The sequence below is a fragment of the Vigna unguiculata genome, chromosome 11, assembly GCF_037176805.1.
Source record: "Vigna unguiculata cultivar grain cowpea cultivar isolate G323 ecotype 2 chromosome 11, ASM3717680v1, whole genome shotgun sequence".
Classification (NCBI taxonomy): Eukaryota; Viridiplantae; Streptophyta; class Magnoliopsida; order Fabales; family Fabaceae; genus Vigna; species Vigna unguiculata.
The window spans coordinates 35,864,449-36,008,627 of NC_140802.1; the positions used below are offsets into that span (position 1 = coordinate 35,864,449).

Below are 144,179 nucleotides of genomic sequence, written 5' to 3' on the forward strand. Positions count from 1 at the left end.
ATTTCTTTCTCTCTTCATGTATATAATTATGTTTATTTAAAGCAAAGGTTTGGATCACAAGGAATGAAATAATTAGGTAAAATAATAAATGGGGAATGTGGCTTGTGTTGTCCGAACAAGAGGGAATCTACATTCATCACGTATAAAAGATACACTATTGGTGACTTTAGAAAGATAGACTATTGTACATACTAGGCCTAACAAATATACTAAGTGATGTAATCCAATAAAATCCATTTAGTTTTATTGATCTAAAGTGGTTGAATTTTGATATATATTTGTTGGTGTAAATATTCATATATTCATATATTAACATTATATGTGATTAAATCTCAGTAGTTTGATTACGTCATTATATTCCTTAATATCATATATTTACAGAATATTTGATATATCTGGTAAGGTGCTATATTATTATTATTATTGTTATTATTTATTCAGGATAAGTTGTTATTTTATTGATATTGGTTAATATTACATTATCTATTTTATCAAAGATTCAAAAGGCTCTATAAATACACATAGTATTCCTAAGGAATACACATTCTCTCACACTCATCCTCTCTTATTCTAAAAAAATTTAAACTCTCTTAGTGACTTGAGCACTACTTGAATCTTACGTCACTACTCGGATTTGTCATCTGTACAAGGTTCACGCTCCAAATTTCGGTAAGAACAACTATATTTTTATACTAACATATCAATTAAACTCTTCCATCTGAAGAATAATTTTAATGTTTTTTTGTCACTTCATTGTCTTTAGTTTGTTCCTATGTTTATCTTAACTAAGTGTCATATTCTGGTTGTTTATGGTGTCAAGTTGGTATGGGGATATATTGATTAGATCAATAGTTTTTAGTTAATATTTGAATTGCATTATGTTGAACTGTCAAAAGACCTTAATTAATCTCTCTTAATGATGTCGATGAATTTTCCTTACTGGTTAAGATTCGTCTTCTTATTTATAGTTTGGGATTTTATTTGTTCCCGTCAATAAGTCATCTAGATTCTAGAGTAATGACACATTAACTACATTTTGATGAGATTTTTGTAAAATATCTTATTGTATAATTTTTATCTTAGAATATTTTTTTGAAGAATCTTAACTGGAATATTAATTTTACCTTGCTACTAATGACAAGTGACTTTCATCCAACAAGTTTTAATAAAACCAATAAAAATTATTTGTTATTTTCATTAATAAAAATGTCATCTTATATTTAAAAATATAAGATGACATTTTTAATTATTAACAGACAAATTAAAAATAGAGATTCAATTAAAAAATATAAAAAATTTAAGTCTTGAATAAAAATAATTAACAGAAGTTACGTAAAAATACTCAAATATATAAACAACTTTAATTTCAGTTAAGTCTTTATTAAAATAATAACATCTCTTTTAATATATATATATATATATATATATATATATATATATATATATATTATCTATTACAATAAACCCAAATATTAATGGATTTTATTTGAAAAAAAAATAGGATTTATATAATTTTGCATATCATAATAACATTAATTGGGTTGACTGTTTTTTCAAAATAGCATTAAATGTTTTATTAATTATTGATTTATATTAGTATTAAATGTTATAGTTAGATAGTTGTATAATTAGTAACTTGTTTCTCGTCAATGCTAACTAGTATGTGTGTCTTAAAATAATAGTTAAGGAATAATTAATATATATAGGTTTCATCAACTTTACGTCAAAAATTGAAATAATTAATTTTATTAATTAAAATAATATAATTATATATTAAAATAATATAACTGATCTTATAAAGATAAAATTACTTTTTGAATAAAAATAAACATTTTGAAAACTCAATTTTAAATTAATACTTTAATTTTATTTATTATTTTTTTGTAAATTTTTTAAATGTTTAACATTAATTTCTATTGTTGATTTTTCTGTTAATTAAAACTTTGTATATTTAATTATATTTTAAATTTTAGTAATATTAAAATATAATTATTTAATTATTTTTTAATTTTTAATTTTTATTAGTGAACATTAAATAAAATATTAATCAGATTATTTTAAATAAAATAAATTACATTAATCAAATTTCATCTAATATCACTAAGTATAAACTTTTGTAAAATTTAATTAAAGCATTGATTAACGGATCCTATTAGAAAATCTCTTACATTATCATATTAATAAATTTGTAAGATTATAAATAATTTCAAACAACTCGTTCTTTTATATATTTTGTATATAACAGTATTTAAGATAAAAAAAATTCTTATTTATTGAAAAGGTATAAGCAACTTAAATTCTTTTAAGGAACTTTCATTCAGCTTGCAATGATAAACTTGTACTATTTGTATAAATATTACATTATTATATTAAATACTTTTGAACACTAATAGTTAAATTTTAATACTTTCTTAATTATTTTATATACTTGCGCTTAGATGATAATGAAATGGAACATGTGTGTGAGTTTGTTTATCTCCTTCCAACCCTTGCATTGAAAGTTCGTTTTTATTTATATGAATGACTATAAAATTGTTGTCTTATTTCTTTTTCTGTAAGAGAATTGATATTCGTTCGTCTAAAAATTCAAATATTAATTAAATGTGTTTTTTTAGACGTAATCTTTATTGAATGGGAAAGAATTGTAACTGATAAATATTTAATTTCAAATAGTTAATACAATTAATTATTTAAGTTTAAATGTGAAACTGTCTATTAAATTAGAACGGTCCAACGTCAGTATATCTTTAATTTAATTTTTATTTATTGAATCATAAAATCTTAGTTTTCTTTTTGATGAATTCTATTCTATTATATTTAAGATCTATAATTTATATTTAAGTACATAGGTTTAATAATATTCTAAAATAAAGATATGAATTAAATTTAGAATGAAACAATTATATTCCTTAAAAGAGTAAAAGGTTAGTGTTGGATATTCAACTGTAGCAGTTCCTCCCTAAACAAAAATACAACTGTGGAATATTTTGTCCATGACTTAAAAGTAATCTCTGTAATGAAAACTTCTCAAAACAAGAGGTTAATCAATCACATATGGTAACCCCTTGATTCCCTTATCAAAACTTGTAGTAAATAGAAAATGCTTGATTCTGTAGATTTCCCATTGTGTTTTGGTGAGGTCCCTAGACATGGAAGAAGAGGGTAACGTGAAGGGTGAAGAAGCATTCAGGACGACAAGGGTGCCACCATGGACAAAACAAATCACTGTGAGATCAGTGGTCACGAGCTTTGTTCTCAGTCTTGTTTTCAACTTCATTGTGTGCAAACTCAACTTCACCACAGGGATCATTCCATCCCTCAATGTAGCTGCAGGGTTGTTGGGATTTGCAGTGATCAAGTCCTACACTACCCTCCTCAACAGCTGTGGCTTGCTCAGAGAACCTTTCACTCGTCAGGAGAATACTGTCATTCAAACCTTCGTTGTTGCATCTTCTGGAATTGCATTCAGCAGTAAGTTTTTAATTCTTATTTTCATTCACCACCCTTTTCCTCATATTCTGGAATTGCATGTTGTTAGTTAAAAAAAAGAACATGAAAACCAGTTTATGTGACCAACTTGTATTATATTTAATGTGTGTTGTGAAAAGGTGGCATGGGAAGTTATCTACTTGGTATGAGTCCATACATTGCAGCTCAAGTTGATGGGGGGAACACACCAATCAATACAAAGAGCCTCTCTCTGGGTTGGATGTTTGGTTTTCTTTTTGTTGTTAGTTTTGTTGGACTCTTCTCTATAGTGCCTTTGAGAAAGGTATGTTGAAACACAACTATAGCAAAGTTTTTCAATTGCAGTTTATTGAACCTAACATTTCAATTGACATTACACAGATGATGATATTGAAGTACAAACTAACATATCCTAGTGGAACTGCCACAGCTCTTCTTGTCAATAGCTTACACACACCAAAAGGAGCAAAACTAGCAAAGTAAGTATTGTTTTGCAATTCATATGTATACAACATAAACAGATAGTACACCACATTTTTTTTTTTAACTTTGTGCCATACTTAACTTCACCACATTTGTGTAAACAGGAAACAGGTTGCTTTGCTCTTCAAAAGTTTTTGTGGCAGCTTTGCTTTTGGTTTTTTCCAGTGGTTTTTCACAGCAGGAGATGGTTGTGGGTTTAACACTTTTCCCACGTTTGGTCTCCAAGCCTACAGCAAAAGGTATTTATATATGTCTTACAGCTTAAGATTGATTGGCATATGACTAGAAATCAACAAAAATCAGATTACTGAATTTCCATCTAGAAACTTATGTCTTTAATTAGACTATAATCCTGATGTGGTAAGACTTTTAATTCTACACAAATTATTTTAAAAGTGATAGGATAAAAGTCTTTATAGTGACACTATAATAACTCTTACTGTGCATATTTCCCAACGCTCTTTTCTCCCTTTGACTGTATAGTATTTAAGTAATGAAATGAATAATCTGAATACAAAATTTACAGGTTCTACTTTGATTTCTCATCTACCTATGTTGGAGTTGGAATGATTTGCCCTTACTTGATAAATGTATCTCTGCTTCTTGGAGCTGTAATCTCATGGGGAATCCTATGGCCTTGGATTGAGAAAAAGAAAGGAATCTGGTATAGTGCACATATACCTGCTAGCAGTCTAAGCAGCATCCAAGGATATAGGGTACACATATATCCACTTAGCAAGCTTCATTGTTCATAGTTTTTAACATGTCATTTGTTAAAATTTGTTTACAATATTCAAATTGTGTAGTGCTAATTATGAGAAAAATCCATGAACAGGTATTCACTGCAATTGCTATGATGCTTGGGGACGGTCTTTACCATTGTGTCATCATGCTGATAAGAGTTGCCTATAGTCTCATCACGGAACACCTTGAGAAAAAAAAGTCACGCCATCAAAACCCAGACAATGTTGATAAAACCCCGAGTGCAGACTTAGATACTCAACGTCGCACAGAGTATTTCTTGAAAGATCAGATTCCCTCTTGGGCTGCTTTCAGTGGCTACATTGTTCTTGCAGTTATTTCCATCATAACAGTGTCACACATCTTTCCTCAACTGAAATGGTATCATGTACTAATCACTTACCTCATTGCTCCTATTCTGGCCTTCTGCAATGCCTATGGATGTGGTCTCACTGATTGGTCTTTGGCATCAAACTATGGCAAAGTTGCCATAATTATATTCAGTTCATGGGTTGGCCTTGAGAATGGAGGCATCATTGCAGGCCTTGCATCATGTGGTGTCATGATGAGCATTGTTTCCACAGCTTCTGATTTGATGCAAGACTTCAAAACCGGGTACCTCACCCTTGCATCTCCTAGGTCCATGTTTGTGAGCCAAGTTTTAGGTACTGCCACAGGGTGTCTTGTGTCCCCTTTGATGTTTTGGTTCTTCCACAAGGCCTACACACTTGGTGACCCTCAAGGCTCTTACCCTGCACCCTATGGAGAAGTTTACCGTGGAATGGCCCTTCTTGGAGCTAAAGGTTTCTCTTCTCTCCCCAAACATTGTCTTCAACTAGCTATCATATTCTTTTTCTTGGCTGTGTTTATTAACATAGTGCGTGATTTGTTGATGCATTATGAGACCAAGTATAGGATATATAGGTTTGTTCCTAACGCCATGGCTTTGGCCATCCCATTCTATCTTGGTGGGTACTTTGCTATTGACATGTGCATTGGGAGCTTGATTCTATTTTTGTGGGAGAAAAAGAACAAATCAAACGCAAATGATTTTGGTCCTGCTTTAGCATCTGGACTTATATGTGGTGATTCTTTGTGGAGTGTTCCTGCTGCTATAATGTCTCTTGCTGGAGCCACTCCACCAATTTGCATGAAGTTCTTGTCTAGTGCTGTAAATAAGAAGGTTGACACCTTCTTGAATGGTGGTCCTTGATGCTTCTTTAGTTGGATCATGATGTTCATATGAAGTTAAGGAATGATCAGACATTGTATTTGGATTTCTTGTTATACAACTTTTCTTTTCTGAATAAATATGGAGGCTTGCATTGCTTTCTTTTTATCTTTGTAAAAAGATTTCTTTCTTTTATATCTCTACAAAAGTATGAAACCATTATTCAGCATTTCTGATAATATTCCCTGAACTACACATCTCAGACATAGAACCGAATAAGATTTTTTTTAGTACCAATTGTACACAGAATAAGAGATTTACCAAGAACAGAGGAAGGTTACCCAATCCTAATTGTGAAGATGTTAAAGAGGGAACAAAATCTTCAAGAACAAGTCTTCCTATCAAGCATGTGATAGAAAAAAAGTAACAAAGGAAGTAAGTCGTCACACATTACAGCAAGAAAAAAAATAACCGGATTTAAAGAGTACATGTAATGTAATAAATAAAATTAGACAAGAAAGCCGATCAAACAAATAAATTTTGATAGAGTCTAAGTGATCAGATCAAATAAAGAATAATCATAATGAGTAATATAAAAGTAAAAATCTACGATATACAATTCCTATACAAACAATTTGATTAATAAATAAATGTTGTTATCCAACAATCATTATCCAAAAAAACTCTACCAAATTGTACATGAAAAAAAATTAGAATTTTACAACTTAAGAATTCTACGTAAACTCTATAAAAAAGACTAAACATCGGACATAAACTTAATATAAAAGGAAGCTTACTGCACTTTAATGTCTTCTATTAAATAGGGTTGCACTTCACTCTTTATTTCCTACCCTCTGGATGACAACAGGATCAAGAAATCCATAAATATAAGCTTTCTTCTTTTCAATACAGGGGTAATGCAAATACCTTAAACATTAAAAAAATAATATTAGAATAAATATTAAACTATTTTTAAGGTTAATGAAAGCATACTTACAGATTCCAAACACTTTAACTTCAGTGACAATTTTCTCATTAGTTATCAACAAAGTTGGTAGTTAAATATCAAAAAGATAGTTAAGTACTCTGAGCCTGTTTACATGCTTTTAACTATTTCAATCACAGAAGACATCCTCCGAATATTACCTGCAGCAGATCCAAGGGTCTTGTGAAAGTCTCTTAGGCATCTTCAGAGAATTCCATGTAAATAGAACAGACTCCTTGATACAAAGTCAACCTTTGTTGTGTCCTCTTTCCGCATGGCCAGTAAAATTAGGTCATGGTTTTCGATTGAATTATATACTCCAATATAAGAAATCAGATTCACATACATCCAGTTAAGAAAATGAGAAAAACTAACAGTTAAGGAAATATATTGATAAATGACAACAATAGAAAAACAAAAACTCAAAAACAATTGGCTCCTTTTGTTGTTTATGCTTGTTTTGTGTGGGACAATTTTCTTGGTGGATTTCTTTCATTTTGAATGCTACATTTCGTGAAGACATGAATCAAATTTATCAGTCTCTTATGGAAGTTTTAGAGATTGTGAGGGTCTTTATGATCTTATGGCCGCAGATAATAGTGATTCTGACTTTGCAAACCTGCTATTGTTTAATGGTTCTGACTTGTATTTAAAATTCACAGAAGCAATAAAGGTATTTTGTATTGATATATTTACGTCACCTCTTTTTAGCACAACAATACAAAATATATCAATACAAAATACTATCACTTGCGAAAAAACTATCACTACCGTCTTTTCACCTTTTTTAGCACAACAAAATTGTCACTTACAACTCCAAAGAAGCCACTTCCTCCCGAAGGTAAAGGGCCCTAGCAGTATCCCCTTCTTGATGTAGCCATCAATCAACTCCTCATACACACTAGCATCCAGAGCCACCAACCGCTCTCTCATCACTCTCAAATATCTCTCAGCCTCTTCAACCTTTCCACATCGACACAAACACCGAACAACCGTCACAAAAACTGACAATCCAGGATTCACACGTTTGTACTCCATTTCATAATACAACTTCAAAACCTCCTGAACCTCCTCCTTTCTAGCATAACCCTGCATCAAAAGAGAATAAGTAACATCATCCGGTGAAAACCCTTTATCCATCAACACACTCAACATTCCATTCGCTTTCTCCACTTCACCCTTTTCACATAGCCTCTCCACCACCTTATTAAACACCACACAACCAGGCACAAACCCAACCCTCACCATCTCATCAAAAACCCTCACACACTCCTCCGAATCCGCCGCAACAACATGCTCAAACGTCTCACCGTATGGCCTCAGCTCCTTCCCCTCCATTTCACGCACCAAACTAATAGCCTCCCCAACTCTCCCATCTCTGCAAAAGCTCCAACAAACGACGTGTAAACAAATGCGTTCGGCTCAAATCCTCTTCTCACCATCTCCCCATACAATCCCCACACGGAATCCAAATCCCCAAACGCAACCTTCGCATGCAGAACCAGAGACCACACAACGTTCTCGTGAAGCAAATTCTTCTGCAACAGCCTCTTCACCAAAACCACGACATCACTCTCCGATTCCGCCACGCGTCCCCTCTCCAAAATCCTCAACATCAAACTACAATTCGGTTTTTTTCCATTCCAGGCAAATGACTTTGCTTTATTATGGATATAGGCAGCTTTTTAAAAAATTACAGAAGTAGGCAATACCGTTCTGGGGGTGCACGTTTTCGTATGAAGAAATCGTGTAACTCCCGTACGTTTTTGTGGCCAACTGGGTCAGAGGGCAAAATCGTGTGGGAGGTGAACGTTTTTGGTGCCGTAATCGATTACCGTATATTGTAATCAATTATTGCATGTTGTAATCGTGCAGGGAGATAACGTCTTTAAAGCCGTAATCGATTACCGTAGTGTGTAATCGATTACTGAATGTGTTGCAGTTTTCTGGGTATTGTGTAATCGATTACGCACGAACTGTAATCGATTACAGGCGTAATTTTTTGAAAAACAAAAACGTTAACAAATATTTCAGTGGATAGGAAAGCAATGATGTATAATATAGTTGAATATGAAACTAAAAACAATGATATTAGTGAAAAAAAAAATATTACAATCAATTAAAGTACTAAGATAATAATATCAATGTCAAAGTGCATTAAAGAAATACAAAGTTTTTGAATGAAAATAAACATGAAAATGCATCTAAGATGGAGGAAATTGGCGCCGCACATAAGTCATGTCTTCCTCAAGTTGACCAACCCGAGCATCTATACTGTCAAATCTTGAACCAACAAAAGTCCAGAGATCGCGGATTTCGTGGATAATATCATTAAGCATAGCAGCAGATGCATCTTGGGTAGGTTGAGGCAGTGGAGATGGTGTGCGGTCATCATGAATAGGTGCATCCTGCATATCACGTTTATGAATCCATTCACCATTTTGGTTTTTTACAAAACCAAATGAATGAATCACTTCAGCACCAATTGGACCTGTTCTCCAATTAATCTCCTCAAATGGTTCATCTTCTAGAGGAACATTAAACTTAATCAAAATGTCAGTAATATGATTAGCATATGGTAAAGGGGCATGGTCTCTTAATGCCTTTTTCATGCGATATCTAATCATATGACCCCAGTTAAGCTGCCTTCTGGTCAGCATTGCCCACATTAAGATAATGTCTTCTTCAGTAGCTTGGGCAAGGTTAGTTGATCGGGGCACCAGGCATCGACATAAGATGTAGTGCAGGATATGTGTTTCCACTTTCATTTGCCCTGTCAGTATTCTTCCTCCAATATTTACATTGTCACGACAAATCGTCATTTTTGCATTGTGACTTGAATAATCATCTCTCCATTCCTCAACCATGTTTCCCTAAAAACAGACCCCTTGAGTGCCCAATTGAGTTATACGATAAAACATATCTATATCCATCCTAATTTTCACATGCTTAACTTCACTTAGAATAACCCCTTCCTCAGTAATTTGTAAGTTGGAATAAAATACTCTAACTAATTCCGGATAATAACATTGACGATTAGTCAAAAAAGGTAATAATCCCAAGTTGTGGAGTATATCATAGCACTCAAAGTTTTGCTCAGCAATAAAATCATCAGGATATTTGGGTTCAAGAATATCTCTGGCAGAAAATTTTGAAGTATACCTCTCATATTGTGTTACGGAAGAGAACAGTCTCTGTGGTTGTGAAGGTGCAATTATTTCTTCGGGTTCGTTGACGGCGGGACCACGGCGGCGGCGAGCACCGACTTGAGTCTTGCGTTTCCTTGACGATTCTGCCATTTTAGAGTGTTTTTGAAGATTTTAATCGGTGGGTTTTGTAGAGAATTGAAAATGAGAAAGATTGCAACAAACGGGAGGTGATTTGGTTAAGAAATGAAGGCACAATGATGAAATCACGGAGGAAAGAAAGGGGGCGCGGGTGGGGTTTTTTGGATGCAGCAGCGGAGAGAGAAAATGTTGTTTTTATAGTGGAAGACGAGTCGTAATCGATTACAGGGTTTGTGTAATCGATTACGACGTTAAAAATAACATTCCAAGGGCTCCTGATAGTGGTGTAATCGATTACAGGGTTTCGGTAATCGATTACGAAGGAAAAAATTAAGTTCCAGTAGCTCGTGTTAGAGTTGTAATCGATTACAGAGTTTATGTAATCGATTACCAATCTAGAAATAATTTTGCAAATTCTCCTGTTAATCAATTAAAGGTGTGTTGTAATCAATTACGAAGGTATTATTTATGTTCCAGGTTGTCGTGTTACTTCAGTAATCAATTACAGGCTTCGGTAATCGATTACATTGTACAAATTTGGGCTTGTGTAATCGATTACGCTCGTTTCAGTTGTCCAAATTTTGGTCATGGTAATCGATTACACTTTCATGGTAATCGATTACCGCACGCATTGTTGCTGAAAATTAATTGTGGTGATGGATTACAGCATAACATTTTTTTTTAACATTTGTACTCCATTAGTAAAAAAGTTTAACATATTCCATTAATTAAAGAAAAATAAAATGATAAATAAGTTGCACATAACTTCAAATGGAAAGAAAAAAAAATAAAAAAACGATTTACGGCAACCATCTGTATCTTCTTCTTCCCCGGTGATCCACAAACCATCCAGAATTGATATCTTGGTATTCTTCGGAAGGTGTTGGTGGTCTGATGTCTCTAGTTTGGATGAAAAGCTCGATATAGGAAGAGATGCGCGGTTTTTTGACAAATTGGTCTAGACTTTGTACGTGTTTCCAATGACTGATCATTTGTGAAACATCAAAGTCACATTTGATTTCCGCGGTGTCATGAAATAGTCGCCTGTTGCGTATTGTTGAAGGGCGACGATAGTCAATTTGTTTGACAACTCTACGGTCACCACACTCGACTAATTGAGTTACGATTTGTAATAATTCATTGTAGGTGCAATCATGTCTGATGGAGAAGGTTTTCGTGGCATCGAAACGAAACTCAAGACCAAAACCAGATCGACTCTCTATGATACCAGCACCCCTTAAAGGTCCACCATAATAAAGAATAGTTGGTGAAGTTGGGAGAGAGTTTGAGGATGATGATGATGGGGTGTTTGTAGTTAAAAGAGAAAGGATTTCTTCAGGTGATCGTGTGAAGGTCACGTACAATTCAATCATGGTGTTGAAAGGGAAAGAAGACTTACATTCCAACATTTGAAAAACATGTTCATCTGTCTTTATTTCAAATGCGTCATAGACAATATTTTCTTCAAAAGTTATTGTGGGTCGTCTGAAGTATAGGTTGTTAATGGTTGTGTGTGCCCGGCTTGGAATGGCTGCAGAAACTCTCAGCATGTTATATGTGCAGTTGTATGGAATGCAAACAATCTCCGGAGTCTGACATATGAACTTCACCCCATCCTCACAGAGTTTCATTTCACCGTTTGTGTATAAGGCAGCTATGTAAGAATTGGTGAAATCCTGCGACTCTGTGATGCCAAACATTTCAGGGGAAAATTGTTCCATCTTTCGGTTTTCAATTAAGAAAGAAAAAGAGGAAGGAGATGTCAAGCAATTGATGTGTTGGAAAGTTGAAAGTTTGCATTTGATGTAGTGTGGGGATGTGGTTTTTATAAGCATAGTAGTTGCACAATTATTGAGTGAATTAAGAAAGATAAAATGATAAAGGTTGAATTCATTACGTACATATGCAATTGTCATATTGAAATAGTACACATACATAGTACAATATTCTCCCATAATGTGATAACTTTATTTCACAACAACATTATTCAACGGTGGCTGCCTGTGTCGCATGGTGGCATTCGTGTCGATCGTCGAGGTCATCTCTCAGGTTGTGGGAGAGGAGCGGGTGACTCACTTTCGTCATCAGTATCTTCCACTTCCACAGATTCAGAACCTCCTTCTGAAACATTAAATGGAATTCCAGGTCTGTAGTATGGTTGTGAAGATGAGGCGCCTCGGTATGCAGATGATGGAGTTAGTGATGATGTCCCAAACATTTGTGATGGAACACCCTCATAGCTGGAAATATGTGGGCCAGATGAACCACCATAATATTGCGCTGGACCTGATCCAAAGTTTGAAGGCGCTGGAAAAAAACCATATGAAGTCGGGACGTGTTGAGATGACGATGGAGGATGCATTCTGTGATCCCAATTCCCAAAACCAGCAGTTACATTTTGTGACTGAAGGAGGCCGGAAAAGGGTGTATCCGGACGAAACTGCTAACGTGAAGGCAGATTCTGATATTGCTCCGGCATGTCATACTAAAATAAAATAACAAATTAAATTTTATTATTTATAATCAATTATAATCGAAACTTTAATTAACATGCAGTGAATGAAAAAATGATTCTCACTTCATCATCGGATGATTGCGCAATAGACGTGATATACCGGATGGTATGATTTATGTACCATTGCATGTAGGGCGAGTTATCACGCAGATGGCCACTTTTGGTGAAAGGTTCGCCCTGAACAATGGAATTATGGCGATTATTCCATAACATGATAAAGCGATGGTGATATTACCTCCAATTAATTTCCCCCCTTCCTCGGAGATCAATTCGGTGAACCTCATCCAAGTTCATCAGGTTGGATGGATGTTTTGTCGCCAACCAAACTGTCTGACTACCTGGTCAACTTGGCGAAATTCAACCATCGCAAAACATATAAGAGGAACCAATGTCCGACTAATTGGAGAAACATTTATTATTATCATGCGACTAACATGTGGTTGTCGATATGGTGTCCATAAAAACTGCAAAAATTAGTGTTAATAATTTTTTAAAAAAAACGAAGGGAATTTCAAGAAACAAAATAGTAGAGCATTGGTGATAATGAACCTGCTTTGGTTGAATTTGATCAAATTTTTTTTGGAAGCCCACCACAGTAGTTTGGTCATGGAACACAGAACGTGTTTGCCTACATCACCTCACACTTAAGGGGAATGCAAGCCCAGCCACAATCTCGTCCTCCGTGACTAGTTGTATTTCTGGAGAGATGCATGTAAATCTCTCCCACGCCCAACACTAGAGCAATAACATGCATCCACCAATGTTGTCTTGATGGAATTTTGTGTTGTGATCCAGTGCACGATAGAGGCATTCCAATACTGCGGAACCCCAACTAAAATTTGAAATATGCTCCAAATCTGTTAACAATGGAAAGAACATAAAATGCACGAGACTGGCTGATGTATCCGGCATCAACATGCTGCCAATCAAAATGAGGATGTGTGCTCGTGCATACTGTCCAACGGTAGCCAATCATCCGGTAATTCTCGAAATTTGCTATTTAGCCATGATAGCTTTATTCGGTTCCCTGTAATCATATTTTCGGGAGGAATATCTCCCAATAAATTTTGACACAATTGTAGCAGGTTTCCAGAACTTCCATCGGTGACGGGTTCACCATCAATTAGCATCCCCAGTTGCAGTGAAACATCTTCCAGGGTAACAGTTGTTTCTCCGAGTGGCATGTGGAAGGTGTGAGTTTCAATCCTCCACCTTTCACATAATGTTGTTACCATTAGGTGGTTAATCTTAATATTACTCACTTTTAGAACGTGACCAAAACCAGCTACATCAATTAACATTCTGACCCTAGGGTCAATAAGATTTGTATGTTTTAGTATCCAGATAGAATGGCGTCGTGGCCGGAGGACCCTCTCGTTTCCTTCCCAAATCTGGTTGGTGATGTGATCGTCTTGATGACGCAACACGGACAAGTTTGCTGGCAGGTTGTTGTTCTGAGCCATAATAAACTATGAAAAAGTATATGAAAATATTAACAGAATATCATCTCAAGTTAATCACTAACAAAACAAACAAAAAACAAATTATCATAAAATTGACCGAACCTGTTAGATTGACGGAGGACAAATTAATTTTGATACGCTGCAAATCCAACTACAATGGGAAGGCAATGAAGTATTTAGTGATGTGAATGTTGCACCTGATATGGGTATTTAAACTACCTCACCACACTATTCACTCACATGTCTTACTTTTAATTTTTCTCTCTCTCACGTACCAAAGCACCTGTCTAAAAAATAGGAGCCTATTTTCCTACACCTCCATGCACACCACCACATGGATTCTTCTATTCACCACACAAACCTTCTCTTCAATAATAATAACTTTTTCAGAGAATCTCATACTATTTTTCAAATTTGCAGGTGGCAGAAACATTTCCAATCAAACCATTATTGTGAATAGTATCATGCACAACAAAAAAGATGCATTATTTTCAATAGTAATGTGCAGAAGCGTGATTTATTGTGAGTGCAGAAGCGTGAAGTTGTAATAGTATCATGGCAGGTGCAGCAGTCCAGGAATCACGCCGAATCGGAGAATCAAAAAAGTGTAAGAAGAAAACGTCATGGGGGTACACATTTTCTGAATAGAAAACGTATAAGGGGTACGTTTTCTGAATAGAAAACGTGTGGGGGGCACGTTTTCTGAATAAAAAACGTTTGGGGGGGCACCTTTTCTCTATGAAAATGTGTGGGGGGTGCACGTTTTCTAAAATAAAAAATTTTTTTCCTTTTCGCACCCCCAACCCACTCCTTTTGCACTCCAACCCACTCCATCTGATTCTACTGACTAAAACGCTTATATATTCTACCACACTACAATTGTTTCTTCTATCAAAACTTCTCTGCATACCAAGCTTCACATCTGAAATATCCTGATCTATTTTTCGATTTGAAATATTCGGGTCTACACTTCCATACCAACCTCTTCATAATGAGTTCGTGGAATTATAAAGGATCTTCTTCATCTAATCCAATCGATGACGAACCTATCATTCCAGACATTGTCGAAGAGTTTACTTCCGATGATTTTTATGAAGACAATGCAGACGATCAAGAAATTGTCCCGATTCCTCCTATGGATTACAATCCCTATGGGGAAGTTGAACTACAAGAACGCATGCAATTCGATTCTAAAGAGGCAACGGTGTCTGCCATCAAACATTATCACATCACTAATGGATACAGCTTCAATGTGGTAGAATCAAAACCGCATCTTTATGTTGCACAATGCATCCATTACAACAATGGATGTCAATGGCGTTTGAGGGCTAGTTATAGTAAAATCCGACATCATTGGGAAATCAAGTCCATTGATGGTACACATACGTGTTTCTCTACATTAATGTCACAAGATCACTGCAATCTAGATTCCACCCAAATTGCTTCCATTGTTTTTCATTTGGTCCGCACAAATCCAAGCATTCGCATCAAAAGCTTGGTCGTTGACATCAAAAGTCGTTACGGATACACAGTCACATATAGAAGAGCATGGATTGTGAAGGAGAAAGCAATTACAATGGAGTATGGTGATTGGGACCAATCTTATAATGATGTTCCGAGATTGTTACTAGTTGCCCAACAAACCAATCCTGGGATAATTTTTCAACTTTTCGGTCCTCCAGTTAATATTGATGCTGAGGATGGAAGTTCCACATACATTATGGAACGTTGCTTCTGGGCATTTGGACCATGCATTGAAGGTTTTAAGTATTGTAAACTTGTTGTTCAAGTGGATGGAACCTTTTTAACAGGCAAATATCATGCCACCTTGCTAACTGCAATTGCTTAGGATGGAAATAGAAACATATTTCCTTTGGCATTTGCAATAGTAGAAGGTGAGACAAAGGAGACATTGATTTGGTTTTTTCAACTACTACGAGAGCATGTAACTCCTAAGCCAAATCTCTGCCTAATTACTAATAGAGGCAAGGGAATTTTGTCATCCCTACGATCGGAAGAAGTTGACTGGGAATCAGACAATCTTCACTCTGTCTACTGCATACGTCATCTGGGTTCCAACTTCAACAATCGCTTTAAAAATGTCGATCTCAAGAAACAATTCATTAACTCGGGTACGACGTTTTCCTAACTTTAAATTCCAAATGCACAAAATATTTCCTATACATAATATTTTTTCATTTCATTTTATATTTCTTTTTCACAGCTTATGAAGTCAAACAACCTACCGTCCAAGCAAAACTTTCAGCTATGAGGTCCCAATTCCCACAAGCAATAGCTTGGATTGATAAAATCCCCTTACATAAGTGGTCTCAGGCTTATGATGGGGGCACAGGTACACGCACATGACAACAAACTTGGCGGAGTGCATGAACTCTGTGCTTAAGGGGGCTCGCTCATTACCTATTTGTGCACTATTGAAAATTACATTTCAAAACATAAATGTTTGGTTTGTTGAACGCGGCTTAAAGGCAGACTCTATGTTAAGAGCTGGCCATCAATATCCAGAAGATGTCACAACCTTGCTCCAACAAAATCAACAGAAATCTGCATATTGTCATGTTCAACGCTACGATCGAGATAATTCAGAATTCGAGGTGCAAGAGATATCGAGCCCCTGTCACTATCGGCCAAAACCAATCTCATTCACTGTCAGATTAAACGATTGGTGGTGTGATTGTGGTCACTTCCAAGCTAGTCGATTATCCTGTCATCACGTCATAGCTGTTTGTTCTTTTGGTCATATGCCACTTTCAAATTGTATCAATCCAGTTTACACCCTTGATAACATAAATAAGGCTTATCAAGTCCAATTCCACCCCCTGCGAAATGAGGACTATTGGTCAACATATACAGGTCCTAATTTCACTCCAGACCCCCAAACTAGGCGTAAGGCTTCGGGACGACCTACAACGACTAGGATCCATAATGAAATGGATCAACCCGTTACGGATAAGCCAAAAAAATGCTCTTATTGTCGCACTGAGGGTCATCATAGGGGACAATGTCCATTTTGCCAATAATTTGTACATTTTTTATTTCAATTAATTTAATTTTCAATGTTTTTTTCTTCTTTCTACAATGTCAAAACTAAGAAAATTTTCTATGAACATTAATATTTCTTATGCCTTCATCAACTACAAGTTCAAATACTTTATTCTTTTATGGACCAAAAAACTTTATAAAATCAGAACAAATTATTATGCTCGCCTCTGTATCTAATTCTAATTTAATCATCTTTTTTTTTTTAAATTTGGACTATAATCGATTACAATGGTATTGTAATCGATTACAATTCACTTGAACAAAATGCATTAATCATGTAATCGATTACACTTCGTCTGTAATCGATTACATTACACCCAAAAAATAGCAACACATGTAGTAATCGATTATAGCCTACGGTAATCGATTACTGAATGAAAAACGTATCCCCTCCCACGATTTCATCTAAAAATGTGCACCCCCCACACGATTTCCTTTGAAGATCGTCCACCCCTCACACGATTTCACTTGTTGACAAATTCTAACCACACAACGTATGGGGGCTACACGATTTCTTCATAACGAAAACGTGAACCCCCAAAACGTTTTGCCTACTTCTATAATTTTTTAAAAAGCTGCCTATATCAGTAATAACCCAAACTCATTTGCCTAGAAGGGAAAAAATATCCTACAATTCACGATCATAGAAGGAGAACGAAAAGTACTCCTCGACATAATTCGATCCAGCATGTCAACAATCTTCTGTAATTCACCTTCCTTGCACAATGCATCAACCATGATTCGCAAACTCGTCAAATTAGGGTAAATCCTTCTCCGAATCATGAACTCGTAAACCTCCCATACGAGAAAACATTTTTCAGATCTCTGCACCGCGTGAAGCAAGGCGTTAAAACTGACGACGGTGACGCAGACTCCATACTCCTCCATGTAGCGACAAACATGGAAGGCGACGTCCGTTAGCTTGGCCTTCGCGTAGGCTTGGATAAGAAGGTTCACAGCGAGGTCGCGAGAGGTTGAAACGACGACGTTGAGAAAAGAATCGACAAGTGCAGGAACCGCATGTGAGTGAGTGTTTGTTTTGGTGAGAAAGCGGAGAAGAGCGCGTGCGTGGATGAGTAAGTTGGCTCTTAACAAGAGGTTGATGGTGATGGCGTAGGAGCGAGTGGTGGGCTGGAAGGTTGAGTTGGGCCGAGTTGCGGCCAGTGGAAGAAGCCCAATGCGGCTTTTGCGTCGAGGGGGAAATGAATTGCAAAAGGAGGTGTTGAACTGACGAGTCGTTTAAGTGGAGAGAACGGTACTGGCGAGTTATGGAGTCACAGTTGCGTCGTGCTCTGAAAGAATTGCAAAATGTCGCGACGACGTCGTCGTCTAGCTTTGAAACGACGCCGTATGAGTGTGTAGACGACTGAATCCGGAGAAGAAGAGCTTGGAAGCCATATGATACGAGTGTTTTGTCTTCCGATGATGCTGCCGAATATTGCGCGAAGAGTGGTGCACGTGTGGTACACGTGCAGCTTAATTCACGGGCTACTACTGCTGGATAAATATGGAAAGTTTAATCTAATTTTTAGATTTTTCAATACTTAATTCTTTTACTTTTGTATTTGACTTTTTAAAATTATTTTTATCATTAATTTAATCGTTAAAGTTAATTTTCACGATGTTGTCATAAGTAACCTAATATCAACATATATGATTTTATTAGAGATTGAAGTGAAAGATAATATAATTAGGGGGAAAATATATTTATAAAGACTGAAAAACCATATTTGAAAGAATTAATTATAAAATATAATTTATTCAGAATATAAGAAAAATTAGGTTTAATGGATTGTCACAGATAAACGAAATTAAAAGGTAAATTGTATGATTTTTAAATTGATTTATTTAACTTTTAGATAAGTGATTAATATTAGGGTTAATTATGTTTTTCGTCCCTCAAGTATTATGCGATTTTGTTTTTAGTCCCCCAACTACCGTTTGCTCCAATTTGGTCCCTCATGTTTTGAAACGATTGGAAATAGTCCTCATTTTTGGACGTCGTTAGTTTTGTTTGACACCTAGCAAACGGACTGCCACATATGATCTCGTTTTAAGCTGTGTAAGTCATCTATGTTTTTGCACGTGCTAATTAAATAGGAGCTTCAATTAAGTAAAACGAAAAGCATTAAACGTGTCCGAATTAAAAAGAAGGTGGCTAATCAAATTAAAAAGAAAGGGAAAGGTCATTTGTTCAATGGGAGAGTAATTTTGTCTGAACGAAAGCGTTGTAGAGACCAATCGAGAGCTTGAGGGAAGGGATTAAACCACTACACAGCAATCGGGAGCTTGAGGATAGGGATTAAGCATTGAAGAGTAGAATAGGGAGCTTGATGTAAGGAATTAAAGTATTGAAGAGTAGAATCGCGACCTAAGGTTAGTTCGTTCCTTCATCTTTTTTTTATTCTTGGTTTGGTTTGGTTGCATTTTTTGGTTTGTGTATGGTTCTATTTGTTTAGTTTGTCTATTGATTGAAAATGTAGGGCTGGAAATGGGGCTTGCAGTTGCTTTTCATCATATGGGTAGGTTCGAGAGGAATAAGGGACTTAGATACGTTGGGGGTGAGATTCATGTAGTTAAAGGGATCGACCCAGATTTTTGGTCTTATTTTGAAGCATTGGGCATCGTCAAAGAGTTTAAATACGGGGGTGATGTTAAACTGTGGTGGAAGGGTTCAAAAGAAAAGCTATTAAACAATCTATGAATGCTGAATGATGACAAGGAAGCAATTGCATTAGCTAACTTTGCAGAGGAGACTAAGGAAGAGGTTGATATATACGTTCAACATGTACCTAGTCAGCCTGAAGTCGTTCACTTTATTTGTGATGGTGTAGCAGAGGAGGTAGTGGCTTAAGAGAATTTGGTAGGAGAAGAGGAATTTATGGGTGAAGAGAATGTTGTACGCCAAGAGGAAGTACTGGGTGAAGAGAGTGTGGTACGAGAAGAGGATGTATTGGCTGAAGACAATGTGGTTGTAGAAGAGGAAGAAGTGGCTGCAAATAATGTGGTTGTTGAAGAGGAAGAAGTGGTTGCAGATAATGTGGTTGTAGAAGAGGAAGTTGTGGCTCAACAAAATGCGGTAGCAAAAGAGGAAGTAGTGGTTGAAGATGTTAATTGTGATGATGAAGAAGGTTTAGCTGGAGAGAAATTAGATGACAGTGAAGAAGAGAGGGTGGTAGATGATGATGGATTTGGGATGGATATTGATCCACTTGTTTGGAAGATTGGGCCTATTTTGGATAGGTGGAAATCATTCAAACGGAATTCAAGCAAAGTGAGGAGGAAAGGAGATATTGGTGAAGGGGCATTTGTTATAAATGAAGAAGTTGGAGTGCATGACATTAATGAGGACTACAATACAGATGACTTAGATTCTGATGTTGACAGTGATGAGGGTGCTGGCACAGTTGGTCCCAAATTTTGTAAGTTCAGACCTGAAGATATGAATAAAGAATTCAAATTTAAATTGGGAATGGAGTTTGGATCTTTGAAGGATTTTAAACAAGCTTTAATGAAGCATAGTGTTCTTAATGGAAAAGAAGTAAAATTTGTTAAAAATGATCAAAAGAGAGTGAGGGCAATTTGTAAGAAGAAATGTGGTTTTGTAATCATGGCTAGCAGGGTTGGAGGGAGGGAAACCTACAGAGTCAAGACACTTATTGAGCGTCATAAATGTGGAAGGGTATTTGGAAACAAAAATGCAAATAAGGACTGGATTGCTCAGGTCCTTATAGACAGATTTATGAATGTTGGTATTATGACTGTGGCTCAAATAATTGACGAGGTGAAGAAGACATATAGTGTAGGCATAACACCATGGAGGGCTGGGAAAGCAAAACAGATTGCCATGGACTGTTTGGTGGGGGATGGTCAGTGACAATATGGTCGTTTATATGACTATGTGGATGAATTATTGAGAGTGAATGCTGGAACTTTCAAGATTAAGATAAATCAACCCCAACCAACTCTGCCATCTAGGTTTGACTGTTTTTACATGTGTTTAGATGGATGTAAGCAAGGGTTTTTGGTTGGATGCAGACCCTTTATAGGTGTGGATGGTTGCCACTTGAAGACAACATATGATGGTCAATTGTTGGTTGCAGTGGGTAGGGACCCCAATGATCAATACTATCCGTTGGCTTTTGCAGTAGTAGAAAACAAATGCAAAGAGACCTGGAGGTGGTTTTTGACATTGTTGTTAGAAGATATTGGGGACATTGGAAATCATAAATGAGTTTTCATTTCAGATCAACAAAAGGTAAAGTATTTACATAAACTGGAATGTAAATTCATTTCATTTAACTGACATTAAATTCTAACTCTGATTTACATTTTTGCAGGTACTAATGACTATGTTTGATGAAATCTTGAATGGAGTGGAGCATCGTTTCTGTTTGCGACACTTATATAGCAATTTCAAGAAGAAATTTGGTGGTGGTGTAGTGATCAGAGACATGATGATGGGAGCAGCAAAGGCAACGTACTATGCAAGATGGGAAAAAAAGATGGGTGAGTTTAGAAATATCAACCCTGAAGCTTTTAATTGGTTAGTTGCCATTCCTAGGGAGTCTTGGTGTAAACATGCATTCAACATGTATCCAAGATGTGATGTCTTGATGAATAATCTGTCAGAGTCATTTAATAGTACTATTTTACTAGCTAGGGATAAACCTATCATTAGTATGATGGAATGGATTAGATCATGTATAATGAGTAGGTTTGCAACCCTTAGAGAGAAACTGAATGCATATTCAGGAACTGTGATGCCTAAACCACAGAAAAGGTTGGACAGGGAAATAGAAAAAAGTGGGAATTGGCTTCCTGTATGGGCAGGGGATTCTAAGTTTGAAGTGACGCAGGGGTTCACAATGGAAAAATTTGTTGTTGATTTAAGTAACCATAGTTGTAGTTGTTATTTTTGGGATTTATTAGGTATACCTTGTAGGCATGTTGTGGCAGCCATTAATTACAAGGTAGAAAACCCAGAGGATTATGTTCATGCGTATTACAAAAGGGATGCCTATCTGGCTTCCTATGGCCCTCAAATTACTCCAATCAATGGACAACAACTTTGGCCAAAAACTAATCAACCTGAACTACTACCACCCATTTACAAAACTCGACCTGGGAGACCCAAAAAGCTAAGAAGAAGGGAAGTTGATGAACATGTCAGCCATTCCAAACTTTCAAAGAAGAATACCATCATCAAGTAAAATTTGCACATTCTGAGATTCATGGGAAATACTAAGTGGATATGTTGCAATAATGAAAAACTAATCTGGATAACAGTAATAAAAAACTAATCACTGCTACAAGTTCCATTTCCATTCCAAAAACTAACACATAACAGTAACCAAATGTTTCAAATTCCATTACCATTCCAAGAATACCATTATCACAAATACAAACCACTTCCCACTAAAGTAATCTCAAACATTACAATTAACTTTGAACAACAACATGAACACCATTACAATTGTTGAGGCCCACGATATCACAAATAAAAAAAAATAGGAATGTCCCAATTTTTTTCTCTTGTTGCAATTTCATCTTCAACTTCTCATTTTTCTTCATCAAATCTAGTATAATTTTCTCCCTTTTCAAAGAAACTTCATCTTCTTCACCTTTTTTTCCCACCATCAACTCTTTTTCCACCAATGGCTTCACTTTCAGTTTCTTTCCTTTGAAAATCGAATTCCTCGTCATCAACCCATTCAAAGTAATTACAATGTGAATTGGTCTGTGAAAGAAAAAGATGAAACCATTACCACAATAACAAAAGCATCATCCAATAAAAGTCACGGAATTTTCAACTTACAGCCCAATTTCGACATCTCCAAAATAATTTGCCTTTGTTTTTCACAGTAGATGCCTTTAGGAGCAACAATCTTTCCCCACACCCATAGACTTTGGATGACATTTCTGAAGATGACGCACAACTTTGCGACATTTTGGAACCAGTATTCTGCGGCATACATGGAAACCCTTTGCTACCACTCTTCATCAGTGAAGAACGCAGCAACTTTGCCAAACTTTGCCTGCACAGTCACGATATACACCACTTCCTCACTACCTCGAAGCCACAATTCTCAAATTTAAATTTTAGGGTTTCAAACTTCTCCCAACCCCTCTTTTATTTAGTTGTCTTCCTCTTTAATTAGAACGTGCAGAAACATAGATGACTTACACAGCTTAAAACGGGATCCATACGTGGCAGTCCATTTGCTAGGTGTCAAACAAAACTAACAGCGTCCAAAAATGAGGACTATTTCCAATCGTTTCAAAACATGAGGGACCAAATTGGAGCAAATGGTAGTTGGGGGACTAAAAACAAAATCGCATAATACTTGAGGGATGAAAAACATAATTAACCCTTAATATTATTATAAATTAAATGTTGAATTGGTATTTATATGATTTTTTGAGATTGTTTGTGAAAATTGAGTTGTTGCATGTATCTTGTTGAGCGAATTTGAGTGTTGATTTTGATGTTGATTATTAGGAAGCATTTGTGAAGTTGATATTTCATGTAGACTCATTTGTACTAATGCTTATGGTGAAATTGAAATTGAAATTGGTCTGAAGTGGGGTATCTGAAATCATTAAGGAGTTGTTTAAACTTGATTGGAAAGACTCAATTATGAAAAATCTTATTATGTAGAATTATGCAAATCCAAGGTCAGAGGCTCACTACTTTGGGAGTCATTGAACAAGAATCCACTCGCTAAGAGAATCCAAAGTCAGGGGCTTACTGATTTGGAAGTCGTTGGTCGAGTATTTACTTGTCCAATGAATCTAAAGTCATGAAGCTTACTAACTTTGTAGTCATTGGTCAAGAACCCCTCACTAAGTGACATTTGGAGGAATTTACCTTTGAGAGTTTCAGTGATTTACTCGTTGGGCGAGCCATCTGGTCACTGGACGAATGGACGTTTCACCTAGCAAATAGATGGTCTCACTGAGCGAAGGGATTAGAGTCTAGCAGCCCATTATATGTGAAATTTTGTGTACTTTAGAAAGTGTGGATTATTGTTTACAATATGATTGGTATCTGATATGAATATAGACTGGGAGCATGAAATGTGATGTGGTTGCTAGAATTTCAAGGAGAAATTCTATGTGGTAGTATTTAGTGTATGTATCATAAGGATTCAATATGGAGGTATCCTTTCTCCAATAACTAGTCACGCTCAAGTAGAGTAGAGTAGGTTATGTTGTGAAAAGATGAAGGAGGTCCTAGTCACTGGACTTGATCAGGTCCTAGGCACGAAAGGGACATACCTTGTGAGTGGTTTAGTTATATAACCCTTTGAAGCCAAACTCCACAAAGTTTGGGAACCACTATAGGTACACACCACTAGTGAGTCTGATGTCAAATGCATGTATCCGGATAATCGGGTTTAGTATTTACTGATTCTATGATTATATGTATAACTGTGTGTGTTAAATTGTAACCTGATTTCTAGTTTTCATATGAATACTCCTTGTTTACATTAACTTACCATATTGCGTGTTTATGCTTATCTCTTTTGTAATGATCACTTAACTGTGTGAGCAAAAGAGGGTGCAGGTGAGGATACTCCTCTATTAGATAGCAGTGAGACAACATAATAGAGTCTGATAGTATAGAGGCAACTCATGTTTTGCTTAGAGTACTAAGACGGAACAAGAAAATCGTACGGACAAGCCCGCCTACACATAACCCCACAAATGAAATTATAAAGTAAGTAACCGGTCAAGCAAAAACACATAGCAGCCCAGACCGCCTACTTCAAAAGATAAGACGTCACAGACTTAGAATGTCGCAGACAAGGCTCCTGGTACCAACAAACATTAACTTAGGGTTTGGGCTTAGCCCAGGCCCATCTAGGACCCAAACAATGGCCTAGCCCGTAAGAAGGACAGACATAATTAATGACTCTATAAATACACGTGGACTCCATCAATTAAAGGTACGCTTTCATTAATCCCTTGATTAGAGAGATTTGAATTTTTGAGAGTCCTTTCGCTGACTTGATCGTCGGAGTCCTCTCTACAAGTAAACCCTCAAGAGTCCAAAATACATGCATCGACAAATGGCTTATGTAAATCGAGAAGGAGCCAACTCGAGAGGTTGAGGATTGAGATAAAGTGATATTTGTATCCCTAACATCCCTTATTTGTTTCGAACAAATATATATATATATATATATATATATATATATATATATATATATATATATATATATATATTACTTAGTTTTGTAATTTTTTTTTTGTTTTTCTTATTATTTATTTTTATTTTACTCGGTCAAAATATTTCCTAAAAAATATTTGATTTATTTTTTCAATGTTTTAACTTTACCTAGATAGAATACGATGATTTTTTTATGTGAATTTAATTACAAACGTTAAAGTGTAAGAGTTCTTTACTTTTATTTTTAAAATAAAAATGAAATAAATAACATGGTATCCTAAAAGTGAGGATGTGACACACATTGATAGTTCTTGGGCAAATATACTTAAAGATTTGTGATACTTACTAACAATGTTTTTTATCAGACAAATTGCCAAAACCATTTAAATTAAAAATTTTATTCTGAGGTACTTTATAAGATTATAAATGTTTAATAATGTTAACTCATTCAAATTCTATTTTGCTGTTTAGACCAAGGTTGATTCTACACTTTGTTTCACAGTCCTTTTATGATATGACTAGGAAAAAGAGATACAAAACTAAATTCTTTTTCACATGGTATACATAATATCGAATTGAATGAAAAAAATATGTATTATATTTAGAGTTGTCAAAATAGATCATCTGGTCCGATTTATCATATATTGATCACTTAGTGAGTTAATCTAATCCAACTTACTTATTAATGAGTTAAAAAAAGTTGAACTCAATCCACCACCGGTTGGTGGGTTAAATGAGTTAACTTACTAACTTACTTAAACGAGTTAACTTACTAACTTACTTAATTAAAAAAATACAATTTTGTTTCTTCAATTCCAAAAAAACTAAATTATAGTTATAATTAAAATCTAAATAAAATTCAATACAATCCAAATAGAATCCAAACTAACGTTCAACACCAAATACAAATTAAAATCGCAAAATATTATGTTTGCATTTGTCACCTAATATGTTGGCTAAAAAAATAGCTCAACTCAACCTAAATACAACAAAATTTTGTGATCCTTTATTTATGAGTGGGTTGATGAGGCAACCTGACTCACTACGAGTTCAATCTAGGTAAACCAATTTGTGGTAGATTGGGTCAAAAATTGACCAGTACTAAAATTTAAAAAAAAAATTCAATTCAATTCAATCCGAACTACTAAGTTTACCCATGGATTCTGACACAACTCTATTTATACCAAAAGAAAAAAAGATAAAAATTAAAAATTGATCATTTGTTGAGATATTACTCAATGTTAATAATTGATAAATGAAACCATCACAACTATTTAAAGTCTTTTACTGGGTGTTTGTTTCCAGCAACGAAAACTAAGCAGGAGTGCGAGGATAGTTCGAAATTCGAGGCAGCGAGTTGCTAAAAACGAAAACAAAATTGCACCTGTAGCTTTCCTCTCACAGATGCGAAAAAAAAATGGAATGATGCTTTTTTTATTTTTTTATAATGATCCGTATTTAAAAATTATTTCATAATTAATTAAATAAAAACAATTAATTAATTAAAATTAAATTAGATATTATTTTTTATTTTAACATAATAAATACTTAAATTATATTAATAAAAAATATTTTTAAAAATATATATTTAATTATCAATCCATTTATAAATTTTAATATACTTTTTCTCCATTTATAACATGTAAAATATAAATTGTTAACTTGGAAATCTAAATAGCTTTCATAAAAGCGTTTGTAGTGGTTTCACAAAGTAAATGGTATTCCTTTCACTTGACTTTTCGCTTTCTTTTCCACTTAACTCTTTAAATGCATGATTGAATCCAATACAGAACTAACGCTCTCACTTCGCAACTCTGCATTCTCTTCCTCACTATCACTAAGGTTAGGTTCTCCACTTCGGTCTATCAGGAATTGCATGCTTAAAATGATTTCATTTTCTGTTTTGTTTGACTAAGTTGTTTAAATTTGTTTCTGATGCATCACAGCTTATGGCTAGTGGAAAAAGTTTTGAGGGGAATTCTGGAACCACTGGAAAATGTTATGATGATGGAGATATGAAGGGAGAATATAGCATACCAAATTGCATAGCACTGCTGAAAAGACTAAAGATGAGTCTATCTTTGAATTTCTTAGAATTTGATTTTGCTCTAGAATTGATTAGAGATCCTTATAATAGAATCATACTTATGTGCTTACAAGATCGTACAATGGAAGTTTTACTTGGTTGGATTCGGTACAAGTATAAGTTAAATGTACGTCCCAATTAGATTGAGATTTGGTTTTTTGTTTAGCATTCCTTCTGTTTAGGGTTCATTTGTATGTCAAACACTGACTCTGAAGCACAATTTGTCTTTGTGTGAAACTGGTATAATTTTTGTTATGATTTTCAATTATTATTATGAGTATTGGAATTTAGAAATTTGTTTGTATTTGTTTGGTTGATCACATCTAATCAAACCTCTTTTAATAGATACCAGCATACATTCAGGCGCTATTACGCTTTGTATACACATTTTTTAAATATGAATAATAGTATCTTAATAAAATAATGTAATGTTATTAAGTTAATATATAAAATAAATTTATATTTATTAAAAATGAAGTGAAATGTTAAAAATAGAGTGAAATGAATAGAAAAGTTAATTGTTGGTGAATAAAAAAAATAAGATAAACAATTTTATAGAAAATAAGTAAAAATAACAATTAATTTTAAAAAATAATAAATAATTATATTATAAAGGGTAGAATTAGTATTATGAAATGTGGATATAAAATAGAGAATCTCTTTATTATTGTTATAGATTACATATTGGTGTTTAGTAATGGTATTGGAATCTGCTACATTAATTGTTTATTTATTACCATTAATTATCTAAAATCTAACCTTTTTTATCCATTTGGTATTCCTAATGTTATTTTCTTCCACAAATAACAAAGATTACCTTTTGGTATTCTTAGAATTGTGAATATCGCATGAAATCATCTGAATTTGGATTTGTGTTTTTTTGCTATTTCTTTTTAATCATTTTAAAATATACTGTTTTCAATATTTTAAAATATATTAAGTAAAATTTAATATATCAAATTAGAGACAATTTAGGGACAATTTTCTTCAAAGTGAATTGGAGTTATTTCATTTCAAATCACGGAATAATACTTTGACAAAGTCTCGGTTGATAAACTTTGATCATTTTTGGTAAAAATAAAAACCCTAAAATGTTATTATTTTACTTTTGTAACTTTCATACAAAAATAAAAAATATTCTATTCGGTAATTTTGTCAACTTTGTCAAAAAAAATCATTTTTATTAATTAAACAATAAAACATAATAATTATAAGAGCGTGGGTGAGAAATTTCTTCGTTGTTAGCTTTTATCCAACTTTCTTTAAGAAAATATTTTTTATTTTTTGGATTGGGTATTTGCTTTTTATATTTTAGGTATAAATACACATTTGGTATCCAAACTTTTTCGGAAAGTTCAGTTTGGTACCCGAACTTTAGGAATGTTCAATTTGGTACCCCAATTTTCTAAAGAGATTCAATTTGGTCCTCTCCGTTAAGTTGGAGTTAACACCGTGTCCGTACAGGACACGTGTCAAGTCATGAAATTTTTATTTTTTAAAAATTTTTTTTTTCAAAAAAATTAATTTTTTTTTCAAAAAATTTAAAAACTGCCATGTGTCAATTTATCATCGTGTCACGTGACAGCTTACGATCATGACATGTGGCAGTGTAATAGTTGTTTTCAATTTAGTACCCTAATTTAAATTTTTGGTTCAATTTAGTACCCAAATTTTTAAAAATGATTCAATTTCGTCCTTTCCTATTTGAGACCAAATTAGTAAATAAGCTTAATTATAACTTATATAAACATGTTAAAATAATTGTTTTGAATTTATACATCAAATCACTACACCTAAATATTCAAATTATTTTATTTTTTACAAGTGTAAAAAATTTCATGTATAAAAAATTACAAAGGTTAAAATGTAAAAAATAAAATAATTTAAGTATTTAGGTGAAATGATTTGATGTATATATTAGAAAAAGTTATTGTAACATGTATATATAGGTTGTAATTAAGCTTATTTACTAATTTGGTCTCAAATGGAAGATGACGAAATTGGATGATTTTAAAAAATTGGGGTACTAAATTGAACCAAAAATTTAAATTGGGGTACTAAATTGAAAACAATTATTAAACTGCCACTGTCATGATTGTAAGCTGCCACGTGGCACGATGATAAACTGACACGTGGTAGTTTTTAAATTTTTTGAAAAAAAATTAATTTTTTTGAAAAAAATAATTTAAAAAAATAAAAATTTCATGGCTTGACACATGTCCTGTACGGACACGGTGTTAACTCCAACTTAACGGAAAGGACCAAATTGAATCTCTTTAGAAAATTGGGGTACCAAATTGAACATTCCTAAAGTTCGGGTACCAAACTGAACTTTCCGAAAAAGTTTGGGTACAAAATGTGTATTTATACCTATATTTTATAAGAGAGGTTATTATGCTTGCACTATTGCTGTAAATGCTATTAACTAATAATAAGTTTTGCCAACTATAATTTTGTTATAATCATTTTAAAATGGATGATTTAAGGCTCTCTTAAGAAACATGTTTGAACAGTGTTGAACAATTTTTTATAGACCAAAACTGCAAACCCTTCATAGTACAATTTTTGTGGACCAAAATTGTAAACACTTCATAAGTACAATTTTTGTGGACCAAAATTGCAAACCCTTCATAGTGTAATTTTTCTGGCAAAAATTGCAAACATTCCAATGACACACAACTACCCAAGAGACCTATTGAGTTGTGACAAAACCAACTCTTTACTTTTATAGTATTTTTCTACTACTCTCTTCTTCATATTACTTGATGTGAGACTTTGGTGAATATCCACTTGAAAACCAATGTTATAAAAGGGTTAGAGTACTTTGTTATATTTATTTAAAATATTCTTTGTTGAAAGGAGAAAAAGAAAAGAAGAAGCATGAGAGACAAATTGATGTCGATGGGAGCTATGACAAATTAACATCCAAATACATGGTGTCTTTATATGTTAAATTATAACTTTGACTTTCCTCTTAATTTTTGTGTTAATTTGGTTTAGGATGTATGGTAAACTTTCTTTAAAATATATTTATTGGTAAAAAACAAAGTAAAAAACAAAATATATTAGTGGATGGATAATCACACAATTATATATGCTTCTAAAATATCCCATGTTAAAAATTCATTAGGATCATCATTTAACAACAACTCTAAAATAAAAGATGTTGGCGACTTTATTCTAATATCAAATATTTGACTAATAAATAAGTTTTTTAAATTATACTATTTGAGACACTATTTTTTATATTGTACATTTAACAATAGCATATATTTATTTCCATAAAATTTACAGATAAGAAAACATAAAGATTGACTCAAATAAAAGTCTAAATCATTACAAGTTTTACCGAATTAAAGAAAAATAAGTATGTGAAATCACAAACTCATGAAATTTTTTTGTCATGTCAGATTTAAGTTAAGAAGTGTCCTTAATGAATATAGACATTTCATCTCAGCTAAATCCATCGTAGACTCTATATAAATAAGGAGAAAACTTAATTATGGACAAAAATACCTAAATTGAAAGATTTTTTAGTTTCTTTCTAAGATAACTTTTTTGGAGTATTAATTAACTTTGTTTTTACAAATGGTTACAAGTATATAATCATGATTATTTTAAATTGTTGCCATTATTCATATGTGGTTAACATCTAAATGTTTAATAATGTCCATTGTGATTAACTGCATTTATAAGTATAGTTAACTTTTTTTATTTTCGTGACACCGAATTTTATTAAGATCCTGAGTCTAATATTTTATGTCAATCAGCATATTTCAATAGGAAGGTACTTGGTGTATGTATGATCCTGGAGATGCTTTTATGTTTTATAATGTTATTAAAAATTTTAATCGTTGTTAAGTTTACTTAAAAAGTGGTTAATAGTGCGATATTGCATAAATAGTTATCAGAATGTATTAAATATAGTAGTTTGTAGTGGTATCAGAATTTCTTTGCCTGAACCCTAATTTTTTTTTTCTTTCAGCTTTTGTTATTTTTAATGTTATTTTTTTCCGTAAGTAACAAAGATAATATGAAGAATAATCGAAGTCTTAAAACTCTCATCATATTTTCAGTTTTTAGTGAATCAATGAGAATGTGAATATAGTAATCCGAATTTGGACGCGGATTTTTTGTGTCGTTCTCTTAGTAGGTATTTAAAATACACTGGTTTTAATATTTTGAAACATACTAAAAAATTAATATATTTGAAAAATATAATAAAGGAACAATAATTTTTTTGAGAAACTCTATATTCCTGGTCATTTTTAAAACACTTAAAATTTATATAAAAAACATCAATTAAATGAATATCATGTTAATTATAAAATGAAGCAAGAAAAGCATGTATTGTTGTTTAGCTAGGTGGATAAACTTGGGTTACAAACTTTTAAAACTACAAGTGAAAGTTTCAGCAAATGTTAGAATGAAAACCATACTGAAATTACAAGTTATCGATCAGTAAAAAATTCTTCCAATGCCATAAAAAAAATGATAGGTGTTTTCCTTGTGTTCGTTTTTAATGATTTAATATTGAAAAATATTTGCGAAGATAGATTTGTGGGAGACTGTGGTGTTCGTATTTAAAGATTTGAAAACGAATGCGGATTTATGGGTGATAAATGACTTTTTACAATACTATTCTTAATTGTTTATCACTTGCAATGAAAGAGAGAGTGTGTTCTGTGATATGAAGGTGGAGGAATCGATGATGTTGAAATCGATTCTTAAACTGATTCTGAGAATTGGATAATTACTTATTTTAGATGGAATCGATTCCATCCATTAATATATATATATATATATATATATATATATATATATATTATAATAATAATATGTATTAATTTTTCCTATAAGCTCAAAAGATTAATTTTATATTTTAAATTATTAAAAAAATTATATATTATATCAATTAAATCACTCACAAACGTCATCTTTATATTCAAATAAGAAAACATCACATCACCTTCAATTTAAAATTTTAAGATAATAGATTTTGTAGCTCCTTCTCCTTATAGATTGTCCATCTCATCTTACTTATTCTAATCAAAGCAACTTCAAATTCACTTTTAATTCCTAACATGTAAAACTTTAATTTAAATGTTAACCTTAATTTAGTTAATTGAAAGACATTTTAATCATTAAAAGTGTTTTTGGAACTTTCTTGAGATTGCAATGTAGAACATATATCTAACATACAAGGGAGTGTAGTTGTCTCTTTTAAGTGATTAAAATGTATTTTTAACCAACCCAAATCTTTAATGTTGTGTTCACTTCATGGGATTAATTATTGGTGTGCATGGATTAAGAGGTGATTTGTGTAACATCCATAAATCAATAAATAATATATTACTTTATAAACATTTTATTATATATTATTATCATTACAAATATAAATATATATATATATATATGTAAACTAACATATTGTTAGGTAATAAAAAAAACAATTGGATAAATAATTATAATAATTTTGTTTCAATTATAAGAATACATAAATTTCATAATATATAATTAAATATGCATTATGATACATGTACGGGTTAGTTAATAAGTAAATAAAATAATAATAATATAATATAACTATAGAATATACGTATATGATAAATATATGTTAATGACCAGATAATACCATTAGTTACAGCAGCTGAATGATGTATTGAAATGATAAAAGAAGATAAAATATCTTCTAAAAATAATCTATAACTAACCTAATAAGAACTACACCATTAAATACTTAGTCTAAATGAAACTAAGTAATCATTACACCACCACTATAAATAGCAAAGAGATGTTGGAAGGCAGGAGTGGAAAAGATACGGGTGAAGGTGCATTGAACAAAAAGAGAAGAGAGGAAAATAACAGAGAGTGAGAGCGTAGTAGCAAACAAATCCACATATCACATTGGTGCATTTTTCACAATAATTAAGGTAAGGGAAGGAGACATCTATCATTTTATCTTTTTACTATGATTATTTTTATCTGTTCATAATTATTTTTATCTCTATATTTATCTTAAGTGAGTTGTCCCTAATCTCATTCTAATTTATATTTAGTTCCCATTCCTACTTATTTATTTATATTCATCTCCAGTTGTACACAAGTCTTATTTATTCAATTTATATTTATCTCCAGTTACATACTGGTCCTTTTTATTTATTTATATATTTTTTTAATTATTCATTGATCCTATTTATTTATTTATATAATTATATGGTTTAATATTGAAATAAAATTTATGATAAATAAAGATTTGATTATTGTAGTTGGAGGTATGACCTTAGGGATTTAAACCAGTTAGTATTACTCAAGATGGGATGTTCTTGAGTTACTTTGTTGGCCATGAGCTCATTTATCCTGACTAGTCACTACAAAATTAATCAATATATTTATAAAAGTATAATAAAAATTCAGTTTTATGGATTGGGAGAATTTTCATTTCATTTTATTTTATTATGATATGTTGTATTTTTTTTTGTGATATTTGTCCCACTTCCCTATTTTATGATTGTGTGTGAAAAACAAAATTTTATAACATTATCATAGATGGTTGCTCCGAACATGTCTAATCCCTTCTTCGCCGACATTGTGACTATTTTTCCAGGAAATGCATGGCAAACCATTGCAGTAAATAATTCTGTAACATTTCAGGGAACATGAAACTCTACCATTACTTCTTTCTCTGCTCCGAATGCGCTGATTGTCAACGAAGGACAAATCGGAGTTACCTTTTATTTACCCCCAACAGTCCAAATGAACCCTATCCATAACTTTTTCCCTCCACCTGTTTGAAAGTCAGTATATAAGGGAAAAACTGTAAATAAATAATACTTTTCCCCTTCTAGTGTAGGAAATTAAGATGTACTAAACGATGTAGATATAAGATGCATACAGTACTGTAAATGTGTGTGTATATATATATGTATATGTATATATATATATATATGTGAATATTTTAAGTATAATCAGATATCATCGTATAATTTTGCCTTTAAATTTTATAAGTATATTGTAGAAAATAATAATAATTAAATGAATAGAATTATTTTTTTCGTCACATTAGATGGTATCAGAGCGACGTTTCATGCGAGATCTGTGAAATATGCTCATTATATTTTTTTTACTAACTCATACAATTCCATATGGCAAACATTAGAAGGAACAATGAATTAACTGAAGCAATGCAAGCTATCTGAGACATGGTTGCTGCTCTAATGAGGAATCAAAGACCTGAAGGAAACCCTGAATCACAAGGATTAAATGAATTTAGGAGAAACAAACCCCCACAATTTTTTGGAGGATATGATCCAGAAAAAGCTGAATTATGGATTAAAGAAATGGAGAAAATATTTTGAGTTATGAACTATGCTAACAACCAAAAGGTGAATTATGTTGTATTTATGTTAATAGGAGAAGCCGAATATTGGTGGGATGGTACCAGGAGATTACTTGAAGGAGGAAGAATAATTATTACCTATGATGTATTTAGAACAAGGTTTTTAGAAAAATATTTCCCTAATGATGTGAGGAGAGCAAAAGAAATAGAGTTTATGCAGTTGAAGCAAGAAAGTATGACAGTAGGGGAATATGCTTCCAAGTTTGAAGAATTAGGAAAATACTCTACTTTCTTTTATCACCCAGAGGAAAGGATGAAATGTATAAAATTTGAAAATGGACTTAGGAATGAATTGAGAAAAGCAGTAGGAATACTAGAAATTGCTGATTAAGCAGTAGGAATACTAGAAATTACTGATTTTCCTACGCTTAAGTGTAGATTTTTGTAAGATTTTGAGAACAACCAAAATATCAAACCAAAATATTTGGACCCTAGACAAATAAAAATAAACGTATTGAGTGAAAACCTTACAATCGTCCATAATGGAGGACCCAATCCAACCAATCTTCATCAGGAAATTCTAGTAGACCTATATATGATCATATCAGATGCTTTAAATGCGGACAAGGTAATCTTGCTAAAGATTGTCATCTTAAGGGACCAATCTGTTTCAAGTGTGGGAAACCTGGTCACCTATTCTTTGAGTGTGGACAACAAAAGCCACATTTCAATCCAGCTGCAACTAAGACAAGACCTACCACAACAGGAAGAGTGTACACCATGACTGGAGCTGAAGCTGCTGAAAACCATGATCTAATTCAAGGTATGTGTTTTATTAAAGGAAAAACTTTAAATGTACTGTATGACTCAGGTGCAACTCACTCATTCATTTTCAATCATTGTGTTTAACATCTTAATATGCCGACCTCTTTTCTAAAAACAAGTTTGGTTGTTTCAACTCCCACAAACGATTCGGTAATTACTATTATAATATTTTTTGGGTTAAATATGTTTTTGGTCCCTTAACTTTCAGTGAATTTTGGAATTAGTTCTTTTTGAAACTTTGAACCAATTTATTCCTTCATATCTTAAATTACGTGGATTTAGTCCTTTTAATCAAATTTTGTTAGATTTATTTGATGTTACATATGCATTTCAGGATTGTATTTGAGTTGTTTATACTGATTAATACATTTTTGCTTTAATGTTAAGTCAAATATTATTTTGAAACGCTCTTGAAATGTCAAATAAACTTAAAAAAATTGATTAAAATGACTAAATCCACGTATTTCGAAAGATGAAGGACTAAATTGGTCCAAAGTTTCAAAATGGACTAATTTCAAAATTCACTGAAAGTTAAAGGACCAAAAACATATTTAACCAATATTTTTTTAATGGTTAAAATACCTTTTTGGTTCCAATTTTCGTCAAGTTTTGTCAATAAGTCCTAATTTTGTTTTTGTGTTCAAATAGGTCCTAATTTTCATCAATTTTAATTGGGTCTTTTTTCTGCTAATACCGTTTAAATCATTAACGACCATGAACAGTGACTGTCACATGTCACTTCGTGTTTTTTTTTTAATTTTTTTAATTTTTTTTAAATGTCCACGTGTCAATCAGCAGTGTGCCACGTGTCAAAATTAATGTTATATATTCAATTTGATCTCTATATTTTTTTTATTCATTTTAGTTTCAATTTTTGTTAACATAAACCAATTTGGCCCCTCTCCAAATTAAAACCAAATTTAATTTTTATATTAAAATTCATATTTTTTATTAAATATTTTTATATAATATATTAAAATTCACATCATTATAACTTTGATATAAAAATTAAATTTGGTCACATCTTCAATAGGGAAAAAATTGGTCAATTTTCAACAAAATTGAGACTAAATTGAACAAAAATAACAAATATAAGGATCAAATTGAATATAAAACATTGATTTTGACACGTGACACGCCGGGTTGACATGTGAGCATTTTAAAAAATAAAATAAAAATTTAAAAAAACCACGAAGTGACACGTGACAGTCAGTGTTCATGGCCATTAATGATTTAAATGGTGTTAACAACAAAAAATCCAATTGAACAAAATTGATGAAAATTAGGATCTAATTGAACACAAAAACAAAATTAGAACTTATTTGACAAAACGAAAATTGGAACCAAAAAGGTATTTTAACATGTTTTAATTTATCATACCAATCAAATCACTCAAAAATTTTCACAAACTTTACTTCCAAATTCACTTACTATCTCCTCTAAATTCCTTAAAATAAATAATATACAATTCATTATCAATTTCACTCAAACTCTCACTCTCTCAAACTCATCCACTCTGGTGAAGACACCATAAGTGATTTTAACCAACTAAATTATAGTTTTAATGAGCTAAAAGATCATGCAACTCTGGTTTTTGTTAGGTGAAACCATGGGCACTTGAAGCTAAATCTCTTATATTTATCAAAGTTTAAGAACATGAAACTTTGAAAAATTTTTGAGCGAAAGCTTTGCCTTTTGCAAAATGATTCTTGGATTTATTCCTCAAGAATCATTCATTAAAGAAATATTGGTTTGATTATTGTACCTTATAAAGATAATTATTTTTTGTTATATTGAAAATGATTGTTATAATTATAAAAGTAGGAAGTCGATTAAAATGAAGAGAATTCTCTCTAACTAATTATTAATATTTACATTATATATGTATTTATAAATTTTATTATTCAGGTATTATATTATTAGGATTATTATTTATATTATATATTGCTATTAATATTATTATTATTATTATTATTTATAACTATATATAAAAATATTTTTTTTGTTATTTTAGTTTTTTTTTTAATTATTATTTTAAAAATTAATTATTTCATAAATAATTTTTTTAATTATGTTATTTTTTTTTATAAAAAAATTAACGTTATTTTAAAAAAAAGAATACATATTTTATTTTTTTAATTTTATATTTGACATATTTTAAAAATTAATTATAAATTTTTTATGAATCTTAAATAAAAAAAAATATTTCTTTGTTAGATAAGTTTATTGATGTTTCTTTTACTAAAATATTGATAATCACCTTAAAAATCATCGTGTTCACATCTCAAAATATCAATTTTACTTTTTAAAATATAATTATTTATTAAATTTTTGAAAATTGACCATTATTTTTACAAACTTTTTTATAAAATGGTCTATCTCTACTCTTATCTTTTTATCTATTTATCAATAATTATTCTCTCATCTTTTTTGATATATTTCACTTTATGTTTAATAAATATAATTTTATATTTATATATTAACTTAATAATATTACATTATCATCACTTACTAATTAATATATATATATATATATATATATTCTTTTATACTAATTTTGTTTTTATTTAAAGTTTAATTATATTTATTTATAATACATTATTTAAAAATAAAATTAATATAAATATATATGTATATATTAATATTTTATTTTATTTTTAAAATATATATTAAGAGAGAAAAAATTGAAAAATATATAAATTTAAAAAAAAACCATTAAAAAATAAAAAAATAGTAAAATAAAAAAAATAAACTAAAGAAAAAAACTTAGAAATAAAAAAATTAACCTTTAAATAAAATTAAAAAATATAATTTTTTAAGATTAATGATTACATAATAAAAAAATAAAAAATAAAATATAAGATATATATAATTAATTAGTTAAATTAAATAAAATTATAGAAAAAAAATCATTTTAAAATTATTTTTTGTTGAAACTTTTGTTAAAAAAAATGATATTAAGTTAAGTTGAGTGTAGCTGCACAGAGTGAGAGAGACCAATCCGCTCCTCCTCACTTTCATCAAAGTACAAAACCTTTCCTCACTTTCATCGAAGTACAAAACCTAGACAGTGAACTGACCAACCCGCCGCAGACCAAGCCATTGACGGCCACCGCCGCTGCCGCAGACCGCACCACTGCCGCTGCCGATTGACGGTCTTCCCCCACCATTCACGGTCCGCTGCCGTAGGCTCGCAACCACTCACGACCAGCGCCGCCACAGAACCGCAGTCTCGCAACGCAACCACTCACGGCTCTCGTTGTTTTCCTCCCAGCCATTGACGGCCACCGCACCGCAAGCCAGAGGAGCGCCACCACTCACGAGCTCACGCGACGCTGCGGTTGTTTCCTTTCCCGCCACCCATTTGACGCTGCGTCGCTGCCGTTGAACGTTTCCTCCCAGCCATTTGACGCTGCCACGCCACGCTACGCGACGCGAGGGAGATTGAGATCAGGTGAGGAGGCGCGCACGACGGTGCCCAGAGCGGCGGTTCCCACGCAGAGCAAGGAGGCGCCACGAACAGGTTCGTTTATTTATCCTGATTTTGCCCTAAGCTCCATTGAAACAATAATACTGAAACCACGAAGAACAGTGAGAGAGAGGAATATGGAAGAATCAGTAAAGAAAGGTACTGTGACTTCACTAGCGTCTCTGTTCCCAGTAGAGGAGGCGCAGAAGGCGGCGAAGCACGTCGAAGACGCCATTGCCGACAAGCGCAGCGAGCTCGATAGGGTACGAGATTTCGTCGCCGACAACAACAACCTCGTCAACCTTGTCCATAAACTGCCTGAAGAACTCTCCCACGACATCATGGTAACCAATAAAAAACCCCTTTTCACGGGGCAATAATATATAATCCGAGATAACTTAGTATTTTTTATTTTTTTTTACTTTTTCAATTTAGGAGGAAGAGTGAGTAAAAGCAGAAAACATTAGGTACTGTTTTTGGAGTTATCTTTAGAATTGATGTTTTATCTCGATAATTTGTTCAGTCTTTTAAGGCATGTTTTATTCGACATTTGATCGAGATAGAATTTTAGTTTTTTTTGAAGAATAACTTATAATCCTGAAATATTATATCTAGTTTAGTACTTATGGTTAATTTCACCCTTTTCGTGTTTCAACTTTTATATTTTTCTCTCATTAAACTATTTCAGTTATGGGGTTCTTAGGTTCCGTTTGGAAAAGCAGCATTCTTCCCTGGTCGTTTGATTCATACCAATGAGTTCCTGGTATGCGTCTTACCCCTTTCGATTCCTTGATTGAATGTACGTTTTCTCTGTGGCGAAAGGTTTTGATTTGTTTTGGTTATTAGGTTCTTTTGGGAGAAGGGTATTATGCAGAGAGAACTTTGAAGCAAACTGTTGAGATTTTGCAGCGAAGAGGGAGGTCCTTGGATTCGCATGTTGATTCCCTTGAGGCTAATATCAAGGACCTTGAAGCAGAGGCTTCGTTTTTCAATGCCACAGCTTCTCAAGTAGCGGTGAGGGTTCACTTCTTTGTTTTGTTCTTCACTTTGATGATAAGTTGAATTTGATTTGTGTTTAGGCAATTTTGACGGTGACTTCTGTATTCTGCTTTAGAAATAGGTTGTGGTTTGATTGTTATAACCATTTAGACCATGTTAGAATAAGTTTATGTGTAAGCACCTGCACTTGCAAGAGATGGAAGTAAGAATTTGCAATGAATTGAGCTTTTCTCATAACATATGGGATAGTTTCTCAAAAAAGTAGTGTATAGTTTTAGGTTATGAAAAAAACTTAATTCGTTTTACTTATTTTCTTCTCCTATAAGTGCTTATTTAAATGCTTCTATAATGAGTTCTTCCATGATAAGTGCTTCGTCAAGTTGTTTACCCAAACACATCATATGTTATGATATTAGAAGTTTACCTTTTTTCACTGAACCAATAATCCAAATTAGGGTGTTGTTAAACTCTAGGGAAGAGAGAAGCATTGAGCTGAAACCATGTGTTTTTGAGACAGCACGAGTACTTTATTTATATTGAGAAAAAGGAATCTATACGAGAAGATTTGATATACTTTACTAACAAATATATGATACGAGAAAAAATAAAAATATTTCTAATAATAAATGTATAATCTAGATATTCCTGATTACACAAGCTCTGCTCCTTATTTTTACACTTAGAACAATATTTCGGGTTATATAGGATCAGTTCCTTGTTTCTATAATTATAAGGTGTTTTATTATACCATCATACTATGCTTCAATTTTTTATGATATTCTCTTTGTGTTTGTATGCTTTTGTTAGCAGTTGGTATTAATATTTTGATGTTTGTATGAATTATTAATTGCTGTGGTGGTTTAATTTGGCACAGGAGGGTCTCGTGGAGATAAGGGAAGATTATGTGGAGGAAGATTCTAATGAAGGGGAATCCGAATCAAGTATGTTCTAGCCTTACATATATATTTCTTTCCAATATTTAAGGTTGATACAAGATGATAGTTAAAGTTCATGATAAGTGGAAACTGGTAGAGAGAAGGCTGGAATGTCTGGATAAATTGAAGTCTTTTGTCTAAGATTTTATATTTTTATTAAGATTATACATATAACAGTAATTGCCATCCTCTGGGAAATCAAATTTCATTTTTGCTTTACTTTGACTTTTACATTCTACTACAATTTGTTGGCAGTAGCATTTATGATTTATTATTTTGATGGATATCCAGATATTTTGTTTGGATTTGCATGGAAGATTTGAAATTTTTTACCATTCTTCTTGAACTCTGTACTTATGTTTTCGATTTTATGATAAACAAATTGCAGAGCCACTTACAGTTCTTTTTCCATTTCACACACTTATGTCCAAGCTATTAGCTTTCAGATACTACTTATGCTTATTCAAATAGCTTTTATATTTGAAATCAGTCATGTATATTCTAATATAGTGTTGAGTACTACTCTCCTATGCTTTGTTTCGTTGTTTCTTTCACTTTCTGAGTACTAGTCAAAATATTTTTGGATTAAATCAGTTTTTTGTGTTTGTTTTACTTTTGTAGGAAGTAAACCTATATGTACACAATAACTGATAAATAATTAATTTGAAGTATAAATTGATATAGTAATTTCAAAAGTATCTACATATTCAAGTATGAGATGGCATAGTTCTATAAATAAAATTATGCACTTGCAAATATAATTTTGTTTCAAATTGGACTGAATTAGTTTTCAAATTTATATTTGAAGTCTGATACAATCTGCATAATCACAGTTTTTCCTGCTCTTTTTTCTGAGCTTAACAGTTCCTGATGTTTAAGTGTGTTTTAGATCATGCTTATTCTGTTCAAACTTTATTTCGTTTTGGTATAGAGGTATGAACTAACCAATGACCATACTTGTAAATATGATGGCAATTTTGAAATAATTATTAATTGAAATGTTAATATTCTTTGCCAGGTAAACTGCAGCAAGATGCTCCTAATTTGGGAAATGCTGCACCTAATGATGGGGAATATGCTCGAATGCTGGCAATAATGGATGAACTTGAGAAAGAAGAGCTTGCTGCGGAAAGTGGCAATCAGAGTGATGAAAATGATGAAAGTACGGGTGATGTTGATGAGATGTCTTATCAAGGACATATTGATAACAATCTCCAAAATTCAAAAGTAATATTTTTATTACTTTGTTGAATTTTGTCTTAGAAATCTTGATAACAATAGACTTTGATAACTCATAACTCATTTTCTGTGACTGTTCAAACAGGATTTTCGTCAAAGGGCACCACTGGATCAGACAAATGATAAAATTAAAAGAGCTCAGCTTCCAGAAAAGCAACATCGTAGAGAAGATATAACTGATCAGTTAAATGTAAGATACCATCTTCCTGTATTGTAGTTCCAAATAAGCTCATGCTGGCATTTCTGCCATAACATGAAGATTTTATTAAAAAATAAAAAAACAAAACAAAAAAACATGAGGAGACCATACCAAATTCATGATAAAAAAATACATCTCAAACATAGGCAAGAAATACCTTTTATGAAAAAATTAAGTAAATACATAAATGGAAAAAAGTAAATCAATGCAACACCAGTAGAAAACTAAAGCTCAATAATCAAATTCCTCAGTTTATCATTAACTAACCTGTTCACCATCCACAAATGGCCTTGAAAACTTATTAAAGCATTTTAGAAATCCTTACTTTTGAAGATTTAGCATTAACTTTTTCTTAAAGTTTATTATGGTATGTAAACTCATCAGCTGAAGAATCATGCTTTCTCATTCTAATTTTAAAAATGCAGTTTGCTAGCCTGGGAGTGCAATCTGCTGTCAGAGGTTTGTCCTTAATAACTTGCATCTCATTTCCTTTGTGTCAGCTGTTTGGCCACCATTTTGAAATTAATTTTTCCATTGTTTCTGAACTATCAGAGAGGGAAAAACATGTAGAATCCATTTATCCTAGTGAAAAGATTCCTGTTGGTTCTAAAGAAAAACCAGCTCAATCAACTATGACATCAAAAACTGAGGTATGATGCTCTTGTGATTAAGGCTCTGAAGGGCTCAAGGCTGTTATATTGTAGGATACTTAAGGTTTCATTTTAAAAGCTTTAATGAGAAAGCTATGGTTTAGAATAAATGAAGACTGAAATTTTGATATTTTAAATTTAGTCAACGTATGTTGGACTTAGAATAAGGTTGTATTTGGTGCTTTGAACAGTATTCTTAAATAGCTATTTAAAAATATTACAAAAAACTTGATGGAAAATTATGCAGATGCTTTTACCTTACAGTGATCCTTAATATGCATACAATTATTTCCTTTTCAGGTTCCACACCAAACTGCACAACCATCATTTGACAGTCGCAAGGTGTGTTTACACATCGTAGTTTTTGGACTCATTGGTCTTAATTCCATGTGTTTACACAACCAATAATTTTTTCTAATAAATATTTTCTGCAGGCTTTTCCTGGCTCTATTATAGAGCATGCTGAGAATATAGAAAGATCTTCAAGAGAACAAAGTTCTGCTTCATCACAGGTAGATTTAATTTTCTGATTATGTATATGAAAAGATTTTATAAGCATGGTGTTTATACATGATGTTTTGCAGTTTCATCATTAGCTTAAATGTATCTATGCTAATCACGAATTTGACCTCCACAGATTTCTGGTTCTCAATCTTCAAAACCAGTTTCCAGATTCAAAATGCAAAGAAGATAACTAAAAAGAGAAGGTTGGAATTTTTGTATTTGGCGATCTAATGGCGTAGCATCCACGATTCTAGGATGTGCTGCTTGAGGTCAAAAGTAGAAAGAGTAAAATGGGGATGAACTGATTTGACTTTTGAGTAATGAAAAATTAGGACCTTGTTTCCTACTTTGTGGTTACTATATATTATTATTAATATCGTTGTGTTTTCTTGAAAAATTATCTAGAGTAGCATACATGGAAGTTTATTTTACTTTTTCATTAATCTTATTATTTAGTCAATGCAATTTACTTTTCTTAATGAAATTCATGTAGTTATTTTCTGAATAACTAATTGAGTTACTTTTAGTTTTAGCACATTCAGAGATACCATTTAAAAATTGAGATGGGTAATTAATAAGAAAATTTATAATGAAGGGTAAATGATGTTGGAGAATAAGCGATGTAGTGCATTATAGATTACAAAATTAAGAATTGCTATTGTAATAAGAACAACAATTAAATTGGGATTGTTTTCATTTCTCATCTCTCCTTTTTTTTTCTTCTCTCTTTCTTTTCATCTTTATTTTTCTTCTCTTTTTCTATATTAACGTAAAATGTACTAATATTTATATTATATTTGTTTGAATTACCAATATATGTATCTTAAAATTACTAAATACATTAAAATCAGCAAATACCTTTTTATAAAACATTACCATGTATTTTTTTTATGTAGAATAGAAATTAAATTATCTTACCCAAACTAAGAATTTAAAATTTAAAAAATAAATAAATAAGTTTATGAAAACATTTAAATCTAAATAATTACAAATTCAAATGCTTTAAATTATCTAAAATTTAAAAATTATTTACCCAAAAAATAACATAAAAGAGTAAAGGAAAATGTGAGCTATTGAATTTTCTTTTCCGTATTCATTTTAATATGTTAACGGAGGTTGGTGTTTTGCTCGTGCATATGAATAAAGACTTTATTCAGATAAGTACAATTCACTTCAGAAATCTCTAAACCTTGAGACATAGTTTGATATCTTTTAGTTATGAGAATATCTTTTAATAAGAAAAAAATGTGTTCACTAATATATTAAAATGAATCAAGTAATACAAAAATGTCAAATTACTCCTATGAACACGGAGAAGAACACAAGAATATACAAATGTCAAGATTCATCAACTGTAAACGTTACAAAGTTTGGAACTCACCTAAACGAGCTACATTTAACATATTCAAGTTGTAAAAAGAAAATATTATACATTTTTACGTACAAAATTTTACACAATAACATGGAAGACCTTTCGCCATCCATAACAAGCATCTTCAACCATTAGGCATCTTCTTTTTCTTTTTGTAGTCAAGAAGCACTTTTTCTCTCTCAAGTGGAGTCGCTGATAATAACCATTTGCTAAAAGCAAGCTCTTCCATGCCCATAGACTGAGCAAGGAGCTTATATTGGGTTCTCTTCCTATCATCAATCAAACGAACTTTACTTTTTTCTGGTCTTTTTCTTTGATGGTCCAAAGAGATGTTTGGTTTGACTAAGCTATCATTTGATGGGATGCTGGCATTTATTTTCCCTTGAATCCCAGGTCCAAAGTTGACAATGTCTTCATTGCGATGAGTATATACAATGCCTAGAGACACAACAAATTTAAGGAGTTTGAAATAGTTACGTCATTAATTATCTTAATAATCAATTATATGTATAATTGGTTATTGTTACAGTATTATAATTAGAATAAGTTTTGACTGAGTGAAAATGACTGTTAGTAACTGTCATTTCACCAATATCTTAACTGTTTTCTCGTTGACAATATCTTTATTATAGAAGAAAAGGAGTTCCCTAGTGGAGGAGATTAAAGATATATGAAACATACCAAGGTCTTCAAGATCTTGTTTACTTGTTGCAGCCCCAGCAGACTTATGACATAATCTGGTTTCTGACTCTGATACCGATGAACCTCTTTGTTCTGACAGATTTACTTCTTCCAGTTGTTCTGTTTCGCGTCCATGTTCTTTATGCAGTTCAATGATCTCACTGGTAAATAGCTTATCTGACAAATCTCGGAATAAATTGGAAATACCAAATAGCTCTCCTTGAAATTCTTTGCAGTCCTGCAAGGAAATAAGTATTAATCATTAAGAATTATCTAAAAATAACATTAAGAAACAAATGAAAATCATCATACCAAAAATATATAATTTGGTACCTGGACACCTTCAAAATATCGTTTTTCCATCTTTCCGGAGACAGCAATGTTGGAGAGCTGCTGCTTATACACCTGACGTGAGTAAACAAGTTCTTCAAGTGAACCAGCTGCAAGAAGACGGAACACCACGACATGCCGCTTCTGTCCAAATCGAAAGGACCTGTCCTGAGCCTGTAAGTCTTGAGCAGGGTTCCAGTTAGGGTCAAATATTACAACACGGTTTGCACTGACAAGGTTCAATCCAAGCCCACCAGCACGAGTTGATATCAGGAACACCTAGAATATAAACGAGCGTCCAATCACAAATTGGATTGGGAAAATGCTTAATCAACTATTAGGTTTGAGATATACTTGTTTGCTTGGACTTGAGTTGAAATCATCAACCAGGGATTGGCGTAAATTAGTAGGAGTGGACCCATCAAGTCTTGAGAAGCAGTAGCCTTTTCGAATAAGAAATTTCTCCAGTATGTCCAGCATCCTGGAAAAAGAAGCTCAAAAGTTAAACAGCAGAATTTGTTTCAGAAGAAAACAAGGCATCCAGAGAGAAGTTACCCAATGCCAGCAAAATTCAGTGCTTTGGTCATCCAAAGACTGAAAGCCACCACTAGGGCATAAAGGCAATAAATAAGAGGAAGTAAAACAACTTGCATTTGAATCACCGTTGTACAAAATTCGTCTTAACTAAACAGGCAACCAGAAAATTATCAAACATGATCTGAAGGGTATATTACTCGTTCACCTTACTGAATAGCTAAACAAAAGAACTTTGTCGCCCTGTGAAAACCATGAGAACAATAGCTTCTCAAGCGCTCGCATTTTGCCACAATGTTTCACATCACTTAGACCCATGAAACTTTCATTTTGTGTTCTCCCCCCCACTAAATCAATATCAGGGCCAAAGACAGCAGCAGCAAACTCTGCATCTTTACTTTGTTTCTCAGGGTCATCTTTGGGGTTTGGTTTGATGAGCTCAAGGTGATTGCTTATCTAGCAAAAAGATACATACACGAGTAAGATCAAAATAATGTAATGATGCATACTGATTACAATCATAAATAAGTTTTTTCATGAAAGAAACATTTAAATATAGTATGAATTGTAAGGCCTTGTACAATTGTGCCTTAATCTCACAACAAAAGTATTATGAAATTGACAATTAAAATAATAAATCCTTGGTTCACTGACAAGTTCATTCTCCTATAAAATCCTGAAACTCTCAGATAAATTAATTTCTCCTTAGAACATGTAGATCTCGTTCAATATAAGAATGTCAAAAATAGAGAATCCTGATAAAACAACTCTACAATGGTCATCAACTACTTACCTATATGAAAAAAGGTAAAAGAAGGAAAATATTTTTTATAATTATGCAATGTAACACAGTCCATGTAAGCCCAGCAGTATGGAGGTTTAAACAATGAACAACATCCACCATCGTGTAATGCTTGAGGTTCACTTGCAAGATTTAAATTTATTGTAAACCATATCCTTCTAAAATTGAATATTCATTTCATTTCTTAGTCATCATCAGATCATCTACTTTTATCTTTATAGATAACAAACACATTCTCTTACATTTAGAGTTGAATCATAATAAATGTTTTGCTACAATTACAAAGCAGACTCTCCTACAAATGAACTAAGCTGCAACAGATGTCCAGAGCTATGAACAAAGTTCTATTAATATATTTTGCAAGGAAGGCATAATAAAAACTAGAGACAGAAATTTCATAAATCTGAATTCACCTGTTGGAGCTTGACAAGGCACGGAAGGACAAGGCAAAAAGGGCATGAATCACAACCATCTGGGTTATCTCTATGCAAGTAAGGCCAAATAACTCCATCTGGTACTATCCTCTTGCAACATTCAACTTGAGTGAGAGGGCTACCACAACTACATGGCAAGTTCTTATTTATAAGGCATTGAATATCAGGAAGCTGTAACATTCTCCTGTAAATACGTTTCTGCACATCACTCATTGCACAAAACACAATGTTATCTTCCTTACCCATCATAAGATGCCCGATGGTCTCTTCCTTTGTCCTTCTCAACATATATTTATGAAGAACTTCCACAAGGTGTTGTTTTCTCTTATTAGCAATTTGTACAAACCTATCAGGAGCAGTTGACCTCTGGCCATGCTTAAGGGGTTCATCATAGTAGTCACGAAAGTGTTCCCGTGTTCCAAGGGATCCTGGTGAAACCCAGTCGAAGAGATTGAACAGTTCCATTATCTTATTTTGCATTATAGTCCCAGTGAGACCATACCGTCTAAGGGTTTTAATTTGTAAACATGCTTCATAGAGTTTTGATTTCTCATTCTTAAGTCGATGAGCCTCATCGACAATCACAACATTCCATTTGACATCTGACAACAAACTTCCATGAATCCTGTATGTGTCAAAACTGGTAATAAGTATCTCTACTCCATTTGCTTCCAATTTATCAAATATCAAATCTCGGTTTGCACCATGATAAATAGAAACACTGAAGTTAGACCACTTAGAGAATTCGCTCTCCCAGTTGTGGATAACAGATGTTGGGCATATTATTAATGCAGGGTCTCTTTTCTCTAGCTGGTTTTCATTTAGGGCAGAATGTTCTTTTCCAAAGACAGCAGCAAGAAATGCTATTGCTTGGATGGTCTTCCCAAGACCCCTGTTTCAAATTTCAAATCTCAAAAATGAACTTCAACATAGTAATTACTTATAGCTAAAATTGTGATGAAATGAAATAAATTAACAAAAACAGAAATATAAAATATCAACAGATAATGTAGACAAAAAAAGAGAACTCCACCAGAAGATGCAGCTTGCAGTGCTACAATTTTCTCAATGAATAACTCAATAGAGATATGAATGTGAAGTTTTAAACTGCTGAAAAGGCCTAAGAAACAAAATAGAAAATTTTCTCACTATTAAAATGCCATCAAATTTTTACAAGAAGCAGTTGATCCAAAATGGAACATTTCACTTCAAATAAAACAAAAATAAAACTTTAGGGGTTTAATGACAAAGCACTGCGTGCCAGGGGGGTAAAAAGATTTTACGCAAATAGTATGTACCATGGTTAGTAGGACAAGATTCTGTTCCATTTGGGTATTTGGGGGTTGGGGAGGAGGGGTCCCTGTACACTAGAATTTTCAAAATTGGAAAAAAAATAAAAGTCATGTGCTTGAGATTGAGAATTACAGAACATACTGATTTGTTGCAGATACATACAACTTCATATATCCGAAATATACACATGTATACGTGATTGTTCTAGAAGGCATAAAGACACCGCAAGCCAAGAGGGGCCAGAGAGCAAAGGGAAGAGGATATAATTTGCAACTCACATGTCATCTCCAAGCATGCCTCCATGATTGTTCTTGTACAAACCATACAAAAACCGCACACCCTCTCTTTGATGCTCTAGCAGTCTACAGTTTATAGATGCAGGAACCTGAAACAGCAAATAACAGCTCACAAAAACATTCAGTCCTGTTTTTCAGCACTTACACCATCTATAAAAGTTCCAAATCATTCCATACAGAACCTAAACTTATGTTAATGGAGCATTGTGCTAACCACACAATAATTCCTATAAAAACTACATCGTTCAATAAATTCACAACCATTGTGCAATTTATTAATGAATATCATTTAATTTTTCATTTTCAAATGATATCTAATTTTCCTGTCCATAATGAAATCAATGACCAACGAGTCATTGGTCCAAGTGGTACTATACTGAGCCATCAACTTAAGCATGGTCCCTAATCAAATGAGAAGGCTTTACCAAAGATGACGAGTCAGGTTCTCCAACGTAAGTCAGTGGATACTTCCTATCAATATCAAGTTATCTTAAGAAAATGCAATCATTATGTTGACAATAACTAGAGCAAGAAAAAAACAGGCATTCACATTCACACAATCGTAAATCGACACCACTGAACGAAGATCAGACGGTTGATATGAGTAGTCAGATCTTCATCCAAAGGTTAATTCCGAACTCACTGAATCTAACTACAGAGCAAGAGAAATTAACGACCTGAACTACAGGAAATTCTCCATGCGAAGACAGGAGGAGAGGCTCAAAGGGTCCAGTGTGGTCAAATTGAAACTGTGGCAATTTAACTGAAGCGAATTTTGGTCTCTCTATCTCAGGTTCTTCTTCTTCTTCTTCTAGTAGCTCCTCTTTTTTTTCTTCTTGTTGTTGGGTTTTGGAGTGTATTGGGGATAGTGAGTCGTTAAGGCGGCGAAGCTGGTCGGAAAGAGATGATTTTGGAGGTTTTCTGTGGATTGGGAAGAGGGAATCGTAGTCACGAAGAATTGAATTGCTCTGTGTTTGGGTAATTGCAGAAGAGGAAGAGGGTTTTTGGGTCGAACAAGGTTGCAGAGTTTCCTTCAGAGCCTGCAGTGACATTGATTCGTTGTTTTGTTCCTGATTCTGTTCCTGCGTCTGCGCACCGTTTTGAATTTTGATCACAAAACCTTCGTTTTTCAGAACCGCGATTGTTAACCGCCAAACTCATTTTTCATCCCAATTTCGATTTTCTGGTATCGTTTTTATCCCACTTGCTATGGTATTTTCCATTTTTGCTAGAAATAGATTTATTTTCTAAAATAATTATTTTAGCATTTTTAAGTGAGACAATATAATCATTTTGTGATTGTTTTTTTTTTCCTTTTCGTTTCATTTCACTCTTCAATATATTTAAAAAAAAAACATTTGTTTCATGAAGAAAATTATTTTCACATTCTTCTCAACTTTAATTCGGTTGTTATAATTGTAAGTTCTTTACTCTAATATATTCAATTTGTTCTCCTTACTATAATTAATAAAGCCACACCTTTATATATAGGTCAAGCCATATAACTTAAAATCTTGGATAATGTGTTCTTCTCCACTTTGGTTAATTAGCAAACTTTAGGCCTTAACCTGTATTGTTTGCAGTTGTGTTGGCTCCCCAACCACTTTAAAAACAAAGCTAGTGTATTCCCAATTAAGTGGGATTAAATCTAATATTGCGGGACATCATTGTAGATTGGCAAGTCTTGAACGGGTGGACAAACAAACTATTTGGGTCAAACTACTCCATTTTTTACTCTTAAGATTTGTTTTATTAAATCTAATTTTTGTTTTAATATATATTTGAGAACTTTTTTCATATTAGATTTCCATTTATTTAATATGGACTTTAAATTTTAAAAAATCTAAATTTTCAATCCAAATTCTATAATCGAAGGTAAATAAAAAAATACACTTCATTTACTTTTCTACTATGTAACTCACTAATAAATTTCAATATTATATATCCTAATTTATGATGAAAAAGGAAATCTGTCTCGTTTATCACATCTCTGTAGATTTATTTTGATGTGAATCCAACTTCACAGCACTGAGGTAGCAACAGCCAAAATGGTGCCATCGAGGCAACAAAATTTCCATAGCACTTAGGCACCTACAATCATAATAGTTGCATCTACATCTTCTCAAAAGAGAATGAATGTTTCTGTTGTTCTTCCTTTATATATAGATTATATTCTTATAGCCAATTAATATAAAAATGAATTGATAGATCTAAATAAGCTTAGAGTATGAAATGAAAGATCATGGTATTCTGAGGCAAATACTAGGAATAGAGATAAAAGGGATCAAACTATTAGAATAATGTGTTTATCTTAACAGGGATACTTGCAAAAGGTGGTTGAGACACTACTACAAAAATCACATATTAAATCAGTTATTTTCTACATTTTAAATCGGTTATATCACCGATGTAAATTTTACCGATGTAAAAAGAATGGCATGTTTACATCGGTGGTGCATGTAACCGCAATAATATACTATTCTACAATTTCATCCATCCATATTGACCATTTCATCACTTTCAATATTAATCGCCTACCAGAAATTTGATTTTGTTAATCTAGTAACAAAAATAACCAACAATGTAATTTGATTCAAAATCGTGTTTCTTCCCAAGCTTAGTGAATCTTAAACATCTGCCAGATTTATTCTCATCATACAATAATAAAAAAAAAGGCACACTAAAGAATTTATTAATGACAATAATGCACAGTGTATGATTTATTCTCAGGATTGAATAGATTTTTTTTTGAAAGTGCTATAATTAAATTGGGGGAAGGCTAAGCAGAGGCAAGAGACAGCAAATAAGGCTAAGCATGACGGCGAAGGAGAACGAAACCCTAAACCTAGGGTAGCGAAAACAGCGGCGCAAGGCAGTGCAAGCAACCAACCAAGGCAGCGACACAGGAAAGAGAAAGTGGAACCCTAAACCCAGAGTACAGGAAGCAGCGCATCTCACAAATATTGATCTCCTTTGGTGCAACCAAAGGTGGAACAGAGGTGGTCTCCTCCCGTGAGTAGCAACAACGACAGCGGCACATCGCAACGATAGCGGAAGTGGTATCCCAAGCAGCAGAAGCGATGAGGCAGTGGAAGAGGCGCACACGAACATTGATCTACTTCAGCCCAACCAACATGGAAGAGAGGTGATCTTCTTGAGCACGAGCAGCGGTGGTTTTCTCGATTGCGAGCGCACGAACGGTGGCTCCTTCACTGCGAACGGTGGGGGACACATTGGTGGCTTTAGACCTCAAAGTGAAATGAAGATGGAAATAGAGAATGGGAAAAAAGGTGTTCGCAAAGGAAAAGCGAGACTCAGGTTGAAATAGAACTTTGTTAAATCGGTTCTTCAATTAACGGATGTAATATAGAATTTCGTTATTACAATTATGCCACCGACTTGTGTTTTACATCGGTTTCAAAACAAATGATGTAAAATTTTAATGTTGAAACTCATTTTTGCACTAGTGAGAGATTTAGGATGCATGAATCTAAACCCATGGGAACACCTTTAGGACATCACACAAAGCTCTCAATTACCCAAACTTCTAATATAGAGGAAGGTAATAGGGAGAGAAGACTCCTCCGTATGCTAATGGAGTAGGAAGCACCATATATGGGATGGTCTACAATATAACAAATTTGGCACATGTTGTTAGTGTGATTAATAGATTCATAGAAAATCATGAACATACTAATTAGGAGGCTTTGAAATGGGTGTTGAGATATCTTAATAGAACAATATTGTTTGATAAAGTGTACATGAGATCTACCTATAATAAAGTTGGTAAAAAGGGAGTTTCTAGATGTTGATTATGCATGAAATATTGATATCAAAAAGTCACTTTAAGGGTATTTTTTTACGTTGTTAAAAATCACAGCTTGTTGGAAATCTAGTTTGCAATCAGTGATGGCTTCATCTACTACCCTAAGAAAGTATATCGCGCTTACAAAGGGGTTTGATGGACCTTGGAGCACGAAAGTGGAGAGAAGAAAGTCCATGATTGCAGCGGAAATGGAATTCGAATGGAGGAGTGGGCTCAAGTTTTGAGGCTCTTTAAGCAATGAAGGCAATATGGAGAGGAAACCTAGAAGAGAATTCTATTTTAGGGAAGGAGGCTAGAAGAGTTCTTGGTAGAAACTAGTCTAGCAAAGTGACTCTAGAGGCAATAGGTGGAGTACTCTCAACACTTAGGCTATTACCAATCCAAAGTAACCAAATACAAGCATAGGAAGCTTTCATTTATAGTAGAGAGCCTTCCTTAATGCAATGAAAATGAGAAAGGAAATGAAAATGAGCATGTGGGCCATGGATTGGGCCTTGAGCATGATTTAGGCCTAGGCGTTGGCCCAAGCTATAAGCCTTGGGGTGGATGCATCAGGGTTGAACGAAGTGTTATGGTTGAAAGGAATGATGAGTGAATTGGGTATTGTGTAGGATTGTGTGACTATTTACCGTGATAGTCAAAGTGTTATTCATCTAGTTAATTATAAAATCTACCATGAGATAGAAAAACACATTGATGTTAGACTTTACTTCAAGAGAGAAGTTGTTGAGTTTAGGAGGTCAAAATTGGGAAGACAGCCTCATAGTAGAATCTAACTATGTGTTTACAAAATCCTTGCCATGATCGAGGTTCAAAAGTGCTTAAAGTGGATTGATTTTTCATTTGAGAATAAAGGAAGATGATGTTGGGAGCTCTTCCATGATTTGGAGTCAAGCTGGAAAATTGTGATGATTGACTCTATTCAATAGAGGATCTACTAAAGAACTTAGTTAGACAATGCCCTCTTATGATAGAAGGGAGCAAAAAATTGTCTACTAAAGATAGTCTAGTCAATCTAGTGCAAGCATTTGTTGTTGTTTAGACTTGGATGCTTAATGTTGTTTGTTATTCCGTTAGCTCGGTTCAATACATAAAGACCATTATGTGCATATATGAAAATTTGTATCTTATTACACTTTTTATTTATAGAATCATGTTTTCTTTCAATCAAAGAATAAAACCTTAGGTAGACTTTTAAGGTTCCAAATAAACATGAGGCATTAAGGTTCCAAATCAATATTAGATGATAAACAATTAGTTGTACTTAAACAATACATTGTAGTTAAACTAGATATACTTTGATTTGAACCTTTATATTTATATTATTTAATATTATATTTCATATTATCTTATGTTATCTTCTCAATATTTATGATGAAAGAGTATATTTGAAAATGTACAAACAAAATGTTGAATTAAAAAGACTATAAATGTCTACATTTTGAGAAGAAGAAACATGAAGAAAACACTACAAGAAATTTTATTATTATTTACGAAAATTGACTCATTGGTAAATTTAAATTTATCAACAACTTTTAGAATTTAAATTATTGACGAATATCTTCGTCTGTAATGCATCTATTAGTAAAATTCGTCAATAAGATCCCTCGGTAATTTAGAATTTGTATTACTGACATGTATTTTTGCTAGTAACTTGTTTGACTATCAATTTCGTTTGTAAATTTTGTCAATAACTTATAACTCCTATTATTGAAAAATTTGTTCGTTGATTAGTCTATTGGTAAACTGAGCATAAAGATTATTGCTAAGTCTGATGATATTTTATATATATCAAAATATGAGTGAAAAGAAGAAGAGAAGAATAAGAGAAGGGGGATGAGGAGGAGGATAAGTTGGAGTTAGTGGCGATGAAGATTGTGGAAGCGTGACAACGACATGCCATGGAAGAGCGGAGGTAGTGACGATTGGAGTTAGAGGAGAAGGAGGATGAGTCGGAGGCAGCATCAATGGCGATGGACATGACAACAATGATGGTGGCAGTGGAAGCACAATAAGGAGGAGGGGAGGAAGAAGAAGAAAAAAAAGGAAAAAGAAAAGGAAGAGAAGAGGGAAGAAGAAGAATCCATTGCAATTTTTACCGATGACCAAAATTTGTCAATAACTATCAATGAATATTTATCAATGAATTTGTAGTCGTTGATAATATGTCACTAAATTTGAATTATCAATTTTTGCTATTACTAACAGATTGTGTTTGTTGATAATATACAATTTTCTTATAGTGAAAGAAAATTTAAATGTTAGACATATTTCTTATGCAAAGTCAAAGATTAACATATCAACTATAATAAAATAAAATAAATAGATTATACTATCTTCTCTATAGTCATAAAAACTCATATAATACCAATTAATAAATATCGTTGACAATTACTTTTTTAAGGCTTTATATATATATATATATATATATATATATATATATATATATATATATATATATATATATATATTAAAACGATAAAACGTTATAAAAAAGATTAAAGCTTAAAATTTTCTTTTTTTGGAAGATTTGGAATGATTATGTTTTTAGAAAAATATATTAAGAAAATATTTTAGAGAAATAAGTAAAAATAATACTTAAATATTTGATCAAAGGGTGGTAAATGAGAATACTTTTTCTCCGGTATAAAATATAGTAAAAGTTTCCAATAGTTTTAATCAATAAGATGAATTAATATAATATGAATGATCTTTCTTTCTTAATTTTTTTTATCTCTTCATAAGTTCCTTTAAAGTAAAAAGAAAGTGTTTAAGAAAAGAAGTTGTTGAAAACATAATTAATCCTTTTTGTCCTTTTTTTCCTCTAATATTTTCTTAAATTTTGAAGAAACAAACCGTATTTATATTAAAATTTAAAAACTAAATCAAAATTAAATCATAAAACCTTTATGTACGGACGGAGCAATTAAGATTGAACTTATAACAACTTCTTTACAACTTATTTTATCTTATCTTATGAAGTAAATACTTATGTAAATGTGTGAGGAAACTTTAAAATAATATATCCATAAACTGTTTTATTTAATTTTTTAATAAACATTTTATAATAATTCATAAAAACAACTTACAAATTGCAAAATATTGTTTAAACTAATTCATTATCAATTGTTGAAACAATTTCTATATCTGCATAATAAAGACGTTTTCAATACATAATAAATTGAATCATTTGCATAAAGACTCCCTAAATATAACTCACGAAACTGCTATCTATCCTTGAGTTTTGGACCGATTAGTATTTTTCAATCTAGAGAAATAATGAAGATGAGAGAAAAAATAATATAAAATATAAAAAAAAAAACACTCCTTTCACTGTTTTCTTAAATTTTTTAATTAATAAAAACGTTCATTTAATTTTTTAAAGTCTAACACGGTTATTTGTGTTTTAAAAATTATTAAATGTTAGAAAATTCTAAAAATATAAATTGTTTATCACTTTATTCTCATCATAATATATTTCTGCATAATAGTAACACATGGTTATTTAATGTCATTAAAATCCGTGAATTTGACCATTAATTTGGATATTAAAAAGATAATAAATTATTAATAAAAGTTTCACTTCAAACCAAATTTTAATATTTGAATTCAAGTTTAAACATTTCATCCTTTTTATTATATCATCTATCATTCTCCTTTTGTCTCTCAATTCAATCCCTAAAGGTAACTCTCTCACCTTAATAAGAGATTCAAAGGTCAAATAAATAACCCCAATTATTTTTCTCTTTTTTCTCCCTTTTTTTCATTATATTATTTATCTTTATTCTCATACGTCTTCTTCAAAATGAGTTGTATATTAATCATAATAATAAAAATAAATAAAAAAAAAGTGTGTATATTACCGTTGTATCTCTTGCATGTCGCCAAGTGTATACGTAGCACTGCATGCTCCAAATCAACCACACAACACAAACTCTCAAAACGTTCACTTTCTCTCAACACACTCTCGTCTCTTCTTTTCTATATAATGCCAGCAAATACCTTACACATCAAAGCATTTTCCTTGCTCTAATCCCCAACGGTTATCTCTTCTCTTCTCAATCCCAATCCCCCACTATATATATACATATATTATCACAATATATATCACCTTTCACTCTCTCTCTCTCTCAGTTCATAATCTTTTTCAGACATCATTTGAAATGGCGTTTCTGGGTCTTTTGTTTTCGATGATTCCTACGCTGCTTCTTGTTGCGTCATCATCACCTAGGTTTCAAGCTGAGGCAAGACAGTATGATGTCGGTGGAAGAGATGGGTGGGTGGCGAAGCCTTCTGAAGACTACAACCACTGGGCTCAGAGGAACAGATTTCAAGTCAACGACACTCTCCGTGAGTCCAATCTTTCTCACCATTTTCATTTTCTCTCTTTTTTTTTGGAAAAAAAGATTGAATTTTTTTCAGGATTTTCTCTCTGTTCATAGTTCTGTCATCAGAGTTTCAAGTGATCTATTTTTTCTGAACCTTGATAAACTTTCAAATCTGAGTCATTTGATCTTCATCTTATGTAAAGAAACAGAAAACCTGGTTTTTAATTCTGTTTCAATCATGGTCATGGCCAAAAAGAATCTGTTAAGGTTGTGTTGTTTTAGTACAACATTGATTCTCACTGTTTTTTGCTTTCAAATGTTGCATGCGTGAAGATTTCAAGTACAACAAAGGCATAGATTCAGTTGTGGTGGTGAAGAAGGAGGATTTCGATTCATGTAACATCAACAACCCCATTCAGAAAATGGACGATGGTGATTCAATTTTCCCACTTTCTCATTCGGGTCTCTTTTACTTCGTAAGTGGCAACCTTGACAACTGCAAAATCGGTCAAAAACTCATTGTTCTTGTCATGGCGGTGAGACAACCTCATCCTGTGACTGCGCCGCCGCCGACAACCACCCTGCCGCCGCAGACTGTTCCGGCAACGGGGTTGACCTCTCCGGCGCCGCCTCCGTCGGAGAAATCGGGCTCGGGGAGGGTTGGTGTGGGTTTTGGAGTTTTGGTTGGTTTTGTGTTGGGTGGGTTTATAGGGTTGGCTTAGTGTGTTGGTGTGGCCAATGGGTGAGACTTGTGGTTTGAACTAATGGTCAAAAATAATTATTGTTTCAACATGATTTCTACTTTGTGTGGGTGTTTTGTTTTATCTGATTTCATCATTTTTTTTCTTTTTTTTTTAGGATTATTGAATTCTACTTTTTTTTTTCATGTAATGTGGTGGAATGATGATCCATAACTCATAAAATTTCATAGACCATGTATTTGTAATTTACATATGTAATTTTTTTTCACCTTTTTCTCTATTTATTGAGTGGTTAATAAAAAGTTGTTTAACAGTTTCAAGTGTTTTTTATTTATTTATTTATTTACATCAATTTATGAGCACTCTTTTAACCGATTTAGACATGTTTTAATAGATTCTTAAATGGATTTCATAGTACACGTTAATATTAAAGGATTTCTTAAATACCTACACATTTTGTTGGTATTTCTTTCTTCTAATCAACGTACCTAAGCAAATTATTAAAGCAATCCCAATTGCTTCCTTATATTATTTATTCTTTATTTCCGATAAAAAAAATTGAAAGAATCCCATGAACAACTCAGTTATTTTGTAATTTATTTATTAAATAAGATAATTATAAGAAATACAAAAATTTACCTTATGCTTGCTTGGAAAAGTTGTATGAACTTTCTATTTTTGTTGTCCTTGAGTTGATTTGATAGAGTGAAAAATAGTGAAATTTGAGATTATATTGTGTTTTCTATTTTTATTTTTTTAATAAGATTGTCATCAGCTTGTAGTCTTGTGAATTGACATGATCCATGAAATTAGTAAGTGGTGATTGAAAAATGAAAATTTGATATGAAAATGAGAGTAAGATATTGAAAATTAGGCATATTTTATTTATTACGTAAACTTAGTGAAAGTGAAAAGATTACGAGGATTTGGTTCGATTGGAGATTAACAATTTGATGTCAAATTTAATCAATTATTTATTTCGTTTTGATTCATTTACCGAAAAAAAAAAGGAAAAACTTTAGGATTTTATATATGTGAATAAAAAATAGATAAGATATAATTTATAAAATAAAAGGGTAAGAAGGATAAATAAATTTAATGAAACAAATAAGAGAAATTGTTTAAATAAATGTTCATCTTAATTGTTTAAGTGTCAACAACATTTTAGCGTTTCAATTATAACGTTGAAATTGCAATGTCTCTTTCTTAACGTTTAAATGCCAATAAAAAAAAAATTTGATTATAGCAGTTTTATTTTCCTGGCATGGTGTTTACCTTTTACAAATAATTTTAATTATAAATGGAACCAAATAAATTCAATATTTATTGGAAATAAGTTATTTTAACGTTATGCTTTAAAGTAATTCGATATATCTAAATTATTTAAACAAATAATGATTTATTGTCATTGTTAAGTCGATCTCAGGTAAATTATATAAGTAGTATTTTCAAAATTATGATAAACAAGTTTTTTTTTTTTGTAGTACAAATTTTCTTTTTATTTTGTAGAAGAAAATAAAAACATTTACATGCTGTATTACTAATTTATGAATGAGCATAAATTTTGCTGCCACCTGTAGTATGACTAAAACTTTTTCATACTAAAACATGGAATTATAAAAATGAAACCCAAATGATAGGTAAATGTATCTATAAAATTTTATAATAATCTTAATTATTTCATAGAATCTACTTTTTTTTTTCTTCAAGAATATACTTCATTGGGAATTAATGTGAAAAGTCGTTTAAAAATGTGTCACTCATTCATTGTTCACAGCCATTTTTCATCTCTATAAAGTATGCAATAAATACATTAATAAAGTATTATAATTAATAATAATATATTGTAATATGATATCTAATCTTAATCAAATTAGTTATAATTTCGAAGTAATGAGCTTTTTATATTATTATTGCTCCTTTCTATAAAATTTGTAAAGAGGAATTTCGGTTTCTAATTTTACTTTTTAATATTGTTTTAAATTTGAATAATCAGTTTATCAAATTTGTCCCTTAAGTCCATGTTTTAATATTTAATCAATTTCAAAAAAAAATTAAAGAAAATCACTTAATGATAAAATTGGTAAAATAATTATTTTTATTTAAAAAATATGAAGAGGTAAAATTAGAAACAAGATGTGTAAAATTCTCTTTGTATAATAATATAGATTTATTGTATTTTTATACTTTCGATTTTTGTTAGAAAATGGTTAATAATTTTAAAAACTCGTTACTTGAACATAATAACTAATTTGTTAATATTAACCATCATATATACCAATCATTTTTTATTTCTGAAATTGATAGTTGTTTAATGATTTTCTAGTGTAAAATTATTTTATTTTATTAATTAAAATAAAATTATTTTTAAACTACAAAAGAAATATAACTTGAGTATCACTAAATTAATTCTTTCCACCACAAAATGTCAACTTTCTAATTATTTCATAATCCTTCTATGAATTATTTAAAAAAAAAAGACTATTAACCAAATCAAATCAAACCTCTATATATATATATATATATATATATATATATATATATATATATATATATATATATATATATAATTAGTTATGGACGTATCTAACATGTTTGTGGATTCTCACATTCCCATCTACCTGTGCTTTCTCAACCTTACCTTACTTTACTTTTATATTTCATATTTCAAAGGAAAATGTATTATAACAATTGAATTTTAACAACTTTCTCTTATAATCTAAGTTGGTATACTTTGAGTGGATTTAGAATATAAAATAATAAAAAAATAGAAAAATGGAAAATCATTTAAAAAACTACAACTTAAGTCGTAAAAAAAAATTATCAAAATTTAGTTTTTATAGTATAACTTTTCTATTTCAAATTTATTTTGTTTTTCATATTTCACATCCATTTCATAATAAAAAGAAATGAAAAATAAAATAAATGAAATAAGAAATGGGGAATGAAATGATATGAGAATTAAATAAAATAAAGTAATTATATTAAGAGAAACAAAAAATATATGTTTAAAAAAATGTGAGTGTGCAAGAGAGTTAGGTGAAGATAGAAAGAAACAAAATAACTTTTCAAACATATAACTAACAAGTTAGTTAATTGACCTGTGGATAGGTAAGTTAAAAATGTATAACCAGTAGGTAATGTGGATTATGTTTATAAATTAGAGATTAAATAATTTGAGTATATTCCATAGATACTATAATTACATTTTCTATAATATTTGTTGAAACGTATTACTTTTGCAGATAACTATTCTCTAAAATTTACAAATAAATAAATAAATAAAATAAGAGTAATTTTCAAAAAGGTGATGATAGATAAATATCCCATTTTCTTTTTAGTAAACATTCATCCAACATCGATGATATAATATTTTTCTTTTAAAATATGAATAATTAGGAAAAATCAAATACAAAATTAAGAATACTTTGTCTCATTAAGTTTTTTAGAGGTGAAGAAAAACTTCAGTGTTGATGTAAAATTTTCCATTTATAAAATGGTTTAATAACTATATTTATCTCAACAATGGTTTTTTTTTTTTTTTTGTATTGTTTTGAAGGTTTTGATCCCACATTTCTTTTGACAATTAGTTAATATAATTTTTTTATCAAATTAATGATAATAATGTACAATAATAATAACATGACGTAAATAATAAATAAAGAAAATTAATTTAATTTAATATTTTATTGCTATATATTTCTATTACAGAAATAAATAATTAAAATCAAAAATAAAAAAATCAAAAATAAAATCAAATAATTAATTAAATATTTTATTGTTATTTATATTTTATATCATAATTAAAAATTATTAAGTAATAAATATAATAAAATTATATACTTTAAATTTTTATTTTCAGTAAATTAATTAAGTTTAATATATTTTTATTTCGGAAAATAATTTTTTTAATTATTAAATTTTATAATAATTTTTTTAAAAAATTAAAAAATTAATTGTAATTTATATATTTTTAATAATTTTTCTATCAATTATTTTAAAAAAATATTTTGCAAACTATTTTTTAAATATATTAAGATAAAAAGGTTGTTTTATTATATCAATTGAATCAAACCACTAACTTTTCATTCCTTTTTTCTCAATATAAACAAACACATTTTTCGCTATTTTTCTCTTCTTTTTCAATCTAACAGATCCATCATTAAGTCCAACCAAAAGCTTACAAATAATGCTAAAGTTCACATTACATCAAATTTCCAGTTCCAAAGTTAAGGTTATAGAATACTTTTGAATAGAAAAATAAAAAACAAAAATTTGGTGTAATCTAAAACAAGTGAAACCTATAAACTGAAGTTGTCTATCTAAGGAACTAGTAGTTGTACCAAAACGGTAAGTGAAAGGATAGGAAGATTGGTACGAACAAGTGATGGAATATTATATTATAATTGGAACCAAACTAAAAGACACTTTTCAACTTGGTATTCTAAATTGTTACTTATTTAGGAATTTAGTTCAATGATTTAATCTCCTAAAAACATATTTTTTACTGTTAATTTTTGAAATTTTTTATTTAACACTTTTTGTTTCTGTTTCTCAAAATAATAATAATAATAATAATAATAATAATAATAATATCTGTTTATTACATTACGAGAGACTAACTATTTTTTACTAGATCAAATTCTTATAGGTATTTTTTACAATGTTTTAATCGTCCATTTTAGATTCGGAAAGTTTTTTAATCTTCTAAAAATATCATTTTCGTGAAAATTTATAAAATAGTATTTTAGAAGAGATGATATTTTTAAAATAATGAGACTCTATTATTTTAATAATAAAATGTGTAAGTATAAATAATTTTTTTATAAAAGAGTCTCATTAATTAAAAATATTTTATCATTCTAATTCTTTTTTTAAGAGTCTTCTACCTTCTCTCTAAGATATCTTACTCCATGTTCATATTTTTGAAGATTAAAGACCATAGGATGGTTCCTTGCGACAAGCTAATTAAGATCATCCGATCAATTTCTTTATTTAGGATAAGTTATATTTTCTTCTTTTCTCATCCTTTATGCTTGATCTAGGTTCATGCGAGATGTTCTGGCTCGCATGTGTTATTGTGAGTTTTCTTTTGAATCTCTACTGACTCATGTTCTTGTAGGCAAGGTCGTATCGTTTTGTTGTCTTCAGGTGTAGAAAAGGGTTTTTCTGTTTGAGCTTGTGAGCAGTCAAGTCAAGGTAAGGGAAGCTAGAAACTATATGTGAGTATGAGTTTATAAAGTTGATTTTGGTACCTAATGAAATGTTGTAATTGCCTAATGAATATGAACTTGTTGTATGATTTGGTGTAAATTGGTGTGTTGTATATATGACTTGATACTTGATTTGTTTGGTGGGATTTTATGTTGATTGGGAAACTTAGAATATGATCAATTGAGCGAATTGGTACTCCTTTTCACGTAGAAATATTTTAAACCAAAATATGAAGGAGGAATAGCAAATTGAGCAATTAATCAAGTCTGAGCTCACTCAATTGCATAAAATTCTTCTATTGTGAACTAATATAATGCTAAGAAACATTCTCCACCACTAAGTGCCACTTTTTTGCGCATTGCTAGGCACGGAGCGGCATCCAGGTGGCATTGAACACCAGTGATCACTGCATGCCTAGTACCATTTTTGCTCCAAGGCGCTAAGCAACATTTCTCCACCGTTGAGCGCCTCTTTTGTGAATGTTTGAGCGCTAAGCGCCACTTATTGCGAGGGGAACGACATTGAGCACTAGTTTCATCTGTTCGCTCTATTTCTTTTCTCTTATATCCTTGATGATGTTTCTATTGAGTGAGCTACTCTGTTTTTTGTTTATGATTAGTAATGAATATGAGAATGATTTTGTGAGCTTGTGGAATGATGATGTTTAAAGAGTTTCAAGGGAAATTCTTTGTGATGGTATTATTAGTGTATGCCTAGATATAGGAGATGTCACGAAAGTATCATGAACTCTAATAATCATTCACACTCAAATGGAATAGAATGAGTTATGTGGTGAGAGTTGTAGGAGATCTTAGTCTTTGGACTTATTTTGGGTCCTAGGCATGAAAGAGATTAACCTTGTGAGTGGTTGGGTAATAACCCCTTAAGGCTAGACTATGCAAAGTCTAGGAACCATCACAAGTGCACACCTCTAGTGAATTCTATATCAAAGACATGTATCCGGATAATTGAGTTTATATATATATATATATATATATATATATATATATATATATATATATATATATATATATATATATATATATATATATATATATATATATATATATATATATATATATATATATATATATATATATATATATATATATATATATATATATATATATATATATATATAGACACACACACACACACACAAACACACACACACACAAACTTATCTTGTGGTGTGTTTTATGTTGCTTGTGTTGTTTGTTTCTTTTTGCAATGATCACTTAATTGTGTGAAGAGAGAAAGACACAACAATGAGACTTTAGAGTAAGGCTTAGGTTTTTTTTTTTTTTTAGTTATACAAAAAGAGATACATATTTTGAAAAACTCTTAGATGTTTTGGGTCTAGTTTGTATATATTATATTTTATGGTTGTTTGTTATGGATAATTATATGAATATTATATATCTTATTATTATCTACTTTGTTTCATCAAAGTTTAAATGTTTTATTTAATAATTTTATACTATTAAATCAAAATGTTATAACTATTGTGAAATTTTATATATTTCGGTAAATAATATTGAGGCACATTAAATCTTGGTTTAATTATGTCCTTGGTTCCTATTTTCGTTCCAAAATATCGATTTGGTCTCTCTCTTATTATAAGTCTCAATTAGGTCCCCAGTTTTGTTTAATGGTATCAAAGATGGCCTTTCTGTTAAGTTGTGCTAAACGACATTAAGTGAACAGTGAGATATGTTCGCATACCATAAGTTGGTGACAAATTCAGTAGTAGACATGGTTAGAAGGGAATAGTTGGTATGACTTATACACAAGAGGACATGCCCTGGACTGTGGAAGGCATCACCTTTGATATTATTGTCATCCACAAGGAAAATCTCAAGAAGAATTATTTCAAGTGCAGGGGTTGCAAGAACAAACCGGACATTGTTTAGGTGGATGATCATTATCTTATATGCTGCTATAGTCAAAGTCCAAGGTGTTCCTTGTGTTGAATTCTTTGCCTTTCTATTGTCCATGCAGGTTTACATCCCTTACGCATGTAAATTGCTCTTCCAAGAGTTAATGGCTATGGCCATATTGCCAAGAATGCTTACAAAGGAGATTAAATCTAAAAAAGACCAAAAAAGAAAGGAGTATGATTATCATGTTTGACTTAGGCCACTACTATTATATCATGACTTGAACATCTCTAGAATATGGAACACGCTCATGAATTCTGAATATACCAATTTCATTTTATTCCATTTTCCAAATCTGAAATTAGAGAGATATTTCAATATTGGTTTCTTCAAATTTTGTTGCAATCCTTGAGATCTATGTTGTATTGTATTTGTAACAACAAATCCTACAACAACAATATTTAAGTTCAATTCTTATACAATTTAATGAAACGAGACAATTTATTGATTAGTGTGTTTTTTATTTACCATTTTTACTTTATATAAGCTCAATTTTTATACAATTTTGACCGACATCATTTAGATAAATAAGTTACATTTCATGTTAAATTATTCGTTATTTTACTTTTTGTTAAAGCCATGTATCAGTTGCCGGTGAGCTCATATGAGTTTCCAATGTACCATTAGACTTCCATTACAAGTTACGGTTTTATAATGATATTTGTTCGATAAAAAGATCATTTGAGTTCTTTCAAATTCAATCATCCTAAAAGTAATAAACATTTCTTATGCATATTTTCATAGTAACTTTTACATCTATTGTTGGTTAATTCTCTCAATACTAGTTCATGTCTATCAACTCATATACTTACCCACTAAATTATAAACAGTTATATTTTTTTCTTAAATACTCAATTTTTTTAGGAAATTTAATCAAATTGTTGTATTTATGTATGTGACCATGAGTATGGTTTAGAAACATGTTGCTGGTTACTTACCATGATGGGTTTATCTTGGGTCTTTCCACATTGGTTAATGGTGCAAGTAAAGAACAAATTTTTACCATGGCTTCCGGAGTTTTGTTGAAACTTTCAAGATCAAAGATGAAGCTTGAGGCCTAACTTTCCAATCACGATCAACCTTTGTGGAATCCCAATAAAGCTTCGAATAATAGAAGCCAACAGAATCTTCAATCTGTTTTATCTACATAAATCCTAATTTCAAAATTAATTTTAAATATTAAATCACATTTTTATTTCTCTACCATGTCACTAACTACTTTGATGTTTATGGTCCTAGCACACATAACCATGTCAACTCACATTTCACTTATCAACGTTTATCACAACTTAATAAAAAGGGCATCTTTGATATCATTAAATAAAAGAGGGACTAAATCGATATTTTGAAACAAAAATTAGAACCAAAGGTATAACTAAACCTTAAATCTTTTTATATTTCATAACCCTACCGTTGTATAATCAGAGTTGTACTCAGTATGGACCTCCAACCAATTGGGTACGAGTAATTTCTTCCACCTCCATAAATATAAAAAAATTTACTTTCTTATTTTTTATATAATTTTATAATTTAGAAAGTCAATTTGATTTCAAAATTCAAAATATTTTTAACTTTTGAATTATATAATTTGGAAGTTATTTTTTTTAAAATCTAAACTGTGCAGTCCGAAAGTAAAAGTTAACTTTGGATTTTGCGACTGGAAAGTCATATCACCCTCTCTTCTTTATTTTATTTAGTTTTCTAGAACCTTTATTGTCTCACTTTGAAGTAGATATCTAGATGCTAGGAATCCAAGTGTAAGTCTAAGTTTTACATTGAGTAAAAATGAAGGTCTATAAACTCATCGCCTTAAGGTTTTGGGTTGAGTGTGGTGTTAATCCCTTATGTGTGGGTTGGGCTCATGTCTCATTGGTGTTGTATCTCCCTAGTGATCCTCTCTCCAAAGATCCAATAGTGGTATCAGAGCCAGGTTCGTGGGTGACCGGCTTAGACGAGATCCTGAATCGAAAGTCTTCCTAACAATAGGTCAAGTAAGCATATTCTGTTAAGAAGAACGACAGTACAGAAAAAGGGGTACCCAAAAGTTAGCTCGAGGGGGAAGTACCAATGTGAAGGGACTCACACTTGAAGGGGAGATTGTTGGGAATCCAAGTGTGAGTCTAAGTTCTACATTGAATAAAAACAAATACCCACAAATCCATCGCCTTAAGGTTTTGGATTAAGAGTGGTTTCAATCTCTTATATGTGGATTAGGCTCATGTCTCATTGATGTTGTATCTCCCCGATGATCCCTCTTATAAGACCCAACACTAGTCTCCTTAACCAATTGAGAACTTTGTCACGATATTGATGCAACCAAAATTATATTGATCACACAAGCTTAAGCACTTGCAGTTTTTTTTTTTTTTTGGGGGGGGGGGGGGGGGTTGGTGGCCATAAGATCACTAGCTTATTGGAGAGGTGGAGAGCATGGAATGCTAGAGGACCTCTATGGTATGGTAAAGGTTGGAGAATTATGTAGTTTAGGCGACGAAGTGGTATGACTCGGGGAGCTCAAACTTTGAATGTAGGGTGATCTAGAAGGCAAATAAACAATAGAAGGAGATAAGAGGAAAGTTGGAGAAGAGAGGGACACATGACTTCCAAATTGCAAAATCCAAAAGCAAAAATGATAATTTTGGAATTGTGCAACACAATTTATTATTTTAAGAAAAAAAATTACTTTTGGATTTATGCAATCTGAAAGTAGAAAAATGATTTCTTGATCGCGCAATTTACGAAGGACAAAGTGGGAAATTTCATATTAACATGATTGTTTATGAAAAATACATAGGTGAAGTAAGAAGTACTTTTGGTATGTCAATGTTTCATTGGGCCCATTGGCTTTGTGGGCCGACCAATTATTAATACAATTCACAAGACATTTCTTCCTACACCCTCGTAAAATGTAGTATCCTTATTTTACCCCTTAATAAAATATATTAAAAATCCTAAACTTACGTTTTATTTTCCCTTTCCCTTCTTTCCTCCTTCTTCAAAACCAAGCATCGCTACACCTCCCTCTTGGCCTTCTTTCCTTTTTCTTCCTAAGCAAGCAACACTGTAGCTCCCTTTTAGCTTTTTTCCTCCCACTCTCTCTAAATTAAATGGACAAAGAGCTTAATATAGTAGCTATCTTAGGGAAGCTTCCTTTGGGATTAAATGGGTAGAGGTGAATCAACTTTCTTTCCTTAGGAGGACACTTTTATTCATTTTGATTGAGGTTACCTTCACTCAACCAACACGGAATATTCATAGTTGGTGGTCTAAACCGGTTCACGACAATGGTTGGAGCAACAAAAGCTCATAATACACTTAGAGGTTAATGTTGGTTGTGGGCTAGGCTAAAGTTGAACCATCGGTAGGGGTGTCAAAGTGAGTCAATCTGACTGATACAAATTGGCTCATTATGGATTGAGCTAAAAAAGGATTAACTCAACCCGGCTCACTTTTTGGGTCAAAAATTTTGTAACCATACTCAACCCACCACGGATTGGTAAGTCAGTGGGTTGACTCACTTACAAACGTTTTACTTTTGTAATTTATTATATATATATATATATATATATATATATATATATATATATATATTGCAATACAATGAAAATATATTGGCTCATTTATTTTTTATAACAATAGAATCAAAGTGTTTACCTAATTCTCCAATTATTATTATTATAAAGATAATAGGTTAAAATTAAATTATCAACGTATATAACTTGATAAACAAATAAATTAAACATCTAACTTATTCCAACATTATTGAATAATATTATACTATTTAAAAATATCAAATTTTGAACCTATTTAATTAGTAGTAAATAGTTATAATAAAGAAATTGTAAACAATTTAATAAAATGTTGTTGATGATAGATTATGGGTCAACCTGGCTGGAACTCGTTTAAGTTATGAGTTAAGTGAGCTGGATTTAGGATTGTGAAACATCCTATAAAAAAATGTATAAAAAATATATTTTGGATAGAGTGTTTTTCAGGATTCAAAAGTACCTTCCAAAACATCCAATTCAAAAATATTTAAAACAGGAGTCACATTTACCTTTTTATTATAATGCTACAAGGAATAGATCGGGAATTACAGGTTTTATGGTGGTGCAAAAAGAAAAAAGAATAAAAAAAGGAGGTGCAGGAAAAAACAGCCCAGTTCACAATATGAATGTCTTCAGGCTTTCCCTTCCATAAATAGAAGCTCAAGAAGGTTAGATTATTTTTCCTGCAATGGACTTAAACAAAAAATAAAAAAAAACATTGTGTAGCAATTCTATAAATTTCTTCTGTGAGAAAAAGTGATGTTAGTTATTTTGCAAATAAAATTATGTACATGTGTAACAATTTAGTTTACATCAAGTTAGATCACATTTTGAAATTAGATCCAGAACATAATCTTATTTAATAAAAGAATTTTGCTTTTTATTCGATTTCGGTGGTTAGTGATCAGATCGGTGTGGGATCAACAACTTAGATTTTGTAGTCTGAATTGAAAGAGTAAATGCAGTATGGAACTTGCGCTTATAATTACTTTTGTAACTTCGTTCAGCATTTTATTTGTAGTCTTCATTTGATTTCAAATTTCAGACGATTTATAAGAATTTACAAGGATGTTCAATGATTACTCTTTTTCAGGACTTGGTAGTTTGGGGAAATGTTCTTACTGTTAATCCATTTTCATGAGTCACATATTGTATGTGGCCATTGATTGGAATCTTCCATGGTTAGTTATATTTGATCTTCATCTTCCTGCAATATTTTCAATCATAGAATAATTGTTATAAAATTTAGTGGTAAACTAGTTTGTTGTCAACCCTACTAAAGCCTCAATAAGTGGGTATGGATTTGGCACTCAACCTGAATGATTCATTAGAAGTAGCCAAAAGCTTCCCTGGGATAACTTGAAACACCATAGAGAATCAGTTTTCTATCCTTACCATTTGTAACCCTTACCTTTATTCTCTCATGTTACACTGATATTATTCCTTTCCCCCTGATTCTGTCCTATCCACGCAATTATGAATCTTATTTAGACCTTTTTAAAGTAATGGAACACATTAACTTTCTGATACATGTGATATATACATATAATATTGTATGGTGTATGGAAGTAACGAACAATCCTTATCACACTACAAGATCAATTTTTTGAATTGCGCTATCTCTTATTCTCAAGTTGCAAAAAAACTCGAGCACAATCGACAGAAAATTTCATAAAGGGAAATATCAATGTAAAGTCAAGCAACAAATTAAACCGTGTTATTTGGCCCCTTGGGAAATAACCTATTCACGGACCATTCATTTATCACCAAACAAATTTCAAAATCCAGTTCAATGAATGCACACAGCAGGAGAAAATTGTGAATCATTGCTCCAAAAGTTATAAATTTACAGAGAGCATTTATACAATCATACAATTATACATACACTTATCTATGTATCTACATTATAAATAAAAATTATAAATATAAATCAGAAAGCATGTGAGCATTGTTCAGTTAATATGACGGGGAGGCAGTTGGCCTTTTCTGAGAAAGGAGAGAGAGTACTCTGCGGCGTCAATTAGATCAGCAATGTTGTGCACTGAGCGTTCATCGGAACCCACCCAGAACATTGCTCGCACCTCCGCCTTCTTCGCCAGCCTCGCCGCGAAGCTCAGCGGCAACGCCGGCGAATTCAGGCTCCGCAGAATTTGCCTATAAAGCGACAGCACTCGGGCTCTGTTGCGGCTCAAATCCTCCGCCGTGGCCCATATCAAGCCCATTCCCAATTCCCGACTCGCTTCTGCAACAACACAGGTTCGTAATTTCGTTTGTTTCGAGTACTGATATCACGTTAAACAAAATAAAGAAATAAATAAAACTAAAAGAGGCACGTGAATGGTGATTGAAGGTGAATCAGAAAGAACGTAGCGATGGAGAATTTGATCATATCAAACACGTTATGTAATGTTTGATGATCACTCATCCTTTTTTCATCATGTTCACCTTCTTTACCACATTGCAGAGAAACGAAATGAATGATTTAGGGTTTCTGAGATAATACCTTAATCCAAGTTGCGATGAGGAGTGAAGAGTGTATCTATGACGGCTTTTAAAGCGTTTTCATTACATGAATAACTCAAAGAAACCAAGCTCCCCTAGGTTTTGAATTTTGGGCCTTGTTTTCGGATTTTGCTTCCTGAACCCATCATTACTAAATGCAACCCCATGCTAATTGAAAAGACTAAAATATAATAAAAGGAGAGAAAATGTGGAAAAACTTGTTAAAAAAAACTTATTTAAAAAAAATATTAAATATATTTTGAAAGTTTGTTTTAAATATTATGTTCTAAAAAACCTGTTTCATAAAACATTTTTTGCATTCTGTAAATTTCATTAAAATTCATTTTGAAAATTTTATTCCAAAACTTTCACTACAAAAATCGTATTTTAGAAATTTCATAAAGTTTGTCATGAAAAATTTTCAAAATAAATAATCTAGAAGTTGCCCTCGTTAAAAATAAAATAGCTATTTTAAAAATTGAGTGTTATGCAAATCCGATTTTGGGGTACATAAAGAAAAAGTCTAGTGTTTTCGTTTTTTGTGAGCCTATTTTTGTTAGTTATCACTTGTTTGTCACTTGCTAACCAATGAGCATATATGAATAATACACTTAAAACATCACAAAAACCAAAATTTTAAAGGTTAACCAAACACAAAACATACAAAAATTAATTAAAAGTAGAAATTATAACACTTGAAAATGTTACAATTGGCATTGTATTTTTTTACACATTGCATTTTTGATCAATTATATATACACTTAGGAGTTTAACATTTGGTAACATATGTTCTTGACATGTGGCATAAAGTGAGGATATACTTCAAAAAGAGATGTAGACTTTTTGCTAGGAGGAAATACTTCAAAAGGGAGGAGATAAATAAGATCTGGGTTGATTTGCTTCTATCATGTGTCTATAAAAGAGATGTAAGATTTTCTTTCTTGCAACATAACATAATATTTTGTTTTTTCTTGTGTTTCTCTATTAAAATTTCTTTTTGTTTCCTTCAAACTGTTCTATTAATCCAAGATTTGGAGTTCTTCCTCTCACATTTAATATCATATTTTTGTTTTAATCTATATTGTTTTCTTTTTTTTTATTTGTATTTGTCTCTTCTTCTCTAAAAAATCCTTTCTTTTTATCTGAAAATTTTGACCGATTAACATCATATTTGTAGTTATTACCCTCTTCTATTCACATTTAGCCTAAGATTTATGTTACGTTTTTTGTTGTTGTTGTTAAAAGTGCAATAAACACGTGATCAAGGTTACACCCAAATAATTAAAATACTATGTAAAACTTGGTTATTCTGCTTAAAATATTTTGCTATTATGTATGAACATGAATATATCTTTTTTTAATGGCTATTTTTTTAGGTATAAACTCAAGCTTTGTGTAATGGATGCTATGAACCCTATAACTTTTGTGGGATTTGATCATAATGCTACTACAATACCGAAGAAATCTAGCTCTGATATCATTGACTCTTTGGAAAAGGTTTATTTTGTGATCTTTAATTTAAATAGATTCTTTGGAAAAGGTTTATTTTTGTGATCTTTACTTTAAATTTAAATTCCATATTGTTTGAGGTTTAAAATTCCATGTTTTTTATGTTTGGAGTATCATTTTGAAACATATTTTTAAAGCACAGTTTGAATAATGTTTTACTACATTTTGATTCACCAAAGTAACTTTTGTTATTTAGAATGCTACTTTTGAAAATATGCCTAAAGAGTTTGAAAGCCTCATTGATAAGACTTGTCCTTTCAAAGTTGAGTTCAAGATTGTCCATACTTCGAGATTTAATCAACCTTTTAGAGTAAAAGAGGTGTGCATGGACCAAAAAAAATCATTGAAAGCTTTAATGAGGGTATGCTAAAGTCAATGGTAAGATGTTGATTACTTTTAAAGTCTTCTAATATATTTGTTATTGTCAACAAGTTTTTATTCTTATTTAATGTTAATGTCAATATTAAAGGATCAATGCACTAAAAGTGTAGAATTGGAGAAACCCAAATAGTCAACTAATGATATGTCACGTGATAGCATTGCAGAGGTATTTCAACATTTCAAAATTATAATTTGCTCCACTTATGTATTGAATCCCAAATTTCGAATGTGATTTTTCAGAATTTGTTGACGAAGTTTACTAAAGAATCAACTCATCTTGAGAGACTAATCGTTGATTTGACTATTCATTTACTTAAAAGAGATTGTGAATCTTTGCCGCTAGAAAACCAGAAATTTCCCTTTAAGATGTAAAGAAGAAATGTTCATATTAAGAAGTGACTTTTGTAATTTGAACTTAAATTGTGTGAAGTTTTGTGCTTTGTTCTTGTTAAGAAGAATTTTTAATATGTTTATGTTGTCAAGTTTTTTGTGTTATGTTTTCATTAACAAGACTTTTTAATATGTTTGTGTGTTTGGTGTTTGTCATATGTATTAGATCGAACTTATGTTAATTGTGATATGTTATTTATTTATTTTTTTTATTTATATTTTTCCTTTTATTTGTATGCTTTTTACTTTTTTTTAGCTTATTGAAATTATAAATTGTTGGTTGAATAACTAGTTGTTGATATCTTTCTTGGATTGATTGTTTTTTAGGTCTAAAAATTTTGTGGAGCTTGATATCGAAGAAAATCATCCTTTGACACTCTTAACTATGAGGATAGAGTTTGGAATCTATTTTGCTTTATGTTTTTTGATAGATTTATTATTTTCAACAACTTTGTTTATTGTCTTGTTATGTTTACTATTGTCAGTATTGAAGGATTTAAAATATGAGAGTGTATAATTGGAGAAAGTCAAGCATTCAAGTAATCAAATGTCCCATAAATCTTCTTTACAGACAGAAAATCAAAAATTGTCATTCAAGATGTTCAGAAGAAATGAACATTGAAAGCTGAGTTTTGTAATTGTATGTCGAGAATAAGTGTGAACTTAACATTCAAACATGTTTCATGATAGTATTTGAGTTATTTACAATGTTTGACATATTTTTACTTTAACGCTAACTGAGAAATACGAAAAACATGTTTAGAACGTCAAATAAACTTAAAAAAATTTGGTTAAAAGAACTAAATCCACTTATTTCTAAAGATGATATTTTTAGTGTATTTATTACTAATGTTGGTAAAAATATGAAAACAAATTTTCAACACTTAAACAAATGAACAACCTATTAAAAAAAATATAAACTACTATAGTTATATCGTAAAAAAAAAATCAAATAAGTATTTATTTGAAATGAATCTTAAGCATTTGTTTAGATAGAAAATTTTATAATTTAAAAAATATACTAAATTTTAATATTTTATTATTTTAATATTTTGTTTGAATAAAAGAATTCTAAAATTTATTGAATTTTAATCTAATTTGTTTTAATAGTTCATTTCAATTAGTATTAAATACAAAAAATATTTTATTATTAACTTAAAAAATTAGTTTGTGATGCTATTCAGTCAATAGTTTTTTTTTTTTATCAAATCTGCTAAAGGAAAATTAACTAATGTTGAAATGTTTTTTTTATTAATTTCTATTAAGGTTATTTTAATCAATGATTAGTAGATGGATTTAGTTCTTCAAAGGAATTTCTTTGCCAAATTTTGGTTCAATTAATTAAGATTCGCTAATGATTATCCACTTTGTTCTTTATTTTTATTTTTTTATTGTCTCGAAAAAGAATTCAAAATAAATTGGAGATATTAATGTACTATATATTATTCTAATTTCATATATACATTCAATAAAATAAAAAATTTATAAATAAACTATTACATAATAATATCAGTGAAACTCACATATATCACTTTTAATATCAAAATCAAATTGTTAATGACATGTTTGTTTCATTTTGTACATTGTTTATTCTCATGAAAAAGCTTTATTTATGCATATAGCACAAACGCAGTATGGCTACTATATACAGTATATAATGAAACATTGATTGACATTATTATTAATTAAGTTGTTACTTATTAGGAGAATACAGATACTAGTAATTGTTGGAATTTAATGCTTTGTATAACCATCACTAAAATTATATGGTTTATGATCAAACACATGTCTCAATGAAACTAAAAGTTTCAACACTATTGATTATATATCTATCCATATTATCCTCTTTGATTTGGACTATTGCAAGAAGTCAAATTATCATTGATCATATTTTTTAAATATATTTTAGTCATTCTGAATATAATTTCTGTAAAAGTATTTGTTAGTTTTAAATCTTGATATTTTTGAACTTCTTTTTCTAACCATTATCATTGGTTATAGTTAATTGGATTATATAATTGAAAATTATTAATTAATACAATAAAAGAATATTTCAAATTAAGATATAGTAATTTTTAAGTATGTAACTCAATTAAATAATATATTACTTTTATCTTTTCATTTAATAATTTTTAAAATTTATTTTAATAAAAAATTATTATGTGTTATTTAGAGCTTATAAATGACTCTCTATATAGGTATTTTAAAATTATTAATTATAATATATTACAATTAAATGTAATAAAATTTATTTATCACTTATTTATATTCTTATGTAATTTAAAGATAATATATAACAATATATAAAGAGAATTCTTTGTTTTGTGTTCATATTTCATAATATCAATTCTATCCTTTACAATTTAATTATTTATTAAATTTTTTTAAAATTAACGGTTATTCTTACCTATTTTCTATATCTTTTTTATTTATTTTTATTCATGAACAATTAATTTCTCTATTCATTTCACTTTATTTTTAATAAATATAAATTTATTTTATGTATTAACTTAATAACATTACACTATTATCATTTACTAACATACTATCATTCATATTTAAAAAATGTGTACACACAGGTGCGACAGAGCCTGTATTTACGCTAGTATAAGATAATTATTTTAAATATATTTTATGTCCTGTACTTTTTTGCTATTTTACAATCTTTACCAAATTGTTATTTTTTGGCTCTTTTTTATTATTAATTATAATTAATTTAACAAAATATTAATTAAAAAAATAGATAACGTTTTAGTGTATAACTCGATTAAGTAAAATATTCAATAGTTTTTTTTTATCAATATGATAGTTATATATAATTGACCTTTATTTTTAACATATTATATATTAACGATGTATTTTTTTTCTATAATTTTAAATAATATTATTTTTTTCTTTGAATAACACTTTTGCATATATGTTATTTTATAACAATAATAATAATAATAATATATTTTTGTATTACATACAATTATAATATTATAATAACCAATTCCGAAAATATAAATCATCATTTATATTTTCATCTTTAGCGACAAAATAGGATAGAAGTTTTCTTACTTTCGACCTAATTTCAATGATAGAAGTTTTTTAATGTACTTTATTCTGCCCTTATAACTAAGGAAAGAAAAGTCAACAAAGATTATTTATATTACTAAGGGCAACAGAGATGGAACAGTTCAATGACATTTAAATTATTGAGACAAAACTTAAATATTGAATAAATGAGACACAAGAGGTGTCAAGGAGTTTGGATTTAATAGGAATGTTTGAAAATCAAACACTACTTTTTTTCAAGATGATACAAAATGTCAGAGAATATCATAATAATAAAACAATAATATTATGATAGGATAATAACCAAATTCGATATAATAACATGATGCCTAATATATTTATTGTTTCTTATACACAACAAAATAAAGTCTTACGATATAACATATTATATTTAGCAACAATTTTTTTACTAAAATTATTTATAACTTTTAAAAAACGTTTTCAATTATTTTTATAAATTATGACAACTATTCAAAACTAAATATTAGTTAAATTATAAAAATTCATATTTATTTATATAACTATTTTCATTTTGTACACAACTTTAAATGAGTTAAATATGTTCTTATTTTTAAAATTGTAAGTGAAATTGAAATTTATTCATGTTCTAAATTTTTATATATTATGAACCTTGTAACGTCCCATAGAGAATAAATTCTATAAATGAAATGTCACACAAAATATAATATAACAGAGCAACACCAAGAGGTACACATGTATAAACCATTACAGTTATCTAGAATGTATTAGAAGAGAAACCTAAGGCACACTACGATACCATTAAAAAAAACAAAAAGTAATAGTTTGACAGTTGATCAAAAGCTTGTTCCTAGAGCAAGATATTACATAGGCAACAGTACCTATAGAGGTTACTTGAAGGAAAAAAGATCCAACCCAAGCCTGGATATACTGCAGAATTTCCATCACCCTGGTGATAACTAGGGGTTTCCACATCTGCTCACATCAATAAACTGATGATCATTGCAAAAGGAAAAACCACATCCAAAACACACAATCAAACAGAAAAGGTAAGCTAGAGTATAAATCATTTTAACATGTTATGGCACACAAATACTTAAAACATATCGTAAACATGCAACAAGATAGGCAAAAAATTATGTGATAGCAAACAAGTAAGACTCTAAGACTCAATTATCTCGATACATATAATCTGTCGGATTCACTGGATGTTTGCACTTGTGGTGGCCTCTACTGCTATGCATAGCCATTGCCAATGGGTTTCACCCTACCATGCACAAGGTTAGCCTTCAAACATTTAAGGCCATTATCCTGCCAAAGACTAGGGCTTCTTGCTACTCTCACCACTTGAGTCAGTCTGCTCTACGTGAGACTAACTGACTATTTAGAGTTTTAGGATGCAATCCTTACTTGAATCCTTACCTAATTATATACACTAAGGCACCACCACGAAACCTTACTAAGAGGTTCGTGGAATTACGTCCATCACATAAGGCACCACCATGAGATCTCACCAAAAGATTCATGAAATTACATCCATCACATATGGCACCACCATGAGATCTCACCAAGAGGTTCATGGAATTACGTCAAACTCATACCATAGCCATGTTTCACCAACCATAGATTTATCATGCATACCAATCTCATGCCAATATACAACCAACCACCCAATCATGTTTCATACGCATATTCATACCAAGCTCATCAATTCCAGCCCATAAATCATTTAATACATGCATATTCACACATTTCATCCTTTAAATAGGGTAATCCAATCAATCATGTGACCATCAACCAAAAACAGAGAAGAAAATAGTACTTGAGCACATCCCTGCACAATTCTCGTTCAGGTTGGAAGCACTCGCTCAGGCGAGAGAGGTTCTCTCCCTCAGGCGAGCTCCTTTCGCCTAGGCGAGAGCTCGAGCAGTGGAACAATGAGTTTTTGCATTTTCTCGCTTAGACAAGACCTCATCGCCTGAGAGAGATGAGTTATCGCTCAAAACAGGAGCTCATCGCTTGAGCGACAACGCGAACTAAAACCTGGGAGGGTTTCTGGTACTCTCGCTTAGGCGAGACCTGCTCGTTTGGGCGAGAATATCAGGTTTCTCCATTGTTCGTGCAGACAAGCCAAGAAAACTAGACAAGGCCACATCCAGTTCAATCTCATGCAAGCATAAACGTCAATCAAGCATTTTAATCATGAAACAGAAGCCAAACAACAACATATTGCAAAAATGTGAAAAATCCTAGCTTCCCTTACCTAGAAAATGCTAGCAAAACTGCACAAACAATCGAAAAGAGCACCACTGAACGTGGCAACTTGCAAAACCGGGAGTAGAGTTCGATTACCCAACGGAGGAACTAGCTCAAACCCTAGTAGAGCTCTGAAAAGAGAGAAGAAGGAGGTTGAGAAAGGGGTTTTTTGCAAAGTGAATGCATAATGAAAGGAAGCAAATGGCTGTAAGGGGTCTTGGGTACCCTATGGGCCGACCTTAGGCCCAACAGATAAGGTCAGACCCTTAAACATTCAGAGCAAAAAGAGTGGGTCTTACAAACCTCAAACTTTAAAAATGAATGGCATATACTTCTTTTAAGCCAACAACATTAACTTTTTTTGTATGTGTTAAACGATATTTCAAATTCACCTATGAGATGAAATATGATAAATTGTGTAAACAACTCAAATATGAACCTAAAAAAAAGTTAACAATTAACGTCTTTGAGTAATAATAAGGACTATATCCTTTAATTTTTTTAAAGTTTGAGGACAAAAATATATCAACGTTTGAGATATAGACGAATCCCAATTTCGATGTAAAGACTAAAAATATATTTAACTCATTTTAAATTTATAATTAATATCTTCATAAATATTTAAATTTATTGTTATTTAATTTGATATTATAATAAGTAATATAATTTAAATTTATATATCCTACTAATCATAAATATAAATATATGAGGTGATATATTAAATAAAAAATTACAATATATATTATCATCTACACTATTGCATAAAAGAGATTTTCAAGTGTGCACATCTGGTTTTTATTTTTATCTTTTAAATAATTGTTTTTTAAATTAAAATAATTATTTTACCTTTTAAGTACCATTTTTTTTATAATTTACCATTTTTATATTAAAATAACTATTTATAATTAAATTATAAGAATTATTTATATTTTCTTTTATAATTATAGTAATAATATATGTGACATCGAATTTAATAGAATAATTCTAATAAATAAAGCACCACATAATTATAAATAATTATAGCACATGAGATGAAGTATAAAGGATTAATTATTACAATTATCCCACATATACTGAAAAAAATGAAATACGACTTAAACATAAATAGTTGAACATGAAATCGTTTCCAAAGCAAGGAATTACAATTAAAAAGGAAATGTTCTTCAAAATAGACTCAATAATGAGTCAGATCCAAGGCAGAGCTAAACTACACTACAACGTCTCCAACACCATGGTGATCATCAGGGGTTTCCATATCTCCTCACACCAAATATTTGGTGATCATTGTAAAAAAGGAAAACCAAACAGAAAAACAGACACAAAAAGAAGGATAAACTAGAGTAAAATAAAATAACTTTCATCATATATATATATATATATATATATATGTATATATATATATATATATATATATATATATATATATTAAAGGGTGCAACTATTATTGGATTTCCCTTATCATCCCTAAGGTTAGGGAGTTGGTATTGTGTTTTTGGAGGTAGTTCGGTTTGAACCTTTTCTCCATCTTTGAGATGCCATATCGTGATGACATTAGTGGTTTTGAAATCTATGGTTTCTTCTTGGAAAGGATATTTTATATCGGTTTTGATGGTATAAGCATGAAACCAATCAAAAAAAAGGGATATTTAGTTTTACCTTTTCAATAAAATTGTAATAGATTTCTTGAATAATAACCCTTATAGAATTTTGGTAATTTAAAAAAAAATCAATTTATTTGAGGTTGTAATTCCTTCGAATAAAAATTATTTTGAAGTGACTCTTTATCAATAACGAACTTAGATTATATCATAAGGTTCATTAAGAGAAGAATAGGTTGGAGATTCTTCATTCATTTGAATTGGTCTAGCTTTAGTTGGTATTTGAGTGTCTATGAAATCTTGTTCATAGGGTAAGTCAACTATATGTTTTTTCCTAGAACAAAAGTTATTTGGTAGGTCAGAACAAATGGTTGACTCAATTGAATGGAGCACTCTTTTGATTTTTTGTTGAATTTGGGGAAAGTTTAATTGGGAATCAATATTTTTAAAAGAAATTTCTTCTTTTAAAAAATTGATTTGATTTGATTTTTGTTGAATAAGATTGATTTGTTTGGTGATAGGTTTTCTAATAAATCTAAATATTATAGATTTACCATTGTGCTTGGTCGAGATTCCTTCTTCAGATATCTCTAAAGGGAACAATGCTTTAATAAAAGGTGTCCCTAAAATAAATTCATTTTTGAGGTCTTTGACTAGCAAAAATGGGGTTTCTATTCGATAATCTTGGTTTTCTATAATTGCACTAGATAATTTGTATTTGATTTGCAATTTAGAACCGTTAGTCGTGCTAAGTCTTTCAGATGTTTTTTCAAAGTACCTAGTAGGGATTAATCCTTCTATATATGTGTGTATATATATATATATATATATATATATATATATATATATATATATATATATATATAAACAGGCAGAATTTAAATAGGAATTTCAGTAAACATACAAGGCGTGTGATGAAAAACAATAAAGATCCTCTAACTCAAGTATCCGGATACATATAATGAGATTGGATTCACTAGATGTTTGCACTTGTGGTGACCTCTACTGCTCTATAGAGCCATTGTCAATGAGTTTCACCCTACCACGTACAAGGTTAGCCCATGATCATATAAGGTCATTATCATGCCAAAGGTTAGGATCTCCTGGTACTCTCACCACTTGAACCAATCTACTCTATGTGAGTCTGACTGATGTTTTAGAATTTCAGGATGCAACCTTCCTTGAATCCTTATGATTATATACTCAACAACACCACCATGAAATCTCGCCAAGCTCATACCATACCCATGTTCCCACACCAAACCCACATGTTCTTTCATAGGATTATAATTTCATGTCAATGCACAACCAACCAACCAATTCATGTTTAATTTCATACCAAGCACATCAATTTCAATCGCATTATATCACATAAAACATTCATGGTATCATTCATGGTGCTATTAAGGGTAAATAAATCAATCATTGAAGCAATCAAGGAGTGAAAACAATTCTTCTACCAATCTCGCTCAAGCTAAAGAGCTCTCACTCGCGCGACAAGAGTCTCTCGCTCAAGCAAAAAAACCCCGCCTTGGCGAGATTGCAAACAGGGAGCAATGTGAGGTTTTGCGAGTTTTCATTTAAGCAAGACCTTCTCGCCTGAGCGAGATTTCTCAACGCTTAAAACAGAAGCTCATCGCTTGAGCGACAACTCGAGTAGAAATCAGGAGTGAGTTTCTACTACTCTCGCTTAGGCAAGGGTTGCTCGCTTGGGTGAGAATAGAAGGTTTCTCCCCTGCTCGCGCATGCAAAGTAGAAATCAATATCAAATCACAATTAGTTCATTTTCATGCAAGCACAAACGTCAATCAGGAATTTTAAACATGAAATAGAGGCCAACACAAGCAATATACTTCAAAAACGTGAAAATTTTAACTTCCCTTTCCTCGAAACTGCAAGCTAACTTAAAGAGAGGAAAACTCTTAGTGGGAGCAACACCAACTTTAGGAGCTGAAAACAAAAGCACAAACAAACAAGACTAAAACCACAACAGATATTTACGTGGAACTAGAGCGACCAAACAGAAAAGAAATACAAAGATAGGGGTTTGAGTTTTACTTATGCAGAGGGGAGCGTTCAATGAGTTTGAAGGAGGGAGTAACTCAAGCCCTAGCAAAGTTCCTATTTCAGAAAGGGGGAAAAGTGAGAGAACTGTTTTGGTTTCAGGAGACATAATAGGAAGTGAGTGGGCATCTGTGAAGGGTCCTAGGAACAAGTGATTGGCTATGGACCCTTGCAAAACTAACACTGAACCCATAACGTAAAATAAAAGTGGACCTTATAATATATTTACTATTTTTAATTATCGTAAAAACGGCGAAGTGTTTTCCTAATACAAATAATATTAATAAAATTGTACAATTTATTTAATTTATATAGTTACATTTTATTAAAATTATAAAATTAATATTATGGTGCAAATAATTTTCTATAAAATACATTTAAATGATAAAAATATACTTTTATCATATTTTATGTATTGAGAGGGGTTGAATTGTATAATCCAAAATTTAAATAATTTTTGAATTATGTACTCTGAATTTTTTTTTCAAAATAAATTTTAATTTTTCTTTGAATTATATAATTTAAAAATCATTTTATTTTTAATTATACAATCATAATGTTATTTTTTTTAAAATAATAGCTTTTAAATTGTATATTTTAAAAATAATAAAATATTAAAAAGGAATTATGAAACTATAAAGAGTGGAGGAAGAAACTGCCTGAGTTAGACCTACTGTCGGGATCAGCATTAATTTATGGGAAAATTTGACTTTTCTCTTGAAACTAAGACAGACATAATGGCGCAATCAGCATTCATTTATAGACAAATTACACTTTCCCTTCAAGTTAAGGCGGACATACTGGCGCAATCACCATTAAATTATGGGCAAATTAGACTATCTCTTTAAATTAATTTCCCATTCTATATAAATATGACGTTGAAATTTTCACCTAATATAAGGACATAAGACAAGTTTAGTAAAATAGATGCAAATTTCATTTTAAAATTCACTTCGTAATAAGATTTCATAGGATAACTATTGTATTTAAAGTTTTATATGATTCACCTTAAATTATTATAAGATTACGTACTAATTATTCTTTATCTTAGTATAAATGGATACTCAATCTCCAAACATTACAATTAGTTTCCACTTTCTAAATCCTATTAGTCCAACAACAGTGCAATGGAGAACTCAGAAGATGCTACAGAGCCAGTGAGTCCCAGTGGACGATACTTCAACACCACAGTGCTGTGTGCTTATTGTTTTGGCTTCTTAGAATCAGAAACTCCAATTGAATTATCTCAAGCCAAGTATTTGTTCGAAGAGGTGTTTCTACCAGTGAATCCACGATTCTCTTCCATAATGGTTCTTCTCACTCTCACTGTTACTCCAATTTTGTGAATGTTTTTATTCATGATAACTGTGTAACATTTTCACAAACACATGGTAGGTGAGAGACGAAAACGGAGAAATGAAATGGAAAAGAGTAGAGGTAAAAGCTGAAGATCACATAAAGGTTCCAACATTCCCAGAAAACGAGTCACTGGAATCGTATGACCAATATTTTGAAGAGTACGTGACAGAGTTATTGATGGAAAGAACGGCACAAGATAAACCCCTTTGGGAAATTCATGTGATCAAATACCCTACAAGCACTTGCGCTGGCACCTTGATATTCAAACTTCACCATGCTCTTGGAGATGGTTATTCCCTTATGGGAGCTCTTCTGTCTTCTCTTCAAAGAGCTGATGACCCTTCTCTTCCTCTCTCATTTCCCTCTCGAAAATCTTCATCATCATCGTCACCTTCTGAGAAGGGTTTCTTCAGGTGGTTTTCTTCCACAGTGTTCTCTTTTTTCAACTCTATTTCAGACTTTGGATGGAGCATAGCGAAAAGTACTGTTGTTGAGGATGATATATCACCTATAAGGAGTGGTGAGGAAGGTGTTGAGTCTTTGCCTTGTGTGATATCAAACATATCCTTCTCTCTTGATCAAGTCAAAAGTATCAAGTCCAAACTTGGAGTGGTAAGAGTAACTTGCCAAAATGGGTGGTAAAATATTCAAATATTTATCGGCTTAAATATATTTTTAGTTATTAAACTTTGAAGTGAAATTAAATTTTGTTTCTATTCGAAAGCTTCGATATGATTTAGTTTCCAAAATTTAAAAATAAATTAATATAATTTTTTTAACTTAATTATGTTAATTTTTTTTGACGTATCATAAATTTTTTTGACGTACTAAACAAATTTTTTAACTGACATTGAGACGAGAACGTGTCAAATGGTGTGAATAACTTATACTAACATGAAATATGTTTGATACATTTAAAAAATTTAATGTAATTAGATTAAAAGAATTATATCCATTTATTTTTATTAAGTTTTGAGATAAAAATATATCAAAAATAAACAAATTTCAATTTCGCGTCAAAATTTAAAAATTAAAACACATTTAAGTAACTTATTTTGAGGACAAGATGTATTAAAAAACAACTTTTATAGATATGATTATGATTATATTTATCGACATTATTTGATGATGAATTTTTTTTTGTTAATTATAAGGTAAATAAGAGTAACTTTTGTGTAAATGCAGACAATAAACGATGTGGTCACTGGGGCAATCTTCTATGGGATTAGGCTATACATGCAAGAGATTGATAACGAGGCAAGTAAAGCAAATTCAACAGGATTGGTGATACTGAGTACAAGGAACATTGGAAGTTACCAATCAGTGCAAGAAATGATGAAGGCTGATTCAAAATCCCCTTGGGGGAATCATATCTCTTTCTTGCATGTTCCAATACCTAAGCTCACCCAAACCAACATTTCTAACCCTCTTGAGTTTGTGTGGAATGCCCAAAAAGAAATTAAGAGGAAGAGAGATTCTTTCACTGTGTTTCTCATTGAATGGGTTTTAGATATGGAGCTGAAATTAAGAGGATATGAGGTGTGTTCTTACAAGTGCAATGCCAAACTTTCTATATTTTTTAATGACACGATACTTGAACAAACCTTTTTTTTTTACAAAATTTGTTTTTCAACACATTAAACATTTTTTTTTCAAGTCACATCAAATATTTTTTTTAAAGTCACATCAAATCTTTCTTACATTTATTGAGACGTTGTCACGCGTACATTATCAAAAGTTTGTCGACAAAATTTTATTAATAAATAATTTTTTATTTTTTAAGTTGAAAATATTTACTTAATATATTTTTATTTAAATTGATTTTTAAGAAATATTTCTATTTCTGTTTATTAGTGCAGTTTTGTTTTATTTCTTTTTTAGAATGTTTGTTTGATACAGGCAGTGGCTAAACATATCTATGGGACACTGAGGAACTCAAGTGTTGTTGTGTCGAACTTGATTGGACCAGTGGAACCTATGGTTTTGGCAAATCATCCTGTGAAAGGCTTGTACTTCACAATGACTGGTGGACCAGAGGTAACAAATTTATCATGAGTTTCCTAATTGTAAGTATTAATAATTCTAAAAAATCGTTTTAAAATTTGAAAATAATAAAATTTTTAAAATAAACTGAATTAAATTCGTATGAACTATCACCTATAATACACCGATATTTTAATTTGGATTACATATTTGTGTTCAACACATATCCATATCTGTTACTTTAGGGTACTTTACTTATATTTATCAATGAAATATCTAATCTATAAAATAAAAGTACTTATGTGATAACAATAGTTATACATTTTTATGTTACAACTTTAATACATTTTTTTTAATTTATATTCAGACAATAATAATTATATATTTATCATGTTTTTTAAGAATGATTATACACTTTTCAATCTACATATATATGTAACGTATCATATCCTATTATTTTCAAAAGAAAGGTATCGACATATCGAATAGATGTAGTATATTGTTCGATACACATATCATATGTGCATCATAGGCTATCACAATTTACAATACATGTTCTGTTCCTGGATCACTCTTAAAGAATACAAGCTACTTCTTTCCACTAATGTACGGTAATGTAGTGTTATGAATATTTGATATCACAACTTTATATATTGTATTTAGTAATTTACTAATTATTTAAACACAACTCTTAAAGAATTGAATTAGTTAACCGTGTTAATTACCATGACATGTTGCAGAGTATAAATATTTCAGTTATAAGCTACACAAAAACGTTGAGAATTACCTTGAAAACACAGAAAGGCTTTATTGATGAGAAGAAGTTCAAATTGTGCGTGCTGAAAGCTTTTGACGTCATATCCAAAGCAGCAATGGAGATGCCCAACAAAACCAAAGCTTAAATTAACCAAAAATGTTATGTTTATAACAATTCTTACAACAATGTTATTTCCTGTCTATCGCTTTTTTAATTATAATTACGGAAAGCAATAAATACAAACAAATGATTCTATATAAATCATTATATATATGTTTATTCCAATTTTGTTTAGTGTTAGAATGTAATTTACATTTAATAATAAGAAGAAAATTTCTCAGGTCTTCCTTGTCTATATTATTGTTCCATCACCCATTTGCTAACATTATTAAATCACCACCTTTAATGCAAATTCCTTTAATTATAGGTTTCATAACCATGAACAGATTTTTTTTTCCATACTTAATACATAAATTGACATCCAGTGAAAAGAAAATTAATCTTGACCATTTAAATTCAAAATTGTTAAAATTGTTATGTTGAATGAATTGCTTGTTTGGGCATTAATGTCTTAGTTATAGTTTAGTCTAGAAAATGTGTGTTGAAAAGCTAAGAGAAGAAACTTTAATATTCAATATTTCTGTCACGATTTTATTTTGAAAAAAAGAATGCATATTTGTGGACTAGGAAAAAATATATTTATAAAATTGTGAGAAACTATATTATTCAAGATTTTTAATATATGGGATAAATTTCTAATTGAAATTAAAGACAAAATTCTGTGTTTTAAAGTATATAATACTTTAGATACGGTGATTATTTTTAATAATCTTATATTAATAAACTTAAAGTTTAAATATTTTATAGGAACAAAAAGTAAGTTACAAAAATGAATACTTGTTTTTCAAACACATGAAAAAAAGTGATTTCAAATACGAATTTTTGTTAACTTTGCCCTCAACCGAAAAAATAAAATGAAATTTTAAATATGAACCCTTAATCCTCTTACACCTCAATTAGGGGTTTTGTTTTGGTAGTCCAATAGTGTATTGCATCACTTATGAGTAGAGACCGATGATAAATTTAATTTTACTGTTCATTTTAATTATATTACTAGAATTTATTTACTTTTATAAACTTTCATTAGTTCATATCTCATATGATGCACTTCTCAAAGTAAATTTACCCCCAAAATGAAACTCGTTCATAGTTTTTTTTTGGGGCCCATCCGTATGAATGTTGGTCCAATGCTCTTGCTGTTAGATTCGTTAGACCCATTTGTTTTATTTTAATTAATAGTTTAATCATTACGCAAAAGTATAATACAATTTTTAATAAAAAACATATAAATGCTAGATAATTATTATAATAATTAATAAATTTATATATAAATTAAGATTTAAATTTACTTTATAATATCAATATCTGTACTATATTGTTTTAATTAAAATTAGTTTGTAGCTGATTCTGAGAGTCATTCTGTTTTTTTTTTGGCTTGAGTAATCAATATACCTGCTTTTTGATAATTGTCCGACTCCTTGTTTTAGGTACACTGTCTTATCGTTATGATAAAGAGGAATGAAATGTCTGGAAAAGAAAAAAGAAAATATTAATTAATCATATATTTTTGTTCCTCATGTTTGATAAAGAAAATAATTTATTAAACTGATCTTAATGCACTAACACAAAAAAACTTTTTAACATCCGATATTTTTGACCTTTGACGTTTGTTCAAACACCGACGTTATATCGGGTGACGTCAAAATAACATCAGAAAAATAGCAGACGTCACTTGACGTCGGTCTTTTAAGAGTCCGACGTTATTCAACGTCGGGACTAGTAAACACAGACGTCAATTTTCGCGCTAAAATGAGGGAAAAACCTGAGCAGTTTAACGTCTGTCAGACGTTAAATAACGTCGGCCCTGGTACAGTCAGACGTTAAATAACGTCTGTCAGGGCACACCAAACGTCAAACTGCTTCATTTTTTTTTAAAAATTTGACTGTTTTTACAACATCCATACACCTGAAAATCAGAAAATTTCCAGAACAATTTCATAATACTTTCAGCACAATTCTGGAGTTACAGTAAAATAACGTATACAATTATGAATTCTCAACCCCTTCATACGGTTATAAATAGATAACCGTGTAAATTTACAGTAATATTTCTATTAGATGGAAGGGAAAGAAAGAAAGGAAGGAAAAAGTGTAGATTCAATTCTTTTGGGAAGAGTTTAAAAAAGAGGAATTTTAATAAACTTTTGACAAACTAATTATTTAGTTATTTAGGTAAAAAATACTAAGGTTGGTTAGGTGAGAGGTAGACGAGAAAGTGGGAGAAATTGTAAGTTTCACTACTCCACTAAAAAAACTAAGAAATAACATTTGCTAATAAAAATAAAATAAAATTTCTATTTGAGTTTTTCTTTTAAAAATTACAAACCAAATATCTTATTCACTGTATAAATATATTCTTAAATATATTGTTAGTTCTAATAAATTGTATGAGTTTAATTTTAATTTGTGTAAAATATTTTATATTTTTCTTATTTCAATAACCACTAATTTTAATCTTATGCTACATATTGAATAGGTAAATATCATATATTTTACAATATTTTTTAAATCATTACATATTCACATTATATCACAATGCTAACACACATAACTTACCGTGATACCTTTCATGTTAATCAGGGTAACATAATATTAGACATTAAAACCAACAATGTTTTTCATTAAAAAATAAAACACACCCATTTTATGAGAACTAAAAACATATTTGAGTCTACTATATTTAGTAAAACAATAGAATAGTGTATTTTTGCACCTAAATTTAAAATTATTGGTGATTAGGTTAATGAAATTTTATTGTTTGTGTATAAGATGTTAGATTATGATCGAAACAGACTAATCATAAAGAGTATTAACCACTATCATACAATAAATTATCCCCGATATATTAGGAGCAGAATGCGGAAGCATACTTGATTATCAGTTAGGAATCAACGAAAGATCCATCTCTCTCATTCATTCTAAATATGTGTGTGCGAGGATAATGTTCTCTTCTTGATAGGGTATGTCTAAAAGATTGAATGTTCAAAACAAAAACACTATCTAATTTTTTATTTCTCTATCTAAAACGATTAATGAGATATCAGTTTTATATCCTTACCAGTAGAGACCATGGACCTTTCAATAGGTTACTAAATAATCAAGTTCATCACAAACCGTTCACTGAACAGTCTAACCCACCACGGACGGTTCATCAGAAATCCAAAATTATATATTATCCATAAAATTAATAATCATGTGCAATATAAATGATACTAACAAATAATATAATTTATTGATTAATGTTAATTCACAATAATAACAAAATAGAGAATAATAATTTTATATAAATAAAATTATATAAAATACAACATAAGATTGTGTTATTGTATTTGTGTATCTACTCTTTGTCAATTGTCTTATATACTTGAGTGAAGTGTCTCTTACCTACCCAACTGATGGAGTGCATATGGTTAAGTTATTTTGTGGAAATACATATTGTATAATCACCTACATCTCCTACCATGTAGAACAAACATATAAGTGTTCAGGTTTTAGGTCTTGTGTTAAGCGAAGAATACATGTTTTATGTGTGATATACTCTATTGAGTAATAAATGTTGAGATTCATGATAAATTAGTTAATTTTATGTTGTTTAAATAGGTGCCTTGTGTAAAGCATGATAATATATTGTTATTATGTTGGTTGAAGGCTAAATTGGGGCATTCGTTATATTAGAGAGAAATGATTGAGTTTATAATCTCTCTTAAGATGTTTCTATAACTCAAGAGAGGAAGATGAAATTGTTCATAGTGAAGTTTTTTACCATTGTAATCGAACAATGTTAAATCATGATGTGTTTAATTATTCTTCCTTCTTATTCTTTGTTGACTTTATGTGATTTGTAATTTTGTATTTCGATGAAAATGTTTAATTATTTCCATAATAGATTGGTATAAAGAACATAACATTTGCATCCAATAATCAGTATAAGGTTAAGAAGTTCATTGGAGTTAATGACTTAGGATTATGACAATTGAAGATTTGTGCATACTTGGTTCAACAAGACTATCAAGAAGTTTTCAAAAATCAAGCCAAACTTGATGTTTTCATGGCTATGAATGATAAGAAAACATTATTGGAGAAAGGTCAAAGTGGAATTATCCTATGATTTTTTTATAGGATGTCAAGGCAAATATCAAAGGAGAAGAGAGCTTGTATATGACGAAGTCCTTGATCAATCATCTATATATGAAGCAAGTGTTCTAATCATAAACGATGAGCTATAAAAAAACAACCAACCAATAATTGGATGAGTTCAATAACTAATTCTCAATTTAGAGAATATTGATGTACAAATTGACATAAGGATCAAGTGTTATTGTTGTTATGTTCATTATCTAAGACGTGTGAGCATTTTAAGAATACATTGTTGTATGAAATAGAAAATATCTATCTTAAAAAGGTTCAAATGGATCTTAGCTCAAAAGAGTTAAATGAGCTAAAGACATCTAGAGATGACCTAATAGAAAGGGGGAAAATGTCTAACAATGAAAATAAAAAATAGACAGAGATCGAAGTTGAGGTCATGAGACAATGGTCAAGGTAATGTGTCTAACATTAAATGTTACTATTGTATAAATGAAGGAAACATTAAGTGGTTGTGTCCTATGGATGAAAGAAGTCTAACCACTGTGATAGGTTTTTGAAACCAATATACTGTCTAAATGATGACATATTCTTAACAATCAATTCCAACAAGTGTACTAATGTGTTGAAATATAATTCAAGTGTCGTATCCATAGAGATTTGTCAAGAATTGTCAACTTCTAATGTATAATAAAATAATGCTTTGATAAAGGTTATAAATGCTGTCAAGTTTCAATTATGCAAAATATAATATGGTGAGAAAAATATTAAGAATATGTGGCAAGGTTGAACATTTTCTCCCTTTTCTTAAATATAATTTTGATTTCTCCTCCTTACACCTAAAATCTATCAAGATTCATTACAATGGAAGTGCTCTTTTAAAGTAGATCTAGACTCATTCCTACCATCTATAACTTAGAGAATTTTAGACCCAAGGTGATTCCTCCACTCTTGGTTGAATAAACCCTTCTTTAATGCACAAGACTTTTCTACCCAACATCCTTTCCAGGTACCACGCAGACACTAGTACATGTATGACAATTTGTTTAGACCATAATTCAAATTGGTTTTCCAACTTAATTTAAACCAGTTAAAAATAACAAAGATACTAAAACAAACTATAGACTAATGAAACATAATAGAAATAAGCACATCACATGATTAATCATAAATAGAAAAAGGTAAGTTCAATTACATTCAACCTTGAAACTATGAAATTAGCCACGCATAATGATGATCAGTCCCATTTCTACACAAGAATTAGTGATTTCACTCCTATACCTCACCCTAAACAAATTTTCTAAGGATTTTTACAAATTTAAAAGGTTTATCTCCCTCCAAATAATTTAGCTAGAGGAGAAGGTCCTGTTTTATAGATTGATTTAGACGATGCTCAACCAAGTTTTATGCAATCAACCACATGAGCTTTTCTTTTGGGTTAATTTGTTGTTTTTGCTCAACATTATTGTTCTAGTGCTTGAGGCATGAATTTCTTTTATGAATTCAATTTTTGTCCCATGTTTTGTACTTCACAACTCAAGTCCATATATGTAGCTCAAAATCACTTATCAGGCTCAGTAAAAGAATTCATGTGCTTGTTTTGTATTTTCTACTATCATGGCTTAACACCCTCAATAGTGGCTCAACCCTTTGCCTGTTATTTTCTATTTTCTTCTGTAAAACAACATAATTTCATTAGTATTCACACTTCTCATTTATCTAGGGAGGATGCTCACTAATGTAGTTAAAAAGGGGTAGTTTTCCCTAATAAAAACAATTTAAGCATTTGATGAGTGTCTAATTTGATGTATTAATGCTATGGAGACTCTTATCACTAAGTCTAACTAATCGTCTACATTTGGTGAAATTGCTCTTGTTGAAAAGGGTTATTGTACCTGATCGATACTATTTAGGTGCGGAACCAGACGGTCTCAAGAACCCTCTGTGTCGAACCTCCTCCTGTTCCTCCCTGGACTCCTCCTGAGACTCCCAGTCGTCTGCACTCCCAGTCGTCTGCACTCCGGGGGTGGGGGTACCTGCAGGCACTCTGACGCTCAAGTTAGAGAGCGATTGATATGGGTAGTAGTAGGTTAATCAGAAAAGTGTACCTTTACCTGTTCACTAGGCCTTAATTTATACTGATTTCTTAATGGACCCGTTATTAATATTTGTGGGCCGTTTGTATTTGAGGATCGATTCCTTCCCTTTCCGACTGAGGTTACACGCAGCGGTTCTTTCCTTATTGGCAAGAATTGTTCTTCTGTGCCTTTAATAAAGATCAGTCCTTTCCATTCCAAAGTATGTCCGTCTGTACTTCTCATATATCAGCTCCTTCCTTTTTGGTCGTCTGTACTTTTCGAATATCAACTTCTTCCTTTTTGGGGTTCGGCCGTCTGTACTTCTCACATATCAACTCCTTCCTTTTTGGGGTTTGTACTTCTCAAATATCAACTCCTTCCCTTCTTAGTCGTCTGTACTTTTCGAATATCAACTCCTTCCTTTCTGGGGTTTGATTGCATGCTACCCCTCTATAACACATGTCCCGCCTGCTACCCCTTGGGCCGGGGTGTACTCAGCCAATAGGGCCGGGAAGTACACGGCCACTACGCTTACTGGGCTGCCAGCGTTGTGCTGGATCCAAGCCCTCGCGGTTGGGCCCTCACGTGGGGACGCCCCTGTCTGGGCCGGGATGATCCCGGCCAGTTTCTTCTTGTTGGGCCGAGTACTACTCGGCCATACACTAACAGTTATGAATGATTAAAGATCCTTATTATGTCAAGAAATATTGATGATTATGAATGAATTATGAACTCTGGATGTTAGCTACACATGACACTAAATTTTCAGTTGTCCTAGAAGTTTATACTGATTGAAGAAAGGTAAGTTTTCATTGGTAATAACTAGTTTCATATAATTATAGTTAGAACTATCATGTTTCATCTACATGCTATAATTGAAAAGTATTAATTGAAGTTAGGTTTACACCTAACTTGAAGATAAATATTATAACCTTTGGTGATTGTAAAAAAGAGGGTATGTATCGAAAGGTGAAAGGGAATTCTAAAATTGATGAAAGGCTTCATGTTTCTGATGAAGGGTGTAAGAAGAATGACTTGTATGATGTTGTAGTATCTTACTCAACATTTACTCTTCAATAGACCACCTTGTTCAAGAATGAGTTGTGACACAAAAGGCTAGGTTATGTAAGAAAGAAAGAATGTGTTGGGTTGTAGGACTGAGACTTCTTCGATAGTGACAAAGTTTATAATCTAAAATTTTGCGTAGTCTATCACACTCTGGTGACAAGTGCTTCCTATTAATAATAGATGACCATTTGAGGAAGCTACATGTATACCCTTAGAAGATCAAATATGAAGTCTTTGAGAACTTCATAAGTTAGAAACGTCTAATGGAGAACAAAACCAATAATACAGTGAAGAGGTTTAAAACAAATAATGCTACAAAATTTTGTTTAATAACTTTTATAAGAAGAATGACATAGTGAGACATTGAACAATAGTTGAGACTCTTATGTAGAATGGCTTATCAAAAATATTCAATAGAATTATTACAAAAAGAATAATATGTATGTTGTTAAGTGCTAGAATTCCCATTTTGGGCTAAAGCTATTATGATAGTTAATTATCTTATTAATAAATTTCCTTTAACAACACTTGATATAAAGACTTATGAGGAAAATTCTTCAATATTTTTCGTCAACCTTAAAAATATGAAAATATTTGGTTGTGTTTCATATGTTTATAAAAGGAAAGGAAAGAAAGGATCATGTGTTGTCAAATGCATGTTTCTAAAGTAAATAGAAGGAGTAAAGACACATAAATTGGTGGTGCTCCCGTTGAAAGAGTTGTAAACTCAACTTATCCTAGATGTTTGAACTCTAGAAAATCTCTCACTAGTTATATGTTTACTATATATGTCACTACTATTAGTTGCAAGACAAACTACAAAAGGAAATCATTTTTTTTATAATTGAAGCCAATTACATTACCATGATAGAAGCGATGAAAGAAGTCTTGTTGTAGGGCCTAACCGAAAAGCTGAGGGGGCAAGACAAGTAATTTTGAAAGAATGAAATACATTGTTATCAAGATACATTTTGTAAAAGAGGTGATTATTAGAAGATTTGTGAAGATAATGAAAGTTTGAACAAATCACAATTACTCTAACATAATTACAAAATGTTTGTTAAGCAACAAGTTCTTCATTGTTCAGATTTAGTCCAATTGATTAATGATTCAATGGCAATTGAAGTAAGTTTCTTTTTTTAAAGGATTTGTTTTGAACCAAGATAAAAAAAACGGAAAGTTATTTCAAAAGGTGGTAATTTGTTGAAAATTGTTTCAATAAAATATGATCAACTTATTGTATAAGATCATTTAATGATACAGGTAACTCAACCCTTCGATGGTAATTTGGTGAAAACCTATGATAAACTTAAGCGATATGCATCTTGTTTATTTGTGTAATAGAGTGTATCTTCTAAACTTGTCCAGTAAAAGAACATCTAATGTGTTCAAGTCTTATGTTAAGAGCAAAACACATGTTCCACACATCACAAATTCTATTGGGTGATATGTAACATGATTCATGATTAGTTAGTCATTAGTATTTATTGTGTTGTGTAAATAGACACCTTTTATAAAATATGATGATGTGATATTATTGAATTACTGGTAAGAAAAAATGAACATTTACTATATTTAAAAAGAAATGATTAAATTGTAAGTTTTCTTAAATTTTTTCTATAATCAAATGGTAAAAATGAACTTATTTTTAGTGAAATTTATTCATAAATATTAATTGAAGTTTATTAACACTTTAATAAAATTATATTATTTTTTTATATATTAGATTCTCATCACTACAAGAAAAATTTCCATTAACAATCAATTTTAGTGACAAAAAATTGTTAGTTATTATAGTGACCAATTTAGATACCAATTTACAAAATAAAAAGTTATTAATTACTAAATTAGTCATTATTATGAATAAAAAATTATAATGGGTCTCTAAATTAGTCTTTAAAATTTAGGTTTCAAGTTTTTGACTATAAAAAAATTAGTTTATAAATTAGTCACTAAACATTAACTATCATAGTTTTCAGTATCAAAAGAATTAGTTTTTAATTAATTAGTGATCAATTTAGCGATCAATTATAATTTTTTATTCATTGAAACAATAAATTTTTAATTTGCAATTGAACATTTAAATTAGTTATTAGTAGCTGACAATTTTTTGTTGCTAAAATTAATTATTATTTAAAAATTTTCTCATGTTTTTTGATAATTTATTTTTTATTCTTTATATTGTGTAGTATTTAGGTGAAAGACGTCTTGTATTTTGAGTTTTGTTCATTAAATTTTACAACTACCAAAAGCAATTATTCCCTCCATCATAAAAGCCATGTATACAATATTCCAAAATACGTAGCTTAATTTGCATTAAACTGACATAATATATTTAGACATTTGGATTCTAAAAGTCATATACCTATTGTTGTCGTATTAATGATTCAGAATAGAGATTTGTACAATAATTTTTGGTTAGTTAGTAGTCATTATAGGGGCCGTTTGGTCATTACGAATTATCAAGACTAAGAGATAATTAAATTAATTAATTAGTTGATATTGATATGTCATGGGTTAGATTGATGGCCATGTGTATGATACATTCATCATTATTCGTCATTTTGTCCAATGGAAATTGAATGAACACATAATGTGCATCCCACACTATTAAGGGAATTCCAAATATAAACTTCACCATTTAATTCAAATAATTAATCAAATCAAAAGTTTACGAGAAATTGAATGCTAGCTAAATTAATTAAGCGTATGGTCATGTTCATATAAATCCTCATGTATGTTCAACATGCATTTGGATTCATTAAGTGTCATTTGACATTTAACTTCAAAACTGTTTTTTCTTTACCTCATATGCCCATCCTAATAAAAATATAGGCTTTTATAAACTGATATAATCCAATAAAAACCGAGAATAATGATAAAAAAGTAGAATAAACCAAAAATTTAAAGTTAATTTTTTTATAGGATTAGGTTTGCCAATTTTTTTCTTTTAAAATCTAATTAAAAAACCAGTTATATATATAAATAAATATATTTTCATTTATAAATTTATAATATATCTCATATTTAAACACCTTTTTTTAATAAATATATGCATACAAGAATAAGTGATACCCAAATAATTTTTTATTACTAGAGACAGAATATAATCATTACGGTCTCTTAATTTAATTTTAGTAATATACATTTCAAGAGTTATCATCATTTGTTATATTATAGCTTAAATAAGATAATATTTGGTATTTTAAAATTTTTCTTCCATATTTTCTCTAAAAATAGAAGTGAGATTAAAGCTATATATGAATTGATGAAATCTGCTTTAGATTGTGTGGCATATAACTTGAACTAAAACAAATAAATAAAAATAAGAAAATATAATAAAATTAAATGGTTTTTCTCTTTAATATATCCAATCAAATCTCTTCACTCGAATTCTTTTGTACACATTACACGTGGCTTGTTAGAAATACGTGTCTTTATTTTGTCTCAGCATGAACTTGTAGTACAAAATCATGACACGTAAAGTGTTTTATTTCATAAAAAAATAAATATGAAGAAAGTGCTCTTAACACCTCTTTCTAGAATCAACTTTCTAAAAAAACTGTTAGATCAAATATTTATTGTTTAGCCAAAGATTATAACTGTTAGTCTAGATTATAATTATTACTTAGGGTGGACGATTTGATCATGATTCGATTTATTTAGTCATTGTCATATGTATAAGACAATTGATATCATCTATAATAATTTTTTGTTAGTAATTATCGTACTAATTGATATTACTCACAACAATTTATTTTAATAATTGTCATACTAATTAATACCATTCACAATAATCTTTCCTCAATAATACTAGAAATTTATAACATTAACTCTGATATTAATTATTAGAAATAAGTTTATTACTTGACTAAAAGGTGTAACTTTTTTATTTAAATGTATAATAACCCAGTTAATATGATTCAATTATAACTCACTTAATCTATACCACATAACAAAAACAACTTAATACTACTGTATTTAATATTAAACTGTTGAAAATAATATATTTAATTGAAACATAAATTATATTATTTAACAAAAAGATAATAAAAATAATTATAAAGTGAATTATAATTATTTTCTAATTATTCCTGTGCTATCTTCCAACAACTAATTCCAGAGTTTTCTTTTTCTAATTTATAGTAATCTTAATAACAAATTATTTCTTTTATTGCAACGTTATCAAACTTTTTCATTGATAATAATTTATTATTTTTTACTTATATCAGCAAAAGAGGCTCTTCATGATATTTTTACTTTAGATTGTTTTAATCACTTTATTATTAGTTTTTGAGAAATTTTGAGATAAAGTATGTGTTGTCGTTTTTGTGTATTTTAAAAGACATTTAGTGGTGGGTGTAGTTTGCACAGAAGTTCAGATATTAGATTGAGTGTTCTTGAACTTTTTGGATACGTTTTTCAATTAAGATTTTGGTTGATTTTTTTATACTTTTTCTTTTAAAGACTCAGTATCAGTATATATCATGACATTTCAGTTAATATCTTAAAAGTATACCAATCACTTATTCATCACAAAAATATATTATTAAAAAAATAAAAATAAAAATATGAAAATCAAACCATATTCGTATACGAGAAAACAAATTTTCTTCCCACAACTGTGACTAATAGGTTTAAGTAATTTTTAATATATATGTTATTTACTATTTTTTTTATCTTCTCTTACGTAAACACAAGCACTATTATATATATATATATATATATATATATATATATATATATATATATATATATATATATATATTTTAAATTATATTAATAATTGATGATATTTTAATATTATTAAATTAATAAATAAAATAAAAAATAAAATAAAATGTATGGAGAAAATATAAAAAATATAATTGTTGATGAATATAGAAGAAATAAAAAGAAAATAAGTAAATAATTTTATAAAAGTTTATAAAAATAATCATTAATTTTTAAAAATTTAATAAATAATTAAATTATAAAGGATAAAGTTGGAATTATGAAATTGGACACAACTCTTTATATACAATTATAGATTAATAATTTAAATTCTTGTCCGAAATTTTGGTTTTATATATATATATATATATATATATATATATATATATATATATATATATGGCGGTTAGTTAATCTTAGTCCCACGTTGTTTGAGACACTTGTCTCCCATGGTTTCCTCACATGCGTGCTTTAACCTTGTTTCTACGAGAATCACCTCTCTTCTTGTTATTCTTATCACGTATACTCTGTTCTTTGTTTTTGTTTTTTCTATATTTTGTTAGTACAGAAAAATAGGTTCCGATACTTTAAGATCTTGCCTCCTATACAATCAACAGTGGCCTCAATAAGAAGTTTTGTTAGTTTTTTTTTTTTCTTTTTAATAATATTTGAAGGAGAGGAAATAAGGAAGAGTAACATATTATTATAAAAATTAGAGTTAAATATGATTTTGTCTTTTAATTTTCAGTAAAAATTGGAATTAGTCCTTTTTCGAAACATTGATCTAATTTAGTCTTCTAACTTTTTTAGAAATGCTTGAATTTAATCCTTCTAACCAATTTTTTTTTTAAATTTATTTAACGTTTTAAACGTGTCTCACGAGAGCATTTGAATGTTTATCCGGCTTGACACATTTCTACTTCAATATTAACTAAGAAACTATCTTAAAACATGTTTGAAACGTCAAATAAACTTAACAAAATTTTGATAAAAAAACTAAATCCAAAATAAAGTTTGAGGACTAAATTAGGCCAAGATTTCATAGAAGCATTAATTCCAGTTTTCACTGAATTAAGGGACAAAAACATATTTAACCATAAAAATTAAGAATTAATTTCTAATAAATTGATATATAAAATATTTAGGATATATGTCATCGTTTAAGAATTGAAAAGTCAAATATAATTTAAATATTTTTTATTTTTTCTTTCATTCTTTATATATATAAATAAAAGAATAAAGTTAAAAAAATGTTGTTTTATTCCTTTATAATTCTTTCTCCCTATGCCGTGGGACGTAGGATGGCGTAAAGATAATAAAGTGTATGGTTGGCCATACCTTGACTTTCCATTTCATTTGGAGGCACCAGAGGACCCTAATTATGATTTTTGTTTTAGTCTAAAGAGTGTATTAATTAATAATAAAATATACCTAATTATGTGCCATAAAAGTACACACAAGTGTACACAAAAAATAGTTAGCTGAAGGACCGGATCCTGCCTTTAATAAATTATTTTTGTTTTTCTATATATTAAGAGCGCATTTAAATAAACTTAAAAACTTTTTTAAATGATATATCTTTGTAAAATGTTTTTCTAGATTAATTTTCTTTAGCCACACTGAAAAAAAATCACATGACTTTATTGAAATAACCTTTTTAAATACAGTCTCGACAAATTAACCAATAATATTTCAAGTATGGTGATGCTAAACTTTGGAAGAAAACAAAATTCGATGAAAATGACACTCATTTGTTTTTTGGTTTCATTAAAATTATACTGTAACAATTTTGGTATTTTAAATTTATTTTGAAACTATACATCGTTCATCATTTTTGACTTTTCACCCGTACATTAATTGGATATATCCATATCAATGAACACACTTTTTTCCATTCTGATCTAAATGGCTCAATAATTATTGGCCATGGCATTATTTCAAACTACAAACCCATATATTTTTCATCAACAATGTGAAAGCAATGGATTTGGCACCATCATTAATGCATCAAACAACAGTTGGCAGTTCTACATCTTATCTTATACAAACAACAATGGTGGTGCTATATATTGATCATGCTTTGGCTTGGCTTAGCATCCAAAAACAACATTTTCTCAAGTCTTATACAATTTCACTCTCTAATGGATGAATCATATGAAGAGGTTGAAGAAGCAGTGAGTCCCCCAGGTCAATATTTCAACAGTTCAGTGATATGTTCCTATGTTTTTGGCTTTCTTGAAATGGCAATTCCAATTGATGACTCAAAGACCATACCTTTGATTAAAGATGTCTTCCTCCCCATCAACCCACGTTTCTCTTCTATCATGGTTCTTTTCTCTTCCATCCTTTACTCTTTTTATAATTGCATTTACATTTATTTTGGGAATATATACTTTTGTTTTTTAAAGTATCACATGCTAAGATATACAAACATTATTGAATATATATGATCCTCGCGTTCTTTCTTTTAGTACATGAAAAGAATGTCACATATATAATGGTAAAGATAAAAAGTAATTCTTTTATATTTTTGAAAAATAAAACAAAAGAAAATAATAATAAAAAGCCTCATTCATTTATAATTATATGTATTAAGCGGCAAAAGTGTGTATTTTTTTTTCAAAATTATTGAAATAGGCAAATTTTAAAAATTTATGAAAATAGATAAGTCATGTCAATTTGGTATAGTAGTGAAGTCGTGCTAACTTAACACAACTTCAATGTATTGTAATATAAACTAAGTCAGAAGTTGTATCAATCTAGTACGGCTTATTCATAACAAAGTCATACCAAGCTAACATAACTTATCTATTTTGTACAGTTTTGAAAAAATAAATTAACCCATTTTGGTGTTTTTGTCTAAATTATCGGCACCAATTTCAAATTATTGATATTATGGCTAGATTATTGAATTGATTTCTTCACACAGATAAGAGATGAAAATGGTAAAAGGAGATGGAAAAGGGTAGAAGTGAAGCCTGAAGAGCATGTAAAGATTCCCAAGTTTCCAGAATCTGAATCATATGATCACTATTTTGATGACTACGTAACAAGTATTCTGACCGAAAGAACACCTCAAAACAAACCATTGTGGGAAATTCATATTATTAAGTATCCAACTAGCAATGCTGCAGGCACAATAATTTTCAAGCTTCATCATGCTCTTGGAGATGGTTACTCCCTAATGGGTGCCCTTCTTTCTTGTCTTCAAAGAATTGATGACCCTTCTCTTCCACTAACTTTTCCGTCAAGAACATCATCAAGTTCACAGGGGTCAAAGAAAAACGTGATTCAAAAGTTACCTTCTTTTATCTCCTCCTTTTTTAGCTCCATGTCAGATTTTGGATCTAGCTTAGTGAAGACAAGAATGGTTGTAGATGACAAAACACCTGTAAGATCTGGATATGAAGGAACTGAGTCTATGCCTTTTGCCTTGTCAAGCATATCACTATCTCTTGATCATGTCAAAGCAATCAAAACCAAGCTTGGTGTGGTAAGATTAGATCATCCATTAATATGCAAAAAAAGATTGTATTCTGTTATATCATTTTTTATAAAACCTACACAAATGTTGTTTTTGTCCCAAATTTTAATATGTTTGGCTTCCAAACTTTAAAAATGAACGAATGTGATCTTTTTAACCCAACAACGTTAAACTTTTTTTTACTTATTAAACGATATTCTAAGTTGACATTTGAGTTGTAACGTGTCAAACAAAATAAACAGCTCAAATGTTGACCTGAAATTTTGTTTAACACGTTAAAATTTTTTAATGGAGTTATGTTAGAATAACTATATTTGTTTATTTTTAAAGTTTGAGACTAAACTATACCAAAGTTTGGACATGGATGAATTCCAATTTGCGTCAAAATCTAACTAAAAACATATTTAATCCTATTTTTTAATCAACTGATATGACTTTGGTTATGAAATAAGTCGTGTTGGAAAGGAAATACTCACTGATTCAAACTTGTTTATAATATGACTAATCTATATACTTATACATGGTTTGAAAAAGTTGATTAACTTTTTTTGCATGCTTGCAGACAATAAATGATGTGATTACTGGGATCATTTTCTATGGGATTCGATTGTACATGCAAGAGATTGACTACATGGCTAGAAAAGCAAAATCCACTGCTGTGGTAATGCTTAACACAAGAAATGTTAAAGGCTACCAATCAGTGAAGGAAATGCAAAATTCAAAGGTGAAAGGTTTATGGGGGAACAAAATTTCTTTCTTACAAATAACTATTCCAAAGCTTAGTCAATCAGAAAACTGCAACCCTCTTGAGTTTGTTTGGAACGCTAGAAAACTTATAAAGAAGAAAAGACGTTCTTTCAGTGTTTATCTCATAGGCTTGCTCTTAGATTTGGAGATGAAGTTAAAAGGCCCTGAGGTATGTATATGTAATTTAGGGAGTGTTTAAAAAATTTTACGGTTCTTTTTTATTCTTTTAAACTCGTTTTAGTAAGCTTTTTATGGTCAAATTTATAACACAAACTATCATGTATATTCATTAGTATATATATATGTATATATATATATATATATATATATATATGTATATATATATATATTAAATAATATAATGATTAGAATGTGAGGTTAAACTAATTTAAACTAAAATTAAATTATAATTTAGATATATTATAAGGTGTGAAGTTGATTTTAAGTTTAATTAAGTTTTAAGCTTTTCATAAATTTGTGTATTTTCAAGTATGTTCTTATTAAATTTTAATATTTTTAGTTCATTCAGTATTCAAAATTTTTATATTTTTCAATTGAGTTTTTATTTTATAATTTTTTCATTAACTAAGTAACATGATTATTATCTTATCATGTCATCTTAGTTATTTGTTTGCATGTGTTAAGAAAAAAGATTTTGTGTTATACAAAACAATATTGTGATAGCAAAACATCAGGTAAACTTTGATTACGTTTATTGAAAAAATATTGAAGTCACTTACATCAACAATAGTGATGACGACACTCTCTTGATCATTGTAAGTGACCAAATGAAAGATATTGAAGAGTTCGATGATCTTATTATTAAGTGTATCTTTAATGATAATAATAAGTCATTTCTTATTTTACATTAATCATAATATTATTTTATTAACTACAAAGCCTTACATTTTTAATCACCTAAAGAAATGACAGGACAAAATAATAGTCATATCACCCAATTAATATAAAAATAAAAATTAAACAGCAAATACTCAATTCAAAATAAAAAACAAATTGAATACTCAATAAACCAAATAAATTTAACAAAGACTAAATTAAAAATACCAAAATTTAAATAGGTATTACATTTGTTTTAAAGAGAATGAATTCTTTCTTTAAAAAATAATATATATTTTGATTTTCAAAATAATCATAAACTAAAAAAAAAGCATAAAACCTTATTAAAATAGTTTGAAGCTAGGTTGAATAACTACCAATAGAATAAATCAATTTTATTTCGAAAAAAGAAAATGTTTGTTAATCAAATATAAATTAGTTTATATTCTTTAATTACTTTAACAATTTAACATAAAAATCATTTCTTAATTTGTAAAATCTAACCTTAAAACAACCCCATATAGTATGAAGAATCACCCTTAATTGTTAGAATGCAACTTCTCTACCATATTCTATTCAACTGCTCTGATTTTTTATGTTGGTGTCTTAGGCTGTGGCTAAAATCATCTACAAGACTCTAGGAAACTGCAGTGTTGTTATATCCAACATTTTTGGACCAATGGAACAAATGGCTCTGGCAAATCATCCCATAAGTGGTTTATATTTCACTATGACTGGTGGGCCAGAGGTATTTATTGAACTACTCATTTGTTTTTGGGACTTAAATTCATTCACATAAGAAAATGCATCAAAACCACTAACTTTGTAGGTTCTAACATGCTTTTGTGTGTGTTGACAGAATATAGACATAACTATTATGAGCTATGTGAAAGTGTTGAGAATCACCTTGAGAACACTAAAGGGATTCATTGATGAACAGAAGTTCAAGTTGTGCATTGAGAAAGCCTTTGATGTGATATTCAAAGCCGCCATGGAGATTTCTCGAACACCAAACAAATAATAATTGAGACAAATATATTTGTGACATTGTCATTGCACAATAAGTCACACATTCAAGTTAAAGCATGTAGCTGCTTATTTATTGGACCTTAGTTTTTAAAACATTGAATCTTCCCTTTTCTTTTTATGAAAGTGAAATATGAATGCTAATTAAGGCAATGACGATATAGAAATCCTGTTGAACCATTCAAATGTGGTTACTCTTGCTTTTCAAAATCTTGCCACGTTACACTTATGATTTATTTTGGTGTGCAAATTTTCTGTTTATTTTCGTCAAGTCTATGTTGAATAAAATGAAGTTATGAAGGAAAAGTTTACATGCAATAATAATTTGCATATCCAATAATTTATTAATTTCATAATCAATCAATGGGAAGTATATATAATTAAAAATCTCAAAGAATACATTTCATTTAATGCATTCATTAATATAAATAGCGAGCAAATATTTTCTGTCTCTGGTGAGAGACCTTCTGTGTGTCATTGTCATGGCTATAGGCATAGAACATCAAATTGAAGTTATCACCATTTATGAACAGGATGTGATCTTCATTGCCTTCTCTTTCTTTTAGGGGTGTTATTGGAAACTCAAATTATAATCTTATCAGTGAATGGGATGTTATAGTTACAATTATTGGCATATGCAATTTATGGTTGAAACTAAAATTGAGTTTCCAATTCAGCATTTGAAAAGAATTAGATGTGTTAATTGCAATGGTAACATGCAATTCCAAACAGTACTTTAAATCCTCCTCTGAAGTTTATGTTGGCTTTGAGGGAGGGTGTTGAGTCCATGACCCCTTTGAAAACTCATGAAATATATGTAATCAAATACAAACTGACAAAAACAAAACTTCTTTTTCTATTTTACTTGTTTGTAAATGTTTTGAAGCAGAGATTCAAATACAAGATCTATTTATTGAATCAACATGAAAGATAAAACAAAGACTGGATCTAAGACTACAATATAAGAGGAAGCTCAGTCCAAGACACTCTTCCTTATGCAAAAGAATATGATTAAATGATGAAAAAGTTACGGTTCTTCCTTTCCTTCATTTGCAATTTCCTCCATGATCAAATCCACCCTTCTGCTTTGTCTTTACTGCTGTTTAGTTTAGCAGTTGTTCAATTAAGAAAGGTTACAAAATAGGCATGTTCAGTATTTGCAAGACATCTTTGAACTCAAAATCACGTGTCTCTCTGTTGAATCTCTCAACCAGCTTGTACCTTGCATCATTCAGATAAAAAGACTGAGCAGTTTCCAAAAGCCATTCTGCCTCTGAATCAGTAAGCTTGCTGGTAAATACGATATCCCCACGGATCAGTACCAAATCCTTGCTCTCTGCAAATTCAGTGTAAAAGGAAACAGTAAAATAGGGTGATGCTTGTGTTCCCCTGGCCTTGTAATCTTCAAGACTTGTAAAAATCATGTGTGGCGTCTGGACTGCAACAAAATGATGAATACGTATGAGACAACAATGAAAACAATGGTTTATAATTGAGGTTGTTTAGTATGTCTAAGCAACAATCATTCTCAACAGTCAAGAAGATCTGACATGAACATAAATTGCTAAAACGTGTCATTTTCATATTGGAAGTTCCGTTAAAACGTTAAAAACTACAGGTAATCGAAACAATAAAAAAAGGAATATGAAAAAAATATTTCACTGTTGACACTATCATAATGTTGCAAGTAGAGATATGACGATTGATGGGAAGAAAACAAATGAAAACAGTCTTTCCGAACTCGTTATACTTATCTGTGGACAAGTTTTCAACCAGATTCAGACATTTATAAATGCAATGAAAATTCTAGGTCTTGGAAATTACTCTTTCATACTAGAGAAGCCAATGAAAATAGTTTCTCAAACAAAATGGGAAAATAAACAAACCAGAAAAGAAAAAAAGGAAGGTAGAGGACAACTACCTTATCAAATATCAAAGATAGCATAGGAAGCATGTTAAGTCCCTAATTTGTTTTGTTTTTAGTAGTTAATAGCACTTCTTTTGGGTATAGTTTAGTCTTAATTTCCTATTTTTAGAACAGATTTGGTTTTTATAGAGTAAATTTCCCAGTTCTTACAAATCTGTGTTAATAAAGTGTTTTTAACTATTATTTTAGTTTAATTCTGATTTTAGTTAATTTCTAATCTAGTAAATAATAAATTTTAGATTTGATTCCTATTTCTAGAATAGATTGTAGTTGTGCTTTAGTTAATTAATTTCTGTTTTAGTCACTTTGATTAGTCTAAACCAGTTTTTAATTTGATTTTTAATGTGTAGTTCAGCCTTCTAATTAGTGTTTATAGGTACTGTTATGTGCTTGTGCAGTTCACTTGAGAGGAAGTCCAGCTTGTGACTTTGTGTACATTGAAGAGCCAGTCCAGTTATAAAAGCTGCGTGACTTGAAACTTGCTGAAGAAGCTGTCAACGTAAATACAGCTGCACCGCAACATGACTAAGCTCTGGCTGTGATGAGTGGAGAAGTTTGCAAAGGGAGCCGACCTGCAGCCAAAGAGACCTGGAACTGGTCTAAGCTGTTGAAGCAACCTGCTGCCAGCAGTAAGCAACTTCACTGCACCAGCCTGTTGGATGAAGATGCACTGACTTGGAGGACTGGCTACTTGAAGAAGCTGGATATGCATTTGCACTGGCTGGAACAGTTTGCACATAAATCTAACTTGTAATTGTCAGTTAACATGACCTGTTGTAGACAGTTTTAACAGTTTGTAGGTTCCATTTCTTAGGCTAGAGTATAAAAGACTTAAGTCAGAAAATTAGAAAGAGCTTTTCAATTTCTGAATTGTCAGTGTACACACTTAACATTTCACTAAAGTAGAGTATAGATTTTTTCAAGTGCAAGGTTGTCTTGACTACAAAGTGAGCTTTCATGTTCTTTGTTCTACCGCTGCTGTTTCTTCAAATTCCAGTTAGCTTTCAATGCAAAATTTACCTTTCTTGCAATCTTTTAGCTTAATCTACTGTTTTCTGCTTTTAGATTCTGTCTTTTACCTTTATGCACATTTACATTCAATGTTTGAACCAATGTTCTTCTACTTCCTCATCAGAACTCATTTTTCTAGTGTTGTGCATATGAATTCTACTTTGGTAATCTACTAAACTCCGTTATGGATTCATGCCGAGGCTTTGTGAGTACAAAGTAACCACTTATACTCCAAGGAATCAGAAATGATCCTTGGCAATCGAAAGCAATGATCCTTGGCAATCGAAAGCAGAACCATATGAACATCATTGGGGAGTGTTTTCTAATGTAGATAGTTTTACTTGCTTTGATTTACTGTTTTCTTTACAATTCCATTTCTGAACTTCCATTTACGTTTTAGCACTTGTTTTACTTCTGTTTGTATGTTTAATATTGTCCTTTAATCAATTGAATTTTGTTCCAATGCATGTTTTCAGTTTTTACAGTTTAGTTAGGTAATTCAATTTTCTAGGCTAGGTTAGAATTGGGATTTTTAATTCTGCATTTTATCTTGTTAAATTTTTAATTCCATTAGTTAAGTAGGATCATTGTACACTTGTTTACATTTACATTTGATCAATTTACTCAGTTTTGCATTAGTTAAGTAGGCTGGAATTTTCTCGGGCCATCAGGCCAGTTTTAGACCACCACAACAGGCTTGGACTAATCAAAGTCAGAAACAGCAGGCCTACAACCCATTTTCAAATACGTATAATCCAGGATGGCAAGACCCCAAATCTGAGAAGTGGACCACAACAGAATCAGTTCCAGCAACAAAACAGCCTAAGTCGGCCATATAATGCCTAACCAGCAGCAGAGGTATACACCATCATCATCAAGACAAAATGCAGCACCGACTGATGGGCAGATTCAGATGGCTAGGAAACCATAAACAGTTCAACAGCAAGTGAGATCAGACCCTACAATGGAAGCCCCTATTCAAGACTTGAACGGTCAACTGGCTGCTGCTATTAATGAGCTAGTGCAGCAGAAGTCTGGTGCAATACCTGCACAGTCTTTGGTCAATCCAAAGGGGGCGCAGAACCAGTGATTGAAGTGCCTCTAAACTGAGTTTACTCCTCCTTTACACTTTACTTTCTTTTATATCAGAACATTTTGCCTTTCGTTTTCTGCTTAACTTTGCTGAATCAGTTTCACTCCCTTACACATTGAGGGCAACGTGTGTTTCAAGTGTGGGGGTAGAGCTGAAAAATTTGACAAATTTTTTTTTATTTTTGCTCTTAGTTTCTGTATGATACATTTGCTCTTTTTAGATTTTTAAGTCTTTTTTTTTTGTGTTTTTGTTTTTTGGTCAGTTTCTGTTTTTCTTATTTGGTTTGAGTAGCAAAATTTTGTTTCAGCTTTCTTTACTATATTTGATAGTGTCTAGGTATTTTCTTATGATGTTTTCAGTTCGCTGAAATATTTTTAGCTGTTTTTGTTTCTTTGAAAACCTTTTACAAAGCTGTTTAGAATTAATCTTTTTACTGTTTTTGCTGATTTTCTAGTGACTTCTTTGATCTGCATGCATAATTAGAATTGTTGACCTGTTTAGAATAGTTTGTTTGAAGTAAAATGCATAATTTATTGTGATAACCAGTTCTGAATCAGTTCTGACATATTTGAACCAAAGTTAGTTTTGCACCTTTGCTTTTTGTTGTGTGATTGCATTATACAAACATTCCAGAACTTGTATTATCTCTTGTTGATTCTGCTAGTTGTATGATGCATTCTTGACATTATATAGGCATTCCTTGTTTTTAACTCACTAGCCAAATAGCCTACCTTGATCAGATTTTCCATTGCACCCAGTTTTGAGCCTGTTTTAACCCTTTTCTAGTGATTTCTAGCTCACTACAAGCCCTTAGACCACAAAAATCAATGATCAACTAACCATGGATATGTGAGGAGCTGTGAAAGTACTTCGCAAAATTATGTGAAACTCAACTGTGGAGGAAGTGTGCCAAAACAATTTGATCAAAGGAAAAATACTGAACATGTGTGAAAAGAAGTTTGAAACTGAGAAAAATAGAAAATATAAAAAAAATGTGGTCTATGATTGGAAAGAAAGAAGAAAAAGTTAAAAAAAAAGAAGGAAAGTGGAAAGTAAATAACAAAACAAAAGGATCTGAAGGTCTGACTTGTGATGAAGATACTGAACTCACACGTGTATTCTAGATTTTTCTGATGGCTGCCTCATATTTCCTTGGTTTTAGCTCTGCATCCTTTCCTCTATCCTACCCCTACCCAAGCCACATTACAAGCTTTGTAAAGACCTGTTGATCATGAGAGCATTGTTCTAACTTGGTGGTTGATTTGAGATATTTTCCAAGCCTATGACAATGTTGGTATGCCTGGTGTGCTGAGACAAATACTTAACCCAAACACACATGAGAGTATGAGGGTAAACACTATCTAGTGGGTTCAGTTCTGTTTCTAGAGTTTGGTTTGATCAATTCTTAATGTATTTGCCTTATTTTAGCTAATTCTGATTTGGTTAGAGGTTCAAAGTTTTGTTTTGGCAGATTCTCTGGATGCTCACGGATTCCAGCTATGCAGTAAAAGTTTTTGATTCTGTCCAGTATTGTAAATTGATGTTTTGCTTTTGAGTTGTTATCTTCTATGTAGTTTTCCCACAAATGCAAAGTTTAAGTGTGGAGATGTGTTAAGTCCCTATTTTGTCTAGTTTTAGGTAATTACTAGCACTCCTTTGCGCATTGTTTTGTGTTAATTACCTTCTTTTAGTTCAGATTTAGTTTTTGGTAGGAAAAACTTGTGTTTTTGGAAAAACTTGTTAATAAAGTGTTTTTAAAGGTGTTTTTGGTCTAAATAGTATTTTTGGTTCTATGATAGCTTTCGTAGAAGTAGAATTCTGTTCTAGGAGCTAGCTTTAGCAATAATTTCAGTTTTAGATTCTTAGTGCAGTGGTGTTTCTGAGTTTTGATGTTGCTAACTTGGATTCATATCAACATTCCAGTGTCTTAGAGGTGAGTTACTCTTACTACAGCAGAGATGGTGCACAAGACAGTTCAAGACCAAGTTTGAAGGTGTTTGGAGAAGCTGAACTTCTCATCAACCTGAATAACGCATATGGACATGAGTAAAGCTGCCTTTGAAGGTGTGATGGGCTGAGAATGAGTCCAAGTCAGAGATGTGTTATCTTTTGCAGCTTGTTGCACTGCATTTGGAAGCTTGGTGCTGTTAAAGTCAGCCTTGGAATGCTGAGTTGGGCCTAGACAGTTTTGGGCTAAGTCAATAAGCTGATACAGCCTTCTATTTTCTTGAGTTTTTAGCTTAGTTAGCTTTAGCATAAAAAAGTAAGTAATGACAAGATGGAAACTGATGCGTGCAGCTGTATAACCCTTCGGTAATTCAAGTTTTCTTTCCTTGTTCTAATCTTTTCTTCAATGTTTAATTTCCAGATTCAATCTATTTTCATTCTGCACTGTTTACTTTCCTTTTTACTTGCTTTATTGTTGTTGATTTTCTTTACGTAATGTTTTCTTCTATGTTTGATGAAGTTGATTTTAGAACTCCTAATAATAGCTTGATCTGACTGAATCTTTAATCTTGCAAAAATCTAATTCCAAGGCTTAGGATGTGATCTTTATGTTTCAAGATGTCTTCTCTTTCATAAAGGATAAAAATAGTCTCCATACATGATTGTGTATGCTCCTTACTGCTTCTCTTTTGGTTGATTTGTTAATGGTTATGTTATTTGAAGTGTACAGGCAAGCCATTTGAATTTGCTATAATTGCCAATTAGGATATCCCTATTTGCTTAGCGGATTAGAAAACAGTCCATATATATAAGTGGACACATTACAATATCTCTGCCACATTCTGTAGATATTAATATTAGCAAGGGGAAAATTCCCTATCCTGACCTGTACACATATCTCTATTCATGGACAAGAACAACTGTCAGTCCATGCATAAGTCTAATACTGATAAAATAGTTTTATTTAGTTAAGTTGTATAGCGCAGTGCATTTTGAGTTCAATCAAGGTGGTTATGTACTTGTTGCACGAGTACGTGTTCTAGATCGTTATTTATCAGTGTTATGTACTACAACTATTCAGACTCTCTTTCCTATGTCATACTTAATAGTGCTCCTGATCCATCTTTGTCTGCCTTTCCAATTTTCCATCTAATCCTACAATGTCAACAGTTTCCTAGAATGATCTTTTTCTTTTTCTTTCAGTCTTTCAAGTTCTCTCATATGATCACATCCAGAAATAGATAATATCATTATAATACCTACATAAACTGGGGAAATAATATTTACATTTCCATCTTTCCCAAATACAAATCATCAATCAAGTGTAATATAGTTTTAATTGAATAAATTATTAACTTTTTACAAACAAATAAATAAGTAAGAGTATTGTTTTGTCAAACCTTGAACAAACATTGTCGTGTATCCACTTCCCCTCCACAAAGGAATCACAAAGTATCGGCTGCCGAGGATAAAGAAAGTTGAGAACATGAAATCTAGAATACAACAAATTCATAGTATCAATATTGATAGAATATAAATACCACTCTGAAGCTCTATGTGCCAGCAAGTTATAAAGTTTTGCTTTCATAGATGCTCCAACATGACCTCTTCCTATGTGATACTGAAAAAAAAAAAAAAAAACAGTCAAACACATGTATTTAAAAATATAATAACGAAAATATAAGTGAATAAATAATACATAAGAGCAACAAAACTAAAAGTAGATTCAAAGGAAAATCCTAGAGGCCCACACAAAAGAAGAACAACTCAATTGCTGCAACAGAGATCATCAGCATTCTTCTATGTGATAATGGACGTTTTGTCTATATCATACTAACCACACACAAGAAAGGCCTCTTGATTCCCATTGATCAATTAACTGCCCAAATTTTCATTTGTTGTTTCCTTTTCCATTCTTCCTAGAGATTATATCCAAGTTATCTATCTTGTCCAACTTATTTTTCACTTCCCAGAACTCAAACAAGTCTAACAAAAAGAACAAATGGCAAGCACAAACAAAAACAATTTGTTGCTCTTAGTGCGAACCATAAGAAGCTTAAGTAAATTGAGTTATGAAGAGCGACAGAGTCTACATGTGAAACAAGTTTAAATGGCATAAGAACAAGTAATCAATGAGACATTACATCATCCCAAATAGAAGCAATATCTTCAGGATACCGATCTTTCAGCCTGTGGACATCTACAATAGAATCCAACGGTTTCGGTTGCAGAGGGTTGAACCCAGAGGCGAACTTCGACGTCCTAAAGAATCCAACCGAACCCCATTTCTGGAAATCGCACGGAATGTCCTGTTTATGCAATTTCGCGGCTGCTGCAACGGGAACCGCGGAGAAGGACCGCACAGCAAAAGGGTCGTTGATGGAAAACAAGTTTTTTCTGACCTTAGAGACTATGTTCCTCCAAATTGTGGAGTTTGGGGATACCCTTTGCATTGTGGGATCGGGGAATGAGGAAAAGAAACGAGCTTTGTGGAATCGGAGAATGAGGGAAACAAATGAGCTAACCAAGTTAGTCAAAATCGCGTTTCAACCCGTAAGATTGTACGAGTCCACGATCTTCTTCTCCGAGTCGCCTAAAAGTCACTTTTTTCTGGATCGGCTTGGATCGAAGTTCAAAATCGCAACTCGAGTGGAAACAGCGAGTCCCACCAGCGGTGAAAAACCAACAGACCTCGTGGCGGCACTTCTCAGGGCAATGTTACTTGTGGTGGCACCTCTCGCGGCGGTGACTCTCGCTGCTTCGCCTCTCGTGGTGGTGCCTCTCACGGCGTTCTCAGAATACTTTTTAAGAATATTTTATTTTTATACATGACAATAAAATAAGTTTAATAAACTTAAATATTTTACTAATAATGGCTTAGATACTTTTTTTTTTTTCATAAATACTTTTTTGTTTTCATGTTTGTAGTGTTTGTTACGGATAGTTCTATTTTGACAGAATATTTAAAATGGTCCTCATTCTCACCGAATGTTTAAAATAATCCTCATTCTCGCAATTCGTATTTTATTTGGTCATTTTTTATGACGTTGTTTAAATCAGTAACAGAGTACTGTACAGATGACACTGTTTGTATTACGTTGCATTGGGTGTGTTACGTGTACTATACATGTGTAGTAATTTAGAAACCATGCAATACATCACAACAATCCAAGCACAAACAAACCCCAAAATAGAATTTCTAAAACCCTAACCCACAAGCAAACACAACCCAGAAAATCCTAAACCCACTTACCTCGTTGATGATGATTAACTAGAAAATTGAAATGAAGAGCGCGACTGTAATCCAACGATGAAATGACAAGTAATAGCTGCTTCCTTTGCAAATTCGAGCTCAAGAAAGACGAAGATGAATACAAACAGTGTCACTTATACAGTGTTCCGTTACTGATTTAAACGGCGCCACAAAAAAGGACCAAATAAAACACGAATTGCGAAAATGAGGACCATTTTAAACATTCGGTAAAAATGATGATCATTTTAAACATTCTGTCAAAATGAGGACCAACCGCAACAAACACTACGAAAATGAGGACGAAAAATGTATTTAAGCCTAAATTAAAAAATCTTGGATAATGATATTTTGACTTATTTTTTTTATCTACTATTAACTTACCACTCTAATCATTTTTCAATTATCTATTTCAATTTTCTAATAGTGTGATGTGATGTGATAATTTAAAGGTATTTGGAGTGGTGGGTTAAAAGTGAGTCCAAAAAAAGTGGGACAAAAAAGTAGGTTAGTGTATCTATCTTGGGGTAAATATGTTTCTACTAGTGTGTACTTTGACGCGAAATTAAAATGTGTCCCAATTTGAAATTTTGATACATTTTTAATCCTTGGACTTTAAAATGAAAATGAATGAATATAGTCTTTTAACACAATTATATATTTTTTTTTTATGTTTCAAACGTTTTTCATAATAGCATTTAACTTGTATAGACTGTTTGACATGTTCTCACTTCAATGTTAGTTAGAAAATGCGTTTGACACATCCAAAAAATTTAACATAATTGGATCAAAAGAATTATATTCATTTATTTTTTAAGTTTGAGGACTAAAATGTATCAAAGTCTCAGACAGGAACAAAAAAAACATAATTGGATTAAAAGAACTATATTAATTCATTTTTAAAGTTTAAAGACTAAAATATATCAAAGTTTCACATTTCAGACAAAAATATATCAAGTCGAGCGACCTGGACGTGCTCGACGACCCGGATAGGCCCGATAACCAAGACGGGCCCAATGACAAGGAAAGGCCCGACGATCAGGACGGGCCTGACAACACGGAAAGGCCCGATGACACGGAAGGGCTCGACGACCCGGGTGGGCTCGACGACTCGAACGGGCCCGACAACCCAAACGAGCTCGACGACCAAGACAGGCCCGACGACCAAGACGGGCCCGACAACACGGACCAGCCCGACGACTCGAATGGGCTTGACTGTATCGTAGGGTCGTCTGGGTCGTTGGGCCCGTCTGGGTCATAGGGCACGTTTGGGTTGTTGGGCTCGTCTCGGTCGTCGGGCTTGTCCGGGTTGTCGGGCCTATCCGTGTTGGGCCTATCCTGGTCGTCGAGCCCATCCGGGTTGTCAAGCTCGTTCGAGTCGTTTGGCCTGTTTGGATCATCTAGTCCGTTTGAGTCGTCATTCTTGTCGAGGTCGTCGAGCAAGTCTGGGTCTTTTGACCTATTCGGGTCGTCGTGTTTGTCCGGTTCATTGGGCCTATCCCACAGATAATAATATATTTTAAATAATAATATATTTTTCATGTGGAAGATGAAAGCCCATGGGTTGGCCTTGACCCATAGGGCTTTTGTAGGGTTTTTGGCCCTTTGGACTTCTTTGATGGAGGCTTTTTTTCAATGTGGACTTTTTTGGTCCTAGCCCACATGGGTCAGGGCCAAACCCTGTAGGCTGGGTCAAATTGACACCTCTAATTGTTGTTGTTTTGTTTGTGTATAGATGCATAATGAATGTTTTTTTTGTTGTTATTTTCCCTTTGCTATAATGATCTATTTTCTGGGTTCTCTTCTCAGTTTATTTTGTAACCTATTGAGTTATTTTTTTCCTTCTTATCTTCATTCTAACAATTCTTTTGTTATTTTTGGTTTATTGTAATGAAGGTTGAATCTTTTTATTTTGTTGGTTCTCTTCTCCGTTTGTTTTCTAACCTATGGTGTTTTTGTTTCCCTTCTTATCTTCGTTTTAACAATTTTTTGTGTTTGTTTTCTAACCTATGGTGTTTTTGTTTCCCTTCTTATCTTCGTTTTAACAATTTTTTGTTTTATTTTTGGTTATTTTTCGTCTGTTACAATGAAGGTTGAACCTTTCTTTTTTCCAAGGTATATTTTGCATTGTTGAATGTAATATTAGTCATCTTTCTAAGCTATCCTTCCATGTTTGGAACAAAACATGATTGATAGTGCTTGGAACCATGATATGTATCCCATTATTGCTAGTTATTTTTATGAAACAACTATGATTCTTTTTGCAATGTAATTGCTATTTATTGATTTAACAAAACATGATTGATAGTGCTTCGAACCATGATATGTATTCCATTTTTGCTAGTTATTCACCCATCTGGCTCAATTTCTATCTAGAGCTTTGTCATAATCAGGGATATAAAAAAAATTGTATATGTGAGTATCCGTGGATAAAACCTGCAACGAGTAGGAAATTAATATTCTAAATGGATACCTACAGGTAACGAGTACGTATTTTTAATACTCGCATGTTAACGAGGCGGGTACATGTATCATAGTATTTGTATCCGTAGATACTCGTATTCACTATATTTTAATTTAAATAAAAAAATAAAAAAACATGATTAAAACATTGACACATTGAAATTGAATGGGCTATTTTTTATCAATTGGTTTTAAAAAATCTTCATTTATTTGCAAATTATCATCCAACACTATTTAAATGGGTTATTTCCACTTTGTTTAAAAATTATAAATGTTATGCATTGTATTTTTATTTGACTGTATGGTTACAATATATTGTTAAATATTAAAATTTCTTTTGTAAATACCCGAGGACACCCGTGGATATTAAAAAAATATACGAGTACCCGCATATCGAATATCTGCACAGATATGAATATGGGTACGAGACAGATATTTATCCAGCGGATAGATTACATGAGAGCTACTATCCATACCCTACTCGTCCTATTGACATCCGTAGTTACAATTTATCATTTTCATTTCAATTTGGCTACCTTATTCATATACAACTTAATGTATTGGCCATTCATAGTAACTACATAAGGAATTTACCTTTTTAGTGTGTGTATGTATGAAAATAACATTGTAGATCTTATCAATCCTTATTGTTTAGTCAATTTAATTATTTATATCGTTTAGATTTTGTGAATATTTTAAAACTAAATTGTAACCAAAACATTTGTTTGGGATTTGGGAACTCTAGATGTCGAAGATCTTTGGTGTCCCATTGTAGGTTTAGAAGTTCCAATCACAAAGGCAAGTAAGGCATATAAAGAGTTTCTTCAGATAATTTATTTGCATGTGCCGAATGCTAAATATTCTTATTGTTGGAAAAATAAAATATTTTTTGGGCTATTATTTTTTCTTGCAGGGTATAAGCACATGGGAAGTATGATTTTCTATCATTCTCATATACTAGGCGTGCTGAAAATGTTCTTCAGGTAATTTGTCTTCCACATTTTTTAGTTTTTTTAACATAATTGGTCATTTAATTTATTTTGTTAGAGTTGTTTCGGGTTTTATATTAAAAAATTATTGTGTACTTGAAATGCAGGCCCGTGAATTTCTAAGTTAGGAGATCTAAGCGAGACTCATATATTTGCGAAGATTGAAATGTTGAGGTAAACTGCATTTTTTTCATAATTTGATAGAAAATTTAGTTTTTATGTAAATTAAATTCTTGTCAGTGTTCTAATTGAACAAGTACACCTATATTGTTTTCTTGAAATTCTACAAGAAGCAAATGGTATTATTCTTTCCGTGGGAATTCAGGCATTGATCTTCCCCCAAAAAAGTTTTGATTCTTTATTAAACTGAATTTTATTTGTAGACTAAAAAACTCTACTTGTATGTGTACGTGTGTGGGTTTGATTTTAAACATGTTGAGAATGTATTTAATACTTTAAATATATTATATTTTTGTTAACTTTCTCTTAACCATTATTTCTGCATTTTCACTATTACGAAGGCCAAACATCATAGTCGTTTGATTTTATTTCATGGTTTTTAAGTTTTTCGTTTTGCATTTGGGATGAAAAGTGAGTTAATATTAGGTTTGATAAAGAAGACGAAGCATATGACTATGATCTTTTTATACCAAACAAATGTTGGATTAAACGTTTATCATTGAACTAAAACATAATTGATTACGATCCACTTAATTTTTGTCACGAAATAATTAATTTCATTTGCATAGATCGACTTTCAATCATCGGAAAGTAAAATCCTAGCTTTTGGGCTACCAGAAAATTCTACCAGTCTGTGGTGATTGTTTGTAACACTGCACTTATAAAGATATTTTAGTAAATCAATTTCCGCTGGCTGTCATGGCTTAATTGAGGTTGCAGTCTCACTATTGATAAATGTGATGTTATTTATTATCATCGTCCATCTATATCATCAATTATAATCTTCCTATATGATTTTAAAAATCTATTTACTCCACCCTCTACCATTTTTTTAGTATACTTTTGCCGGATAGAATTACTTCAGGATTTGCTTGCTTCGTTTTTATAAAATTAGTTTTATGGTGACTTGAATTGTTTTAAATATATTAAACTTTTAATGTGAATTTCTTCATTTCTGTTAAACTATATAGTTTATTAAAATCGAAAACAATTAGAAGCCCCATGATACCCTTAATTAAAATTAAAATAAAAAACATATAAACACATACACACGAAACATTAAATTATACTTTTAATAGTAGTTTTTTAGGAGGAAATTTAAATTGGTCAATTTCATGATATTGTCTTAATAATTATGCATAGAAAATTTCGACCGATTACTCTTGAGATATACCTTTTATTTGTTACTTGCATTAATCAATTTTGTTTCAAACAATTTCTTAGACCTCATTGAGCCATCACAAGATCTATCTTCAGCTTTGGTTTATTTTTGTTTTGTTTCCTCTTAACATTCTGATGTGTTGATGCGTGAGGGATTTTAGGGTTTACTCTTTTGTTTCGGTTAAGTGGTTTTAGGTTTCATGCATGAATTTAGATATTTTTTAGGGTTGTATTGCTTAATTGGTAGTTGTCTTTATGTTCCATGATGTCCATCAATCAAATTATCTTCATGTGAAATTATTACCCGTCTTAATTAAGTTGTTTAAAAATTTATAGTGTTTTAATATATAAACAAATTCTAAAATTTATAGTGTATTTAGTAAAAGATATACATAAATATTAGAACAATTATATATTATCTGTCTTAATTAAGTTAAAAAAAATGTAAATATGATCATATATAAATATGCATAGTTAATTATTATGTACAATACTAACTAATATAGATCATGTTTAATTACAAACAATTACTAATATTTACTTATATTATATCAAAACATGACCGATTACACATCGTAACAAATTCAAATCTTATTTGTATTACATATGATAAAAATTTCATAAAAATAAATATTGTTATTATAAAATATATTGTTCTTGTAAAAATATAGCAATACATTTTTTGTAACATTATGATACTAAATTCCCTTCTCTTTACTAATATAACTGATAAATTAATGAATTTAAAAAAAAAAAAAACATAACGATCCGTGTATACATGCATCTAAAAATAATTATCTACTATAAAAGCAAAGAACTCAAACCAGAATGGAATAGACCCAAATACCTATATCTAGGTTGCTGACACCGTTAATTTTTTTATTTTTTGGTTTTTTCGTTCTTGAAAGCCTGATAGTGTTTTTGACATAATTTACTTTATTAACCCCCAATTTAGTGTTTTGACATTGGTTCAAAAGGTTTTTCTGTAATTTCAATTTTAAGCGCCAATTTTCTTATGCATTTCAAAACCTCTGCTACTCCTCTAATTCTCGGTCTTTCCCTCCTCTCCTATTTTCGATTTCTTCTTCCCCTTACCTCTCTTTTTATGTTTTTTCAACTCTTTTAGGTCATTGTTTCACGCAGAAAGCTTAAAGCTTTTAAGTAATTTTCAACTTGACAAATATTTTACTTTTAATTTTTTAAAATATTTTAACTTTATCGGTATTACTTTTCCTTACATGAAATGTGGTGGTTGACATGGGACATGGTCGCTGGCATTCAAATTGCTGCGGTGAGTTTTCATTTTTGTCTTTCATCTCTTCGTTATTCTTATTATCATTTCTTCTTTTGATAAAAGTATTTATACACTTTTTTTTATAAAAGTATTTATACATTTATAACTCTTTTGATAAAAGTATCCATACATTTTTTTTATAGAAAATCTATAAGTTTTAATCTATAATTACATATAAAAATAAAAATGATTTTCTCTTTTTTTATACATTTCATAATTTCAATTATATCTTTTATAATATAATTATTTTAAAATTAACAAGTTACTTTAATATGTTTTTTATACAACTAACTATCTTCTCTCCTTTTGTTTTCTCTCTATCCAAACTTTCTATTTTTTTCTCCATTCATCTCATTTTGTTTTTAATAAATATAAATTCATTTTGTATATTAACTTAATAACATTACAATATCACCATATACTAATATAACATGATATATATTTAAAAAATATGTACATGTAGACATGATAACGCGTGTATTTATGCTAATTTTTATAAAGGAAATTATTTTTCTATACATTTAAAGTTCTTAATAAAAATTATAAATGAAATATTGATGTTAATGTTTATAATTAAAAATTAATTTTAATAATAAATAAAAAATATTTATATATGTTATATTTAGAAGTAATATTTTATACTTGATATTTTTATTATTTTCAAAATGTCTTTTCATAAACTCTGCTAAAATTAATAATTAAAATTATAAAATATGTGATATAAATTATTTTTTTACTAAATATTGAACTCAATTTTCTAATAAAACAAGTTCACACATATATTCAATATATATTTTCTTATATGTTTTTAATAAAAACATATTCCATTTCATGTTTTATAAAAAAATTTCAACAAATAAGCCATTTTTATATTTACTTTTATAATACTCACTCAATTTTGTTATATTAATTAAAATATTGATATGATTAAAAATATTACATTCTTTGAAAATAAATTATAATTATTTATTATTTTATTTTATTTTTCAATATATATATATATATATATATATATATATATATATATATATATCAAATATAATTTTGCTAAAATTTAAATTTGTAAAATAAAAGTTTGAATAATTCTTAATAAGTAGTAAAAGTTACACTACAAAAATATGTAATTATAGTTGGGGTTTATTATTTGGAATTATAATAACCTCCAATAAAAAATATACATAGGAGAGGTTTCATAAATTTTCTTTAAATATAGGATAATGATATTTTAACTCACTTTTTTGACCCATTTTTAACCCACCACATCAATCACCCTTATATTATTTATTTTGATTTTTTTTAAGTGATGTGATGTGATGATCTAAGGGTGATGAGAATGATAGATTAAAAGTGGATAAAAAAATGGGTCAAAATATCATTATCCATAAGTATAAAGAGTTTTTAAAGTGGTTTGTGAAGTTTTTGATTTGGATTGTACTTATTAACCCAAATAATGTTTTGTTCTAAATAACTTGTGCACTCTTTTAGAGAAGTTAAACGATGAAATTTCTTTAAAAATCAAATACATAAGTTGGATTTAGCTTATGAAAAATGACAGAAGTTCAATTTGGTTTTCTTTAGTGCTTAGGAAGAAAAGAAATTTATTTAAAGTGGGGTTGTATTTGCTCTAAATTTTTGCAGCAACTTTATTACAAGTTAGTTGTGTGCCAGGTAAACATGTTGTAACTGAAATCAATCATGCAATCGAAGCTCAAAGAGTTCTAAGCGTAGAATGTAAGGAAGTTCTTCCTGGAGGCTGATGTACACACACTTGAATTTTACTTTAGGGTCACTTATTATTTGGTTAAGACTTAATTGTATTAGATTGTAATTATGAATAGAATATGCACCTTTAATTCTTACATACTTGAAGTTTATCTTAGCTCGTGTTGTTGATGTAAATTTGGTTTAATAAAATCTTATTATGAAATTTTTGGACAATCTAATATAATACAATATTGATCACGTGAAGACAAATAGCAGGGGTTTCAAAAATCCCAAACAATAACGGAGTTTCAAAAATCTCAAGCAGTAACAGGAGTTTCAAAAAACACCACGCAATAGGGTTTCAAAAACCTCAAGCAATAACAAGGGTTCAAAAACCTCAAGTAAGTTGCACTTTTTCAGGTGTTGTTAGAAGCCACTGGTAATATGTTAGTTACGCTGGCTCTTACATAGGAATTAAAAACCCGGGTAAAACTATAAGTGAGAGTTAAAACTCTAGAAACGTCAAATATAACTCTCACTAACAAAAAATATTTTTGTAGTGGTATATAATTATTAAAATTATGTTTTGACATTAATCCATATATACCTATAATATTTGGGTCCACATTTATTTTTCAATTTTATCCGTTAAATATATTTTTTTCAAATTTAATTATTTTTAATTTAAGCATTTTTCTAATATTTTTTAGTTATAAAACTACATATAAAATAAATAAAAAATATTTACAATAAAATCACAAAAATATTTTATCTCATTTTAATAATGATATTTTATTATTTTTATTATTAAAAAGTCGTGAACAAATATTTTACAAACAATAGGGAATGAATTGATTGTGTAAAATATTTGTCCCTTTTCACACTTTCAATTAACGAAGGATGGATAATGCACAATTAAATGATCTAATTAATTATCAAGATATAGACAATGATATAAAAGGATAACACCAAAAACATAAATTTTTGGGTTAAGTATGTTTTTAGTCCCTGAATTTTGACCAAAAATTGGAATTCGTCCTTGTCCAAAACTTCAATATATTTTGGTCCCTAAACTTTAAAAATGAATGAACACGTTAATTTTTTTTTTGAAGTGTCGAACATATTCCTTAGTAGATATTGAACCAAGAATGTGTTAAACAGTGTAAAAAACTCTAATACTAATATGAAGAACGTTCGACACGTAAAAAAAATTAACATAATTGAGTTAAAAGGACTATATTCATTCATTTCTAAAATTTAGGGACCAAAATATATCGAAGTTTCAGACATGGACGAATTCCAATTTTGAGTCAAAGTTCGAGGACTAAAAATATACTTAACCCTAAATTTTTATACAAGTTCGATTCTTCACAAATCAAGATAATAATAAAAATTTTATAATTTTTTATTATCATAACAAAAGGCGAACACACATGTATTTTTAGTAGTAGAAAATAATTTCAATAATATAAACATAAGTGTCTTATTAAAAAGTGAAAATTATAAATTCTTTAAACTTTTAAAAATGTAAAAATAAATAATGATTTTAATCTCAATCTTTTTCCAAAATTAAGATTTATGTCGGTAAATTTAAAATTCGTAATAGTAACAAAGTTTGAATTTGAAATTTGAAATCCAAAAAATTGTAAAAGTATGATAACAAAGTTTAAATTTGAAATTCAAAATAAAAAAAGGCTTAATTATATTTTGAATTCATAAATTTGGAAACTTTCAGTTGAGTCTGCATAAAATTTTTGTGATCCATCGAGTCTTACCGATGTTGAAACTTGTTAGTTGAGTCTCTGTAGTTAGAGTTTTCTGTTACCTATATGACATAACCATTATCTTGCACTGTCACCCCACTTAAATATCGCTACATAATACATAATTGCAATCTACAATAATGACATGATCTCTCCTAAGGATAATATTATAGTAAAAAATAAAAAAATATAATATTAAAAATATAAATTATAAATTATACATTTATAAAATTAGGAAAAATAAAATAAAAATATATAATTTTATGATTTAAAAAATTATCATTTTATAATTTTATAATTTTATGATTTTTTAATTTTATAGTTTTAATTTTATAATTTTATAATTTTATGATTTATAATTATATCATTTTATAATTTTATAAAATTATAAAATTTTTAAATATTTTATAAAAATTGTATTTTTATAAAATTATACTTCTACATAAAATACAAAAATTATATTATAAAATTATATTTCTACATAAAATATAAAATTATATTTCATATTTTTATATATTTTTATAAAATTATATAAAAATATAATTTCATAAAAATATATAAAATATAAAAATATTAAATTTATATATTTTATATAAAATATAAAAATATAAAATATATTTTTTCCATTTTATAATTATATTTTTATAATTATTAAAATTTGATTTTATAAAAATACGATTTTATAATTTTATAAAAAATTATAATTTTACAAAAATATAACTTATAAAAATTATATAAAATTATAAATTATAAAAGTATATAAATATAAAATTATAATTTTATATAATTATAAATTATAAAATTACGAAATTATAAAAAAACTATAAAATTATAAAATCATTAATTAACAAATATATAAATTTATAAAATTATATACTTTTATTTTATTTTTGATAATTTGATAATTTGATAATATGATAATTTTCATATTTTTTATTTTTTTAATATTCTATTTTTTTTCTTTTTTTATGTAAATATATAATTTTTATTAGCGTTAAGATAAACCCAACAATAAATCCTTGAGAGTCATCACTGCCATACAATCATATGGCTAACAAAAAAATTTAATGGCAGACACTTAATTAACAAATTTTAAAAATTTGAGAACTCAATAGACTACATAAATTTAATGGGGGACTCAATTGAAAATTCTCAAATTTATCAAGGATATAAAACATAATTAAGCTTAAAAAAGGAAAATTTTAATGGACTATTTTAATGTCTTAAATAATTTTCGTATATTATTTATAACCGATAAGAAGAGTTTGTATTTAAGATGCAAACAAGATATGGAAGATGAAGAATTCAACAAATTTAATAGTTCATAAAAGTTAATGTTATGAATTAATGGTCGTCCATTGATTTAATACAATTACTCATATGATTGATACTTATACTTATATGATATATGATTCATTAGTCATTATGTAAATATTTATATTAATTATTTGATTTGTATCCTTTATGGATTAACCATATTGTATCTATAAAAAAGACTTTTCCTATCAATACTAAGACACACAAAAGTTGCTCCCTATTCTCTTATCCTCTATCCTTTCAACCGATTGAGGGCTAGTGAAAGTTTTTTTTTTCTCTTTAAGGACAATTTTTTGTGTATCTCAATCCAAGTTCTTTCTAATCCTTTCTTCATTTACAATTTTATCATATATTATTATTCTTGGGATAAAAATTATTTGACTTAATCAATTTTCTTCTCCGTCTTATTATTATTATTATTATGGTGATTATTATTATTATTATTATTATTATTTTATGTGCTAGTTCTAAACACACGAAACGTTGTAAAATTTGGATTTTTGACCCTTGTATTACAGAGAAGAATTACTTATATTTGATATTAAATGTTGAAATACATTTAGATGCAATAGATCTTGGTGATACTATTAAAGAAAGAAATAAAGCATTTGAGCAACTAATTTGTTCCTACGAGAACAATATTGTGAACAAAGATTTCACAAATATTAAGAATTTATTTCATGCATTTGTATGGTTGAACAAAACAATGAAGCTTTTGATGAAGAATCATGAGATCTATCCAATCTACTCTATTCCCATAAGTGAATGCAGCAATAAATATTATGAATTTATTTCATGCATTTGTATGACTGAACAAAACAATAAAACTTTTGATGAAGAATCATGAGACCCATCAAATATGCTCCATTCTCAAAAGTGAATGCAACAATACATATTATGAATTTGTTTCATGCCTTTATATGGCTAAACATAACACTAAGCTTTTGATAGAAAATCATGAAACCTGTCCAATTGGTTCTGCTCCATTCCCGAAAATAAATGCAGTAACATTTTATTTATATGATCGTGATATTGATTATGGACATGATTATAAAGAAAATTTCAAAGACACATTCTATCACCAAAAGTGGCACAATAATGTGAAGAAGGAAAAAAAATGTGAAAATATTGGCAAATAAGATGAAAGTATATATTATCATTAGGATAATAAAGGCCATTTGAGTTGTACTTGTCGTACACCAAAGCATCTTACAAATAATAGAAACACATTTTGCTTATGAAGATGGTGATTCAGATTATGGCTATATGGATGCTACTCATTTTGATATTATTATTTTCTTTGCTAAACCAAATGGAAGCATTAATCACCTCATTGGTTATGAGAGTGTTAAGAAAAAACCTCATATCTCATATTGATATTTACGTTTATATGAAGAACGAATGTTGACACTAGCACCAATGGTGAGGATATGCATTGGCAGAAGTATGAAGGGACAGGGGGAGCCGTGACTCCCCCACCATTTTTTTTTAATTTTATTTTCTATGTATTTAAAAAATAATTTTTATAAATTATTATTTTATTTATATTAATTGATTTTTATTTTATTTTATTTTTTATCTATTTAAAAAAATATATTTATATATCATTACTTTATTTATATATTATTACTTTATTTATATATTATTACTTATTTATATATTATTACTTATTTATATTAATTTAGTTTGAAAAATCTTTTTTAAAATTTAAAAATTATGTTTTTTTTCTAATATAATTTCTTAAACTTTTTTATTTGGTTTCTCTCTTCCATGCCTTCATCTCTTTCTCCCGTTTTATTTTCATCTCAATTTTCACCATCAATTCCTTATTATTTTCAAAATCAAATTGCACTACGACAAAATTGAAGAGTTAAGGAACATTTTGAACCGAACAATTTCTTCTTTTGAGTAAGTTCATATTTTCCTTTTTATTTTTGAAGCAATATGTTTCTCTATTGTATGTGGCTTTTCTACGCTCTAGACATATCTCTATCTGTTAGAGATTATAAAATCATGCTTTAATTGTTGATCAAACTCTTCTTTATGTAGATAGAGCTATTTTAGGCTTTGAAGTTGTGTAAGGGAAGAACAATATTATGAATCTACTCTAAGGTAAGGGAAGCTAATTATTTAGAAGTTATTAGTTTTCTTAAAATATTGAGTCTTGCTTTTAAGATTTAATTTGGGGTATTCATAATTTTATCTTTTTATAAATAGGTGAGAGGTGAAAATTGATATTAAAAAAAATTATGATAAAGAGTAAAAAAATTGATTCTTTTTTCAAGAGGAATGCTTGTGATGAAGATGAAAAAAATGCATCTACGTCATCTAAAATTGAGAAACTTCATGAGAATCCAAATATTGAAGAAAACGAAAAACAACTCTCTAAGGTTCCTAAAGTTACATATAATGAATTTGAAAATACTTTAGAACGTGATCCGGGAAAGCGTCTTCAAATTTGACAGTACCCACCAAATTAAATTAATGAGGTACGAATGACTTATCTAAAATGGGGTTCATATCAAATGAGTCTAGAAAATTATTCATTGTTATATTGTTTAGATTCTATTGTGATGAGTGCTTATTTTGAATAAAAAAAATGATGTAAAGAAATTGATTTTTTTAAATTAAAAGAAATTATTATTTTTAATTAAAAAAAATAATTTATATATAACAAATATAATTTGGCCCCCCTAGAATTTTTGGTCAAGTTCCGCCACTGATGATATGTGTCTTATTGGTAATGCAACAACTTATACAATTCTCAAGAGTAATAAATTTTTCTCTTGTTTGGTAATCGAGATATCAATGTTAGTATTATTTATAGTACAACAAATATATTTGAAGACTCCGGAAGAGCTATTATACTTCTACCAAAAAGTTGAATAGAAACTTATTAAGTTTCAAGGATATTTGTCTAAATGGAAATCATATTGAGACAAACAATGAAAAAGATATGAAATATCTTTATATCTCTACGATTGAGTTGAAAAAATGTGTATTGGAGAAATTATCAACATTCTCTTATGTTTTGTAGTATACATATATTAGTACAATTGAAATGCATGTCATGGTAAACCAGAAGTTTACGAATCAAAATAAATGCCTTATTTGGCATGATCAGTTGGATGATTTGTACTACACATATATTAGTACAATTAAAATGCGTGTCATGGTAAACTAGAAGTTTACGAATCAAAATGAACTCCTTGTTTGGTATGATCAATTGGGTCATCCTGGATCTATTATGATGCAAAAAAGGGTTGCAAAACTCATGTAGACACCCACTTAAGAGTCAAGAAACTTCTTTAGGTCAATGACTTCTCATGTACTATACGTTCATAAAAGTTGATAATAAGACCATCACCAGAAAAAATTAGAAATGAGTCAATCTCATTTTCAAAATGAATACATGGTGATATTTGTGGTCCAATATACATACCATGTGGATCATTTATACATTTCATGGTTTTAATTGATGCATCTATTAGATGGTCACATATTTTTTTATTATCAACTCGTAATCAAGGATTTGCAAAGTTATTAGTATAGTTAAGAGTTCACCTCCCAGATTATCCAATTAAGAAAATCTGTTTTGATAATACTGGTGAAATTACATCTCATGCTTTTCATGAGTATTGTATATCAATTGGAATTGAAGTTGAGCATCCAGTAGTACATGTTTATACTCAAAATAGACTTGTGGAATCATTACTAAAACATCTAAAATTGGTTGCAAGACCATTATTTATGAGAGCTAATATTCCAATGGCTACTTGGGGATATGCAATTTTGCATGTTGCATTATTAATTTGCATCAAACCAACAAGTTATCACAAATATTCTATTATGCAGTTGGTTTTTGGTCAATGACCTAATATTCTCATGTAAGAATTTTTTTTGGTGTGGTGTATATGGTTTCCCCACCAAAATGGACTATGATGAGTCCTCAGAGACAATTGACAATATATGTTGGATATGATTCTCTCTCAATAATGAAATATCTTGAACTACCAATAGGAAACTTATTTACAGTTTGACTTTTCGACTGTCACTTTGGTGAATAAGTTTTTCCAACATTAGGGGGAGAAAGAAAATAATTGGAAAAAGGTATTGGTTGGAATGAATTATCATTAGCTCATCTTGATCCTCATACAAAAGAATGTGAACTAGAAGTTCAAATGATAATTCATTTTCAAAACTAGTCAATCAATTACCTTATGTTTTACTGACAGAAAAAGGGTAATTAATACCAACTTCTAATGCTCTGAAGATAATTGATATTGATTCATAACACATTTGAAGCATGGTAGGCCTATTAGTTCCAAAGACATGCTTGAAGCATGGTAGGCCTATAGGTTCTAAAGATAAAATCTCTTGAATGAGAAAGGGAACTAAAATGCAAGATGACCTAAACGAAAATGTGGAAATCCCAAATGATTCATTTGACGTAATTAATGATTCGGTTCCATAAGAACCTCAGGTACCTAAAATTGTTCAAAATGATGAGATCTTAATAAATTATGTCATGAATCATATAATATGGAACCAATATGATGTCAACATTGATGAAACTTTTACACATAATATAGCGATGAATGCTATGAATGACAACAAGGATCAATAACCAGTGATCATTGAAGATTGTCGACAAAGAAATGATTGGCCAAAATGAAAATATGCAAAGAAGCATAATTAGATTTGCTTACTAAACGAAATGCTTTTAGACCTATAGTTTGCACACCTGAAGGTGCGAAACACATTAGGTACATATGGATTTTTGTGCAAAACTCAAATTAAGAATGATGAAATTGTTAGATACAAAGTATAATTGGTTGCTCAAGGTTTTTCACAAAACCTGATATTGATTTGTGAAAAGACATATTCATTAGTATTGGATGCAACAACCTTGCAATATTTGATTATCCTAGTTGCACAACAAGGTTTGTATTTACATCTAATGGATGATGTTATAACCTATTTGTACGGTTCTCTTGAGAATCATATTTATATGAAAATCCCTGAAGGATTTTTATTTGCCCAACAAGACAAATTCTAAAGAGGATTATTCAGTAAAATTGAATAAGTCTCTTTATGGATTGAAACAATCAAGACGTATGTGGTATAATCATCTTAGTGAGTACTTGTTAAAGGAAGGGTATAAAAATGACCATATTTGTCCTTGTATTTATATGAAAAGATCCGAGAATGAATTTACCATAATTGTTGTTTATGTAGATGACATAAACATTTTTGGAACTCATAATGAGCTTACAATGGCAATTGATCGTTCAAAGAAATAATTTGAGATGAAGGATCTTTGAAGGGCAAAAGTCTTGTTTGAAATTAGAAATTGAGTATTTAAATAAATGTGTTTTTTATACATAAAGAGCCTTATATATTTAAGGTGTGTAAAATGTTCTAAATGAACAAGTTACATCCATTATGTGCTCTAATAGTTTTTAAGTCGTTAGATGTTGATAAATGTTCTTCTTGGACCTCAAGAAAATGATAAAGATCTTCTTGGTCCAGAAGTACCATATCTTAGTGTTATAAGAACACTGATGTATTTTTCTAATTATACTTGATGTGATATTGCATTTGCTGTAAATTTGTTAAGCAAGATATAGTTCTTTACCTACAAGAAGACAATGGATTAGAGTAAAAAATATACTTTATTACCTTAAGGGTACTACGAATATGGAATCATTTTATCTAAATTATTCAAAATTGGATCTAATGGATTATGAAGATGCATGTTATTTATTATATTCTCCCAATGTCACAATGATTGATCACAAATAAGATTTTTATTCACATGTGGTAGCACAATGATTTTATGACGATATGTGAAAGAGAGCATAAAAGCAGCATCGTCAAAATCATGCATAATTTTTAGCATTACATAAGAAGAATGGAATCAACAACAAGTGCATTGTTCAACCGAAAGGATGATGTAAAGATCCAAAATATTCGTTCATGCGAAAATCTAGTAGATTTATTTACAAAGTCTTTGTCAAAAAGAACTTTTAAGCAATTGGTCCACAAGATTGGATTCCATCATCTTAATGATGTAAGTTTACATGAGGGGTAGAAATAAAATATGTAAAGAACACTATTGTATAGAATGATGTACTATTTTTCCTTCACTAGGTTTTTATCCTAAAGGATTTTTCCTAGTAAGGTTTTAACGAGGCACATTCTCTTATCAATGGACACCCAAGGGGGAATGTTATGAATTAATGGTCGTCCATTGATTTGATACAATTACTCATTTGATTGATATGATTGATACTCATATGATTCATTACTCTTTATGTAAATATTTATATTAATTATTTGATTTGTATCCTTTATGGGTTAACCATGTTGTTTCTATAAATAAGACTCTTTCTATTATCAATAATAAGACACACAGAAGTTGCTCCCTATTCTCTCATTCTTTACTCTTTATTGTTTCTTCTATTCTCTATCATCTATTATTCTCTTTGTTATTCGCTTTATTTCATAATAGTTAACAATTTATTATAACACGTAATAATATTTAATAATATTAATATAATAATAAAAAATTAAATAATGGTATAAAATAATAAATAAGTAATTAAATATTAGCATTGTTAATAAATTAATAATTCATTTACAATTCTAATGCAATTATGTTAAATTTAAATAATAATTAAAAAAAATTAATAACATTGGCATAAATGTATTGTTAAAAAGTAAAAATTATAAATTCTTTAAACTTGTGAAGATAAAAAAATTAACTAACCTCTTTAATTTCAATATTTTTCAGAAGCTAAGATATATATTGTCAACGAAAAATTTAAAATAAAAAATATTTGATAATCAAGCTTGAATTTGAAAATTGAAATTACAAAATAATGTAAAAATATGGTAATCAAATTTGGCTTTAAAATTAAAAATATTTTCTTAAATGAAATGGATTTTTTAAATGTCTCTAAATAACTTTTACATTTAAGATAAGAACAAATTCTAGCATGAAAAATAAATAAATAAATATTAACATCACTAATAAACTAAATGGTTAAAATATCTTTTTGGTTCCAATTTTCGTCAAGTTTTTTCAAATAAATCATAATTTTGGTTTTATGTTCAAATAGGTCCCAATTTTCGTCAATTTTGTTCAATTGGGTCCTTTTTTCTAACACCGTTTAAATCATTAACGGCCATGAACAGTGACTGCCACGTGTCACTTCGTGTTTTTTTTTATTTTTTTTTTGATTTTTTTAAATTTTTTTTAAAATGTACACGTGTCAACCTAGAAGCGTGCCACGTGTCACTTCGTGGTTTTTTTTGAATTTTTTATTTTATTTTTTTGATTTTTTTTTTGAATTATTTTTTAAAATGTCTATGTGTAAACCTAGTAGTGTGCCACATGTCAAAGTCAATATTCTATATTCAATTTGGTCCCATATTTGTTATTTTTGTTCAATTAGGTACCAAATTTTGTTAACATTAACCAATTTGGTCCCTATCGAAGATGTGACCAAATTTAATTTTTATATCAAAGTTATAATGATGTGAATTTTAATATATTATATAAAAATATTTAATAAAAAATGTGAATTTTAATATAAAAATTAAATTTGGTTTTAATTTGGAGAGGGACCAAATTGGTTAATGTTAACAAAAATTGGGACCTAATTGAACAAAAATAACAAATATAGGAACCAAATTGAATTTAGAATATTAACTTTGACACGTGGCACGCTACTGGGTTGACACGTGGACATTAAAAAAAATTCAAAAAAAAAAATTTTAAATTCAAGAAAACATGAAGTGACACGTGGCACACTCTTGGGTTGACACGCGTACATTTAAAAAAAATTTAAAAATTTTTGAAAAAGATTCAAAAAAAATTCAAAGAAATAAAAATAAAAATAAAAAAAATTCAAAAAAACCACGAAGTGACACGTGGCAGTCACTGCTCATGGCCGTTAATGATTTAAACAGCGTTAGCAAAAAAGGACCCAATTGAACAAAATTGACGAAAATTGGGACCAAAAAGGTATTTTAACCTAAACTAAATACTAAAATACTGAAAATAATACTTCATTTAAAATTACAGTTCAGTTATGTAAAAGTTAACATCTCTTATTAAATGTGAACATCGTTAAGTTAATATTTGTTATTTTGACATTATTTTAAATATGGTTAAATATGTTTTTGGTTCTTTAACTTTGAGTAAAAATTGGAATTAGTCCATTTTTGAAACTTTTGACCAATTTAATCATTCATTTTTAGAAATACATGAATTTAGTCTTTTTAATCAAATGTTGTTCAGTTTATTTGACGTTTCAAACACGTTTATCAACTAACATTAAAGTGAATGTGTCAAACAGTGTAAACAACTCAAATGTTTTCATGAAACGCGTTTGAATGTCAAATAAACTAAACAAAATTTGTTTAAAATGACTAAATCCACATATTTCTAATGTTGGAGGACTAAATTGAGCCAGATTTCAAATAAGAACTAATTTTAATTTTTACTAAAAGTTGATGGACCAAAATGATATTTAACCTTTTAAAATATAATATCTATTTTTATTTTCTTGATTTACTTCTAATTGTTATGAAAAGCAAAATTCAGTTGTCTGAAAAATAATCCCTTTGCATGGGTCAAAATAGTAGTATTGCAGCAAAGGGGATTATAATGCTATTGTGAAACCACCCACTAAATCGTGAAGTCAATCGTTAACGATGAATGAGAGCCAAAACTAACTCACAAAGGGTGAGGGAAAACATAATTGCCCAACAAAAACATACATCAGAAGGAGGAAAGATACCCAAATTGAAACTGCACCGATGTGGTTAACTAGGAGTAGAGATGTCAAAATGAGTTTCAATCCATGGGCCAACCCGGCTCACCACGGGTTCGACCCGGGTTGGGTTGAGAAAAATTCAGTATTTTTAAAAGTGGGTTGAACTCAACTTGACTCACTTAACCCACAGGTTAAACGGGTTCGAGCTGGGTTGACCCACTTAACCCACCAACATTTTTTTACTATTTTTAAATAATTATTTACTACTCCTAATTATATAGGTTCACAATTTCATATTTTTAAATGCTAGAATGTTGTTCAATAATATTTGGATTGTTTGAATGTTTAATTAATTTGATTTTCAAGTTATATACGTTGATACTTTAATCTTTATAATGTTTTATAATATTTTTTTTCTAATTAGCATGACAAAAATGTGTAATTTTTTAATTTATATTTTGTTGAATAGTATGACAAAAAATGTGTAATATTAACCATGTTTTCTTAAACTATATGGACACTTTCTTGGAAACAATTCATCATATATTGGTGGTCATGATGAAAACATTGGTTCTTGATTTTACTGTGATTATCATCTCATGGATTGCTTAAAAAATTATTTAAATATTTGAATACTTAAAAATAAATACATAAATAATTATTTTTATGTGGGTTGGTGGGCCAACCCATTTAACCCACCAACCCGTGGTGGTTGAGCTGAGTTGCAAATTTTCTAGTTCACCATAAAGTTTGTCTGGTTAGGTTCACTCATTTTCAACCCGGCTCGTGGTGAGCCAACCCGTGTGAGCCAGGTTGTCTCACTTTGATATGTCTAACTAGGAGATGAACGTCTCAACAAGTAAGAAAAGTGAAAATGAAAGTGATCGATGTAACACCATGTTGAGGGCATTATAAATTGGCTCAGGTAAAATTCATGAATTTGATAAAAACTTTTATTTGACTACTCTGATTCACGATTTAAGAAGAACTAAAACTAATTCACCATTTAAGAACAACTGAAACTAAAATTATCATTTATTTGTTCAAATAACTTAAGAGTAAGATCCAAATATTTAGAATTTAATCAAAGTGTTCATTACTTTGAATAACATTTGTCTAAACCCAACTCAAATGCAAAACAACTTCTTTTTTCGAAGCATACCCAAAGCTCCTCATTATTATGTATCCGTATCAACATTTGCAACAATATCTATTCCCATATATATAGACATACATATATGATCATTGCAAGTGGAAATTACATCCACAAAATGTAAGGAAGAGCTAACATAAACATCAATCATCATAACAAAACATCATGATTAACATCAATAGTAATGTAACAACTCACCCAACCTTTCATAGCCTTGGTGTCTAACCACACCATCCAACTATCAACGATCATCTCGCACAATCATTCAATTTTACAAAGTCTATTATCTCAACATTAGTTCATAGCATATCATTATATATTAAAGTATATCATCATAATATATGAAAACCACTATTGATCTCAATGTTAGGGACTGATTTGTAACTCGCATATAGCTTACCAACCGCTTCACTTCCCCTGCTCTTATTGAGTCTTATAGTTGAAGCTCACAGGTGCCACTTCTCACCACTTTCTTGGAGAGCTTTTTCGGCCAGAGTTCACCTCACACGTAAGTGCCACCCCCATCACTCTCCTTAAGATTTACCTAGGTCAAAGGTCACCTTTGATATTACTACGCAGAGTTACCCTTCCCACTACTTCCATTGAGTCTTATTGTAGGACCCAGGAAAATTAAATAGTTATTTAATTAATTATTTAAATAGGACGGTAATGAGAACATTTAAAGTAATAAATGTGAAGAACTATGACGTGGAAAAGTGTTAACTCATGTGGTTGAGAGTACTTTATTGTGTGTGAGGACTTGGGTTCGAGTCCTATGTGTGTCACTTGGGTGTTATTTAAATTATGTGTTTTTGTGTGTTTATATATTGAATGCGTAGGGATGATGATAAATCCTTAAAGTTGTAGGAGTCATCATGAAACATGTGTTGGTTTAATGGTTTGGCATTGGTTGGTGTGTGCATGGATATGGGTTCAAACCTTGTTGAGAACTAACCTACTTTTCTTTTTGCCAAAATTCATTAACATGAATCTGAAGGGGTTTGAGAACCCTAGCAGTCAATGAATAGGTAATTCAGAGGGCTGGACGCAGCATGTGAGGGGGCTTAATTAACCATTAAGCTTTATTTTATTTAAGTTTTCGTTTAATGGTAAAAAGGGGTAATTAGAGAGGTAGTGAGTAAAGAAAAGGAAGAGAATTAGCAAGAGGAGGAGTGTGCGCGTTGGGTGGAGAACAGCTGGTGTGTACGCATTGCAGAGAGGAATTGGAGAGGAAGAACGGTGTAACGGGTGCAAATCAAGAGAGGAAAAGGTTTTTACTTCAAAGCACACTCACCAATTCGAGTTTGGAGCGAGGATAAGAGGTAAGGGGAGTTGTTTCGTTGATATTTTAATACATGTACGTTGCACTGTATCATAACTCATTGAAACCGCATGCTCCCATCTTTTTTCTGCACTGTTCGATTGGGTTTCTGGGTTTTTCCCAGAAACCGCCTGGCGGTTTGATCCCTACCGCCAGGCGGCTCATCAGAGGTGGTCGAATGTTCTTGTTTTGGTTTGAATCGCCTGGCGGCGATGAGTTCCTGCCCGGCGGCGCGACCTTGGTTGCGTTCTGGTTGATGGTTTTTATGCTAATTTGGCTGAATATAGTGAACTGCGGAGTCGCAAATGATTTTATATAATTGTATGATCGATGATTGCCCTAGAATTATTGTTGGGGATGATTGTGATCATATTGGAATTTTGTATATGGGGTTGTTGTGATTGATTAGGGAGTAACAGGAATTTAGGAATGCGAAGATTATAATTTCGCTAAGATTGGGGGTTAAACAGAACGTAAATGTAAGTGTGGTGATTATAGGAGAAGAAGAAGAGTGAGATAGGGTCATGGGAAGTGCAGAAACGTATGCTGGAGGCCTGGTGCTGATATGCCGCCTGGCGGTTCCGTGCACTCCGCCAGGCGATGAGGTGTGGCAGTTCTGGTTGGGTGCTATGCTGGGAATTTCTGCGGGAGAAGGAGAACCTTGATAAGCGAAAATATTGTGTAGTGGAAGGGAGGAAATTATGGGTGAGAAGTTGGGAAGGAGAGGTAGCTTGTGAGGAGGCAAGGTCAAAGGAGAGTAGGTGAATATTGTTTGGGTGTAAGGTAATGAGTAAGAAGACGCCACTGGAACATTGTGTTGTTAGATAGAAACTGCATCGGACGCTGAAGGGTTAGTGGATATGGTGGATTAATGATAGTGAGGAGGAGTTAGTTGTGAAGAATGGTAGACAAGTTGGGACTACGAATTCTAGTGAGATGGGTAAAAGGAGTAGGAAACAGGGTGAATGATGGATGATACATGCACTGTTGATTTAGCATATGGGGTTTATGGATGAGTGTAATTGTGAAGAGGGGAGGTGTGAGAATGGGATCTGTCATTGGTGAATTAAGACTTAACATCATAAATTATGTATAAAGAAATCTCTCGTTGAAATGTGCGAATGATAGAGATGGACTATAGTGACGCCAAAATATATTGGGATTGGCAATAGATCAGGATTGAGTACTGAGACCCAAAAGAGAATTGGCCTTAGAGGGATTTGAATTGTAGAACCAACCAAATCGAGTGCCAAAATCAGCTGCAGAGTGTTTCTGGTATGGCGCCTGGCGGCCCACTGATAACCGCCAGGCGATAGACTTAGCGTGAGAGAATACTGCACCGTGGGGCGCCTGGCGGCACGATGTGCTCCGCCAGGCGGTGACGAGAAAACAGTGGGTCTGGGAGGACGCTGACGCCTGGCGGTGAGTGAATACCGCCAGGCGGTCTGGAACAGTTTCGCCTGGCGGCGTGTGGGCCGAGCCAGGCGGAAATGCTGTTGTTCTTTGCTTTCTGGTGTGTTGTTTTAACTGACAATGATGCTTTGCTTGGATCGGGAGATGCTGTGCCATGAGCGGGTAGGTTCATGGATGGTGTTTGACATGTGAGGATATGAACGGGAAGGTTCATATCCAGTTACTCTCACGTGGGGATACGAGCGAGGTAGGTTCGTATGTTCCGTGCTCACGTTGAGAGATGCCACGTGCGGGGAGGTACGGGGGCTGGTGGATCACATGTGTTGGACTACGGGCGGACAGGTCCGTAGAGTAGGACTACGAGCGGGGAGGTTCGTAGAGCAGGACTACGAGCGGGGAGGTTCGTAGGGGCAGGACCACGAGCGGGCAGGTTCGTGTGAGCATCAGGTTCCCGAGTCCAAGGCTAACAAATTGTATGATTTGAAGACTGATAAGTCTTGGGGTTAAGGTCTTGGCCAAGAATTATAGATAATGAATAAGATGGGTAAATGATCTATCTTTTGTTTTTATATGCTTGTTATTTTATTTTCTCAGCTCACCCTTTCTGTTTGTGTGTGGCGATGATCGTGTAATTCGTTACACGGGAGCAGATGTTGATACAGGTGGTGCTGAGGATATTCAGATGGCGGAGTGAGGGCTGGCATGGGATTAGAGCTAGAGTCTTGCTCATTTATATTTCATGTTTTAAATGGAAATTTTGGAAACTTGTAACATTTTATGGATTTAATTATGAGTTTTGGCGCACTATTTTAATGAATTTAAGTTTTTCCCGCGTTGGGATTGTTATCGAGATGACTATTAATGAATTTATTTCTTTTATTATTTATTTTTAAGTAATATTCCCTAGGGATGTTACACTTATGGACGAAAAACACTCCCCTTTGGATAATAACAGAGTTTCCCCTCTTTCATTGAGTCACCATCACACAAGCATACATTTACATGTCATCTCAATCATAACACAAAATGTACAATTTAAACTCATATAAAATATCACAAAAAACACTATTTAGATAATGTCCAATGCATCTAGCCTACTCCCTTTTGTATGAATACATCAAAATGAAAACACTCCATAAATTAAACCTTTAACCTTTTCACTTACATCCTCTCACTATTCTTACTTTTAATGATTATCATTACCTTAAACTATCCTCTAACCATTTCAAAATTTTTGATATCATACGATTAAAATATGAATTTATTCCATAGAATTCTTAATATATAACCTCACTAATTTTCTCAATTGAATCAATTATACTTAACTTATCTTGAGTTTAACCCATTTTCTTTCTTCCAGCCTCAAAGAGTCCATTCCATTACCACAATTAACATTAATCGATCATACTTCAAACTTAAATCCACTATCATTACACATTCCAGTCCTACAAATTACCACAATTTCATTTGTCACCTTATATTCATCCCATAAGACGTAATTATTCCTTTCTTAAATATTGATCAAACTTCTTAAACAATTTCTATCCATAAATAGTATATAATTTTCTTAACTTAATCATGTCATCTTTTACATTGAGAACTCGTCAATCCATTAGCAATTAGTCTAATAAACATTAATGATCAAATTTCTTAGACATTTTGTATCTTTCAGCTGAATAAAGTTGACATAATCACGCATGAGAAGTCATCAATCCTGATAGAGGACTTTCTCCTAAACTTCAAATGGTATGACTTTGAGGACAAATTCTTTTTAGCAAGGAGGGTATGATAGAGGACTATCTCCTAAACTTCAAGTGATACTAATTTGAGGACACATTCTCTTCAAGAAGAGGGTATGATAGAGGACAATCTCCTAAACATATATAGGAAGAACTTGAGGAAGAACATTTGCAATTCAAAGGATCTATAACAAAGTTGAAGATCAAAACATGTCTTCTTGAAGCTTATAATGTGCCATGAAGGAGGAAACTTAAAGAATATGAAGATCATGAGCACATTTGAAAAATAGTTTTTAGAAAAATTAATTTATGTTTGTATGCTTTTGGACTTTGGGATTTCTTCTAGAAATTAGTTTATGTTTTTGGGCTTTTTGCCTTCTTTTAGAGTTTCTAGGTTTTCTTATTGTCGCAACCGAAATCGCGACGGGACGACGAACCAAAAAAATAAAATTTGCAAAAAATAGAGTTTGGAGTCGCCACCATAGTTATTGTAGGAAACTATGAAAAACCATAAAAAAGAGCAAGGTCTACGAAAAACCAGATTTTGGGTCCGGGAGTCAGTTACGCATGGGGAAGGTATTAGCACCCCACAACGTCCGTCCTAAGACGGTACCTTTAATTAAATGTGCAAAGGTTATGTGGTTTTTCAAAATATTTAATTTCCCCCAAAAATATTAATAAAAGAATGTACAAAAAACAACAAAACTATTTTTTTGATTTTGTGGGCCCGACGAGGATTAATCCTCGCTCCTACGTATCTCCATGTGAATGGAGAATCAGGGTTACGTAGTTCTTTATGAAAAATTATTTGGAAAACTATTTGAAAAATGATTTAATTTGTTATATAATTTTGAAAACCTTTTTATTTAAATTTTAGTATTATTTTAAAATTGGTGTCACGCGACGCGAGCAGCCGACTAGATACTTGAAATAAATTCTTTTTTCTAATCTTTTATTTTTTTTATTTTTTTAATCATTTATAAATTTTTAATATTTTTTTAAAGCTATTTTAAAGTAGTTGTGGATGTCATGGCGACGTGAGCAACCAAATAGATATAAAGGAGTAAACAAAGAAATCTATTTTTTATTTTTAGATCATTTGTATATATTTTTTAGAAAAAACAAAAGTCTAGAATGGGTGTAATGCAACACGAGCGGTCGGGCAGACACCAAAGAAATAGGAAAAAAATAATTTTTATGATTTAAACAAAATAATGAAAGTTAAAAAAAATTAAAAGAAAAAGAAACTAACAATGATGTACCTTATGCCTTTTCTTTTTTCTTGGCTCCTTTTATAATATTTTTGTGTTTTTTTTTGTCAAGAGAGATAAAGATGAGAGGTGTCTACGTGGGTGGTAATGAGAGGAAGAGAGAGGGTAGAGAATATTTTCTTTTTTTTTTCCTACCTCCTTCAATATTTATTAAGAGAGATCAGAAAGGAGGTGTGTATGTGGGAGTGGTGATGGGAAAGAATTAGAGAAGTGTAGAGAATTTTTTCTTCGGTCTTGATAGAGTGCGTATTTATACTCGCACCTTGCAATATCAATGCAATCTCAGCCTTAATTGTAATGAACAATATAAGGAAGAAATTGGTTATGATAGCAACACATTATGGGAATCAAATCATAGTAAATAGAGCACAAAATCAATCCCAAATTAGTAATATTAATTCTAACCATTAACAAATCAGAGCACAAAATCAATTCCAATTAGTAATATTGATTATAACCATTAACAAATCAGAGCACAAAATCAATCCCAATTAGTAATATGGATTATAACCATTTGAAGAAATATTTCTTCTAATTATTAGAATCATATCACTAATTTCTCTTCCAGGAACAAGGGTAGAAAGCTGGTTGAGTTGTTGGTTTCATGAGAAAGAGTGCGATAATTAATAACAAATTGGGCTCTTCCTCCTTTTTTTCTTCTTTTTTTTCTCTCTTTTTCTCTCTTTTTTTCTATTTTTTTTTCTTTCTAAAATTAAAGTTTGAAAATATTTAAAGAAAATTTTGTTTCACCTTATTTTTTACTTTTGAAAATAAATTTATTTACCCGGACGAAATTGGGTGTTGAAAGATGCCCCTCTTTACTTAGATTTTACTAGATAATATAAAAATTTGAATTTTCATATTATCGTTGTCAACACCCAATTTCGTCCGGCTAAATAAATAGTAGAATAAATAATAATAATTTGTTTTTTTCAAAAAAAGGTATAAAAAATAAAAAATAAAAAAAGAATAAATAAGTTTTCTCTTTGGTTTTTTGCTTTGTCTAAATAATAATAATAACAGGATAATAATAATAATAAATAAATAAATAAATAAATAAAAAGAAAAAAACTTTGTTTTAATATTGTATGTATTTTCTTTTGAGGCTTTGTTTCTATTTTAGCCCAAAATACTCTATACACCCACACCATTTTTCTTGCAACTAATGGTAGCCCAAAATTTAATTTTCGTACCCCCACTCTATGTTTTGTCGTTTCTGCTCCAGATTAAGAAGTTAGTCTAATAATTAGAAATAGAATATGTTCTAATATTTAAAATTATTTACTCTGATTTTGTGCTCTGATTTTTATGACACCTCCTTTTCCAGATGAGGAAAATATTAATATGTATGTTTCTCAAGAATATCGTTTTTGTAACTATAATTAATCTGTCCTGATCACGTTTGATGTTGTGCTCTGATTTTATGACACATTTTTTCCAGATAGAGAAAGTAGTAATATAATTCAAAACAATATCTCTTTTACTAATTAAAATTAATTTTGCTGATGACGTTTGATTTTGTGCTCTGTTTTTTATATGATTTGATTCTCATTTTGTAATAATTTTAAGACCAATTCTTGCTTTTTAAAACTTGTTGTAATTAAAGCAGACCTTTATTATGAGATTACATTAGATTTATAATGTTGTGTATATAAACTCATCAGAAAAAGAGGAAGAAATTAATTTTTTCTCTCTCAAAATTTTTAGAGCCCTCTCTCACTCTAAGCACACATTCTCTTTTAACCTCGCACATAAAAAAAACCCACTCACCATCAATCGCCACCCCCACGTGCTTCTTAGTGTTCCAACGCAACTATTGTAAGTCTGATCTCCCGTTCAAGTTCGCAAAATTAATTTTTTATTGTGTCATGCAGTTTTTCTCTAGATGTGTTTTTTATCTTGTTTGAATTTGATGTTTTCACTATTTCTTTTGATATAAAAAAAACATTAATGCCATGCTTTTTGGGGTTCATTAGTTTTATAATTAAGGTTTTGTTGATTGCTTTGGGTTGTGAACATTGTTGCATGAATAAGTGAGAGATATCATGTTTTGACATTGTATGAATATGTTGTGCCATATTTTTTCATGTTAAAGGTTGTAAAAATTTTTCATATTAAAATAATATGTTTAATCCTAAATGTTATTTCCTAATCTTTTATTTATTTATTTTCCTATTGTTTTCATAAATTGTGGATATAAAATAGTCAAATTTTGTTGGGTATCAATGTCTTATTTCGAAAGTTTTTTTAAAGGAAGTAATAACAAATAAATAATTTAAATACCCTTTTAACTTTTAAAATGTATAAGTGCTCATGTGACCGCTCCCGTCGACTTAGTACTTAATACCTTCGCTTTTCTATAAGATTACTAAAAAAATACAAAATTTTGAAATATTAAAAAAGAGTAATATCAACATCTTTGAACAAATTGTTTTCAAAAAGTTTTTTTCATAAAGAACTACGTGACCCTGATTCTCCATTATGAATGGAGATACGTAGGAGCAAGGAGTAATCCTTGTCGGGCCCAAAAAATAAAAAAATCTTTTTTGTTTCCTTTGTTTTTCTTGGTCATCTTTATTTATTTATTTATTTATTTTTATTATTGTTAATTTATTAATATATTAATTTATTAATTTTTTATTTTGTTTTATTTATTTATATTTTATTTATTTTTTAAAAAATAAATATTTAGAGGAGACCACATCAATTTGTTGTATTTTAATTAAAGTTACCGTCTTAGGATGAGCGTTGTAGGGTGCTAACACCTTTCCTACGCGTAATTAACTCTCGTACCCCCAATCTCTCTATTTTCGTAGACCCTGCTCTTTTTTATGGTTTTCCATAGTTTCCTATAATAACTATGGTGGCGACTCCAAACTCTTTTTTACAAATTTGTTGTTTTTTTGGTTCGTCACCCTATCGTGATTTCGGTTGTGACAATCGTAATAAAAGATAAGTAAAGATAAAAACACTAATTTCGTTCGGATTTCAAAAGAAGAAAAATTTGACCATTCCAGAGGAGATGGTCAGTATCTGAAAGAAAAGAACTAGGAGATCATTACCAAGTAGAGGGTCTCCATCCGACACACCAATTTTTTGTTTTTTGTTTACTTTTTGAAAGAACCAAATTAGGCCAATCTCGTGGAAAGGGTTTATTCAAAAGATTCGGTGACCATTACCAATTAGAGGGCCTCGATTTGAATTCTTTTTTTTATATTTTTTGAGAAAAGATTAGACCAATCCCGAGGAGAGGGTCTATATCCAAAAGATTCAGTGACCATTACCATGTAGAGGGTCACGATGTGACAAACCAAATTCTTTTTGTATTTTGACTTTTTGAAAAAAAAGATTAGACCAATCCTGAGGAGAGGGTCTATATCTAAAGGATTCAACGACCATTACCATGTAGAGGGTCCCAATCCGAAAAACCAAATTCTTTTTGTATTTTGACTTTTTGAAAAAAAGATTAGACCAATCCTTAGGAGAGGGTCTATATCTAAAGATTTG

At 30.7% G+C, this 144,179-nt stretch overlaps 9 protein-coding genes, 1 non-coding gene and 2 pseudogenes across 11 annotated transcripts; 7 read left to right on the forward strand and 5 right to left on the reverse strand.

Moving 5' to 3' along the window:
* Positions 1 to 3,088: 3,088 nt before the first annotated feature.
* Positions 3,089 to 6,043, forward strand: LOC114169154 (putative metal-nicotianamine transporter YSL7). The gene is made up of 6 exons (XM_028054192.2): positions 3,089 to 3,471; positions 3,609 to 3,772; positions 3,850 to 3,947; positions 4,056 to 4,190; positions 4,478 to 4,667; positions 4,787 to 6,043. Exons 1-6 carry the CDS (start codon positions 3,150 to 3,152, stop codon positions 5,903 to 5,905), a joined length of 2,028 nt encoding a protein of 675 aa, XP_027909993.2. The 5' UTR covers positions 3,089 to 3,149; the 3' UTR covers positions 5,906 to 6,043.
* A 771-nt stretch (positions 6,044 to 6,814) lies between these two features.
* LOC146881859 (pentatricopeptide repeat-containing protein At3g61360-like) lies at positions 6,815 to 18,574 on the reverse strand (annotated as a pseudogene).
* A 1,483-nt stretch (positions 18,575 to 20,057) lies between these two features.
* Positions 20,058 to 21,410, forward strand: LOC146881860 (uncharacterized; annotated as a pseudogene).
* Positions 21,411 to 21,522: 112 nt separating this feature from the next.
* On the forward strand, positions 21,523 to 22,389 carry LOC146881861 (uncharacterized). Its single transcript, XM_085669379.1, has one exon. The coding sequence runs from the start codon at positions 21,523 to 21,525 to the stop codon at positions 22,387 to 22,389; it is 867 nt and encodes a 288-aa protein (XP_085525505.1).
* Positions 22,390 to 38,988: 16,599 nt separating this feature from the next.
* LOC114168363 (Prefoldin chaperone subunit family protein) lies at positions 38,989 to 44,036 on the forward strand. The gene is made up of 12 exons (XM_028053146.2): positions 38,989 to 39,125; positions 39,195 to 39,415; positions 39,775 to 39,834; positions 39,918 to 40,085; positions 40,945 to 41,011; positions 42,024 to 42,232; positions 42,330 to 42,434; positions 42,869 to 42,902; positions 42,996 to 43,093; positions 43,394 to 43,435; positions 43,528 to 43,605; positions 43,731 to 44,036. Exons 2-12 carry the CDS (start codon positions 39,209 to 39,211, stop codon positions 43,785 to 43,787), a joined length of 1,125 nt encoding a protein of 374 aa, XP_027908947.2. The 5' UTR covers positions 38,989 to 39,125; positions 39,195 to 39,208; the 3' UTR covers positions 43,788 to 44,036.
* Positions 44,037 to 44,914: 878 nt separating this feature from the next.
* SWI2 (switch 2) lies at positions 44,915 to 50,531 on the reverse strand. Its single transcript, XM_028055398.2, has 8 exons — positions 50,017 to 50,531; positions 49,322 to 49,428; positions 47,730 to 48,642; positions 46,723 to 46,970; positions 46,335 to 46,461; positions 45,984 to 46,259; positions 45,651 to 45,888; positions 44,915 to 45,407 (listed from the first exon to the last, which is right to left on the reverse strand). The coding sequence occupies exons 1-8, from the start codon at positions 50,389 to 50,391 to the stop codon at positions 45,094 to 45,096; spliced, it is 2,598 nt and encodes an 865-aa protein (XP_027911199.2). The 5' UTR covers positions 50,392 to 50,531; the 3' UTR covers positions 44,915 to 45,093.
* A 6,628-nt stretch (positions 50,532 to 57,159) lies between these two features.
* On the forward strand, positions 57,160 to 58,507 carry LOC114168790 (early nodulin-like protein 3). Its single transcript, XM_028053737.2, has 2 exons — positions 57,160 to 57,515; positions 57,827 to 58,507. Exons 1-2 carry the CDS (start codon positions 57,329 to 57,331, stop codon positions 58,213 to 58,215), a joined length of 576 nt encoding a protein of 191 aa, XP_027909538.2. The 5' UTR covers positions 57,160 to 57,328; the 3' UTR covers positions 58,216 to 58,507.
* A 12,182-nt stretch (positions 58,508 to 70,689) lies between these two features.
* LOC114170008 (COMPLEX 1 LYR-like protein) lies at positions 70,690 to 71,544 on the reverse strand. Its single transcript, XM_028055469.2, has 2 exons — positions 71,400 to 71,544; positions 70,690 to 71,138 (listed from the first exon to the last, which is right to left on the reverse strand). The coding sequence occupies exon 2, from the start codon at positions 71,116 to 71,118 to the stop codon at positions 70,849 to 70,851; it is 270 nt and encodes an 89-aa protein (XP_027911270.1). The 5' UTR covers positions 71,119 to 71,138; positions 71,400 to 71,544; the 3' UTR covers positions 70,690 to 70,848.
* LOC114170956 (small nucleolar RNA R32/R81/Z41) lies at positions 71,245 to 71,343 on the reverse strand. Its single transcript, XR_003601307.2, has one exon. It is a non-coding gene; the product is annotated as a small nucleolar RNA R32/R81/Z41 (small nucleolar RNA).
* A 12,139-nt stretch (positions 71,545 to 83,683) lies between the features above and the next one.
* LOC114169035 (wax ester synthase/diacylglycerol acyltransferase 4-like) lies at positions 83,684 to 87,084 on the forward strand. 2 transcript variants are annotated; one of them, XM_085668691.1, is made up of 5 exons: positions 83,684 to 83,942; positions 84,028 to 84,603; positions 85,177 to 85,530; positions 85,873 to 86,028; positions 86,715 to 87,084. In XM_085668691.1, the coding sequence occupies exons 1-5, from the start codon at positions 83,760 to 83,762 to the stop codon at positions 86,874 to 86,876; spliced, it is 1,431 nt and encodes a 476-aa protein (XP_085524817.1). In that variant the 5' UTR covers positions 83,684 to 83,759; the 3' UTR covers positions 86,877 to 87,084. The 2 variants fall into 2 exon arrangements, with proteins under 2 accessions (XP_085524817.1, XP_027909849.2); XM_028054048.2 differs by having other exon boundaries at positions 83,687 to 83,942; positions 85,891 to 86,028.
* A 13,781-nt stretch (positions 87,085 to 100,865) lies between these two features.
* On the forward strand, positions 100,866 to 105,126 carry LOC114169076 (wax ester synthase/diacylglycerol acyltransferase 4-like). The gene is made up of 5 exons (XM_028054095.2): positions 100,866 to 101,123; positions 101,726 to 102,289; positions 102,843 to 103,196; positions 104,475 to 104,612; positions 104,724 to 105,126. Exons 1-5 carry the CDS (start codon positions 100,872 to 100,874, stop codon positions 104,883 to 104,885), a joined length of 1,470 nt encoding a protein of 489 aa, XP_027909896.2. The 5' UTR covers positions 100,866 to 100,871; the 3' UTR covers positions 104,886 to 105,126.
* A 597-nt stretch (positions 105,127 to 105,723) lies between these two features.
* Positions 105,724 to 113,681, reverse strand: LOC114168178 (ATP synthase F1 complex assembly factor). The gene is made up of 4 exons (XM_028052917.2): positions 113,013 to 113,681; positions 112,410 to 112,489; positions 112,269 to 112,327; positions 105,724 to 106,328 (listed from the first exon to the last, which is right to left on the reverse strand). Exons 1-4 carry the CDS (start codon positions 113,319 to 113,321, stop codon positions 106,024 to 106,026), a joined length of 753 nt encoding a protein of 250 aa, XP_027908718.2. The 5' UTR covers positions 113,322 to 113,681; the 3' UTR covers positions 105,724 to 106,023.
* Positions 113,682 to 144,179: the final 30,498 nt, after the last annotated feature.

Bases quoted from the DNA above. Each gene is read 5' to 3' on its own strand.
- LOC114169154 (XM_028054192.2), top strand. From the start codon at position 3,150: ATGGAAGAAGAGGGTAACGTGAAGGGTGAAGAAGCATTCAGGACGACA. The intron at 3,472-3,608 runs GTAAGTTTTTAA...TGTTGTGAAAAG, and splicing joins TTCTGGAATTGCATTCAGCA to GTGGCATGGGAAGTTATCTA. The intron at 4,668-4,786 runs GTACACATATAT...ATCCATGAACAG, and splicing joins GCAGCATCCAAGGATATAGG to GTATTCACTGCAATTGCTAT.
- LOC146881861 (XM_085669379.1), top strand. From the start codon at position 21,523: ATGACTATGTTTGATGAAATCTTGAATGGAGTGGAGCATCGTTTCTGT.
- LOC114168363 (XM_028053146.2), top strand. From the start codon at position 39,209: ATGGAAGAATCAGTAAAGAAAGGTACTGTGACTTCACTAGCGTCTCTG. The intron at 41,012-42,023 runs GTATGTTCTAGC...ATTCTTTGCCAG, and splicing joins TGAAGGGGAATCCGAATCAA to GTAAACTGCAGCAAGATGCT. The intron at 42,233-42,329 runs GTAATATTTTTA...CTGTTCAAACAG, and splicing joins ACAATCTCCAAAATTCAAAA to GATTTTCGTCAAAGGGCACC.
- SWI2 (XM_028055398.2), bottom strand. From the start codon at position 50,391: ATGTCACTGCAGGCTCTGAAGGAAACTCTGCAACCTTGTTCGACCCAA. The intron at 46,971-47,729 runs GTGAATTCAGAT...TCTTTTTGCTAG, and splicing joins GCCTTGTCAAGCTCCAACAG to ATAAGCAATCACCTTGAGCT. The intron at 46,462-46,722 runs GTGAACGAGTAA...TTCTTTTTCCAG, and splicing joins TTGTTTAGCTATTCAGTAAG to GATGCTGGACATACTGGAGA.
- LOC114168790 (XM_028053737.2), top strand. From the start codon at position 57,329: ATGGCGTTTCTGGGTCTTTTGTTTTCGATGATTCCTACGCTGCTTCTT. The intron at 57,516-57,826 runs GTGAGTCCAATC...GCATGCGTGAAG, and splicing joins TCAAGTCAACGACACTCTCC to ATTTCAAGTACAACAAAGGC.
- LOC114170008 (XM_028055469.2), bottom strand. From the start codon at position 71,118: ATGGGCTTGATATGGGCCACGGCGGAGGATTTGAGCCGCAACAGAGCC.
- LOC114169035 (XM_085668691.1), top strand. From the start codon at position 83,760: ATGGAGAACTCAGAAGATGCTACAGAGCCAGTGAGTCCCAGTGGACGA. The intron at 83,943-84,027 runs GTTCTTCTCACT...AACACATGGTAG, and splicing joins CACGATTCTCTTCCATAATG to GTGAGAGACGAAAACGGAGA. The intron at 86,029-86,714 runs GTAACAAATTTA...GACATGTTGCAG, and splicing joins CAATGACTGGTGGACCAGAG to AGTATAAATATTTCAGTTAT.
- LOC114169076 (XM_028054095.2), top strand. From the start codon at position 100,872: ATGCTTTGGCTTGGCTTAGCATCCAAAAACAACATTTTCTCAAGTCTT. The intron at 101,124-101,725 runs GTTCTTTTCTCT...TTCTTCACACAG, and splicing joins CACGTTTCTCTTCTATCATG to ATAAGAGATGAAAATGGTAA. The intron at 102,290-102,842 runs GTAAGATTAGAT...GCATGCTTGCAG, and splicing joins TCAAAACCAAGCTTGGTGTG to ACAATAAATGATGTGATTAC.
- LOC114168178 (XM_028052917.2), bottom strand. From the start codon at position 113,321: ATGCAAAGGGTATCCCCAAACTCCACAATTTGGAGGAACATAGTCTCT. The intron at 112,490-113,012 runs GTAATGTCTCAT...TTTTTTTTTCAG, and splicing joins TTGCTTCTATTTGGGATGAT to TATCACATAGGAAGAGGTCA. The intron at 106,329-112,268 runs GTTTGACAAAAC...ATTTTGTTGCAG, and splicing joins CACGACAATGTTTGTTCAAG to TCCAGACGCCACACATGATT.